Here is a 144,179-nt window from a genome sequence, read left to right on the forward strand (position 1 = left end):
CTCATATTTCTGAATTTTTTCCTGCCCTCTAGATCCTGTCCCTCACCATATCCTTAGGTGGAAATAGTTGTGGATGATATTGAAGACTGGTTTATTTACATATATAGCATAGATAAGGAACAATAAGCACCGTATATTCACAACTTGACAGCTGTGGATGCAGCATGGTGAGATTTTTTTTTCCATTCTTGCTGTATGTAGACTATTTTATTTCAACATTGAAGGACATGGACTGGTCAGTAATACAGTATATAGCCTTCATTAACCCCTCCATTTCTAGGGTACACTACTAAGCTGGAAAAATTTTAATCTGGTAGTAGCAAGAATAAATATAAATACGTTACCAGACTGAAGAGGTTAATAAATGAACCTGACTCTTTACTGCGTTGTTTTTCATTGCTGAAATTTACCCAGAGTGATTGGTTGGATGAGTATGGTGATAGTGATGATGATGATGATGGTGATGTATTTTCCCACAGGTAACTTGTTAGCTGGATGGGTGTGGTGTTAGCAAGTGCATCTTATTGGTGAGGGTACAGCAGCAGAATAATGATTGCTGTGATTGTTTGAGGCCAAGTTGACAGACTCAACCTTGACAACAACTTTATGGGTTAGTGTCCATATCATTGCTGAATAATTTTAGTTTATATTTGTGTGAAGTAAGAGGAAAGTTGCCAGAAAGTTTGGTAGGAAAGTGAATGAGTATAGTTAATGAAAGTAAGAAAGTTACTCATGACAGTCAATGAAGCTGCATGGAGAATTGTCCGGATTGATTTGGATGAAGCATAGGTCATCATAAGAGGGTTTGGCAGCCATTCTTAAACTTAATAGTTAATTAAAACTATCTGGTAGGTATTGTGAAGTGCGTCTATAAAGGAAAATTACCTCCCAGACAATATATGCGTATGATCAGGCCTGTGAAGTCAAGTCAGGATTCTGGAGGCTTGAGTGGTGAGTGATTGAGTGGTCCATTTCACTAGGCATGTCATTGATTTGTTGACTCTCTGTTGTGTATTCCCTGCTTTTTGGACCCCATCTCACCCCATTCTTTAATGGGAGAGAGATGGTAACAATTTATTGTTATTATTGCTACTACTGTATGAATTGAGTGCAGGCTTAGGTTCATGCCTCTATATGTTCCAGACAGTGGTAGCCTGGTTCTTCCACCACAAAGGGGTTAATGTGGGATTGACCTTACATTATATATATATATATATATATATATATATATATATATGTGTGTGTGTGTGTGTATATGTATATATATATATATATATATATATATATATATATATATATATATATATATATATATATATATATATGTGTGTGTGTGTGTGTATATATATATATATATATATATATATATATATATATATATGTGTGTGTGTGTGTGTGTGTGTGTATATATATATATATATATATATATATATATATGTATACATATATATAGATAGATAGATAGATATAGTAATCATAGGGGCATTTTTCTTCTTAGTATAATAGGAAAAGTGTATGGTAGGATACTTATTGACAAAGTTAGAGAAATAACAGAGGAATTAGTTGGAGAAGAACAGGGAGGCTATAGTAAGGGAAGAGGTTGTGTAGATCAGATATTCATTCTTATATCTTTAGTGGAAAAGTTTTTAGAGAAGGGAAAGAAGCTGTATGCGGTTTTCATGGATTTGGAGACAGCATATGACAGGGTGGGTAGACAAGGATTGTGGAAAGTATTAAGAATATATGGAGTAGATGGGAAGTTGTTGAATGCTGTGAAGAGTATGTATGATGGTGCTAAAGCTGGTGTGTGTGTGAATTGTAAACTGAGTGAATTTTTCTCTTTGATATTTTGATAATAAATTATATTAGAGGAATATTATTACGCTTAATGTTGTTATTAGTAAGTGTAAAGAATCACTTGTTAACGTCCGTCTCGTGTACTCGCATAGCGGCGCTCATTTGTTTTTATCCAGCTGGAAGACATGAGCCGAACCACACGTGTGACCTTGACGGCAGATTTTCCTTTTTCGGGCAAATTAATAACCAAAATGTTTCTTGAAATGAATCCTCGTGTGACCCAGGCCATAATGTATAAGATTTGTCAGTGTCAGATAAAAGACTGGATGAATATCGGAGGTAGTACGTCGTCTGCTCTTGTTTATGTCTGGCTAATCTCAGCCAACATGGGTAACACTTTTAAAGAGACACAAACAGCGCTCAAACATTAGTATAGCGTTGTAAACTGCATCAATACAATTATACAGTAGCTTCCGTCAACATTTTAAATATATATAAAACACTGGACCACAACAGAAAGCACAAAATTTATGAAGGAAATTTTGAAGAGACGGGTCAAGGAATTCCTTCAAGTTCCAATAATTTCTGCTGTCCAGAGGAAAAATCTTTCACTTCGCGCGGCTCAGGAAGGGAAGTATTTTTTTTTTTATGAATACCAATTCAGCCAAAGATTTCCTTCCCATGCCTCTACAAGGGAAGGAAATGTTTAAGAATACGGCCGTAAATGTTTTGGTGGTGGTTGAGTGGCTTTTGAGGTGCCAGTGGTGGTGGTGGGCTAGACTTCGCCAGGAATGAGTGATGGGAGTACAATACTGCTTCCTTGTATCCTACATATTATTACAGTATCTTTTATCCGAAAAAAATCGATTAAACGAAACTTTGAAAGACCCATGATTTTCGGATAAAAGAGACTCCAATATATATATATATATATATATATATATATATATATATATATATATATATGTGTGTGTGTGTGTGTGTGTGTGTGTTATGCTGAGTGTTTTTAGGTCGACTTCTCGTCCTAAGAACACCAGCGACTGAGCCGGGTCCTCTTTCCGGACCGGAAGTAAAGCACCCACAAAGGAACAGGACATAAAAACCAGGCAGTATACCTTAACACATCTATTGCCTTAATTTCTACACCGTTACAATATAACACAGAGTGATATTTGATATACAGGAGACAGGGACACAAGAGTTAGCCTTTGACACCACGATGCACAGTTACACTTAACACACAGTATAATACATGTACACTTATGTTATTAGTTATATGTAGCGATACCTGTGTTTCATCTTTAGGCAGAATATATATTTAATTGGATGCAATGGGAATGAACAAGATTAAGAGTCCGTGGGGTGAATACTACTATAATTAGACAGGGTGCGGATCGCGACACTTGATGTAGTCACCAAGTCGCGGCAGCACTTACACACAGACTCTTGGTTCGCCTGCGCACCCTAGTCTCCGTTCACCGTTACTGAAAGTTCTCTTATTTAGGACCCATACAGTCATTATAAGTTCACTTATTTAGGATTCAAGCTATTTTCTGTCCTGCTGGGTATCGGGTTCTTATAGACTAATGGTAACTGTCACTGGCTTTACACAGGACTTCACTTGGTCACTGTTCACTGTTATTTACCCCTGGGTTGTCCTCGGTACAAGGGGCGTCACTATTTACCCGTATATCCTGGGTAGAGATCACTCTGGAGTACGGGCGTGAGGGGAAGGCCCTAGGGGGAGCCTTCCTGCAAGGGGCAATACACTGCCCGGGTCCTGGTCGTCGGTGAGGTGCAGGGAGGCCCTCATGCCTGGGGGCCTCGACCTGAGAGGAGGCCCTCGTACTGGAGCCTTGTTGGTGGGGTGCAGGGAGGCCCTCTGGTCTGGGGGCCTTGACCTGAGAGGTGGCCCTCGGGACTGGGGCCAAACAGCTGGAGGAGGCGGGCCTGTCGCCTCTGGCTCCGTGGGGTGAGTGAGCCTGGGTTGCCTCTGTCTGGAGGCTGCTGGTTGGGCCTGGGAGTCCTAGGACTGCGGTCACCTGTAGGGAAAGGCGCCGACAGGGGTGGGTTGCGGCACCGTCTCCGTCGGGTGTCCAACAGGAACAGAGATCTTCCAGGGGTAGGAGGTAGGGCCGGTATCGGACCTTGCCACCACTCTGGCAACACCTCCGGGGCAACACTCCCGGATGGTGACAAAGGGCGTCCCACGCAGCCGAGAGGAAAGGGGTTGGCCACGCAAGGGACTTCCTGCATCGGGAGTGCTTTCAGAGCCATGAAAGAAGGGCGTACAGTGGCCGCTCCTTCCCCGTCACGCACAATGGCCGTGAACGCGGTTCCGTGACTCGTAGGGTACACAGCTGAAGGGCGTACAGTGGTCGCTTCTTCCTCCGCATGTACAGAGGCCGTGCTGGCGGTGCTGCTCCCACAGGAGGAAAAGGCAGGAGAAAGGTACACGGAGTCCGTGTCCTCTCTGGAACGTGCTGAAGCCGTAGCCTTGGGTCTCCTTACCCTGGTATGTACTGCGGTCGTAGCCATAAGCCTACCCGTCTTACGAGGAGCAACTGAAGGGCGTACAGTGGCTGCTCCTTCCCCGTCACGTACAGTGGCCGTCGACGCGTTGTTGCTCCTGTTGTAGGGAAAAGCAGGAGAGGGGTGCACAGAGGCCGCGCCCTCTCCGGTACATACTGAGGCCGTAGCCAAGGGCCTGTCTACCCTGGTACGTACTTTGGCCGTAGCCGGTAGATTATCTTCCCTTAGAGAAGCAATTGAAGGACGTACAGTGGCCACTCCTTCCCCGTCACGTATGGTGGCCGTCGACGCAGTGTTGCTCACGTAGGAGAGAAAAGCAGGAGAGGGGTGCACAGAGGCCACGCCCTCTCTGGTACACACTAAGGCCGTAGGCGAGGGTCCCCTTACCCTGGTGTGTATTTCGGCTGTTGCTGTAAGCCTGCCTGCCCTTTGGAAAGCAACTGAAGGGCGTACAGTGGCCGCTCCTTCCCCTTCACGTACAGTGGCCGTCGACGCAGTGTTGCTCCCGTAGGAGAGAACAGCAGGAGAGGGGTGCACAGAGGCAGCGCCCTCCCCGGTGCACACTAAGGCCATAGCCGAGGGTCCCCTTACCCTGGTGTGCACTTCTGGCCGTAGCCTTGGGCCTCCTGCCCTTGGGGTGGTAACTGAAGGGCAGACAGTGGCCGCTCCTTCCCCGTCACATACAGTGGCCGTCGACGCTTTGTTACCTAGGACTGAATCCTGTTCAGTCCCACCCCAATTCTGGTGACGGCTGTCCCGCCCGCAAGGTTGTTGCCTTTTTCCGCTCACCTGGTGTTGGGGTAGTTGCGGGGAAAAAGGACTCGGGACAGTAGTGTCCTGGTGACCCTCTTGACCTGGGTCACTAGCCCCACCGTTGTGTCCTCCTGGGGTGGTGGTTTGGTAGCGACTCGGTGGCAAGGTGGGAGGCGGCGGGGTGGGGGGTCCAGTGGTGGGTATTTTAATATATATATATATATATATATTGTATATATATATATATATATACAGTATGTATGTTCAGAAATATATGTACAGTATATACATACATACACAAATATAATCAATACAGAACACAGTGCTGATTACCTCTTTTGAAGATTTCACCACTGATTATCTACAGAATGCAGAGCACCTCTTATGAAGACTTACTGTTTATGCTTTCCGCAGTTTTTCCTAGTTTTTCTTCTCCCAATTTATTGCCACAAAACTCCACTGCCTTCTACTGATATTCATAATGCTGTTGCCTGGATGCTGTTTTTGCACATAGAGAAACACCTTATCACACTTTTCCAGTAATCTCTCTGTATCATTATGGTAAATTAAGAATATAAGCCTGTAAGAATGACAAATTCATTATGCTCATGATTTTAAGATGCAGTTTTGAAGGAGAGACTGATAAAGAAAGAAAGAAGCCAATCCCGTGTTATCCTGTTTGGGGTTTAGGAACGCAGGAGTGGAGTGCCAGTGTATTGATAGGTTGCAGTGATTATTCTGTTGTTTTGCAGTAGCTGTGGAGGATGTACTCTATGATAGGAATTTGTTGTATCAGTTGTCATTATGTCCCCTCCTGGGAAGCCTCAAGTGAGATGGCTGGGACAGAATATCTGATGGGCTGCCTTGTAAAGCTTAATGTGTTGAGGGTATTATTATTATTATTATTATTATTATTAATTATTATCATTATTAATTATTATCACTTCTTATTGCTTTTCTTTCCATTACAAGTGGCTTTACATTGAGTGACAAGCCAAATGGTTTCCTGTAAGCCAAGAAACCATTTACAATGCTGGGTGGTAACCATATAACCAAACCATACGTGCTCCCTACGTGTCAACAAGTGGGTTGGTGGAGGGTTAGTGCCCCTCCCTGTAAAACAAATAACTCTGAGTCAAATGGCCACCCCTTACGGGATTATGGCATCTGACAATAGATATTGTTATTATTATTATTAATTAATATATTATTATTAATATATTTGTCTTCTTAGTATAATAGGAAAAGTGTATGGTAGGATACTTATAGACAGAGTTAGAGAAAGAACAGAGAAATTAGTTGGAGAAGAACAGGGAGGCTTTAGGAAGGGAAGAGGTTGTGTAGATCAGATATTCATTCTTAGATCTTTAGTGGAAAAGTTTCTAGAGAAGGGAAAGAAGTTGTATGCGGCTTTCATGGATTTGGAGAAAGCATATGACAGGGTGGATAGACAAGGACTGTGGAAAGTGTTAAGAATATATGGAGTAGATGGGAAGTTGTTGAATGCTGTGAAGAGTATGTACGATGGTGCGAAGGCTGCAGTGCGTGTGGATGGTGAACTAAGTGAATTTTTCTCTTTGAAAGTTGGTTTGAAACAGGGATGTGTCATGTCTCCATGGTTGTTCAATCTGTACATGGATGGGGTAATAAAAGAGGTACAAGGTAGGGTAGTGGATGTTGGAGTGGCCCTGGTGAGAGAGGATAGTGTTTGGAAACTCCCTGTACTGTTGTTTGCAGATGATACTGTGTTGTTGAGTGAAGACGAAGGGGAGCTGCAAGGCTTGGTGGATGAGTTTGAGAGAGTGTGTAAGAAACGGAACCTAAAGGTGAATGTAGGGAAGAGTAAAGTGATGGTCTTTGAAAGAGGTGAAGTTAGTGAATGTACAGCGAGTTTAGATGGTGAGGAATTGGAAAATGTGAGTACGTTTAAGTATTTGGGTAGTGTGATGAGTAAGGATGGAGGTTTGGAGGGTGAAGTGCTTGAAAGGGTACAGCAGGGAAGAAAGGTTGCTGGTTCCTTGAAAGCAGTGATAAGAAACAGGGAAGTGAGCATGGAAGTGAAAAAGTTACTGCATGACAGTATTGTGATACCAACTCTAACGTACGGAAGTGAAGCTTGGACATTGTTGGAAGGACACAAGTCAAGAGTGAGAGCAGTGGAAATGAGTTATTTAAGAGGAGCCTGTGGAGTCACGTGGAGAGACAGGCTGACGAATGAGGATATAAAGGAGCGTTGTGGTGTGGATGTGGATGTGATAGGAAGCGTTATGAGGAACACACTGAGGTGGTTTGGCCATGTGGAGAGGATGGAGGGTGAAAGACTGACGAAGAGAGTGTATGTGAGTGAGGTGGAGGGGGAAAGAGGGAGGGGGAGGCCGAGGATGAGATGGAGGGATGGGGTGGAGAGGTATATGAGAGAGGGGGGTGTGAGTTGGGAGCAGGGCAGTGAAATGGCGGGGGACAGGGCGACTTGGAGGCGATTTGTTTGTGGCCACCCCAAACGGGATTGAGGCGTCTGGCAATAGATAGATAGATAGAATATATTTTTGATAGCTGCAGTCTTTACAGTGTACTACAATATCAGATATGCATGTAGTTCATTGAGAGTGTGTACAATACTGTACATGGAGATAGTTTACTGCTCATTGTGATTTAATGGGAGAGTGTGTAAGAAACAGAATCTAAAGGTGAATATAGGGAGGAGTAAAGTTATGGTCTTCGAGAGAAGTCAAGTCAGTGAATGTACAGTGAGGTTGGATGAGGAGGAAATGGAAAGTGTGATTGCATTTAAGTACTTGGGTAGTGTGATGAGTAAGGATGGAAGTTTGGAGGGTGAAGTGCTTGAAAGGGTACAACAAGGAAGAAAGGTTGCTGGTTCCTTGAAAGCAGTGATAAGAAACAGTAAGTGAGCATGGAAGTGAAAAAGTTACTATATGACAGTATTGTGATACCAACTCTGACGTATGGAAGTGAAGCTTGGACCTTGTTGGAGGGACAGAAGTCAAGAGTGAGAGCAGTGGAAATGAGTTATTTGAGAGGAGCCTGTGGAGTCACATGGAGAGACAGACTGACAAATGAGGAAGTGAAGGAGTGTTGTGGTGTGGATGTGGATGTAATAGGAAGCATTAGGAGAAACACATTGAAGTTATTTGGCCATGTGGAGAGGATGGAAAGTGAGAGACTGATGAGGAGAGTGTATGTGAGTGAGGTGGAGGGGGAGAGGGCAAGGGGGAGGCCAAGGATGAGATGGAGGGATGGAGTGGAGAGGTATATGAGAGAGGGGGGTGTGAGCTGGGAGCTGTGCAGTGAAATGGCGGGGGACAGGGTGACATGGAGGCAATTTTTAGGTAGCAACCCCTTGCGGGATTAAGGTGTGTGGCAATAGATAGATAGACATTAGCCTAAGCTGCCATTCTAACAGTACTGGTACTCATATTTGTTCAAGTCAGTTCTCACAGCAACGTTGCTTTCAGAGTGGTGGATGTTTAGGCAGTGGAAATGCTGGAAGTGCATGGAGATAAGAAGTCTTGTGGAGCCCTGGAATGTGGAGGTGGAAGATTGATGACAAGACAGGGAACCAAGTATGGGCAGTGGATTGGTGGCAGATTGCAGAGATAGATGAGAATGTTTAAAGGTTGAGGGGGATGCCTTACTAAAACAGAGTTCAACTCAAACAGCAACACAAGATAAAATGTCTTCCTACATATATCATCATCAACAATACGCTATGGGTGAGAACTTCGCTTCTTCACTACAGATTTTTAACACTTGCTGCCTATTGTGAGATGGGGAAAACAGGTCAGGGTGATTGATTTTACTCATTAATGTTTTGTGACAAGGGTATGTCACCCAGCACTTTATTCCAAACAGCTTCATATCTTCAAAGGCACAGGCGGGGAAGTGAATGTAGGCTACCTTGGACTTCCTTTCTCCAGTGATTCATGTCCCTACAGATCCAAGAGCCTTGTCAAAGAGATTCCCCTGCCCCATGTGAATATGGGAGGTTAACTTAGGATGATGTTAGCTTGAGACTTACATGAAGTTTGTTTCCAAAGGCTTAGTAGTATAGTTACTTCATACTTCACCAGTCACTATTAATCAACAGTATATTGTGGTTTTGCCAGTAGGAATATAGCCTATTCTACTATTGTATGATGTTAGCAGATTGATATGGTGCATTACAGCATTGTGGTATTTCACTAAACCTCTTGGAGGTGTGATCCTTTTTGTTTTTTCTTTGATGTGATTCTGCTTAAAGTAAACTTTTCAGACTGGAGTTGTTGTTGTGCGTAGTCTTTGATCAAGCAGACCTGTCAACCACAGGGAAGTAACTGCTCTTGCAGGACCATCCCATGTAGTGAACTGATTTTCCCTTGTGGCTGAAAGTGCCTCACAGCAGTGAGGCGTAGGGATTAGTGTGGATGGTTGTTTCATGAGTAGATGCTGCATTTGCATCTCCACTCAGTGAACAGGGCAACCATAGCAGGCTCCACATCATCCCGTTATTTGGCTGTGGTTGTAAGCCAGGTGTTGTAACGATTTTCCCAGGTTACAAGAAACCATTAGGTTTGTCACTCAGTGTAGAGCCACCTCAGTTGGAAAGAAGAGTAATAAATAGTGACAGAAAGATGGTAGAAATGGGGAGAGAGGACGACAAACACAAAAAAAGAATGATATAGATGAAGTGAGTTGATGGGCACCCTTACCTATCACCATCAGATTGGAGTGGTTAGATATAGCTGTAACAATCCTCATAGTACAGATTACAGACTTTATATTGGAGTGGTTAGATTTAACTTTAATAATCCTTGTGAAGAAGGGTGTCCTCTTCCCTCAGTGCCAGCCTCACCCTCATCTACTGCCAGTATCATCCTCCTTTTCCTCGCTCATTGCCAATCTGTCCTGAGCTCTTAGACACTCCTTTCTTCCTCGGTCGAGACTTTCTCCTCCACTCTTAATGCCAGCTGTCTCCTCCTCCTCCTCCTCCTCCTCCCATCCAGTGCCAATTTCCACATTATGTCCACAGACTTCCCATTAACTCAATGTACCGGTTTATAATGTCATGCCATAACTATTAGTTTATTGATTACAGTACTTTCTCTTTCAGGTTATTCAATCGGGTAGCTTATAGACAAAGTATTATAGAATGTAACTTTTCCTTTTCAGTATTTCCTATGAAATTTCCATGTCAGTTTTTCCATGCTGCATGGTGGTTTTTCTCACATTTTCCTCGAGGGTTTGGTGGTGGGGGGAGCCTTCTTGCTTTACTATCCTTATCCTTCAGTATGTAGAGTTAGATCTTGTAGTCATAGTTTTCTTTGTAAGAAGCAGCCTCGAAAGGACCATAAGGCCTGTTACTGTTTGCTTTCCAATGTAATCCTATGCCTATGTAATCCTCCTCCTCCTCCTCCTCCTCCCATCCAGTGCCAGTCTCCTCTTCCCCCTCCCCCCATCCAGTACCAGCCTCCTCTTCCATCCATCCAACGCTAGCCTCCTCCCCCACCCCCATCCAGTGCCAGCCTCCTCCTCCCCAACTTCTCTTCCCCCTCCTCTCATCCAGTGCCAGCCTCTTCCCCCTCCCCCCATCCATTGCCAGCCTCCTCCACCTCCTCCTCCTCCCCCCCCCTCTCCTTATCCAGTTCCAGCCTCCTCCCTCTCCCCCATCAAATGCCAGCCTCCACCCCCTCCCCCCATCCAGTACCAGCCTCTTCCTCCTCCTCATCTGTCCATCCAATGCTAACCTCCTCCCCCACCCCCATCCAGTGCCAGCCTCCTCCACCTCCCCTGATCAGTGCTAGTCTCTTTCCCCTCCCCTCATCCAGTGCCAGCCTCCTCTTCCTCCTCCTCCTCCTTCTCCTCCTTCTCCTCCTCCTACTCCTCCTCCTCCTCCTCCTCCTCCTCCTCCTCCTCCTCCTCCTCCTCCTCCTCCTCCTCCTCCTCCTTGATTCCATGCTCTTCCTCTTTCTCATCCCAGTTTCTGCCTTTTCCTCTTCCTTCAGTGCCAGCTTCTTCCTCCACCTCCTCCTCCTCCCCTTTCAATTCAGTGCCAGCTTTCTATGGGATGACCTTGCAAGGGCAGTTGCTTGCATGTGGTTGATGGGTCTTGTCTGCCAAACAGACTGGTTTGATCAGCAACAACTTTTTAACCCCGCATGGTTGGGCAAAAGGCATGGTGTGATGGTTTTTATTATTATTATTATTAGAATGGATGTAAAGAGAAGGCTATATGAGGGTGTTGTGGTACCGACTGCGTTATATGGGGCTGAAACGTGGAATATGGGTGCAGCAGAGAGGAAAAGTTTGAATGTAGTGATGAGGTGTCGGAGGAGTATGTGTGGAGTGACGCGTATGGATCGAGTGAGAAATGATGAAGTGCGAAGGAGAACTGGAGTTGTTCAGGAGATGGCCGGTAGAGTTGAACAGAGGGTGTTGCGATGGTTTGGGCATATGGAGAGAATGGATAATGAGCGATTGGTGAAAAAGATGACTTGATCTGATGTGAGAGGTGTAAGGCTTAGAGGGAGACCACGAATAGGATGGATGGACAGTGTGAAGAGAGTGCTGGATGTGAGAGGGATGTCTGTTGAGCAAGGAAGAATGGCTGTGCGTGACAGAAATAAATGGAGAGAAATTGTGAATGAATAAATGATGACGCAGCCCTGAGGGAATATTCTTCCGCATTTGGTCTGATCAGCTAGTCAGGTCAGGTGTGGGTAAGGGGATGGGTCTATTATGATGTGGCAGGGGTAAACCAGCTCTGCTGTCGGGCCCTGCTGCGGATGTCACTGATTGCACTGCGCAGTTGACCCTTGTGCGGTGTGGTGTGGTGAGGATCTGTCCTTTCTCCCCTTTGGGGCTAAGATGCAAATGAATGTGTTTGAATGGATGAGTAAATGGGGAGTGTGTCGTCCTGTCTCGGCTACCTCCCTTTCCTTGGGGGAAGTAGCCTAGGTATATAGATAGATATAGATTATTATTATTATTAACTCTTATCTTGAATGTCAGGACCAACTTGCCTATCCCCGGGCTCCTATGCTCCTCATGGGGCAACGTAAGATTGGATGATGGATGGATGGATTATTATTATTATTATTATTATTATTATTATTATTATTATTATTACCGGTATTATTATTTAGTATTGTTATTATAATGGTACGTGGGGGCTCTCACCATCCAGTCACTCGATGTACTGTAGTGCTGCTTTGGGTGTCTGCTCTTTCCTCTCTCTTTCCTTCCTCTTCTGTCTTTCTTTCCTTCATTCATTCCTCTTTCTGCCTACAGGTGACTTTGTACTCCCTCTTGTGTCCTTCGTTCCTTCTTTCTTTGCTCATCCTTCTGCCTGTGGGTGACTCTGCACTGAGTGACAGGCCAACTGGTTTCCTGTAGGCCACACCAGGAAACCATTCACTAAACTGGGTGGTAACCATATCACCAAATTACAGCACCTGGTGGTTTAGTGGGTAATTAAGGTGCTCCAGTCGGATTGAGCCTGTGTAGGTGTATCTCCAAGGTGTGGTTGGGGTTTATTGCTCATGTAATGCCACTCAGGGATGAATGAGGCTGGTTACTCTCATCGTGTCAGAACCAACTTGCCTAGTCCCTGGGCTCCTACACTTCTCATGGGGTGACATAGGATTGGATGATGGATGGATGGATTATTATTATTATTATTATTTATCATCATTATCGTCATCTGTATACAGTGTGTTAGGTAGTCTGACAGATGTTTATTAAGGTTCATTTTCTCCCTTTGGAGGGTGTTTTCTGCTTTTCTCCAAGCTGTCGTGATAGTTGTATGGCCAGGCTCATCTGAAATGGGAATTTGGTGGACTGCTGGCATGGAGTTGCCCATCTGCAGTGGTCTACCATCTTCATTTCTGAAAAGAAGGAAGTACTTGAGGGATGTTTGTCCAAGTATAACCAAGAAAATTGAGCCAGACAAATAACATAAAATGGATCATTCATCTTAGTCCTGTACCGGTAATAGTTGCAACCAAAGACTCATCAGGACATGAACCTAGTCGACTGCAGACCAAAGCTTCTGTAGTATGTACACCATTCTTCTGTTGGGGGATAGGGATGGGATAAAGGAATGTTTATATAATCAGGCCACTTCTCTGTGTGGTTGTATCAGTGCCACCACTAGAAGACGTCCCTCACCAGCACCAGTACTACAGGGGTTAATTAAGGTCTGTATTGAACTTCTTCACACACAAAGGATTAGTTTATCAGTAGACCTTAAGAATATCTCCTAAAAACTTGTCATTTTTCAGGGGCCATCTTTACTACTGGTGCTGCTGCTACTGCTACTTGTGGGGTTGGTGCTGTTGCTGCTGCTGCTTCTGGGGTTCCTGCTGCTGTCTGTTTCTTCTTGGTATGGCCAGGGAGGCACTGGCCACTTTAATCTCTGGTGGAATACCCTCTGACTGACCTTCACTGAACCGCTTCATAACCCCAGTCTTCAGTTTCTAGCTATGCCCATACAGCAACAAGTACAGCTGCTCTTACTTCCGCCGCTACTGATGCTACCACCCTTCCTAGATATGTGACTTGTCTGAATTTTTGTACTTTGGCAGCTTAATGCCCATAGCTCAGTTGCACAAAAAGATGGTGATAACACTACTGTGACTCTTTATCCATTCCATATGGTATCACTTTTGAGACAAATTGATGTGGACAGAGTATGTTAACAGTTGCTTCCCTAGTTAGGAAATTTTTATTGAGAATTCTTCCCCCATCCTTGGGTGGGAAAAGGAGGTTGGACTGATGATGACAGTACAGTAGATGATGTTGATGGATAATGGTGATGTTCATTGTTGTGATCTGCTCTTTAACTTAGGCCATTGACCATGTGGCAGATTATTCCACCACTATTGTATACAAGATCACTTATTTCAATGAGGTGCTCATTTTACATGCTAATCAATGACAGACAATGATGATAATGTAGTACCAGGAATTAGTCCCTGACACTATCAGGCTGGCAGCATCTTAGCAATACAAGCAACGAGACCTAATAAAATTTCAAGTCATTAAGCCTTCAGTAATAAAATGTTTTTAAGTGGGAGAGCAACTGTCTTTGTTTCATCTAATACTAAATGGTTTTATTCAGCTGAGAGTGATTCTTGGGGGTCTGAGGATAATAGTGAACTTTATTTTTAACTTGTTTATTTAGTATATGCTCAATTGTCATAGTCCTTTCTCCTTAATGGTCCAGGTTTTTGTCCATTTACCAGCTGTTTTGATGTAGCTCAATGGTAGAACGTCACAATACTCCATATCTACATCCTATCCATTGCAGTGCTTCATGACTAGCTTTATTTTATTTTGCTAAACTATTGTTGTGATGGTAATTGTAGGCTAAAGTAACAAGAGCATAATAAGCAAATTCCCCAAATATCAGTGGCAGATAAAGTTCTGTTACCTTTCCGTTGCCGATCGTGCTTAGCATCAGTCTACTTGCTAACATATTGCAACAGCTCAGCATACAAGTAGGTACACTTATATAGGTAAACACATTACATATGGTAGACACACATAGATATACAGTATTGCAAGATAAATGGTTGGTAGATGCATTGCTAGATTTTTTGTAAAAGTTTAGAATCATTATATAAACAGGAATGTTCCCCAGTTTATTGATGCCTTTGACTGTTAATACAGTATTTCTCTCAATTGACGAAAGTTTGGTGTTAGGACAATGAGAGTGACTTGTCTTCATTGTGGCTGTGGTGATTTCCAAACATTATTTCTTAGCAAGCCTCAAGAAAAAGAATTGTTTAGAAGATTTTAATATGCAGCGGGTCTGTTGTGGAATTGTCCTTCTCAGTCTCTGCTGTATTTCCCTCTGCCCATGACCTCCAGTCTTTTGAATTCAGTTGTGCAGGAATCTCAAAATGAATGGATCTTGAATTTGGCTCCCATTTGTTTATTTTATTTTTGGAATGTACAAAATTGCAGTCTTCCAGCCATTGGGTCCTTCTTCTTTGCTTTAGAAAAAAAATACTGTCCTGAATAGCACTTAGAAATGTAATAATAACAAGCATTTGTTTTGTATATGTCGGTGATCAGTAAGAATCTTGATTTTTTTATTTTTTTATTCTCTAGCATCCTGAGTTGTCTCCCTTCACTTATGGCAGAGATAGATGCGTCCTTCACTCATGTCAGAGATAGACGAGCATCTTAAGTTGTTTCCCTTCATTTATGGAAAGGTTAATGAGCATCCTGAACTGTTTCCCTGCATTTATTGAAATCTTTGTTGTTAATGTGGCTTACGTTTTCTTTTTTCTTTTTTTTTTTTTCCCGTGCCCAACTGAACGCTTTCTTATGTAGCAATGTGGGTAGTTTTATTTGTGCATTTTTTTTTTTCTGTTCACAGAAACTACCAGTCAAGTTAGTTTTTCACCTGGTGATCATGAGCTTGGTTGATGGGCAAGTGCTGTCATATTGGAGAGTTAATTTGACTAGTAGCCAAGAAAGCTTATTCTTCCATCACCATAAGGCTTACTGAATTTTATGCACCCTTTTTATTAATGTTATAAAATTTGCCTGGTTCTGTCAGATGAAAACAATCTGATGAGTTATATATGTTTTTACATTTTAATTTTTGACATTACATGGTATACTGTAAGATTTTTTACTTCTGTAAACTCCCATGATCCGATACCACATTAACTGACAAACGTCATTAATTGAGAAGGGAAAATCTAGCTGAATTAAAGCTTTATCCATTTTTTCGAATCAGCCGACATTGTCACTAATCACAGGAAAATTCAACAAAATCTTTTACTGTACTACAGTATGGTGAGTACAGTATACAGTAACTGTCTATTTTACTGTGAAGCACTGTACTCTCTATCAGGAGTATTCTGTTCGGGGTTGTTGTTTCTCTCTCTTTCTCTCTCTCTCTAATGAAGAGGTTATGCCACCTGTAGAGGGGCTGGGGGGTAGTACTGCATTAACTGAAAAAGTACATCATCCAACATGGCTTTGACAGTATTGTGACATAATCCGGGGATTACTACATTCCTATTGAATTATAATACTTTTTTTTTTCTGATAGTGGGGAAAAATGTGTCTGTAGCTTACCATCTCCGGCCGTTTAATAGCTATATGGAAATATCGTGAGGTGTCCCATTGGATTGAAATATTTTTTCAGTGTTTCAAATCACCTAAATGTAGTAGGTAGAAACTGACTTTTGAAGGTGAAAATTTGCATCTTTTTGTATAGTTTGGTAAAAGAACTAATTTGCCTATCAAGTCGTTTTCTTATGTCTGTTGACTCAAAACAGCTCAGTAACTTACACTTAAATATCAAGCAGATAATTTTGTGTAGTATGCAATATTATGATTACTATATTTCCAGTCATACAATGCGCACCGGTGTATAATGCTCACCCATGATTTGACAAGGGGTATTTAGAGGGGAAAAAAAAATTAAGTTTACTGTTATCGATATTCAGTATCCACCAGTTAGTTGTGAAGGGAAATAATATTAACTTTCATCGTTGCCTTACATCAGCCAACAGGTGATCAGATGTCTTTTGCATACAATCTACCGATGTGTTTCGTTTGGTGCAGTTGCTCCAAAGCGTGCATATCTGACCCACTGAATGGTTAGTTTACCGTTTATTTATGATGTCTTAATGCGTATTCATCTAATGTCTTAATGCATATTCATCAAAGTCTGAATTATTGAAATCTCAATAATTAGTAGGGCTATTGAGTGATTTGCTTCTGACTGGTGAATAAAGTTTGTGGGTGGCAGTCACCTCAACCCGTAGGCCTATTCCAAATAATGACCTTTACAGAATATTATGCAAGGTGATTTTCAAGCAAAATTTTGTTGGGGAAAGTGCGCGTTACTGGCGGGAAGTACAATACGTCAAGCAAAACATTTGTATAAATTTAAGTCCTCTATTGTCATGGCTAGTGGTTTGTGTGGTTTATAAATTTTAAAGAGTTGTCAACTTTTTTGTGAGGTTTAGTCAGGATTCAGAAGGCTGTGCATATGAAGTTTATATTTCTGACACATTGATGCTGCCTCCTTGTTTATAGACCTTTTTAGTTGATGATGTTGGAGATTATTGTACTTGTAAGGTGGAGTTATTCCCTTGGCTATTCATAGGGTATGCTGTTGATAGTCCTCCCTCTTTGATGCTCTCTTTATGGATCTTGTTTTGGTGATGGTGATTATTATGGTAGTGAGGTGGAGTTAGGATTTCGGGGGTATTCATTATGTATGCTGTTGATAATTCTCATTTTGATGCTTGTCTTTGTTTATGGATCTTAATGGTAGGTGATGGTGGTGGTGTAGGTGATTGTTTGAAAGTCAGGATTCCAAAAGCTGTTCACTGTGTATGCTGTATCATATTTCTCCTCACATTTTATGCCTTGTCTGTTTATGGATCATTTTATCCGTTTTTGATGATTTTGGTGTCTCAGTTTAGATTCTGCTTATGATTTTATGTGATGATTTTTAAGCATAAGTGTGGAGTGCTTAGAGTGGATAGGATAGCATTTTGATCTGTTGAAGGTTTGGAAATCTATTTACCTTAGAGATGAGGTTTGTGCATAGGTGGTATGGTCATTTGGAGAGAGTGGATGTTAAATAGGAGGTGAAAAGGGTATGAGTGGTATGGTAGGCCAAGAAAAAAGTGGATGGATATGCTAAATGTGAGTGTGAGAGTGAGAAAATTGACAAGGCTAGGAATCTTACTGGGGAACAAGATGGTTGCATGAATTATGAATGGAGGAGCACACAAGATTTTGGCAACCCCTCCCCCCCCCCCATTTCTTTATCTTTAACCTTGCGGTGAATTAACTCGGTCTGAGGATCTGGGGCCTGAATTATGAGTGAATTAGTGTCTGGCCAGTTCCATAGAACTTGCAGTTTATTAACTTCTTCCTCTGTTGTGATTTTTCTCTTATTTTGGTTTCCTACTTTATTTCATCTTTAGATGGAAAAAATGACTGGGAAGATGACAGTGATGATGATGATGATTGCTTGGTCCCCTTCATTGGGCATAATGTTTATACCCATATTTGTCCTTTTTCATTCTTAGTTTTTGGATCGTACCTCACATCTTTCTCAGTTGAAGTAGGAGTACTGGTATGGACGCATGAAAATAATGGATGAAAATTGAGAGGTGTTGGTTGCAACCCCAGGCACATCTGTACCTGAACCCACTGGACTGCAGGAGTCCCCAGGGGGGCGGGGGGGACCATAAATGCCCCCACCTTCTGCCCCTCTCCCGGTGACGACTCAGATGCCTGGAACCACTGTCTGACTCTCTTCTTCATTTCTGCAACATTCATGGCCTTTCCTCTAACTTTCGCTCTGTTGAGCACCACCTCTCCTTCTCTAAACCACACCTTCTTTTCCTAACTGAGACTCAGCTGTCTGAGGCAACTGACAGCAGACCCTTTTCTGTATCCTCCTACTTTCTCTATACTCATTTCAAAGCCAAAGGTGGCTGTTGTGTATATATACGCAACAACTTATCTTGCTCTCGTGTTCCTGAATTTGACTCTTCCGAATTCTCTACACTCTGGCTTCGGCTTTCCTGTCATTCTCTGATTAAATATATCTGTGCTGTTTACTTATCTCCTAATTCTACTGACTATCAAAAATTCTTTGACTATCTTACTTCTACGATGGAACACATTCTGTCCATTTCTCCTTTCTCTGAAATCTCCATTCTAGGAGATTTCAATGTTCACCACCACCTCTGGCTCTCCTCCCCTTTCACTGATCCAGCTGGTGAACAAGCCTACACCTTTTCTATCCTTAATGACCTAGAGCAGCTTGTACAGCACCCTACCCGTATCCCTGATCGCCTTGGAGAGAGTTCCAACATACTTGACCTCTTCCTTACAACTACTCCTTCTGCATACACTGTTAATCTTTTCTCTCCATTGGGCTCCTCCGATCACAACCTTATCACCTTAACCTGTTCTATCGCTCCAGTACAGCCTGCGGACCCTCCAAAGAAACGTCGTCTGTGGCACTTTGGAGCTGCGGACTGGGAGGTCCTCAGGCAGTACTTCTTTGATTTTCCCTGGAATGATTATTGCTTCCATGGCCAGGAGCCATCTGGGTGTGCCTTGTGCATTACAGAGGTTATTCTTTCGGGCATGGAAGCATACATTCCTTTCTCATATCCTTTGACTAATGCATGAAAGCCTTGGTTTAATCACGCTTGTTCTAATGCTGTCTGCAACAAGGAGAGGGCCTATAAAAAGTACCGGAGCCAACCCACCCCTGAATCACATCTTTTATACGTTTCTGCCCGGAATTGTGCTAAGTCTGTTCTTCGCTCTGCTAAAAATAATTTCATCCGTACTAAGTGCTCTTAACTCTCTAACTCAAATTCTTCCCGCTCCTCCTGGCACCTTGCCAAAAACCTTTCTAACAACTTTACCTCATCATCCTTCCCTCCTCTTTTCTACTCTGATGGTTCTGTAGCTATTTCTTCTGATAAAGCAGATCTCTTCGCTCAGACTTTTTCCTCCAATTCCACCTTAGACGATTCCGGTGCTGTTCCTCCATCACTTCCCCCCTCTGACTTCTTCATGGCTGACATTAAAATTTTTTCAGCTGATGTATTTTCTGCCATTGTTGGCCTCAATACTAATAAGGCATATGGGCCTGATGGAGTCCCTCCTGTTGTTCTCAAGAACTGTGCTTCTGTGCTTACACCCTGCCTAGGCAAACTCTTTCGCCTTTGTCTGTCAACTTGTACCTTTCCTTCTTGCTTGAAGTTTGCTCTCATTCAGCCAGTCCCAAAGAAGGGTGACCATTCCCAACCCTCTAACTTTCGTCCAATTGCTTTAACATCCTGTATCTCAAAAGTTTTCAAGTCTGTTCTTAATAGAAAAATTTTAAGGCATCTTTCCTATCACAACCTTTTTTCTTATCGTCAGTATGGGTTCCGTCAGGGATGCTCCACCGGCGATCTTCTCACCTACCTTTCAGACTCCTGGTCATCCTTCTTTCGGGTCTTTGGCGAATGCTTTGCCATTGCACTTGACATCTATAAGGCTTTCAATCGAGTTTGGCATAATTTCCAAACTGCCCTCTTATGGTTTCTATCCTTCTATCTGTGCCTTCATCTCTAGCTTCCTTTCTGGTCGTTCTGTAGCCGCTGTTGTAGACGGCCATCGTTCTTCTCCTAGATCTATTAACAGTGGTGTTCCTCAGGGCTCTGTCCTATCACCAACTCTCTTCCTTTTATTCATCAGTGACCTTCTAAGCTGTGCATCTAACCCTATCCACTCATACACTGATGACTCCACCCTTCACCTTTCCATTCGATTCCCGCAACGTCCATGTCAGCAGTTACTTCAGCAAACAAGGGATGAGGCTATGGGACACCTAATGTCTGACTTGGCTCATATCTCTAATTGGGGTAAAAATAATCTTGTTGTTTTTAATGCATCAAAGACTCAGTTTTTGCACCTATCAACCCGACAAAATCTTCCACAGGTATACCCACTAATGTTTGATAATCTTCAGCTTAATCCTGCATCATCCTTGAACATGCTTGGGGTTTCATTTACTCGGGACTTGTCTTGGAAAGATCATATTACATCTCTTGTAAAATCTGCTTCCAAGAGATTGGGTGTGCTAAGCCGACTCCGTTCCTTCTTTACCCCTGCACAATTGTTGACTCTATACAGGGGTTTTATCCGCCCCTGTGTAGAGTACAACTCTCATGTGTGGGGAGGGGGGCGCGGTAGCACAGTGGTAGCGCACTGGACTTGTGATCGGGGGATTGCAAGTTCAAGCCTCGCCCGGGCTGCCGCGCCGGGAGGGGTAGCTCCCTCCTGTAACCCTAGGGGGGCTATATAGTCCAATACAGGGCTTAGCTCGGGGGAACTCCATTTTTTTTTTTCATGTGTGAGGAGGCTTCCCACATACAGCTCTTCTCAATAGGGTGGAGTCAAAGGCTTTTCACCTTATTAACTCTCTTCCTCTTACTGACTCCCTTCAACTTTTGTCTCTTCGCCGCACTGTTGCATCTTTATCTCTTTTCTATCGCTACTTTAATGGTTACTGCTCCTCTGAACTGTCTGCATGCATTCCTCCACCCCTACAACGGGCGCGTAGCACCCGTCTAGCAGCAAACTCTCATCCCTTTTCTGTCCAACTCTCTAATGCAAGAGTTAACCGTTACTCCCAGTCCTTCATTTATGCAACAGGTCAACTCTGGAACTGTCTCTCTCTGTCTGTATTTCCTACTTCCTATGATCTCCAGTTTTTCAAACGCAGTGTGTCCAGGCATCTGGAAATGATCGGATCTTGAATTTGGCTCTCTCTTATATTTTTTTTTCTCTTGGAAGGAATAGTTTTGCAGGCTCGTTGCCTTTGGTTCCTTCTTCCTCAAAAAAAAAAAAAAAAAAAAAAAAGAGGAAACCAGTGCCCAGAGATCCTTTGTTGAAGTTATGTTGAAGGATTTTCTGTGTTGTAATAGTGTGGTGCATGAGGTGAGAAAGTGTGTTGTGGTGTGGGGGGATGCATTGCAGTGTGGGCATTGTGGATTGTTTGTCGATTGTACTTTGTGTTGGTACTGAAGCAGGGAAGGGTGATGACTATACTGTAGTCCGACTATACTCTTTTTCACTCAAGCATGGCCTAGATTTTTCCCCTTTAGCAGCTGTTTTGCCTCAGTGACATAAAAAGATAATAATATTGCTCTACTTCCTTCCGGTAGCGGTAGCAATTTGTTCGTAACACGCATCATATACTAGTGCTATATTCTAGTTTTAATGCCTGGTTTCAGTTCGATATTCAAGATGGAGAGACAATATTTTCACATTAATTAAAGTGAATAGAGTGTAGGTGGTCTGAATGGCTAGTGAAGAGGTACATATTGAAGTGTAGTGATTTAGGACGTTTACATATTCAGGGGGTGCTGTAGAGGAACCCAGTTTGGCTCTGCATAAATCATTGTCATTTAATTAAACTTGTTTCAGATATATATGCCCTCTGCTGTCCATAAGTACATTCTTCATTTCAACTTGGCCCAGTTTTTTGTCCTTTCATAGCTTGTTCCATGTGGTTCAGTGTCAGATGAAGGTAATGCTACAGCTCTACATCCTTTCCCTAGCACTTCTTTCAGACTGGCACCAGATTCTACCGTTATTTGCTGTTGCAACTCAGTGTTCACGCTGGAGAGATGATGATACTGTATTAAGCCAAGCTAGGGTAAAAGAGTGTCGGGACTGATGCGTATTTTCTCTGTCACCCCAAAATTTGTGGTACCTGGCCCTTGCTTCAAAAGCATCAAGTTTATGAGATGTCTTTGGACTGATGTGGTGTGTGGGTTGAGAAAAAGTTGTGTATGAGTCCAAAGTTAATTCAAGGATATTGGGTGTCTCTGTTGGTAGTGACTAATGAAAAAGGGAGACAAGGGTGTGTTTGAGATTTGTGTCTGGCGCGAAAAGAGTGATGGTTGATTTACGGGATAAGGCTGTTGTTTTGCTTTGAGCAGTCTTCTAGCGTTGGTGAGTACTGTTGGAGGTTGACTGCTGATTGTTGAGTTTTTGTGTTGTGAATCCATTGTTAGGTCATTGACATAGGAGAGTACTGTTATTAAAAAAAGGGGGAGCAGGTAGCTTATGGAGGAAAAGGTTTAGAAGTGAAAGTGAGAGGACTGCAGCAACCGAGGGGACAGGGTGGCTCAGTGGTAGAGCATCAAACTCTGGACCCGGGGGGTTGTGAGTTCGAGCCACACCCTGTAGCTGCTCGGCCCTCCTGTCACCTAGCAGGGCTATATAATCTAATAGGTCTAGTTCGAAGGAACATTTTTTTTCTGCAGCAGCTGAGCTTCATGACTCACTTGATTAACACTGGTGTGGAAGACTTCCACTCTCATTCATCATTCATTCTGACTTTCAAGTTACTGGGGCACATCATTGTACCGTATATGCATAAGATGAGAATATTTTTAACAGATTTGTTTGAGACCTAAAGGGACCTTTTGTATACTATTACAAATTTCTTACTCCAGTGTATAATGCCACCAAAAAGCATATTTATTCATACAGTAAATCGTCAGTTAACACTAGATGTGTTCCTGGAAAGTACATGTAGGTTAACATTGCTTTGAGGGTTGAGTTCCAGCATGAAAGATTTTCTCCTTGGTTATTTTAATTTTAATTAGGACTACAAATAATTGTCAGAATGTAAATTACATAAACTTTAAAAAATATATAAACTTTTTACAGTCATTGTACATAAAAGAATGTTGCATGTCATGTAGTTACTTGTAGTTCTGTGTATATTGCGATGTTATGTATAGTGTTAGGTTTCTTTGTAATGCCTTCTTCTTCCTCTCCTCCTACCCTATCGTACCCTGTTACACTATGCCTTGCCTTACCATGTCATACCCTGCCCTGCTGTCATCTGCCCTATCCTTCATACCATCCCCAATCCTGCCCTGTCATCCCTCACCCTACCCACATCTAATGTCCCTTATCCTCCCCTTCCCTTCCATCCTCTATCCTACTCAACCATGTCCTCCCCTCTCTTATCCTACCATGACCTGCCATCCCCCACGTTATTCTGTCCCTTATACTGTACTACCTTGACCTGTTATCCTCTGCCCAATCCAGCCATATCCTCCCTTAACCTGCATGCCATGCCTTTGCGAACCATATCCCACCCTATCCAGCTTCCCTTTAATGTATTCTGCCATCCCATACCCTACCCAGTCCAGCCATTCATTACCTTGCCTTCGTCCAGTTCTACCCTGCTATCTACCTTGCCATGCCTTTTCCTACCCACCTTCCCTTCCCTGTCCTACCCCTTCTTATGCTAACACTTTACCCTGCACTCACCCCTCTCTACACTACTTTGCACTTTCTTTTCCTACACACTATCCTGCCTCTTCCTACCCTACCCTGTCTTTCCAGCCCTCCACTCTTGACCTTGCCTCTTCCAACTTTACCCTGCTGAGCCTACCCTTTTCTGGCTATCCCTGTCTTGACCTTCGTCTCACTACCCTGCCCTCTCTTTACCTCCTTTACCCTGCTGCTCTCTATACTGCCTCTTATTTCACTCCCTTGCATCTTGGTGCATTGCTTCTTGTCACCTTGCACTACCTTGTCTCACTACCCAACCCTTCCCTGCCTCTCCCTACAGTGCTTTGCCACTATTTACCCTTCTTCTTACCCGACCCTGTCTTTGCCTATTATAACCTGCCGTACCACTCAGTTCACCATCTTGGTCTGTGATTAGCTCTTTGTGCCCTTAAATCATCTGTTGAAAGCTTCTGTACTGAGTCAGGTCTATCCTCTCTTTTCTGCTGTTGTGTTCTTTCTCTCTCTTCAATACTCAACCTAACTCCATCAGTCCCTTTCCCAGAGGCTTACTATTCCTTCACCCACACTAGCAGAGTTTATTTCCTGTCCCCGCTTACTCCTCCTTTTCCTGTTTGTTATACAACCTTCCTCTAAGTTCTTATAACTCCCCCCGCCTCCTGCAACTTACCTCCCACTACAGTTTGCGCCTTTGTTATTCCTTACTCCAAATTCTCTACCTCTTCCATTGCCCTTTACTCTTATTTTCTCAAACATCTATCTTCCCATTTTTCTGCTGCGCATATTTACACTGATGGGTATAAAACATCAAATGGCACGTGAGTTGCAGTACTTTTTCCCTTTTGATTCTATCAGTTTACCTTGCCATCTGTTGCTAGCATACTCACAACAGAACTCTAAGCAATATGTTTTGCTCTACGATGTATGCATTACTATTCCTCATGATCTTTTCTTTTCACGGACTTCCTTAGTGCACTTTCCCTTTTGTCATCTTTCACCTCTTTACACCCCATTGTTTGTGAGATTTAAGAATGGCTATTTTGTGTGACTGTTAGAAAGGCTATTTTGTGTGACTGTTAGAAAGAAAAACATACATTTCTGCTGGGTCCCTAATCATGTAAAAATCAGGTTGATTCTTTAGCTCGCTCGTTTTGCAAAATCCTTGGGGAATTCTCACTTTCGTGTCATTCCTGCCTCTGATTATCTTCCTGTTATAACTTCTAACTTCAAGATGGCAGTCCTTCTGGTCTGATATTTCAGTTAATAAACTCCCATAGTAAAACAGTCCGTTTCCATATGGCATAATCCATATCATAGACTAAGGGGATGGAAAACTGCAACTAGCCCATCTACGTATTGGTCATACCCAGTTCACTCATTTAATGTCCATAGGACCTCCCCCTCCTTGCTCTACCTGTGGTGTTCCCCTTTCTGATTCACTTATAGCCTGTCCAAATTATGCTACTGCTTGTGCCACTGCTTTTCCTTTTCTAGCACAACTTTGTCCTTGTCCTTGCCATACAGATATTCTTGGGGAGTCCCAGTCCTTTTCTCTAGATCATATTGTGTTGTTTCTAAAATCAATCCCTATCCTCCACCTAATCTAAAATCCCCCCCTGTAGTTTCTGATCATCCTCTGCCGTGTCCTCTGATTATAGCTTCAAATCATAACATAGTGCCATATGATCTTTGCTATCTGGCAATTGGATTTCATTCATTCACTCTCTTTACTATAACCTGCTTTAGCTCACCTTACCCTGTCTTTGCATATCTTATCCTACCTTGCCTGTCTGTACCCCTCCCAGCCTATCCCTCATGCCCTGCCGTTCCCTAACCTACCTTCCCGCTCCTTACTATGCCCAGCATCTTCCTACCCTACCCAGCCTTTCCTACCCTACCCTATCCTGTCTCACATCCTAACATTACCCTGCTTCTTAAGCTATCCTATCACATCCTGCACTGCCTTGCCTAATACACCTTGCTGCTCACTACCCTGCATTACCTGCCCTTACCTTACCTTACCCTTCCTCTCTCTACCCTTTCTTGCCACTCCCTACCCTATTTTGTCTCTAATTACCCAACCCTGCCTTTCGGTACCTTACCGTGCCTCTCCCTGCTATACTGTCTTCCTCCCCTGCCACTCTGTATTCTATCCTGCCACTCCCTACCTTTACTTGCCTATCCTTATCCTACTCCATCCCCTAAACTAGCCTGCCTCGTATCTCTTTGCATACTCTGCCCTGCCATCCCCTACCCTACCTAGCATCTCCTTATTTTCCTGCCATTCCCAACCTTACCTTGCCTCTTGATACTTCCCAGCCTACATAATTCTTTCTTGTCCTCCTCTACCTTGCTAAGCCTGTCCCTACATTGCCATGGCCTGCAGTTCCATGCATCTGCCTACTGTACTCATTCCTTCCTCTCTCTCTTTGCTCTGTCCAGCCATTCCCCTCCATTCCCTTCATCTGTGTGTCTTCCCTTGCACCTTCCTGCCCTTCCCTGCCTCTCCCCTCAGTTCTCTGCCTTTCCCTACTCTTTTCATTTTCCTGCCCATTCATTGTATTATCTATCTTTTCTGTCCCTCTCTGCATCTCCATGTGCTTCCCTTAATCTCTAATCCCTTTGCCTCCTTCTTTACGATACCTATCCCTCACTCTCTGTCTCACCCCCTTACCCTTTTCCTCCTTCCCTTACCTTCCTCACTTATCTTTCTCCTCCCCCTCCCCTAGCCATCTCTTCTCAGTCGTTCTCCTTCCCTACCTTCCTATCTCCTTTACCAGCCTCTCCTCCTTAATCCTCTTTCCCTCCCCCTCACCTCACCTGCCATTCTCCTTTCCCCCTCCCCCTCCCCTACCTTGCCTATTCTCCCCACCTCCTCATTCTCCTCTTCCATTCCCATCCTCCTCCAGATGCATCCCTGTTATATACCTCTCTCCATATCCCTACTTTGCATTTCTCTTTTACTTCCCTGATTGTTGTTCACCCTGTTCTCCCTCTCCTCCGCCATTACCTACCAACCTCCACCTTCACCATCACCACCGTACCTGCCCTACCCCTCCACTACCTCTACCCTACCTGCCTTCCCTTCCTCTACCACCACCCTACTTGCCTTACCCTTTCTTCACCACCACCCTACCTGCCTTACCCCTCCTCTAACATACACTACCGGCCTAACCCCTCCTCTACCACCACACTACCGTCCTAACCCCTCCTCTACCACCACCCTACCGGCCTAACCCCTCCTCTACCACCACCCTAACCCCTCCTCTACCACCACCCTAACCCTTCCTCTACCACCACCCTAACCCCTCCTCTACCACCACCCTAACCCTTCCTCTACCACCACCCTAACCCCTCCTCTACCGCCACCCTAACCCCTCCTCTACCGCCACCCTAACCCCTCCTCTACCGCCACCCTAACCCCTCCTCTACCGCCACCCTAACCCCTCCTCTACCGCCACCCTAACCCCTCCTCTACCGCCACCCTAACCCCTCCTCTACCGCCACCCTAACCCCTCCTCTACCGCCACCCTAACCCCTCCTCTACCGCCACCCTAACCCCTCCTCTACCGCCACCCTAACCCCTCCTCTACCGCCACCCTAACCCCTCCTCTACCGCCACCCTAACCCCTCCTCTACCGCCACCCTAACCCCTCCTCTACCGCCACCCTAACCCCTCCTCTACCGCCACCCTAACCCCTCCTCTACCGCCACCCTAACCCCTCCTCTACCGCCACCCTAACCCCTCCTCTACCGCCACCCTAACCCCTCCTCTACCGCCACCCTAACCCCTCCTCTACCGCCACCCTAACCCCTCCTCTACCGCCACCCTAACCCCTCCTCTACCGCCACCCTAACCCCTCCTCTACCGCCACCCTAACCCCTCCTCTACCACCACCCTACCTGCCTAACCCCTCCTCTACCACCACCCTACCTGCCTAACCCCTCCTCTACCACCACCCTACCTGCCTAACCCCTCCACTGCCACCACCCTACCTGCCTAACCCCTCCACTGCCACCACCCTACCTGCCTAACCCCTCCACTGCCACCACCCTACCTGCCTAACCCCTCCACTGCCACCACACTACCCAACCTGCCTCCCCCCTCCCCAACAATCACACCTCCCTGCCTCTACCCTTCTATGATCACCTTAACCTGCCCCCTTCTACATCACCGATCCGTACCAGCAAGCTACGTGCCTTAACCATTCCCTCCCGATCTGCTAGTGTTCGTCCTCCATACACTCCATGAAACTTTGTAAGTTTGTTAATAAAGTAATTTATGATAAGGTTGTATTTATGAGCCTTATGTAGGACACTCCTGGTAGAATGCATCGGGTTGGGTAATTTTAAGCAGCCAAAAAATCCATATTTATAAAGATTTTTAAGCCCATATTTATAAAGATTCTTAAGGAAAATTTGAGAATCTTCATAAATATTACTTAAAATTTTATAAAGATTCAAGGAAAATTTGAGAATCTTCATAAATATTACTTAAGAAAATTTTATAAAGATTCTTAAGCAAGCCATATTTATAAATATCCTTAAACTAATAATATTTGTAAATATGCCTCATTGCATTCATATTCTTAAGAATATTTATAAATATGGGCTTAAAAATCTTTATAAATATGAATTTTTTGCCAGATTGAAATGACCCAACTGGGTGCAGTCCACCCTGCAAATCTGAACTAAATATACCAGGGGTGTCTTACACAAGGCTCATAAATACAACCGTATCATAAAATGCTTATATTAACATTTATATACAATTAGTCATTCATAAACATACTTGGGTTGAAAAATATGAATACACAAAGTCTGTGAAACTTCTAAATAAGTTTGTTAAAAGGTATTTTATGATATGGCTGTTTTAGTTTCACAGATTTTGTGTATTCGCATTTTTCAACTTGGGCATCTTTATGACTTACATTTATACATTCTTCTCAATCTATTGAAGCAACTTAAGTCATACATGTTATTGCATTCACAGATAATTTATATAAATAGGTCACAAGTGTAAGAAAATTGATTATTATTATTTGGGACACTTAATAATTCCCCGATTTTATTGTTAAGACACCTTGATAACTTTTATAGGGTGAAGGAGGCTTGATAGCTTTTATAGGGTGGAGGAGGTGAACAGGTAGGGGAAAGGGGCTTATAGGTGAGGGGAGAAGGCATATAAGTGGATGGAAGGGGGTGTATAACTTAGGGAAGAGGGTTTATAGCATGCAGGAATGGGTGTAAAACATGGGGGAGGAGGTGTATAGCATGGGAAAGGGGGTGTATAGCATGGGGGAGGGGGAGGTGTACAGGAGGAGGAGGGAGAGGAAGAGCAGGGAAGAGGAAGAGCAGGAAGAAGGAGAAGAGGAAGAGCAGGGACGAGAAGAGGAAATGCAGGGAGGAGGAAAGAAGAGCAAGGAGGAGGAGAAGAGAAGAGCAGGGAGAAGGATATGAAAAGAGCAGGAAGGAGGAGAACGAAGGGCAATGAAGTTCGACAAAGGACAGAGATACAGATGATAAAGTCAAAGGAGGATGTAGAGGGAGGGAGGCAGGAATGAGGGAGAGAGAGGGAGGTAGGAATGAGAAAGGGGGAGGGAGGTAGGAATGAGGAAGGGAGGAATGAGGAAGGGGGAGGGAGGCAGGAATGAGAAAGGGGGAGGGAGACAGGAATGAGGGAGAGAGAGGGAGGTAGGAATGAGGAAGGGGGAGGGAGGCAGGAATGAGGAAGGGGGAGGGAGGCAGGAATGAGGGAGAGAGGGGAAGTATGAATGAGGAAGGGGGAGGGAGGCAGGAATGAGGAAGGGGGAGGGAGGTAGGAATGAGGATGGGGGAGGGAGGTGGGAATAAGGAAGGAGGAGAGAGGGTTAAGGAAGGGAGGAGGAGGAAAGATAAATTAGGAGGAAAGCAACAGGAATGGAGAGTGAGTATGGAGGAAGGAGGAGGGAGGCAGATAGAGGGAAGAGGAAAATGGAAGAAGGATGGAGAAAAGAGGGCAAGAGGGAGGGTGGGTGGAGAAAGAAGGAAGGGGAGAGGGAGGGGGGAAGGAGGAGAAACAACGAGGGAGGACGAGGAAAGAGCAGGAAGGATGTAGGACAGAGGGAGGGGAGAGGAAGAATGAGGGAGGATGTAGGAAAGAACTGGAGTTGGAATGCTGAGGAGATAGTAAGGCGGAAGGATGAGGTAGGGCAAGGAAATAAAGGTGGTGGGATGCAGGTTAAGTGGAGGTAAGGATTGGTGGGGGAGGAGGGTACATAAGTAACTAATAATACAAAGTAGTAATTCAGATACAAGAACAACTCTGCGTACTGTTTGTCCAAAAAGTATCTCAAATATTTCCGTTGTTATATTTGGGCTGGGGTTGGGGGGGGAAATCCTGTAACTTCACATGATTGATTAGGGCTGCTTTTTTGGTGCATCATAAACAGTTAATTTTATATAACATACAAATCTATTTTTTATATAACATACAAATCTATTCAGAAACATTGCCTTGGGGTGGGGGGGGAAGTGCACTGCAACCGTTTGTAAACCATCAAATCACCTGGCTGGCAAAACTTTTTGGAAAGAATGTACAATAATGCAATAAGTCAGGTGTATTCCTCCACACCTATAATTCAGAAACTAATACCTATGTTCTGAGGGTTTTGTTTGCCTGTAAAAATTGCAATACCAGGGCATGAAATACACTGCTTACTGTGGCACTGTTATCATAATGATGTGCACTGATGCAAGTGTATATTAAAAAGCTGATATTTTTAACAAACCTTATTAATACGAAGCATCTTAAATGTCAGGACCAACCTGCCTAGCCCTGGGTTCCTACCCTCCTCATGGGGCACCATAGGATTAGATGATGGATGGATGGATGGATTAATATGAAGCACCTGGATAAATTGAGTAAAAATGTTTGCTATCATGGAAGGCGTGAACCATGAGTTGATTTAGACCAGTGTGGTACCCATACCCTCTCCCACCTACAAACTCAATTATATCCTCTCCACCACCCTGTTTCCATCCATTCTCTCCATATGACCTCACCATCTAGCAAACTCTCTTCAACCATATTAACACACTTCCTTACTGCACTTCTTTAACGAATCACAATATTTCCCATCCTAGGCATTTACTGCACTCAGCACCCGTTCCTCTAACAGGTAAGGAAAATAAACAGGGTGGGGGTGAGGCAAGAAAGCACAGGAGGTGTGAGTCAGGAAGGTATGAAAGGATAAGAGAAGTAGTAGGGAGGAGGTGAGGGAGGGAATAGGTGATGCATGTAGGTACCGTAGTTTGGCTAAGAAATACCCTGTAATGTGATTTGTGAAAGGTATGAAGGAAGTAAGTCTCTAGACAGTAAGACTTCAGGGTGTGTGTTTGGGTGGTATAGTTATGTGGAGAGAATGTGTAAAAATAGGGTATTTGTGACTGATGCCACATTTTGTACTGCCATATCATGGTCATACAAAATCATAGCTTCAAACGATTTCATACAACATCCGCAGTCAAACACTCCTCAAGGGTGGTTTGAAAGCTGCTGCCAGAGTCATTAAATTTTCATACATAACTCAGACTTCTCAATTACTCTCCTTAAATTGCACACTGAGAGAATGATTAGTCAACTGGAGATAATGTCCACATTTTTACCTTTAAATAGAAATTTTAAAAGTAATGCAAATAATGCTCAAAATACAGACCCTCAATTTCACATACCTCATTAAACCAGATATCAGATTTAATGGTCACCATGAAACCACTGAACTTCTGTCGGTTATTATAAAGAATGTCCATTAAATGGGGTGCAATGGGTCACAATACTGTACATGTTTGCTACCCTTTTTACTTCAAGAATATGATATAAACTGTAACAGGGCAAAATTATGGGCCAAGTTAATGTGACATGGGTATAGTTATTATTTTTAGTACTAGAATATGCTATTGTATTCATATATTTTGAAACATTTGCTTGAAACCCCACTTGGGGAGGGGACCATTGGATATAACGGAATTTCAGCAATATCGAATCAGGCTTCCTCCCAATTAGCCTAGGGAGAGTCAACGTTTACAAGCAAGTGAAATAGGTAATTTCTTCATAAAATTTCCCTTCTGGCGCTGAACTGGAAATAATGCCACAGGTTTACAGGTATCAACATTTTTACATCACAGACTGAACTGATTTATAAAGATTCCAAGGTCGCTTTCAATGTAGTAATATCAATACTGTACATCACTTCAGCTGAGGTACAACATCATACAGTTCCTATTTAACAAATATTAAATATGTCCATGGTGGCAGCACCCAGACTTATGGTAGGATCATAACGAGATGGATGTTTGGCAGCAACATGGCATCACTCCCGTTTTGTTTGAAATTGTATGAAAATTGAATGACACTGTAAGCATATTTCAAACCAGCTTCAAAGAGTGCTTGACTATGGAAGGTATTGTATGACACTGTTTGAAACTATATAATTTTGTATGAAATTGCATGACTATGATAAGAGCACACAAAATGTGGCATCAGTCATAAATATCCTTTCACATTCTCTCCACATCACCATACCATCCAAGCACACACACCCCTCATTCTTACTATCTACAGACTTCCTTTCTTCATACCTTTCACAAATCACATTATTTCTTATCCATTTACAAACTCCACACACACACATTCCTCTCTCACCTCATTTGCACATCTCTAACTTCCAACGTTTTGTTCTCATGCCAAACCATACATTAATAATAATAATAATAATACCTGTAATAATAATATTTACAATAATAATGAGGGGAGGAGGCAGGTGACGAAATGGTGGCCAGAGGACATTTATAAAAGGGGTAATTAAACCTCAGAACACTAAGTAAAGTAGTTTACAAATTTCCCTTATTTTTTCACTGCTTTACAGCCAACTATAAAAGTATCACCCAGCTGGGGATCGATGGTCGCGAAAATGAATGAGTTGCACTGATGCATATGAATCAATTAACACTGCTTTAAAATATAAACCACCCAATATGTGACGATTTATGTCATTTTCTGTCATAATAATAACCAAGAGTGATAGGTGGGGGTGCCCATCATCCACTCACTCATGTACTGCTGTCTTATGGTCTCTACACTGAGTGACAAGCCAAATGGTTTCCTGTAACCCAGGAAATCATTTATGCTGGGTGGTAACCATATAACCAAATTATGGCAACTGATGGTCTAGTGGGTAATTAAGGTGCTCAAATCAGGTTGACCCTGTGCAGGTTTATATCCAAGGGCTGGTTGGGGTTTATTGCTCATGTAATGGCACTCAGGGATGAATGAGGCTGGTCACTCTCATCTTGATTGTCAGGACCAGTGGAGGCACAATTGAAGCAAGTTCGTCAGAGCACTTAGGGTAAAAATACTGGTAAAATAATGCTAAAGATGCAACATCTCTATGTCCTGATAATACATACTGTGGTATCTGTGTCATGACAAAACAACTTGTACACATTTCACATTTTCTCCCTCATGTAACGAATGCCAGGACTGTAGAGCAACCTTCTCTGGCATAAATGATCCAGGATTATGACACTCTTGCTTCACCTCAGGTCCTCCTGTATCCAGAAGAGGTAATGTTGAGCCTGGCTGTTACTGTTCTGTCATTTACATTCCTGGTCTTGACAGTGTAAACTGTGGTATCTGTGCCATGGGCTGTGTGGTGGTGCTACTGCCTGGAGGTGGTGGCAGTACACTGACTCCTGGGGGTGGGCCTGGTGGTGCACCCTGGGAACCCGATGGGCCATACTGTGTTGGGGGTGCCTGTCTGGGAGCCTGACTCACACTGGCTTTGCTGGCAGGGTCCTCTTGAGACTTCACAGTCAGGGTGTGTCGAGGGCCAGTCTGCCACGCGTCATCTGAGCTGTCTGTTACTGAGGTATCCACACTTACCTATGATTAAAAGAAGTTATAATTACAGTATCATTTTAATGACGAAAATGCCAAATTCAAAACCATTCATTTTTAGATGCCTGGACACATTACAACAATGGAAGTCATAGGCAATGGAAAAGACAGAATAATGAAAGCTGTTCCAGAGGTGACCAGTTGCATTACTGAAAGACTATGAGTATCGGCTAACTTTTGCAGTAGAGAGTTGGACAGAAAAAGTGTGCAGAGAGATAGGTGCTCTGTGCCTACAGCTTTGGATGAGAAATAAGAATACAATCAGAGTTTATATGTGGCCAGATTGTACCTGTGTGTGTATGGGGGGGGGGGTTGCGTGCGTGCGTGTTAAACATCTATAGCAGAGCTGGTCATACAAGCAAGGTATGCAGATGAAAGCTGCATGCATTGGCCAAGATAAACCAGACCACATGATATACCTTTGCACAGTAATACAGCACATGCATGTGGATAAAAACTGTCATACTTCTGTGCTGTCATGCCTACATAATGGACTTCATTACGTATAAATACATATAGTACTCTCTCAATTATCTGTCATTGCAATATCTAGCACTGCTGGTTCGGCTCTGTTATGGCAATATCTGGTGAAATTATGCAATACCCGGAGCCAAAATGGGAAGTAACTGGTGGTTCTATGGAATATCCAGTGTTGAGGTGTATCAAGTGGTTTGTAAACAGTAGCCAACCAGCACTATTACTGTACTGTATCATTAATTTACTGTATTTTATGCTTAATTTTCATCTCTTGCCCATGGGAAAGTTTTTAGAATAGAGATTTGAGTCGGATTGTAATACAATACCCGGCTCGATGCCAAATACTGAGCTGATGGGGGGTATTACGCAATATCCGCCATTTTACTTTAACTAGCGAAGGGCTTGGATGAATTACGCTGGATAATAGAGTTTACTGTAAATACACACAAAAAAAAATCTTACTGCAGCATTAATGTCTTTATGTGGTCTGGTTATGTAACATTATAATGTGAAGCTATCACTGTTGCTTAACCAATGTCTGTTTGGCCAATCAGACCCATCGACCAGAGGTAAGCAATTGCTTCGCAGAGCCATTTCACAGGTTTCGTTTCTTTTCATTTTTGGAGGCTCCAACATGCTTGCATGCATTGGCCTTGGTCACCTAATGGCTACTCTCCATGCTTCTCAATCTCTGGCAGTTTCCCTATTTAGTTCCTCCCGAGTTCACACTCGATGATCTCGTCCCAGGTCTTTTTCGGTCTGACTCTTCCTGCTCTACCCCTAACATTAACACTTATCACTTTCTGCACCCAATTATTATCCTCCATCCTCTTCACATGCCCAAACCATCTCAATCTACCCCTCTTCATCGCAACACCAATAGACTCCAGTCCCATCCTACCTCTCAACTCTTCCCTCAAAACCCTAGCCCCCTCAGGCCTTGCACTCTGGGACGCACTGCACATCCACCTAATCATTGCTATTTCTATTTGTGTGAACCTGTGAATATCCTCTTCCTTTACTGCCCAGGTCTCATTACTATACAGCATTATCCTCCTAACACATGCCACATACAATGATCCCTTAGCACAGAGGGAGAGCCTTCTCGACACCAGGAGTTCAGCTTCCAGAACTTCTTCCAACCACTCCTCACTCTAGCCAGAGCTAGCTCCAGCCACATAAAGTTGTTGGAAATGTTTTTGACAAGGTGCCAGAAGGAGTGGGAAGAATTCGAGCTGGGGAGTTCAGAGCATTTAGTATGGATGAAATTATTTTTAGCAGAGCGAAGAACAGACTTAGCATGATTCGGAGCAGGAAAAAAAAAAAAAAAGAGAGAGAGAGATTCAGGGGTAGCCTGGCCCCGGTACCTTTAGCAGGCCTTCTCCTTGTTATGGACAGCACTAGAACAAGTGTGATTAAACCATGGCATTTTTGCATTAGTCAAAGGGTATGAGAAAGGAATGTATGCTTCCATGCCCAAGAGAATAACCTCTGTCATGGGCATGGCACACTCAGATGGCTCCCGGTCATGGAAACAATACTCATTCCTGGGAAAATCACAGAAGTACTGCCTAAAGACAAACAATTATATGCTCAAGACTGGCCCCTGATGCACACTAACTTTAATGAAAAACTCATCCCTCAAACCTCTATTCACTCTCACCTAGGTGCAAGCACCCACATACATAGCCATAACAACTCTACCTAGTCACTCCTCAATCCCAAGTTTTCTCATCATCCATTTCGCACCTTCCTAGGGACTCTGCCAAAGGCCTTCTCCAAATCAATAAAAACAAAGTACAGCTCCTTTTTCTCTCCTACTTATTTTCCTGATGCTGTTGGAAATATTGGCATCAGTGGTCACTTTGCCTTGCATAAACCCAAACTGCATCTCACCAACATTCTCTCTTTCTCTTATCATATTATTCTAGGATTCTCTTCATTACCTCCATTATCTAGTCCAAAAGTTTAATGCCCTTATAATTTCCTCTTTCCATGGTATCACCCTTCCCCTTATACTAATTTGCAATCACACTCTTCAGCTAGTTATCCATGACAACACACTCACATATAATCAAGTTTATCACAGTACCTAAACCTACTCTTATTACTCCCTTCAGCAGTCAATTCAAACACACCTGCCACCTTCCCCAGCTACATCCTGCCTACTGCCCAGCTCACAGCTGCAGTATCAATCAAAGGCCAAGGGTCAAATAGTGGATCTACTGACTCAAAACCTTCCCTTTTCCAGTTAAACTACTCATTTAGCAACTGGTTATAATGTTCTTTCTGGGCATCTGTAATATCTTCACTACCTTTCCTTCATAATTCTTTACACACTGCTCACCTATGATATCCCTGTTTTCTGTCTTCATCTGATTTGCCACCTTAAATACCATATTCTTCCTTTATGTACTATTTAGGTTATTCAGTAAATGTCTCCGAGACAGATTTTGCCCTGTATACCTCCTTTCTAGTCCTATGCTTGGCAGCCTCTCTGTAATCACCCCTTTTCCAGTTCCAGAAGTCTTTTCTCCTTAACTGCGGCTTCTACACCTATACGTACCTGATATACTCCAGGAATCGGGAAGCCAAGAAGAAATTGTGCAGCAAAGAAGTCATTATGTGGTTCCACAGTTTGTGTTAGCATCTCATTGGGTTCAATCTAGAAAAAAAAAAATATTATATCAACAATGTCTCCTATCACTTCTGAATACTTTCCTCTGTATGGGACAGTTTTCTAAAATATGCAGGGAGATCTAAGGTGGGCCATAATGCTGTACACTTATGTAGTGTATGAGTCCCATTGCCCTTATAACATTTGTTGTTGCTATGTAACCCCAGTCTGTTTGGCTGAACAGATTCATCAACGAAAGGCAAACAATCGTTTTCGCAGGACAATCCTGTGCAGTGAATTGACATTTCCTTCCAGTAGACAGTGCCTTGCACCAGTGTAGAGTATGGATGAGTGAGAAGGTTTGGTTCCTGGATGGATGCAACATCTGCATCTCTCACCTCGGTTACAGAGGGACCATGGTAGGCTCCACATCTCCTTGTTATCAGATTATATGGTTACCACTCAGGTGTCCTAGGTTACAGGATATCATTGAGCTTGTCACTCAGTGCAGAGCCACCTGAAGTGGGTAGGGGGGTAATTAAAAAGACATGATGGAGGGAAGAAAGAGCAAGAGAGAGCAGACACAGAAAATTAATGATACTGATGTTGGAAGAAGTAGGCAACACTACAAGTGAGTGGATGATGGTCGCCACTAGTAACAACCTAAGGTCCCTATACTTCTTAATTATCTCCTTTGACTTGCCCGAAGCTAATTACTGGTTCCTACCACAGTAACAAAAACTGAATCCTCTGAAGTGGTGTTGACTATGTCATGATAAAGAAACTAATGAAGTTGTTGGTGATGTTAAGGGTAATGTAATGATAAAAATGATGGTACTGTAAATATATGTGTAGTACTAATGATGGTTTGGCCACGTAGAGAGGATGGGGAGCGAGAGACTAACAAGGAGTGTGTATGCGAGTGAGGTGGAGGGGGGGGGAGAGGGAGGAGGAGGCCGAGGATGAGATGGAGAGGTATATGAAAGAAGGGTATGTGAGCTAGGAACGAAGCAGTAAAAGTGGCATTGGACAGGGTGACAAGGAGACGATTTGTTTGTGGCCATCCCTTGGACTGAGGAATCTGGCAACAGACAGATAGACAGACAGACTAATGATGAAGATTGATTACAAAAATGGTGATGCTAATGATGATAATGACAGTGATGCTGATGGAGATGATGCATGTGGTAATGATAGTGATGATGATGAGCATAATAATAATAATAATAATAATAATAATAATAATAATAACAACAACAACAGTGATGACACTAATGATAACAGATGATGACGATGATACAAACATACATACAGCTTACCTTCATATCAAGTGTATGTTGTGGTCTATTCTGTATGACCGAATTGACAGTAAGTGTGACTGAACGCACTGATCGGAACAATCCTGGTCTCTTACCATGACCAATCACACCCTCGACTTTCACAGCCAACTGGGATGATGTCTGAAAAGCAATTCATAGGATAATGTATTCCAGCCATAACCATTCACTCCAGTGATGTATTTTTCTCTCTATTCTTGCATTTTTCAGGCTATTATGCTCAGCTCAAGAGACTTTTACACTCGAGGAGTTGAATATAGTCTTTACTAACCTGTTCCATATGAGAGATCTTTCCAAAGCTAAGTACAACATCATACAGAGACCTGAGATAGGTTTGAGGTATGGGGTTCTGAGGCTAAGGGGTGGAGAGTTAGTGGTCTTCACCACCTGGGATTAACTCCTTGAGTAGGGCCTCATCTTTGAATCCCTCAAAGCAATCAGAAACAACAGATTTTGCACCATAATTGTTAGCAGAAACCAGCTCAGGTGCACAATAATGAAATTTTTTTGCCCAAAAATGTGTGATAATGACAGAAGTGCAAATACAGTAGATATCTAGCAGTGATAACGAAAACTGCAATAACCAAGAGATCACCGTACAATAACTTATTGATATCATCTAGTCCTATACAGTGAGTCCTTGGTTACTGCACATAACTAGTACTGTGCCTAGTCCGTGATAATGAAAATGTGTGATAACAAAAGCACAAAGCCCAGGGGATGTACCTTAATTGGTACTGTTCACCCCACTTGTAAACCCAAATTTTTCCATTTACAACAATTTAGGCCCACTAAATACTGTACATACATACTGTTATGATAAGTATCAGGAACACACACTGGCACGGTAAGGTTAACAGAAAATGATGAAATGAGTACAATGAGGAAGAAACATGTACCATATTGAGACTTGAGATGAGTTTAAGGTACGGGGTTCCGAGGCTAGGGGGTGGACAGATAGTGGTATCCACCACCTGGGATTAACTACTCATGTAGGGCCACATCTTTGAATCCCTCAATGGCATCAGAAACCACAGATTTGGCACCATCATTGTCGACAGAAACCAGCTCAAGTGCAAGATAACATTTCAACCCCCCCCCCCCCCCCCCCCAAAAAAAAAAAATACACGATAACGCAGGGAAGGCATGTTTTCATCAAGCTGTGATAATGAAAACTGCTATAACCATATGTGTGATAACCAAAGGATCACTATTAAAACTTATGACAATACCAAAAATATATGTCACAATATACAAAGGATTACCCCCCCCCCCCCCCGCCACCGCCAAAAAAGGAAGAAAACAGCGACAGTTAATCCCTGATGACTCAATCTGAAGCATCCGGGTATGAGACTAAGTTACTGTTGTCCAAAATATTTAAAGGTAGGAAAACAACTTCTGCCCCTGTCAGCAGTATGCATGAAGGAAAAAGGGTTTGTCCCCTCAGAAGGATAGTCACTACAGTATTACATAAAAAGAAGCCTCTGGTTAGATTACATTACAAAGGAAAGAAAAAAATGTTAAATCTTTGTACGCAGATTACAATTTAGGTCTAGACAGACTGGCTTAGGTCACCTGGCTACTACAAGTTAATTAAACAGGGCTAGATTACTAAGGAGTATATGGTTAGACTAGGCCATATTGGGTTGGGTTTGGGCAGGATAGTCTTGAACCGGTCAGGTTAGGTTATGCAGGAAAAGGGTCAGGTTAGGTGGGGTTTATGGGAAGGGAGGAGCTCGGTTAGATTAGGATAGCGTTTTGTTTGGTTAGAACAAGTCAGACTGGGTTAATATAGATTTGCTTCAGTCTGATTAGATTGAGAAGGAGAGAGTCTATAAACAATATGCCAATGACGTCACCAAACAACAACACCGGGCAAGATGTGGCTGCTACAATTAAGAACAATGAGGATGAAGTATTGGGTGCCTAAAAGAAGTCAAGGTAATGTTTTAGTTCACTGACTTTCATCTGAAAACAAGACAAGACATATCGGAGAAGTTTACCTATCTATCTATGGCCAGACACCATAATCTCGTAAGGGGTGGCCGATTTACAGGGAGGGGCACTAACCCTCCGCCCACCCACTTGTTGACACGTAGGGAACACATGTGAGTTATATGGTTGCCACCCATTGTTATAAATGATTTCCTGGCTTACAAGAAACCATTAGGCCTGTCACTCAGTCTAAAGACACTTACAAAGGAAATTAGAGTAATAAAAAGTGATAGGAATGATGAGAGAAATAGGAGGAGAGGAGGGCAGACTCAGAAAAACAATGATAAAGGTGAAGGAAGAAGTAGGCAACACTACATCAAGTGAGTGGATGATGGTCACCATCACCTACCACAATGCAGTTCATGAAAAAAGAAAAGGAATGGATAGATATAAGAAAGTTAGAACAACAGTAGATCCTTATATTTACATGGGCTTAATTTACACTAAACATGTTTTGTGCAGAAAGATAAACCCTGACCCTGCCCAGTAAATGTAGGGGGGAGAAAAAAAATAGTTTGCACAGAAAAATCCCAGGTGTCAGCCCCATCTGCTGCCATCCTCCTAAAGTTCCACTGTCCATTAGTCAGACGCATGCTTATCTGACCATGAAAAAATATTGTCTTTTGCAATATTTTCTAAAAGAAACAGTCATAATTCTACAAGGAAAAAATTATGGAGTATGCAATAGTCTGTTCACATTCAATCAGTTGGCCATGTACAAACACATGTACACAAGCACAGACTGCACACTGCCATGACTATGTACTTTTTCTTCTTTAAACTAAGTTTTTTGTTAAAACAAATGGTCTTAACACAGCTAAAATTATGGGACATGAAATGGTCTGTTTAAATTCATGAATCACTGGCCACACACACACACACACATTTATCCCTCATTGCCTGCCTCTTATCTCTCACCTCATTGCCATCACTCTAAACATACTTTTTCTTCTTTCAACTAAGTTTTTCATTACAGTACTTTATGCTATCAAAATAGATTTTCACATGCCCTTCAGCAGATCTGTTGCCACTTAAATACATCCCTTTCCCTGGCACCCAAACATCACTCCATCCCCTGTCATGGTTTGTGATCACCACTTACTTACCACTTTGTACACTCTAATTATTATTTTTTTTAATGCCCAGTGATGTTCCTAGAGGTTGTATGTGTACTACAATGAATGTTAGGTATGATAAGATGGGGGTAAAAATTTTTCAAGAGGGCCATAGGCAGGAGACTTTGGGGAACATCTGGGATTTCACCACATCATTTAGCCATATAACATGGGTTTCAGTGGTGTGACTTACAAGTTTCAGTATGCACGGTATTATTCTCACGTACACCAGCTGTGGAAATTAAGGGTCTACTGGACTGGTAGCACAATACAGCAATTTAAGCTCACCAAATGGGCAACCTATAGTGGATGACTTGTCTTTGGAATGTATATTCATGCAAACTACCAAAGACAGTGATTTTTAGAAATAATCTATCAAGGTTTCCTCAGTTAATTAAAATACAGCCCCAAGAAGACAAGCACTGTAAATCTTTTAGCACCTGTACCTACCATTTATTGTAGAATAAATACTGCACACAGTACTGTATAAAGCAGCATCATTTGCTAAACGACCCTACTGGATGACTAGTAAAACTAATTATTTTGTGGCAATTACCTTTAGCATGAAGCTGTCTTTAGATGGTAGGTGGAGGCAACCATCATCCACTCCCCTGATGTAGCACTGCTTTCTTCTTCCTTCACCTTTATCATTCTTTATCTGTATCTGCCCTCCTCTCTTCCAATTTCTCCTATCTTTCCTGTCGCTTTTTTTGTTAACTCTTTTTTTTTTTCCTTTTCAGGTGGCTTTACATTGAGTGACAAGCCTAACTGTTTCCTGTAAACCTGGATACCATTTACAATGCTGGATAGTAACCATATAGCCAACCCATACGTGTTTCCTACGTGTCAACAAGTGGGTTTGCAGAGGGGTAGTGCCCCTCCCTGTAAAACAACTACTGTAACTCAAAGACAAACAGCTACCCCTTACGGGATTGTGGCATCTGGCTATAGATAGGTAGACAGATGCTGTATTTCAGGTTGTCTTAAAACTGACTCATCCATTATGAATACAGTAACAGTGTGTAGCTAGTTAGGAAATTCTCAGCAACAGTGTGATTTTACCATATGTTTTTCTTTTTTTCAAGACCTCAATTGCATGACACAGCTGACATCTTTGTTCTTATATTAATCCACATTTTCTGCTGGCAAGGCACTGCTAATATACTTCAATATTTTGTGCTATCAGCAATGCCAACATCCAAATAATAACTCCAAAAACTATGTGTTACCTGTACTATAATTTGTGCTTTGCTGTACTCCTCTTACATGTGAGTTGAGTGAGCATATGTCCAGTAAAAGATTGGACTTGCTGGAGGGGGGGTTTAGTGATGTCAGTGCATACTAACTATACTATACCTTTTCAGAGACAGGCTTACCAAGTGTGCAATGCTGAAGCAGGAAAAAATGTGAGGGTTATGACTGTCTTCTGTAGTCTGAATGGGTTGGGTTGGGTTGGGTTGGGTTGATTAGTTAGGCTGGGTTTGATCAGGTTAGTTTGAGTTAGGTTGAATTTGGGTTACAAATGAAAAAGCACTGACTAGGTTAAGTTGGTTTACAGTGGGTTGGGAAGTCATATTGGGTTAGACTGATTACAAAGGAGACAAAGTCTGCTTTTCCTACCTGTACAGAGATAGGGTCACCAGGCGTGCGAGGCTGAGGGAGAAGTGCCAGGGTAATGGTAGTCTTTTGTAGCGTCTGGAAGAAGAAGCGAGGGTAGGGCAGGGGTACACTTGTGATTACTTGTGAGATGCCTTGTAGAAGTTGCAGATGTTGCTCTCTCACAGGCTTTACCTCAATTGATACCTGGGAGACAAATGGAATAAAAAAAAGTAAAAGTTAGCATTAACCTTACAAAGCACATAAAAAGGGTGAGTTAAGAAATAAAGATTAAAAAATAACCATTCACCTCACAAGACACAATAAAAATTGTTTGGAATGGAACAGCAATAATAAAAACATTCACCATGAAAGCTACATTTAAAGAAAGAAAAAAAAAGTATTTACTATACTATCTATCCATCTATCTAGTGCCAGATGCCTTAATCCTCTAAGGGATGGCCACAAACAAATTGCTTCCATGTCGTCTTGTCCCTCGTCATTTTGCTGCTCTCCCCCCAGCTCACACACCTCTCTCTCATATATCTCTCCACTTAATCCCTCCATCTAATACTCGACCTCCTTCTCCCTCTCCCCCCCTTCCACCTCACTCACATACACTCTCCTCATTAGTTTCTCAATCTTCATCCTCTCCATATGGCCAAACCACCTCAGTGTATTTCTCAAAACGCTTTCTATCACATCCACATCCACAACACGATGTCTTTCACTTCCTCACTTGTCAGTCTGTCTCTCCATATACCTCCACATTCCCTCTCAAATAACTCATTTCCACTGCTCTCATTCATGACTTGTGTCCTTCCAACACCAAACTTTGCTTCCATACATTAGAGCTGGTACCACAATACTATCATACAGAGACTACTTCCATACTCACTTCCCAATTTCTTATCACAGCTTTCAAAGAACAGCATCCTCACTTCCCTGCTGTACCCTTTCAAGCACTTCATCCTCCAAACTTCCATCCTTACTCATCACCCTACCCAAGTTCTTAAATGCACCCACACTTTCCATTTCCTCCTCATCAAACCTCACTGTGCATTCAGTGACTCCATTTCTCTCGATGACCATAACTTTACTCATCCCTACATTCTCCTTTAGATTCCATTTCTTACACACTCCCTCAAACTCATTCACCAAGCCTTGCAGTTCCTCTTCATCTTCACTAAACAATAGTGTATCACCTGCAAACATGAGAACAGGAAGTTCGCAAATAATTCCCACTCTCATTAGGGCCGCTCCAACATCAACTGCTCTACCTTTTATCTCTTTCATAACCCCATCCATATACAGACTGAATAACGATGGAGACATGACACATCCCTGATTCAATCCAACATTCAGACTGTAAAATTCTCACAGTTCACCATCCACATACACTACAGCCTTAGCATGCCCAAAGATACTCTTCATGGCAGTCAACAGCTTCCCATTCATGCTATGTAATCTTCATATTTTCCACATTCCTTGTCTCTCCACTGTCATATGCTTTCTCCAAATCCATGATGGTTGCATCCAACTTCTTTCCCTTCTCTAGAAACTTTCCACTAAAGACATAAGGATGAATATCTGATCTACACAATCTGTTCCGTTCCTTAAACCTCCCTGTCCTTCTCCAGGTAATTCCACTGTTATTTCCCTAACTCTGTCAATAAGCATCATACCGGATACTTTTCTTATTAAACGCCCCTATGATTACCACACACTTCTTTTTCACCTTTCCTTTGTACAGGGAAATAATTATACCTGACTTCCAATCTTCCTGGAGTCTACCTTCCTCCCAGGCCAATCTACACATCTTCTATATCCATTCTACTACTATCTCTCCCCCATGTTTCAGCATTTCATCACACACTCCATGAATTCCTGGGGCTCTCCCTATTTGACTTTCTTCACTGCTTCCACTACTTTCATCCTACTGACCTATTCCTCCCTTCTCAGTTTCCTCCTTTTCCTAGCCATTCCCCAACCACTTACATTCACATTACTTTCATTTTCTGTTTCACAATTCCTTAAAATGTTTTCTCCATCAGTTAAATTTTTCTTCATTCTCCCTGCGTGTGTCCGTGTCATGATGAACTATTGATTTATATTCAAGATTCATTTTTTATCTGTTTCAGCCTTCAAAGCAAATTTTTCTTTGTAGCTGGTTTCTTTCCTTCATGTATGCCACCTGGCTGCTTTCTTGCTTTTTTCTCTAATCTGGTCATTTCAAGATACCAATAAATCTTACATTGCAAGACAGACCAAACCCCAGCTGAAATATACATGTCTCTCAACTTCCTCCCTATCCCTCACAAAGGGGATTAGTGAATTGTAGAAGGGCTAATGCAGCCTGTATGCAACTGGTTAACATCCACTTAAACCTGTGGCAAAAATATAATCATTCTGTAATAAGTTTTCAGAGTCAGATAATGGCAGGAGATGGGGGGGAGGAAGCCAGATATGTTGGCCATGACTATGGGGGAACATGAATATGTGAACCAAGGCTAAGGGTGGCATGACCCAAAAAAGGTTGAGAACTGCTGGCTTTACTGGCCACTAGGAATCAAAGCATTAAGAGAGATACTGAGGGGATTAATGAAGGGTAAATCCTAACTTTTGAGCCTGAAAAATCTCTGCTAAGCTGATTTCAATTAGGAGAATGCAAATCATACTGAAGAAGTTAAGCTTCCAGTCCACGGAAACCATCAGCTGTATCATCAATAACCCTACCACAGGGGCTTCTTAAAAAGAAGCATGGTATCATATGATCTGACCAGAAAATACCTGAGAGCTTTAAGTTGATGTGGCCAGACTTCTACAGTCCATCTGCCTTACCCCCACCACAGTTAACAGCCACAAAAACATATACAACATGCAGAAATCTAGCCACCTGAGCCAGCCTCCTAACAAGTGCAGTTGCCTCCTCTAATGTTGTTATCAATGACTGGCTCTCCACAGTATCCCCACCACCCAGCTTCCCTGTAATGGTGGTTAGGTCCGGTCCGGAGAAGTCCTCGGTTATTTGGCCAGCAGAAGGTCGAGTGATGATTTCTATTGCCTGTGCAACTAGAAGTGAACCCTGCTGCAGAAGTGCTAAGTTGCACAGTGTTTGAGGATCTGCATCAAATACAGACTGAAAAAAAAAAAAAATTACAGTATTAGTCCATCCATCCATCATCCAATCCTACGTTGCCCCATGAGGAGTGTAGGAGCCCTGGGCTGTGCAAGTTGGTCCTGAGATTTAAGATGAGAGTGACCAGCCTCACTCATCCCTGAGTGGCATTAAGTGAGCAAGAAACCCCAACCAACCCTTGGATATAAACCTACACAGGCTCAATCTGACTGGAGTGCAATGATTTCCCACTAAACCACCAGGTGCCAAGGTTTGGTCTATGAAATATAACTTCAAATACAAAAAAAACTCACTATAACAGATTAAATGAGGACTAAGCCATTGTGAAAAAAGCAAAATTCTGAAAAAAGCGATATATGGACTTCCCCCATCATCTAATCCTATGTTACTTCGTGAGCAGTGTACAAGCCCTGGGCTAGGCAGGATGGTCTTGACATGTAAGATGAAAGTGACCAGCTTTGCTCATCCCTGAGAGGCATTACATGAGCAATAAGCCCCAACCATCCTCCGGATATAAACCTGCAATGGCTAAATCCGACTGGAGCACCTTAATTACTCACTAAACCACCAGGTGCCCTAATTTGGTTATATGGTTACCACCCAGCATTGTAAATGGTTTCCTGGTGTACAGGAAACCATTTGGCTTGTCATTCAGTGTAGAGTCACCCATAGGCAGAAGGAAATGGAAAGAATGAAGGAAAGAAAGAAAGAAGAGGGAGTGTAAAATCACCCGTAGGCAAAAGGAAGAGGAAAGAATGAAGGAAAGGAAGACAGAAGAGGAAGGAAAGAAGAGAGGAAAGGGCAGACACCCAAAGCAGCACTACATCGAGTGAGTGGATGGTGAGCACTCTCACCTACCAGGATAAAATACTAATAATAAAATAATTATTCATCACCATCATCATCCGGACCTCCTTTCCCACCCAAGGGTAGGGTGAGGAGTAGCAACATCCAGACAGCCCAAGTTTGCCCAATCCAATGGGCCACGCTTCTGCTCACTCACCATTCAAGCCCCAGGAATCCTGGCTTTGTCTGATATGCCAGAAACATTCACCACGTTCTGTAGCTTCACATAAACATATCCAACAGGGTCAATCCAGACGATGTCACGTTTAAAGAGGGAGCCAAATCCCTGATCATGCGCTTCTCCTCACTATATTTCATCTAGCCAGCTCGATCCACTGTCAGTCCCCTAGCCCCACCAACTTCCAAACCTCTCTTCCTCACACACTCATCCACCATATCCCTCCACCTTCTCCTTGGCCTACCTCACCACCTCCCTCTCTCAAATTCACTCAAATATACCTTTTTTACCACTCTCTTGTCATCCATTCTCTCCACATGACCATACCATCTCAGTACACTCTCTTAGATTCTGGTGTCCACAGACTTCCTCACTCCACATCCTTCACAAATCACATTATTTCATATCCTATCCACTCTCTGAACTCCACATACATACCTCAGCAGTCCCATTTCCACTGCTCTCACTCTTGACTTTTCATATTCATGCCACACCATAGTCTCATCCATGATGTTAAAGTTGGCACTAACACTCCTTCGTGTAAGCATCATGCAGCTGCAACACTCAAGCCTCAGTTCCTTATAAAGGCTTTCATTGCACCAGCTACTTTCCTTCCTTGTGTCACTCTACTTTCCAATTCTCTTGAACTTTTTCCTCTCTTTTCTATCATTGTACCCCAGTATTTGAACTCTCTCACCAATTCTGGTCTCTCTCCATTCACTGTAACATCACACTGGGAGTCACTTTCTCTCTCAATAACTACCACTTTATTCTTTTCTACATTTACTCTCAAGGCATGATGCTCATAAACATCAGCAAAACTCTGTACTATTCTTCCAAGTTCTTGTCCAGTATTTGCAAGTAGTACTGCATCATCAGCATACAACAAATTTAGGTTATCTCACCCATCACCAATCATTGCCAATGCCATCCCCCCTCTCCATTACTTGTGTTTTTACTTATCTCATCACCCATCCATATATATTGAACAACGAGGGGGACATCACACAACCTTGCTGCACGCCCACATCGATCGTGACCCATTCACTTAGATGCCCATTTATCCTTACACATGCTTCACTACCACCATAAAAACTCTTGAAGGCATCTAGCAGCTTACCATCTATATCATACATGCACAAAACCTTCCACAATCCTTCTCTCTCTACTTTGCCGTATGCTTTTTCCAGATCCATGAATGCCATACACACCTTATTGTCCTTCTCACAAGCCTTCTCCACTATCTTTCTTACTGCAAATATTTGATCCATACATCCTCTGCCACTCTTAGAGCCACCTTGTTCTTCATTCACTCGGACTTCTGACATCTCTCTTACTTTCTCTATAATAATTCTTCCATAAACCTTCCCTACCACACTCAATAACTTATGCCACGATAATTCTTGCACTCACGCTGCTCACCCTTATTTTTGTACAGGGGTACAGTCTCAGCTTTTTTCCACTCAGCTGACACAGTTTCACTCGTCCATGCCTTCTTACATATCTCCAACATGCACTTCATTCCGCTCTCCCCACTACACTTAATCATCTCTGCATACACCTCATCAGCCCAGGCTACCTCCCCATTTTTCAGCCGCTTCACAGCGCTCTTCACCTGTGTGACTGTCACGTTTCCTGATACTGCATTCCTTCTCTGCACACCCCAAAACCAATCATGTTTACAGTGGCTCTGCTCGCTCTATTCCCATTCATCAGGCTTTCAAAATATTCTTTCCATCTGGTCGTTACTTCATCCCCATGGGTTAATAATCTACCACCTACATCCTTCACGCCTTCACATTTCTTTCTGCTGTTACTTCTACATTACTGCATCTCTTTCCAGAATAACTTTCTATTTTCAGAGTACAGTAGTAATAAAATACTACTAACAATAACAACAGTAATAAAAAACACAATGACTGTTTAGTGGGTAAGTAAGGCACTCCAATCAGGCTGAGCCTGTGTAGGTTTATATCCAAGGGGTGGTCGGGGTTTATTGCATGCCACTCAGGGATGAGTGAGACTGGTCACTCTCACCTTGAATGTCTGGGCTAACTTGCCTAGTCTCGGGCTCCTTTGCTCCTCATGGGGCAACACAGGATTAGATGATGATTATGATGCAGTAAAAATAATAATAATAATAATAATCTATCTATCTATCTACCTATTGACAGACGCCTCAATCCCGTTTGGGGTGGCCACAAACAAATCGCCTACACATCGCCCTGTCCCCCACCATTTCACTGCCCCGCTCCCAACCCACACCCCCCTCTCTCATATACCTCTCCACCCCATCCCTCCATCTCATCCTCGGCCTCCCCCTCCCTCTTCCCCCCTCCACTCCACTCACATACACTCTCTTCATCAGTCTCTCACCCTCCATCCTCTCCACATGGCCAAACCACCTCAGTGTGTTCCTCATAACGCTTCCTGTCACATCCACATCCACACCACAACGCTCCCCCACATCCCCATTCATCAGCCCGTCTCTCCATGTGACTCCACAGGCTCCCCTCAAATAACTCACCCCCACTGCTCTCACTCTTGACTTGTGTCCCTCCAACAACGTCTACACTTCACTTCCATACGTTAGAGTTGGTATCACAACACTGCCATGCAGCAACTTTTTCACTTCCATGCCCACTTCCCTGCTTCTTATCACTGCTTTCAAAGAACCAGCAACCTCTCTTCCCTGCTGCACCCTTTCAAGCACTTCACCCTCCAAACCTCCATCCTCATTCATCACACCACCCAAGTACTTAAATGCACTCACATTTTCCAACTCCCCACCATCCAACCTCGCTGCACATTCACTGACTTCACCTCTCTCAAAGACCATCACTTTACTCTTCCCCACATTCACCCCCAGATTCCGCTTCTTACACACTCTCCCAAACTCATCTACCAAGCCCCGCAGCTCCCCCTCGTCTTCACTCAACGACCCAGTATCATCTGCAAACAACAGCACAGGGAGGCTCCAAACACTACCCTCTCTCACCAGGGCCACTCCAACATCCACCACCCCACCCTGCACCTCTCCTATTACTCCATCCATGTACAGATTGAACAACCATGGAGACATGACACATCCCTGTTCCAACCCAATCTCCAAAGAGAAAAATTCACTCAGTTCACCATCCAAATGCACTGCAGCCCCAGCACCATCATACACACCCTTCACAGCATTCAACAACTTCCCATCTACTCCATATATTCTTAATACTTTCCACAATCCTTGTCTATCCACCCTGTCATATGCTTTCTCCAAATCCATGAAAGCCGCATACAACTTCTTTCCCTTCTCTAGAAACTTTTCCACTAAAGATCTAATAATAATAATAATAATAATAATAATAATAATAATAATAATAATAATAACAACAACAACAAAACAACAAAAACATTAATGATTACCTGGTAAAGCGTGCCATACTGAGAGGCCAGGTTATTGAAGTCCCGTGCACTCTTAGCCAGCTGCTGTGAGACTCTGCCACACCTGAGAAGGTCGTCCCGGGCTGAGGTGGCCAGGGAGGCTGCGATGGCGGGGGGTGGGGCTGTGCGTAGGGACAGGCACGCATGCAGAAGCTGAGCGTGACACATGAATGTTTCTGCTCGCAGACGAACGTACTCTTGGCAGAACGTCATTGGTTGACTTGCAGTGCTGGCTGCCTGTAAATATGTGAAGTGTCAATATGGAGTGAAGGGTGGAAGGAAAGGAGAAAGGAATGAAGGAGAGAGGAAATGGAGGACTGGAAAGGCATGGAGGAACTAAGTGTGATAAACAAATGTTTCTGCTTGAAGACAAATGTATTCCTGGCAATACAGGTATACCCCGGTTTAATGATGCAATTGGTTACGTAAAAACCCATTGTTAGGCAGGGTATCGTATATCGACAAAGATATAGCATGTAAAGTAATGATAAGCATTTTTCAGGCTTGGGTTTCCCCCCCCAATCAAGTCCAAAACCCACCCAAATAAGTCCCAAAACAAATTTAAAGCCAATCTAAATGGCCTAACAGCTGTAAAAGAAACTAACCTAAGCCTAGCACCTGTAAATAACTAACTAAAACCAACAAATAAAATCTGAAAATCATCAAATATAAGTCTGGAAAAGATCATCTTAGTAAACTGTACCCCAAAATGACAATGTTCACCCCACCTATGGCTAACACACATTAATCTAAGTCTAAAAACAGTTTATAATTCACCTTAAACAAAATTTTAGTCTAAAATGTCATCAAAATAATTAAAAAAAACTAAAAACCCATCGTTAAACCGGGGTTTGGCCATCGTTAGGCGGAGTATGGTGGTATTTCTACACCCCTTGTTAAGCCAAAGTATCGCATCTAGGGGTATCGTATATTGAAGTATACCTGTATGTCATAGGTTAATTGTCTGTACTGTCAGCCTATACACATATGAGGTCTGTTCAAAGAGGAACCAAACTTTTTAAATAGTGACACTAACTAGCCGGTGTAGCAAGATCATGATGAGAGCGCTGTGTAGCAGTGACCTTGAGCTCTTGCCTAAGACTAGCTGCATCACACCACGTCACTTAGTCACTGCGGTACATGCACTTGAGTGAGTGAGTGTTTAGTGCACTTGGCAATTTGTTGCAAGGCAAACAATGAAAGATCTCGAAGAGCGATGTGGTTGCGTAAAATTCTGTTTCAAATTGGGAAAACACTTACGAACACTTTTCAGATGTTGCAACAGGCATTTGGGGAGAATTTTTTGCACTATACAAGAGGATGAGAAAAAGGCAGAATATAAGAGAGAAGTAGCGGAACGACTGGGTAAATATTAATTGGAGCAGATGGGGCATTATAACCGGTTGTTCAATGAGGAGACTGACTGGGACAGGGAAGGTTTGGAGCCAGCAGATCCAGTGTCTGGCCCTTGGCCTTTGATTGATACTGCTACTGTGAGTGAGGCAATAGGAAGGATGAGGGTGGGGAAGGCAGCAGGTGTGTCTGGGTTGACTGCCGAAATGTTGAAGGCCTCAGGCGATATAGGGGTGAGTTTAGTCACTGACCTGATAAATAGGATTATTTATGAGTGTGTTGTCCCAGATGATTGGCTGAAGAGTGTAACTGTAAATGTGTATAATGAGAAGGGTGATGCCCTGGAAAGAGGAAATTATAGAGGTATAAAGCTTTTAGATCAGATAATGCAGGTAATGGAGAGAGTTTTAGAAGGTATGATTAGAGAAAGAGTGAATATTGATGAGATGCAGTTTGGGTTTATGCCAGGTAGGGGGACCACTGATGCCATATTCATTGTTCGACAGCTTCGGGAAAAATATATTGGTAGGAGAAGGGATCTTTATTTTGTTTTTGTTGATTTGGAAAAGGCCTTTGACAAAGTCCCTAGAGAGGTGGTGAAGTGGGCAATGAGAAAGCTTGGCTTGGAGGAGTGGCTGGTTAGGGTGGTTATGGCCATGTATGTGGGTGCTCACACCCAGGTGAGAGTGAATGGAGATTTGAGTGATGAGTTTTCCGTGAATGTTGGTGTGCATCAGGGGTCAGTCTTGAGTCCCATGTTGTTTATCATGGTACTTGAAGCCCTTTCACGTGACTTTAGAAATGGACTCCCGTGGGAGTTGTTGTATGCTGATGATTTGGTGTTGATTGCAGAGTATGAAAGGGAGGCGGAGGAAAGGTTTAGGAAGTGGAGAGATGGTATGGGGCAAAAGGGTTTAAGGGTAAATGCAGATAAAACAAAAGTGATGATATCTAGGGTTGGTGGTGGTACTGTCAAAGACGAGGGAGAGTGGCCATGTGCAGTTTGCCACAAGTGCGTGGGAAGTAATTCCATCTTGTGCGGTGTGGGTGATAAATGGGTGCATAAGAGATGCAGTGGTATCAGAGGTAGACTGCGAGATAATGCTGATTTTATGTGTATGGCGTGCCGGGGTGAGCAGGTGGAGATTGTCAGACGTGAAAGGATTGAACTTGCTGGTGAATCTCTTGAGTATGTGGAAGAGTTTTGTTATTTGGGAGACATGTTGTGTGCTGGAGGTGGGGCTGGAGCTAGCTCTGTGGCTAGGGTGAGAAGTGGTTGGAAGAAGTTCAGGGAGCTCTTGCCTCTCCTGACAATGGGAGGGCTCTCCCTACGTGCTAAGGGGTCTTTGTATGCAGCATGTGTTAGGAGTGTAATGCTGTATGGCAGTGAGACCTGGGCAGTGAAGGAGGAAGACATTCGCCAGCTCAGACGTACAGAAATAACAATGATTAGGTGGATGTACAGTGCGTCCCTGCATCCAAGGCCTGGAGGGGCTGGGTTTACAATGGAAGAGTTGAGAGGTAGGATGGGACTGGAGTGTATTGGTGTTGTGATGAGGAGAGGTAGATTGAGGTGGTTTGGACATGTGGAGAGGATGGGGGATGATAATTGGGTGAGGAAGGTGAAAAGTGTTAATATTGGGGGTGGGGTTATGAAGGGTAGACCAAGAAAGACATGGGACGAGGTCATTAAGTGTGACCTTAGGGTTAAGGGACTGAACAGGGAGGCTGCAATGGATCGTGCAGCGTGGAGAGCCGCCATTAGGTGACCAAGGCCGACACATGCAAGCATGTTGGAGCCTTTAAAAAACAAAACGAAAACGAAACGATGGGGAAAGTGGAAGGTGTGTGCAGGGTATTCACAGAAAAAATATGTGCAGCATGTGATGTGATGTGTGGGGTGAAGAGAAGACGAAGGGGGGGTGCAAGGAACAGCATGGTGGAATGAAGAGGTGAGACAGGCTGTGGCACAAAAGAAGGAAGCATACAATGAATGGATGAGAAATAGGGGCTTGGAAGAAGTTGAGAGGCGGAAGACAGAGTTATATGTAGAAAGGAAGAGAGAAATGAAAAGATTAGTAAGAGAGAGTAAGAAGAGAGTGGATGAGGAATTTGGAAGGAATTTGAGTGTAAAGTGGAGGGACTGTAAGAAAATGTTCTGGAAAGAGGTGAAGAAAGTAAGACAGGGTGGCAGTGAAGTTAGCAGGGAAGTGAATGATAAAAATGGTAGATTACTAGTGGAGAAGGGAGAAAAAGTGAGCAGATGGAGAGAACACTTAACCCCTACACCGCGGGCTTGTTTACCAATGACTTGCGTCTGCCGCGGGGTTATTTGGGCTCCGACAGACTCTCAAAAAATATTTGCCAAAAATCAGTTATTAGTTCTAGAATAATAAAATTATATATGCTTATGGCACATACCTTCAGCTTTCTCCTGGAATGATTGTTGAGCCTTCGTCAGTTACCGTAGGACTTGTGGAGACCTCTGAAGTAGGGTAACGAAGTCTCCACTTTACACTTCCCGACAACCCGTAATATGATTACCACAGCCAGATACAAACACTATAAACACTATTCTACAATTTTCAAGTAGTTTGGGATCCATACTAAAAAAAAAAAAACTGTGAAAGCAATGGAAATTACGAGCGCGTCTGATCGTCGCACTGGCACTAGTTCGCTCTTGGTAGTCTGTCATTTATTATTCATAAAACCCCTCACACTTTATATTTCTATTACTATATAACACTTATATATATCTATAGTCTTTATCCATAAGTTTCCTTCAGTAGTATTAGTTTATTGTCACTGTAGGGATTCAATTTCTTTCAGTAAAATACGTAGCATTCACTTTCTCGTCCTGTATACTGACATTGAGAGTGAATGTCACTTTCATCTTCACTCTCATAACTCATAGCATTCAGACATGCTAGAGTGAAACTTTCACTTTCATTACTCCTAGGGTATATACTCGTATTCTTATAATACTACTCATTTACATTTCTATTTACGTTCTCTATTTTATTTACGTTATTTACATTTCTATTTTATTTACACTGTGTTGTGCACTGTCACTTGAAATAACTTATAAAACTATTTTCCATTGTTCACGTATATTTACATTCATTACTTTCACTTGCTGTTTACACATTATTTACACATTATTTACAGTTCCACTTGCACTGTTTTACTCAATAGAAAGATCGTAGTCACTCTTTTATCAATTGTCAGCCCTTTACCTCTTTCCACACGAGGTTTAGTAGGGGGTAAAGGTCACAGGGCCATTTGCATGGGGGTGAAAAAAGGCCTTGAAGTCAGCAAGAAGAAACATACGTACTCTCGCTCGGAAGTTGAGAGAGAACTGAGTGATAACGGAGGACCACCAGCGTAGAGGCCTGCTAGGGGTTATTCAGAGTTACCAATATTACTTCTTGAAACAGCTAAGTCTAGCACTGATATGATTGGCAGGAAATCTAGACAATACATTATAAATCTGGTAGTTCCAGGTGAATGTAAATATCACTTAGGTTGCTCCCTTCCCTCCTTACATGTATATTTATTACGAAAATAGATTAGAGGCCTACTTAGGAGATATATATATTCAGAGCTACCAATGTTATATCTTGAAACAGCTTTGTCTAGCACTGATATGATTGGCAGGAAATCTAGACAATACATTATAAATTAGGTAGTTCCAGGTGAATGTAAATATCACTTAGGGTTCTCCCTTCCCTCCTTACATGTATATTTATTACGAAAATAGATTATAGGGCATATTTCAAGGGGAAAAAAACAGCGAAAATTAGCGAACGAGTCACGTGAGGTGTTGTCAGGTGATAATTAGCCAATTCCAGGTGTATGGCACTCTCACTTACCTTATTTCTTTCTTGTATATATTATTTGGTATAAGAATAGGACATAGGGCTTATTTCAATGGATGAAATCAGTGAAAAATTCCAGGGAAGATTTACTTAGCGTAGCACGGCCGGGCAGGCGAGAGGACAGGGTAATGGAGGGGGGGTAGGGAGGGGAGTCAAGAACGGGGAGAAATGGCTAAATTGTCAACAATGGATGGGAGTACAGATGAGATTAGGAGTGCTGACTAGTGTTGGACATTGGCAGTACCGATAGATGATACAAGCCCCCACTTGGAAGCCCGGGTGAATTCAAAATAACACAGAATCACAAAAGCGACGCCCCGCGGTATGATCCCTTGCTCCCAAGCGTCACGAAAGTGACGCCCCGCGGTTAAGGGGTTAAAGGAATTACTGAATACAGAGGATGGAAGTAATGCGAGTATAAGTGGTTGGGGAATGGCTGGGAGAAGGAGGGGGGTGAGAAAACAGGAAGAAGTCAGTAGGATAGAAGTTGTGGAAGCAATGAAGAAAGTCAAATTGGGGAATGCCCCAGGAATTGACGGAGTGTGTGGTGAAATGCTGAAGCATGGAGGAGAGATAGTGGTAGAATGGATGTGGAAGATGTGCAGATTGGCCTGGGAGGAAGGTAGAGTCCCGGAGGATTGGAAGTTAGGTATAATTATTCCCTTGTACAAAGGATAAGGGGAAAAAAAAGTGTGTGGTAATCATAGGGGCATTTGTCTTCTTAGTGCAATAGGAAAAGTGTATGGTAGGATACTTATTGACAGAGTTAAGGAAAAAACAGAGGAATTAGTTGGAGAAGAACAGGGAGGCTTTAGGAAGGGGAGAGGTTGTGTAGATCAAATATTCATTCTTTGATCTTTAGTGGAAAAGTTTCTAGAGAAGGGAAAGAAGTTGTGGGCGGCCTTCTTGGATTTGGAGAAAGCATATGACAGGGAGGATAGTCAAGGATTGTGGAAAGTATTAAGAATATATGCAGTAGATGGGAAATTGCTGAATGCTGTGAAGCATATGTATGATGGTGCTAAGGCTGCAGTGCGTGTGGATGGTGAACTGAGTGAATTTTTCTCTTTGAAGGTTGGGTTGAAACAGGGATATGTCATGTCTCCATGGTTGTTCAATCTGTACATGGATGGGGTAATAAAAGAGGTACAAGGTAAGGCAGTGGATGTTGGGGTGGCCCTGGTGAGAGAGGGTAATGTTTGGAAACTCCCTGTACTGTTGTTTGCAGATGATACTGTATTGTTGAGTGAAGACGAAGGGGAGCTGCAAGGCTTGGTGGATGAGTTTGGGAGTGTGTGTAAGAAACGGAATCTAAAGGTGAATGTAGGGAAGAGTAAAGTGATGGTCTTTGAGAGAGGTGAAGTCAGTGAATATACAGTGAGGTTGGATGTGAGGAAATGGAAAAAGTGAGTATGTTTAAGTACTTGGGTAGTGTGATGAGTAAGGATGGAAGTTTGGAGGGTGAAGTGCTTGAAAGGGTACAACAAGGAAGAAAGGTTGCTGGTTCTTTGAAAGCAGTGATAAGAAACAGGAAAGCGAGCATGGAAGTGAAAAAGCTACTACATGACAGTATTGTGATACCAACTCTAACATATGGAAGTGAAGCTTGGACCTTGTTGGAGGGACGGAAGTCAAGAGTGAGAGCAGTGGAAATGAGTTATTTAAGAGGAGCCTGTGGAGTCACATGGAGAGACAGGCTGACAAATGAGGATATAAAGGAGGATTGTGGTGTGGATGTGGATGTGATAGGAAGCATTAGGAGGAACACACTGAGGTAGTTTGGCCATGTGGAGAGGATGGAGGGTGAGAGACTGATGAGGAGAGTGTATGTGAGTGAGGTGGAGGGGGGGAGAGAGAGGCCAAGGATAAGATGGCGGGATGGAGTGGAGAGGTATATGAGAGAAGGGGGTGTAAGTTGGGAGTGGGAAGTGAAATGGCGAGGGACAGGGTGACGTGGAGGCAATTTGTTTGTGGCCACCCCGTACGGGATTAAGGCTTATGGTTCTGTTTCTTTGTGGGCAGACCTTGTACCAGAACATCTTTTTAAGTAAGTGGTTATACAGTATTAGCTCCAAGGATATACTGGAAAGCCCTCGTTTTATGACAAGAATGTGTTTGAAAGAAAATCCATCATATAAAGATTCACTGCACGGTAAATTCTCTTGCAACCAGCATGAAGGTGCCAAGGACATGCCATTAGTTGATGTACTGAGGGATAGTGATGTAATGCCCTTCCCAAGTCCCAACCTCCCCCCACAAGGGGGGGGTCTAATCCCATATAAAACCCTATAACTGTACTGTACAACTGTTCAGACAAAGAAAAACAGCCTTGAATACTGTAATAACCATAATAAAATGTCACTGTAGTGATGAAAGAGTCTCAGCCAATCAGTTTAGCACTGTAGTTCCAACAAAAATGTACATGAAACATACACAAACCTTACATTAACATATTTCACTTGTCTTGACATAAGAGATGATGTTACACTTATGTTTAGCAGTCAGTGGCTGTGTGCATGTTAGGATACAAGAAGTGCCAGTCTGACGGTGCTTGTTTACAGCCATAAGTAGAAGTTAACAGACTATTTTCTTCCAGCAGTGAATATTTCATGTTCCTCCTTAAACAACAGAATATTCTTCATTTTTACACTAATCTTGTGTAATTTATACTGCTATGACAACAACAATTTAGGTAACCCCAACAACAGACCAAGCTAGTCATGAAATACACATTTTGCTCATGGCTGTATGGTACATAAGCATTAAGCCTGGTGGAACTCGTGAGTAAATGTTATCATGTGTTGACATTTTTCCCAGTAACTTAACTTTTATGCTAGTGTCACAATCATGTACACACTTCATCACTACTGTGATGATGGTACAGCAGAATAAATGCAAATTCACTTGTTCAGTACATTAAAGAATAAATATTAAATACAGTATGTACGTTTATGAACCTGTTGGTTCTGCTGCAATAGTAAACTTTGTTATGAAGAGGACATTAACAGATATACGGCACACTGTTTGGTTGACTGTTCAAACTGGAGGGTTAAATATTTCCTACTTTTTCCCATGTACAGTCAGGTCCTTTCAGATGTGAAGTGTATTGAACATTTTTCTTTCAGCTGGCATTATGAACATTTCACATGCCTTTAGTTTTTTTTTTTTTTTTTTTTTTTTTTTTAAATTAGATCAATATCACAGATTTTAAACCAGTGATTAATAATACTTAATACTGTACTAACACTGTAAAGTACACCTGACACCAGGAGGCAAGTTAGACAGAGTGAGGCAGGCTAGCAGGGCAGACAGAAAGAAAACAGCAGACCTAACCAAGCATGAGACGTTTGAGGCATTCACGACAGAAATAATGCAGAGGTCATTAGGGGGAATAAACTCACCACAGAGTAGAAGGGGAGTTTCTTGACAGAGTATATTCTGTGTGGTTAGTGGCATAAATCCCATGTGGTCTAGTGGCACAGGAGGCAATACTGCACTAATTTACACCTTTGCCTCTGCCTGACTCACACTCCATTTCTCATCTGGCTTTCCACTTATCTCCCGTTTCTTTTCCAGGGATAGGAGCTTCCTGGTGCTTGGCAGGTGGAGTTGTCACTGAGACACATGCCAACACAAGGCAGGAGGCCAGCTTGACAAAAAGGATGGGGATGACAGAACACACATAAGGAGAAAATTTATAAAAGACATCACCCTGACCCAAGTGGTTATCAAAACCCATCCACAGTGATGAAATGATGTTGGCTGCACAGTACAGTAGTTTGGCTAGGTGTATTCATGTCTCTCTGGGTAGAGTGGTTTCTGAGGAATGAATGTCTGGTGATGGTTCAAGAATGATACTGTTTGAAGAATGATACTGTTTGGCCATAGGATTTGGATGGCTGTGATGGCTATATGTTTAAATGTGTGTGTTTGTGAAATACAGGGTTGAGTGAAGAAGGAAGAATGCTGTTGAGGTATTGTAGATGTTATTGTTAAGTAACAACAGTCTGTCTGGCTCAACAGACTCAACAACTGCAGGCCAGCAATCATCCCTGCATAGCCATCCTATGCAAATAGCCAATGTTCCTTTGTAGTAGATAATACCCTGCCTCAGTCAGGTACTGAGAAGAGTGTGGTGGTTTGGTTCAAAGATGGACGCTGCATCAGCGTGTCTCTACTCAGTTAACATGGGCACCATGGTGGGCTCTACATCATCCCATTACTGTATTTGTTACCACCCAGCACCATGCATGGTTTCCTGGGTCACAGAAAATAGTTGGGGCAAAGATAAGGAACAGACTCCCACCTTTCATGGGTTACAGAAAATATCTAGGGCAAAGACAATGCAAAGACTCCCACCTTAAGTGATGAAAGGGCACGATGTAGATGAGTGTTGGCCTGAGTAAGGAGATGTGCACGGTCATCACTGGCCCCCTGATTCTGGCTAGTGGGGCTGGCTTCACCAGCACTCAATTCTGCCAGTGCACTAACCCAGAAATGTTGCTGATCTGAACACACACGCCAGCTCAGTACATTGTACATGCCACATGCCAGGCTGTGGTGACCATATCTGGAGGGATAGAGTAGGTAAATAAACAAGTCCATCTATCCATCCATCATCCAATCCCATGTTGCACAGAAGCCTGGGGCTGGGCAAGTTGGTCCTGACATTTAAGATGAGAGTGACCAGCCTCACTCATCCCTGAGTGGCACTGCATGAGCAATACACCCCAACCACCCCTTGGATATAAACCTGTACTGGCTCGATCCGAATGGAGTGCCTTAAATACCCACTTAACCACCTGGTGCCAAAATTTGGTTATATGGTTACCACTCAGTGTAGTAAATGGTTTCCTGGAGTACAGGAGGCCACATAGCTTGTCACTCAATGTAGAGTCACCCACAGGCAGAAGGAAGAGGAACGAATGAAAGCAAGAAAGACAGAAGAGCGAAGGTAAAGTCACCACTAGGCAGAAGGACGAGGAAGGAATGAAGGAAAGAAAGAAGAGGAAGGAAGGAAGAGAGGAAAGGGCAGACACCCAAAGCAGCACTACATCAAGTGAGTGGATGGTAAGCACCCCCACTTACCACATAAACAAGTACAGTAAGTAAACTAGAAAGCACTCGGACAGTGCATACTTCTGCCAATCCCACTGCCATTAAGCAGGATCTGGATCCAGATCCATGGAGATACTGTGTGGAATACATAAGATCTGAATCTGCCCCCAAATTTAATTAATTCCTTGACCCATGGCCCACTCTGCCACAAAATTTTATTGAAATTCATTGACAACTTTTGGACATACTGTGAGGGATACATAGGATCTGGATCTGCCACAAAATTTAATAAATTCTTTCTTGGCCCATGGCCCACCCTTCCACCAAATTTCATCGAAATTCAATGGAAACTTCAGAGATATTGTGCGGGATACTCTGGATCAGGATCTGCCCCCGAGCTTAACCAATTCTTTCTTGGCCCATGACCCACCCTTCCACAACTTTGCTGGCAGAGGTATAAGCAAATACAATAGGGTACAATGGAGTAATTTCACTGTGAATGGTGTTTTTTGCTAAATACAAACTGCCATATATGGTATATTGACATTTTCACTGCTTTAGCTATACATTTAACCCATCTGCTAAAGATACCTATAATCATTTTAGCCAAAAATAAATTTTGCCCCATGCCACAGATTTTGAAAACATATACAGTATATATACTGTATATATATATATATATATATATATATATATATATATATATATCATCATCATCATCATCATGGGCAGCCTGAGTTAGTCCACTGCAGGACAAAGGCCTCTCCCAAATGCTTCCATTCTGCCCGGTCAGACATTAGCCTGTTCCAACCCAGACCAGCAAACTTTCAGATTTCGTCTCTTCATCTGGTTATCGGTCTACCCCTTCCTCTAGCTCCATCTCTTGGTTCCCATTCTGTTGCTGCCTTTGTTCATCCATTGTCATTTCTTCTGTATATATGACCTGCCCAGGCCCATTTCTTCTCATTTCCTCTTTTTTAGTGCTGAGAATATTTTCTACATTTGTTTGTTCTCTTATCCAAGATGCTCTTTTCTAGTCTATCCAGGTTATGCCCAACATTATCGTCTCCATTCCTCCTTGTGCACTTCTTAATTTTCTTTCCAGACATTTCGTTATACTCCAAGTTTCTGAACCATAAGTCACTACAGGAACGACACACTGGTTGTATACTTTCCCTTTTAGTAAGAGGGGCATCTTGCTTTTCATAACAGAGTTTTGTTTTCTGAACATGCCCCACCCCATACCAATTCTTCATTTAATTTCTCTCTCTATCTCTGCTCTGCCCTAGGGTCCTCATGCTGCCCTACGGTGGGAAAGGAGGTCCAGATGATGATCACACAAAAGTGTCTCATGGTGAAATTACCTCGCCTGACGGGGTAATTTTGCTGGGATCTCGTTTCATTTTGTTTCGCTTTTAAAGGCTTTAACATGCTTGCATGCGTTGGCCTTGGTCACTTACTGGAGGCTCTCCATGCTGCTTGATCTCTGGCAGCCTCCCTATTCAATCCCTCAGCCTTGATTGAGGTCACACTCAATGACTTTATCCCAGGTCTTTTTCAGCCTACCTCTTGCAGCCCTCCAACACTTCTAATTTTCTGCACCCAATCATCATACCCCATCCTCTCAACGTGCCCAAACCATCTCAATCTATCTCTCCTCATCACAACACCAATTCACTTCAGTCCCATCCTACCTCTCAACTCTTCCACCATTAACCTAGCCCCTCAGGCCTTGCACTCAGGGACGCACTGCACGTCCACCTGAACCATCGTCATTTCTGTATGTTTGAGCCTGTGAATATCATCTTCCTTTGCTGCCCAGGTCTCACTACCATACAGCATTACACTCCTAACAAAAGCTGCATACAAAGATTCCTTGCCATAGAGGGAGAGCCCTCTCAATATCAGGAGAGGCAACAGCTCCCTGAACTTTTTCACTCTAGCCACAGAGCTAGCTCCAGCCCCACCTCCAGCACATAACATGTCTCTCAAGAATCAAAACTCTTCCACACATTCAAGAGACTAACCAGCAAAATCAATCTGTTCAAGCCTGACAATCTCTGCATGCTCTCCCAGACACACCCTACACACGAAATCAGCATTATCTCGCATTCTACCTCTAATACCACTACATCTCTTATGAACCCACTTATCACAAACACTGCACAAGATGGAATTACTTCCATGCCCTTGTGGCAAATCGCACATGGCCAATCTCTCTCTTCTTTTACAATACTGCCATCAGACCTCTCATGCTATCACCTTTGTTTTATATGCATTTACTCTCAAGCCCTTGTGTCCCATACCATCTCTCCATTTCCTAAATCTTTCCTCCACCTCCCTTTTATTCTCTGCAATCAACACCAAATCATCAGCATACAACATCTCCCACAGGAGTCCATTTCTGAAGCCACGTGAAAGGGCTTCAAGTACCATGATAAACAATAAGGGGCTCAAGACTGACCTCTGATGCATACCAACATTCATGGAAAACTCATCACTCAAATCTCCATTCACCCTTACCTGCATGCGAGCACTCACATACATAGCCATAACCACCCTAACCAGCTACTCCTCAATCCCAAGCTTTCTAATTCCCCACTTCACCACCTCTCTAGGGACTCTGTCAAAGGCCATCTCCAAATCAACAAAAACAAAGTACGGATCCCTTTTCTTTCCTATATGTTTTTCCTGACGCTGCTGAACAATGAATATAACATCAATGGTCCCTTTGCCTGGCATCAACAGAAACTGCTTCTCATCAATATTCATTCTTTCTCTAATCATACCTTCTAAAACTCTCTCTCTCCATTACCTTCAATATCTGGTCCAAAAGCTTTATGCCTCTATAATTTCCTCTTTCCAGGGCACTGCCTTTCCCCTTGTGCACATTTACAATTACACTCTTCAACCAATCATCTGGGACAACACGCTCATAGATATACATTCATCAAGTCAGTGACTAACTCCACTCCTGAATCTCCTGAGGCTGTCAACATTTCAGCAGTCAACCCAAACATACCTACTGCCTTCCCCACCTGCATCCTGCCTACTGCCCAGCTCACAGTAGCTGCATCAATCAAAGGCCATGACTCTCTAGGCATCTTTACTATCCCCCACTGTTCACCACTTCCTTTACCAATCATCTGGGACAACACATATTTAATTAAATTTATCAAGTCAGTGACTAACCCCACCCCTTTATCTCCTGAATCTTTCAACATTTCAGCAGTCAACCCAGACACACCTGCTGCCTTCCCCAACTGCATCCTGCCTATTGCCCAACTCAAAATAGCTACATCAATCAAAAGCCAAGGGCCAAACACTGAATCTGCTGGCTCCAATCCTTCCCTGTCCCAAACTCTTCATTCAACAACCTGGTATGATGCTCTCTCCAGGCATCTTTAATATCCCCACTGTTCACCACTACCTTTCCTTCATCATTCTTCACACACTGTTCACCTATGATATCTCTGTTTTCCCTCTTCATCTGATCTGCCACCTTAAGTATCATATTCTTCCCTTCCACACTACTTAGGTTATAAATAAAGGTCTCTGAGACTCAAACTTTGCCCTGTAAACCTCTTATCTAGCCCTATGCTTGGCAGCCAAGTATTCCTCTTTGTTACCACCCTTTTTCCATTCCTGGAAAAGCCTTTTTTTCTCCTTAACTGCAGTTTCTACACACTCATTCCACCACTAATTTACTTATGTCTTGGTGGGCCCCTTGTCCTCCCCCACACTGCATCAGTAACTCTCTAACTCTAAAGACCTCTGTACTGTTCATTAACACTTCTGTCAATGGCTCCCTGTTCAACCAGCACACCACTCATCCTGCTACAGAAGGCATCCCTTAATGCTAGTTTTTTAAACTTCCATACTTTCCTCATAGGTGCATTGGTCCTCTTTTTCATCACCATGACACATATCAGTAACTGCACTCACTCCTCACCCTTTGTAACTTTAATATCTCTCACACTCCCTAAAACTTTAACATCTCTCACTAGCCACCTATTGGCCTTCTTGACCAGGAAATAGTCTATCTGTCTGCTATTTACCCCAGACTCATATGTAATCAACCTACTCTCTTTTCCTAAAGTGTGTGTTGCACACATGGTGCCATAGGATGCCTTGTAGGATGTCTTCGTCGGAGTCTTTGTCGCTAGATGTTGGTCTGTGGTGAAAGCAGGCTGTCTGTCTGTTCTTCGCCATCGTTGTCAAAGGTCAGCTGTCTAGATGCAGTTTAGGCTTGTTCGTCACCTGTACTCCAACTGAAGTCTTCACTCTGATACCCAGTGTAGCCTGGGTTAATTACTAACCAAGGCTCCTTACATAGGTTAGGCTAGGCCTACCAGAAACATTAGGCTACCCTACAGAAGTCTGCCATCTAAATTACTGGACAGTCTGCAACACCTTGGCCTATAGCCTAGCAGGAGGAGAGACATACACAGCAATATAGGCCTACATACAGAAAATTTTTGAGAAACTTGTAGCCTACCCAACCCAACAAACCAAGAAATACTCCCCTACACAATTCACTCAACATGTGAATGAATAAAAGCACTCAAACACAAGTAGCTAAAATAATTAAGCTAGCTCAGTGTCAGCAGCAAAGTTGTCCTTGGTGTAGGACTTCACTTTCTTGCAAACCTATTTATGCAGCATTTTCTTCTGCCTGCAGCGTGACTCATAGGGTAGGCTACCATTCAAATTCACCACACATTCCCAAAATATAAAATTATTTTTTAATTATCTGAAACAGAGAGGTGAATGCTAATATGGCCTGAAACATGTAAATAATGGGTAATTAGAATGCCCCCCCCCCCTTTTTATTGATGCAATAAATGCTGAAAATTTTTAGTAAACAATATAATTCCTCAAATGCCATTTTTTTGCACAAAGGATCAAAACGTCACATGACCTTATTAGGTCGGCATTCCTCTAAAACCTAAGCCCAAAAGAAGCCGAATCCACGCAATAGTTTCAGAGCTATGAGCCTTTGAATCAGAATTATTGGCATCGCAGTGAAACTATCCCATGCTGAAATTACCTTATTTTACCCTAAATAAATTAATCAAATAAACCATTATCATCATTATTAACTTTATAACAAATAGGTACACAGGAGGTACAGTAAAATCTGAGGTAGGCTGCAGCTTGCAGTAGGCTTCAACAGCACTGTGTGTAGGAGTGAGCAAGCAGAGAGGGTTGGATGTATGGTATAATGATAGATTTGACAGTTGCATCTTTGGAGTGTGTACAACTATTTTCTCTGGCTCCTTGTCTGCAGCATGTATTTGGAGTGTAATGCTGTGTGGTAATGAGACCTGGGCAGTAAAAGCAGAGGATATCTGCAGGCTCAAACCATACAGAGATGATCATGATTAAATGAATATGTAGTGTGTCCTTGCATGACAGGCTTGGGGTGGCGGAGTTAGGACTGCAATGACAAGTTGAAAGAAAAGTTGAGACCTGAATATGTAAGTGTTGTAATGAGAAGTAGACTGAGACAGTTTGGGTATGTGAAGAGGAAGGAGGATGGAAACAGGATGCTGAGGCTAAGAAGTGTGAACAGTGAGAGTGGAGTTGTGAAAGGCATACCAAAAAACACCTGGGACGGGGTCACAGAGTGTGACCTCAACGATAGGGTAATAGGGGATTGAACAGAGAGGCTACTAGGAATCATGCAGCATGGAGAGCCAGCACTAGGCGACAAGGGCCGATACATGCAAGAACTGTGCTTCTGTGCCTACACCCTGCCTAGGTAAACTCTTTCATCTTTGTCTATCAACTTGCACCTTTCTTTCTTGCTGGAAGTTTGCTCTTATTCAGCCTGTCCCAAAGATGGGTGACCATTCCCATCCCTCCAACTATCACCCAATTGTATTAACATCCTGTGTTTCAAAAGTTTTTTAATCTATTTTTGATAAAAAAATTTTTAAAGAATCTTTCCTACCACAACCTTCTTTCTGACCATCAGCATGGGTTCCGTCATGTACGCTCCACTGGCGATCTTCTCACCTTCCTTTCAGACTCCTGGTCATCCTCCTTTCGAAACTTTGGGCAAAAGCTTTGCCACTGCACTTGACATCTCAAAGGCTTTCGATCAAGTCTGGCATAAATCTTTAATTTCCAAACTGTCCTCTTACGGTTTCTATCTTGTCATCGGCTTCCTTTCTGGTCATTCTATAGCAGCTGTTGTAGATGGCCAACATTCTTCTCCTAGAGCTATCAATAGCAGTGTTCTTCAGGGCTCTGTCCTATCAACAACTCTCTTCCTTATATTCATTAATGACCTTCTAAGCTGTAAATCTAATGCTGTTCACTCATATGCTGATGACTCCACCCTTCACCTTTCCATTGCTTACCACAAAACAACAAAAACAACGTTACAGCTCCCTTTTCTCTCCTATATATTTTTCATGAAGCTGTTGGACAATAAATATGGTATCAGTGGTTCCTTTGTCTGCCATAAACCATAACTGCACTTTATCAATATTCACTCTCTCCCTTATCATACTTTCTATGACTCTCTCCATTACCTTCATTATCTGGTCCAAAAGTTTTATGCCTCTATAATTTCCTCTTTCCAGGGTAACACCACCCCCCTTATACACATTTACAATCATGGTTTTCAGCCAGTCAGCTGGGATAACACAAATTTATCAAATCAGTAACCAAACCCATTCCTATATCTCCCAGGCCTTCAGCAGTCAACTCAAACACTCCCACTGCCTTCTCCAATTGCAGACTCCCTATTGCCCTGCTGATAGTAGCAGCATCAATCAAAAGGCAAAGGGCCAAACACTGGATCTGCTGACTTTTCCTTTCCCATCCCAATCAAACCTCTCATTCAGCAGGCGATTATAATGCTCTCTCCAGGTGTCTTTAATATCCTCACTGTCCACCACAACCTTTCCTTTTATCTTTCCTCACACAGTGCCCCCATATGATATCTATGTTTTTTCCCTGTTCATTTGATTTGCCACCTTAAATACAGTATTCTTCTTTTCAGCACTATTTACGTTATCCAGTAAAAGTCTCTGAGCCTCATATTTTGTCCTGTATACCTCTTTTCTAGCCCTGTGCTTGGCAGCTAAGTATTCCCCATTGTTAACACCCTTTTTCCATTACTAGTAAAGTCTTCTTTTCTCCATAACTGCAACTTCTACACCTTCATTCTACCACCATGTTGCCTTATGTCTTGGAGGGCTCCTTGTCCATCCACACAATTAATCAGTAACTCTCAAGAGACTCATCTTGAGAGCTCTGTACTGTTCATTAATACTTCTGTCAACAGTTCCTTGTTCAACCATCACAGCCAGCATAAGAAACTTCCAAGCAGAAGGGGTAAATGTTGGAGTGGAAAAACATTCCAAACCTTTGTCAGCCTAGGAAAATTTATCTCCAAAGGCAAGTGAAAAAAGTACAAGAGATGAAATATTAGTAGTACATGAACTTTCATCCAAAACTGTACCTTGAAGCCTGTCTAGCAATGCAGAATGCAGCCCACTGGTTAACACACTTACTGGCGGCTACAACAACTGCTTCAGCTGGCCCTGACCATACGTGACTATGGTACACCTGCAGCACTAGTGTGGCCAGTGTTACCTGTAGCGCAATGGAATATTAGCGCCAAAGTCTTAACATATGACAACTTGTGTGGCACGCAAAAGGACTGCAATGCCAAAGGGAACTGACTGTTCATTCTATGCACAGAGTCAAAAACAATATAAAAACACACATATACCATTAATTTCATTAGTCACAATTTTTTCCCCATCCAAAATATGGATGAAGCATGATCAAGAAAATAACAAAAAAGTAAATAAGTATGGTACAAAACTGGGAGAAATGCAAAAAGCATGCCCAATGCCCTCTGAAATGGTCAACAAAATCATACTGCCATTCTCAACCCCCCCCCACACATCATCATCAAATACAAATGCACAAATAAAAAGCAAAGCTAACCACTGGTTTGTACTGAGGGCATTAAGAGGATCTTCATGAGAGAGAGAGAGAGAGAGAGAGAGAGAGACAGAGACAGAGAGAGAGAGACTAACCATGAGCTTTGTCTTATGAGCATTAAGAGGGGCTTCATGGGTAAGCTTCTGCATGAGCTTGAGTATGGGAGGAAGGTGTGGGGTAAGCACATCCTTGCGACTTCCACCAAGTGATGCCAAAGCCTCACATACCAGCTGACAACCACACACTGTAAACAAAAACATCATCATTATCATCATCCTGAATCTGTTTTCATAATTACTGTCATCATCATCACCATCATCATCATCACCATTATTATTCTAAGTCCCTAACATCATCCAGTGCTAATGAGGAGACCACACATGGTGTTACTGTGTACTTTTTGGGCAGAACAGCTGCAGTGTCCATGTAGGAGCCAAACCTCCTCATATTTCCCTGCACCTTGCCATGAAAAGGACCCTAATCTGACCTTAGTGAAATGCTGTCTACCACATGGGGGTGTTGGATCCCTAACGGTCAATATACTGTGATGTACTTAAAGAACAGCCTCACAAGAGTCATTGACTACCTCTGGTTGAAAGGTCTGTTTTGCCAGTCAGATGGGGTCAAACAACAACAGCTTCTATGATCAAACATATGAGGACTAAGAGCTGGCTTTTATGATGACCACAGTAAACATGTCAGCTTTGTGGAATCAAATGACCAACTTCATTCTTATAATCTATACAGTTCAAAAAATAATTAATACACAGGAGGGCACTTCTGTTTATGCATCAAAAATATATCTTTTCTGGCACTGTTTTTTAACTGGACCACCTGTGGTGAATTTTCCTTCACAAGAAGCCTTGAAAACTCTAGCTGTTCTTGCTCAACTCTGGTTAATCTGAATGAGCAGACTCAGACTGCAGGTAAGCAATCACCCATATGAAGTTGTCTGACAGGTTCCCTACACAGCTGATGCTGTGTCTCCATCTTAGAGCCATTTTATAAAACTTATGAGTTCAGGGGAGTGAATGGTGAAGACATTCCTGAGCATCAATCATTCTCACTATAAAAAAATCTGGACTGACAACATTGGCAAAGCCCAGTTCAGGCATTTCCATGCCAGGACAGTTGTTACACTGAGTGAGAATGTGCTACATAAGCACTAACAGCATGCAAATTTTGAACGTTTCTTCTGTTTAATAAACCAGACATACTGTATGCTGTTATTATTAAAGAGGAAATATGTATATATGCACTAGAATTGGTGAAAACTGATGCACAGAGGATGCATTGATGAGCAAGATACAGTATACTGTATAAGCTAAACATGAATAATGATTTAGCTCCCTTATGCCATTATTTGGACAAAATAATTGTTGAAGATATCTAGATCTGAATTTATATGAGCAAAGTGAATGTGTTATCGCATACTTCACAGATTTCCATGGTATGTTTCCTGCAAACCCACCAAACAAGAACTATACATCAATATATCCTGATTATGTGCACTTCTACTCATGCAGCTGTACATCACATGTTCCTATATTTATACTGCAAGATGAAAAAACACAGTTATTACAGAATTACTTTTAGCATGAAGAATGCTTTTACTTCTTTATAAGGCTGGTGGAATGGAAACATCCATTGCAGCACCAACATATGAGGGAAGCAGTAACACTCCTCCAATTTATCAGTAATTTCTTTCCACACCTACAAGCCAGCTATGAGCAGCAGATCATGCTGGAAAATAAAGGTTACCAGATGTGTGCACTGTCACAGCTGTTCATTCAGTTTCCATTTATCTGATCAATTTCATCTGTTCTGGCAGAAAGACACTCACTGTACCCTCCTACAGGTGTGATATGCAATAAGACTGGTTATTCATCAGGTTACACAACAGCGTACAAGTATGGTGGCTTCACTGTTTATGTGGTTAATTTGGGGGTTGACAAGCCATGTACTGTACATAAAGAAGAACACGTAAACAGTACCATACGACCCATTATAATACGGCTAATGGGGAGAGGAAGATCTTGAAAAATTTTTAAATATGTAGTCCCTATCATGGCCCTATTGAAAGCTGTACCACTAATATATACACTCACTGACCACTGCTGGGCATATTAAATACTGACTGTACAAGAATAAAGGTAATAACAGGGGAGATTTAAACTCACCTTGAAACTAGCAGAGATGACTAGGTTGTATTGAGATGGAGGGGGGAGGGTGATCCATAGCTGAGGGGCTTGAGGTGGGGGTGCCTCCACCCTTCGAAGGCTGAGGCTAGACCTCAAAACCCTCAAAATCACATAAACCACAAAAATCCCACATAAACACTGAGCAAGCAGCACTTGGGGTTACCATAATGGTGAAAAATGCAAACAAGGAACATGTAAATGGCAAGTCCACTGTAACTAACATTAGTGTGCGCGAGCTTGTGCGCACACACACACACACACACACACACACACACACACACACACACACACACAGGAAGAAAGAAAACTTCGAAAAAGGTATAGTTGACAAAATGTAAGGAAGAACTTAAACTGTTTTACAGGTATGTTAATGGCAAACTGAAACAAAAGGAAGGAATCAATAAGCCGTAAGTAGAAGGATATGTCTATAAAAGTGCAGTTATGCAAGCTGAAATAATGAACAAATGCTTCCAATCTGTCCTCACTAGAGTATTCTGCAGAGGAGGAGGGAGTGACTAGAAATGTAGTGTTAAAGGATGTAAAGGTTGAAGTGCAGGAAGTATACAAATTATATGCTGGAAACTCAAGATGCGAGGAAGACCCCAGGCCAGATGAGATCTCTGATTGGATACTAAAGGAATGCAGAGAACAAATGGGAGATAAGAATCATAGCTTAACTGTGTGTTCTCTGGAAGAAGGGAAAGTGCCTCAGGAATGGAAGAGGGCCAATGTGGTAACAATTTATAAAGGGGGGAACAAGGAAGTACCCCTGAATTACAGGTGTCCCTGACGAGCATTGTAGCAAAACTGTGTGAAAGAATCATAAAATACAGATGGATAAAATACCTGGAGGAGATGGATATTTTGGCAGAAAGTCAGCTTGGATTCAGATGTGGAGGGTCGTGTGTTTCCAACTTGTTGAGCTTCTACTCAAAGGCGATAGATGAGCTAAGGAAAAGAGATAGTTGGGTGGACTGTGTGTATTTAGATATGGAGAAAGCCTTTGACAAGGTACCCCACATGCGACTAATGTGGAAATTGGAATACTGTACTGTACTTAGGAGGACTCAAGGGGAACCTCTTAGAGTGGATGAAAGACTTCTTGAGAGACAGACAAATGGGAACAGTAATAAAAGACAAGATGTCTGGATGGAAGGAAGTAACAAGTGGAGTCCCACAGAGGTCAGTGTTAGCGCCCGTAATGTTCCTGATTTACGTAAATGATATGGTAGATGGAATGAACATTTATGCAGGTCTGTTCGCTGATGATGCGAAGATCACAAGAGTAGAAATTGAAGAAGACCAAAATGTTGCTGGAGGACCTGGATAGGATTCATGACTAGAGCTGAATGTGGGAAATGAAACTCAGTGGGAAAAAAAAAAAAAAATATTGGAAATGGATAAAGTGTGGTTGGTGGGGGTGTTCACCATCCATTCATAGTGCTGCTCTCAGGAGGCTGCCAGTTTCTCTCTTCCTTCCTTCTTTCCATCCTTCCTCTTCTGTCTTTCTTTCTTTCTTTCATTCTTTCCTCTTCCTTCTGTCTGCGGGTGATTCTACACTAAGTGACAAGTCAAATGGTTTCCTGTATACCAGGAAACCATTTACTATGCTGACTGGCAACCATATAACCAAATTATGGCACCTGGTGGTTTAGTGGGTAATTTAGGCACTCCAATTGGAATGAGCAAGTGCAGGCTTATATCCAAGAAGTGGTTGGGGTTTATTGCTCACGAAATGCCACTCAGGGATGAGTGAGGGTGGTCACTCTCGTCTTAAATGTCAAGACCAACTTGCACAGCCCAGGGCTCCTACTCTCCTCATGGGGCATCACAAGATTTGATGATGATGATGACGGAAATGGGTAAAAGTACCAAGAGACCATCACTGAGTTTTGATGGGTAATGAACCAATCACAAATGCGAGAGAAGAGAGGGACTTGAGAGTGCTGGTCCAGGATAACTTGTCACTTGAAAAACACATTAACAAGATAGTTGGAGAGACGAATAATCTCTTGACTAACATAAGAGTAGCAATTCATTGCATGGATGTGGAGATGACAAAAAAATTGAGAATGGCCATGATCCGCTCCAGGTTACACTATGCACCAGCAGTGTGGTCCCCACATAAAAAGAAACATATAAACAAGATCGTGAAAATACAAAGAAGAACAAACAAGTTGGTCCCTAGCCTGGCAGATCTGCCATACAGGGAAAGACTGGAAAAACTAGTTCTGTCTTCCTTAGAAGAAAGGAGAGAGAGGGGTGACATGACTGCAGTGTTCAGGGCCAAGATGGGAGTAGAAAAAATTGACAGAGATCTGATTGTATGGGATGAGAGAGTAACATGAGAACACAGAATGAAACTAAAAAAGCCAAGTTGCCTGAAGGAAGAAAAATATTTTCCATATAGACGCACAGACCTGTGGAAGAGCCTGGAGAATGAGATCGTCCAGTCCAAAAAATGAGTTCAAAGCAAAATTTGACAAATTGAGATACAGAGACAGGACCCCAGAAGCGTAGCTCATTTCTTGTATATCAGAACTTGGAAATACAACCAGGTAAACACACACACACACACACACACACAAACACACACACACACACACACACACACACACACAGGTTGCTGTTAAAAATAATGAAAACCCTTAAAAACAAATACATATACAGTACTTTCATTCTTTTTTCATATCTGATCTACCAATTCAAAAAGCAAACACCAAATTTTGTTTGATATCAGCAAAAATGCCAAAACCTCTGATACACTGCATTTGTTCAGTGAATTGGTTCAGGTAAATATTATCCCATGAGGTTGAAAGCACCAACTTCCGACAAGGGAAGATAAATACACAGATGACATGAAACAGGTTACAACTTACCAGAAAGTAGGTTGTCAGATAAAGTGTCAGTGAGGGTAACAGCCAAATCATTCATGATGCTGGGCTTTGTACGAGCGAGCAAAACTGCACACACCTGCAAAGATAAGATCATCAGCAGCAGCAGCAATAGGGCCACCACTGCCATCGCCGCTGCCGCCACCACCACCACCACCAACAACAATATTATCAATACCATCACCAGCATAATCATCATCAGCATCAACACTAATAGCACTATCATAATCATCATCACTATCACCTGTAGGCACAAACACTGGTTCATAATGTAGTGGGAAAGAGTAACTTGCCATTGCCTTCAGGTGACTACACTAGGTGACAAGGTAAATTGTATCCTATGTGCCATGAAACCGTTTACTACTTTCATGATGAAATGGCTGGTCTAAATTATATATCTGGGACACTAGTTAAGGGTGTAATCATACCAGACACGTGCGTAGACCCATAGGTACAGCAGTTTCGTCCAATGCTGCATCACCCTGCTGTGTGGAGCCGAAGACAGTCTGTAGAAGGCTCAGTGCCGCACAGTGTGCCTCCTCACATAACTCACTGTTCTTCTGTTCCTCATGACTGTAAATATAAAATACAAAAATACTGTTGTTCTTTCACCTTAATCTGGCCCAGATTTTCATAATTTTGTGTAGTCCAGTAGACCTTTGCTTTAACAAATCTGGACATCAGTTTTAACGTACACTATGAAGGCCATTGAACTTCCATCGGCTATGATAAACGACATCCGTTAAATGGGGTGCAATGGGGCAAAATACATGTTTCCTACCCATTTTACTCCAACCTGGCTTGAAAGTTCCCTTGCCCCATTGTGATTCCTAAGTCATAATAACAGACCACTGTATAGAAATACTGTGCTAGTCATGAAGAAATGCTATGACAAGGATGTGAAATAAGTTGCAAAATGGAAAATTATGGGCCACGTTAGTGCAAAATGAGCATAGTTTTCATTTTTAGTACTAGAATATGTTATGGTACTCATTTTTTTTCAATTAAGTGCTTGAAATCTCAATGGGGGGGGCACCACTGGATATAAAAGACTATCAACTTTATTGGATCAGGCTTCCCCTCAATTACTCCGTTATAGCATGGGTCTACTGTAATTTCCCACTGCTCTGTATAATAATAAGACGATGCTATGGCTCCGCATCCTTTCCACAACACTCTGAGACTAGGGAGTAGACTGTAGCACCAGTACTCCCAAGGTGGATGGAAGGCTGATGACAGGGAAAGCTGGAGTTCCTGATCATCAACCCTCAGGACTAACTTCTGACCAACCCCCGTTGCCGAATTCTTTCGGTGTTTCAGTAACAGTAAGCCAGCATGCTCTGTAATACAAGCTACTCTGACTGTCTGCACCAAACTATAAGCACATTACACACTTCTTATTTGAAATTTTGTTAAAAATGGTATCTCTACATCAAGCCTCGAACTCCTTTGGCAGCTGGGCATAGAAGCCCGTACAATTTGCCCCTCTCACAGTGATGACCAAGTGAGATACAGTAATCTCTCAATTATTCGTTGTCACAGGTGTTCCTTACGTGTCATCAAGTGGGTTGGCGGAGGGTTAGTGCCCCTCCCAGGAAAATAAATAACTAAAAATACAAACAAGAAGCCTCATATCAGGGCAGACCAACAGCTGAAAATCAAGGACCAGACAAAGGACATGGTATCAACTGCAACATGGAATGTAAGGGGTGCAAATGATGAAATGAATGAAAGAGAGATTGTCCAGGTGCTTGAAGGTGCAAAAGTGGACATACATGGATTAACCGAGACTATATGGAATGGTTAGCATGTAAAAGAAAGGCAGTATGGATGAGATATGTGCACATCCCTCAGAATACTGCATAAGTGTCTGGGTGACAAGCATCATAAGAGGAGCTATGAATAGAGAATTTATTGAGAAAAAGAGCAATTTAGACCTAGAAGTACATCACTGTATATGAATGTACTGTATGGCTCAACGGCACTCTGTGTTTAACAATTTTTGTTCAGCAAAAGCCATGACACCTGGGAAATTACCGAACAACACAGTGTTCAGCTTCAATGAATTATTGGCTTTAATGACGGGAGTCTGGGACCAATTAGTTCATTATATTGAGGGTGTACTGTATAGGGTGCAGAGAGTGTGCGCAGCAACACAAGTTACTGATAAAAGACTTGGTGCTTAAGGAGCAGGTGATGACGAGGGAAACCTATGCATCTACAGTAGGAGGAAAATATGGAAGTTGGAAAACCAAGCAGTGAGAGAGGCCTTCTACAGCGAGACATTTTGAGCTGTGTCTGAACAGGAAGCTGCTGATAGAAATGTAAATGAACAGTACCAAGCTCTCAAAAACAATCTCCAACAGTCAGTGATTCAGTATGTGGATGGGCAAGGGGCTATCCAAGACCTAAGGTAACATGGTGGCAGGATGTGTGTGCAGAGGCCACAGTTAAGGAGAAAGGAAGACTTTTCCGGGAACGAAAAAGGGGTGGTAACTGACAGACACTTGGCTGCCAAGCATAGGGATCGAACGGAGGTATACAGGGAAAAATCTGAGCCTGAGTCTTTTACTCGATAACTTAAATAGCGATGAAATGAATAATATGATATTTAACCCCTAGGATATGCAATTCAATCAACTGTACTGGTGTGAAAATCTGTATATGGAGCCGATTTCTCAACTCTTTCCAGAAGTAAAAGGTGTTATGCCCAAGGTTTAGAGCTTGAATTTACACACCTTATGCTGCAAACCAGAGCATTTTAGACAGACTGGTTCATGTGCTACAGACCGTCAAAGATTTTAAAAGTTACCCTTCCAGATGGTGCGACTCCTGTTTTCTATGTGCTCCCACCCCATTCCTCCCCTCCCTCCTTCCCGCCTATTCAGCGCTTAGTTCTGATTGATTGGAAGGGATATAGGTCGCAATCGGGGCAGAGCATGTTTTTTTCCAAGTTTTCCCTAAGCCCCTCAATTGATCACATGCAGTATCTTGCATAATCTTGAAAAAGGATAAATTGATCCTGTTAGCACTTTAGGGATTCAGAGGGTAAATCAGATGAAGAGGGAAAATAAGGATATTGCAGGTGAGCAGTGTTTGAAGAATGATGATGGAAAGGTGGTGGTGGACAGCGAGTATATTAAAGATGCCTCCAGACAGCAATATGAAAACTCGACCCTTGATTCGGCGGACCCCTATATCCCAGATTTCGGATTTCCCAGACACGGGCAGAGGCTGGACAATATTATCAAATGCCGGAAAATTGCCCGTACAAGTTCGGGATCCTCACAAAAGTCCAGCCATTATTCTCCCATATACAGTAAAAGCTCGATTAACCGGAATGCATGGGGATTCTTCCATTCCGGATATGGAAATTTCTGGATAATTGAATGTTACTCTTAGAAATTTTCTGCGAGTCAAACAAATGAAACAGTACCAAACTTGGGACTTTATTTCATACAGTACATTATTCAGTATTAGATACAGTACAGGTAAGATACAGTAGAGGTACACTCATACTCACTAATATCTACCCAGGGGTGCCCCCTTCCTACCTCAGAATACCCAGGGAAGAGGGGAGGGGAGGATAAAACGAGCTCCACCCGCCACTATCCTGACTCCTGACCATTTCCCATATCCCTACCCAATCCCCCACCCCACCCATTATTCCTAACTAGCAGTTACATCACAAGCTGATTTCATGCTTAACACTCCTGGTCCCACTGCTAATACAAATAAAGACTACTAAGATATGTTAAAAAAATATAACTATCAACATGTTGCAGCAAGAAATTACTGTAATGCATTATGACATTGATTGTAAAACAAAAACATTAACAACGGCCACCTCAGGCCTCCTGTGTTGGGTGCACTGCTTTGCAAATACACACACACACACTCACACACACACACACACACACACACACACACACACACACACACACACACACACACACACACACACGCACACTGAAAAACAAAGACATAAACACATCCAAACACGCAGGCACAGACACAGACGCATGCAAGCACCCAACGCATGAGGCCTGGGATGGCCGTTGTTAATGTTTTTGTTTTATTGTCAACATTATAATGCAGTAATTTCTTGATGCAGCATGTTCACAGTCATATTACAGTATATACTTTTTACATATCCTAGTGTTTTATATTTGTGTATTAGTAATGTGACTATGAGTGTAAAGTACAGTATGAGGTTAGCTTGAGATGTAACTGCCAGTTAAGAATGACGAGTGGGGGGCTGGGAGGGGTAGGGGTATGGGGGAGGGTTGGGAGCTGGGGTAGAGGCTAGGGGTATGGGGGAGGGTTGGGAGCTGGGGTAGAGGAAGGTGGAGCTGGTTTCGTCCCCCCCCCCTCCCATCTTCCCTGGGTATATGGGGGTATGAAGGGGGCACCCCTGAGCAGAAATTAGTGATCGTGAATGTACACTACAATACACACAAAAAGACAGCAAGAGAAATTGTACAGGGCTGAACACTAACCAGCAAACATTACCAAAAATAATTTTAAGAAAAATTTAGCATAAGTTACAGGCTAAAATAATTTGAAAACTTAGCTGCGTACACTACTTTATCCCGTACTGTACAGAACTAATCAAGAATTATGAGGGGATGACCGATATCTGGAATATTTTCGACCCCATGCCGGATCAAATTTGAGTTCCGGTTATACGGATGTGCCAATGCATCGGATGCCAGTTAATCGAGCTTTTACTGTAAAACTATAAGCAATCTGCTGCACAACACGGTATAATTTTAGCAAGGTTTTGACTTGATAAAGGCCATCTGTAGCGCACACAAGAAGATATTTTCATACATGAAACGTATCTTGGCCACCAACCCGCTTCATGCCACCAGTTCCTAGCTCGTGGCAATATCCCATTTGCCTCTTACCTTTCTCTAATGCCACTATAAATAGTTTATTGCATAACAGTCAAATTTAAGGAAGGTTTGGACACAATAAAATTCATAATAAAAATTATTTTCTTACAGACAAAGTCACCGGGATCCATTCCTGCTCACTTGGTTCACCTGACTCAGTGCGATTAAATACCGAATTGGCACTTTTCACTGGAAAATATATATATTTTTTTTCGCTACAGTGCCTCATACGCACCTAATTATCTGAAATTCGCTAAAAAAATTGTACTTATAATTTAATTTAAAAATTAGGTTTCAGAGTTAAAATGCACCAATGTTAGCAGATATTTCACCTTCAGATCATCAGCACACCTTGACAGACTTCTATTTTGCATAAATATTTATTCCGAGTACAAAAAATGTATCTGCATTGTAAATTGATATTTATACAAAACAAAAGTCCGTCAAGGCGAGTTATTAGGATAGAGACAAAACACTTCTGCTAACTAAGAAATTTTTGCTCTGAATCCTGATTTTCTATTAAAAATTAAATTAAGCAAAAAATTTTGGCTGAATTTCAAATAATTAGGGGTGCAAACCTATATGGTGATAAAGATTAAGAGATTTTCCAATTACAACTGCTGATTCGGTCAAAGATTGAGATCACATTCGATGACTGTGTGTTTGTATCTCTGTCAGCTGATTAGTGGTTGGCTCACCTTGTGGTGTTCCATTCCTTGTTCATTTTCCTCTTTTTTCCTCAGCTTTCTGATCTTTTTCTATCATACCCTTCACATTCTCATCAACAACTGTCTAAATAACCATTCTTAGGGTTGCAGCTAGCAAAATACCGCTATTGTGTCAGTTATTATTATTACTGTTATTGTCAGTGTCATTATTTTATGTACTGTGTATGTTAGTTATGTTGAGATAGGTAGCCTACATTCCAGAATGCTCTAGAATATCGGGATAATTGCTGGACAATACTGGAGAATTCGGACAAAGTACTGTACGGTAATAGTCCAGGGAATGGTATGTGGGGTGGGACTTTTGTTATTCCCAGTCTTCTGGGGTTCCCGGACTGGTCTCCCCCCGTTTTAGTCCGGGAAATCGAGGGTCGAGTGTGGTTGCTGAGTGATGAGTTTGACTGGAACATGGCAGGTTTGTCAGCAGATCCAGTGTTTAGTCCTAAGTAAAGTACCCTCACATCCAGTACGCGTTTGTCCAGTACTAGTCTCGTCCAGTACGGTCGAAAAAAAAATTAAATACAGTAATTTATTTCTGCAGTACAGATTTGTTGGGCTAGAATGGATCGGCCATGCAAAGTGGGCCAAATCTGAGGAGTTCTTCTCTAGTACTGACAAGCTGTGTCCAGTGTTACTACCAGTGCATGAACGGGAAGATGGCCAACACTGAGGAATATTTCCCTAGTACTGTACTGCTGCACCAGTCCAGTACACCTTCATCCTGACTCATGACATGTGCCAGACAAATTGCAGTACTGCAATTCCCCCTCATGACGAAGATGATGATGTGTCAATGTGTGACTATGAGGGATTTATGAGGGAGGTTGAGGCAAAGAAGCCTCCTCAGGATCCTGAAGGCCCTCCTCTGTGGGGTCAGCAAGTTGCGTGACATGCTGCATGAGGGGCTGTCGTTTGCAGCTGTGGGGCAGTACTTTTGAGTAAATGAGAGCTCAGTGCTTCTCCAGTGCTCAACTTCAGCTCATCCTGCCTTGCAGTACAGAACATTCATCATTCATTGTCCATTATGTAGCTACTGCAAAGCAAACTCTCATCATCACCATGGGTGAGTACCCTGTACAATACAGTAGAATATACTGTATTGTACCAAGAATTATTCATGTATAGTCATGTAATGTCTTTTTAGGATGTATCAAAATGCCATAAAATGCACTTACAGGTGTTATAGTGATTTGTGGGTAATAGGAATAGCTAAAACTTTAAAATCAGTGACTTCTGCAATAGCTTTAGGATATTTGCATAATTCAATATTACAGGGTTTTCTAATATACAACTCCCGTGAATATTGGGATCTGACTGTAACAACAAATAACAATATTCCTGCATGACTTCAGGCAGGGGTAACAGCAAGACTATCTATCTATCTGTCTATAGCCAGATGCCATAATCCAATAAGGGGTGGCAGTTTGTATTTGAGTTATTAGTTTTAAGGGAAGGGGCACCAACCCACTTTTTCACAAGAAGGGAACACTTATGGGTTGGTTATATGGTTACCATCCAGCATTGCAAATGGTTTCCTGGCTTACAGGAAACCATTAGGCTTGTCAATCAATGTAAAGCCACCTGAAAAGGCAAGAAGAGAAATAAAAAGTGACACCTGAAAAGGGAAAGAGTAATAAAAAGTGACAGGAAAGATGGGAGAAATAGAGAGAAAGGAGGGCTGATAAAGAACAAGAATGATAAGGATGAAGGAAGAAGTAGGCAGCACTACATCAAGTGAGCGGATGATGGTCACCACCACCTACCATCAAACAGCATGACAATGGGAACTACCCTAAACAAAAGTTCACTTATGCTACTCAAATTAACTTCACTAACATTTAACAGTGACCCCATATACTATGTGGTGTTCAAATGTTTGAAGCTTTTTATGCATTAAATAATTCAATCATGAACCTGAAGTATGTCTCACATTTAATAGCATAATGCCTGCTCACATCACAGACATTTCGTGACAAATGACTTTACCTTATAATATAGAACAATCAAGTCAAATGTGGACTTACACATAGATGGCAATATTTGTGAAGACCTGGAGAGCTCGACAGGCAACCCTAATGTTGCCATCAAATACTGCCTCACGACACAAACCAACCAACGCACAGTCTGAGGTGGAGAGGGTATCACCATCATTACTATCAATATTATGCAGAGATACCACGTTGAGTACACCGCTTCCCGTCCGATCAGCGAAGTTAAGCAACGTTGGGTCTGGTTAGTACTTGGATGGGTGACCGCCTGGGAACACCAGATGCTGTTGGCATCCCTACGTGTCAAGTGGGGTTGGTGGAGGATTAGTGCCCCTCCCTGTAAAACAATTAACTTCAAGTCCTTGGCCACCCCGTTTGGGATACATGGCGTCTGGCAATGAATGAATGCTTAAGTGTAGTGGAAAGAGTGGAATGAAGTGCTTGTTGGAGATATGTAAGAATGCATGGATGAGTGAAACTGTGCCTGCAGAGTGGAAAAAGGCTGTGATTATACCCCTGTACAAAAATATAGGTGAGCAAAGTGGGTGGAAGAATTATCGTGGCATAAGTTTACTGAGTGTGGTAGGGAAGGTATATGGAAGAATTATTATAAAGCATAAAGTGAAGCTTGGACGTTGTTGGAAGGACACAAGTCAAGAGTGAGAGCAGTGGAAATGAGTTATTTAAGAGGAGCCTGTGGAGTCACATGGAGAGACAGGCTGACGAATGAGGATATAAAGGAGCGTTGTGGTGTGGATGTGGATGTGATAGGAAGCGATATGAGGAACACACTGAGGTGGTTTGGCCATGTGGAGAGGATGGAGGGTGAAAGACTGACGAAGAGAGTGTATGTGAGTGAGGTGGAGGGGGGAAGAGGGAGGGGGAGGCCAAGGATGAGATGGAGGAATGGGGTGGAGAGGTATATGAGAGAGGGGGGTGTGAGTTGGGAGCAGGGCAGTGAGATGGAGGGGGACAGGGCGGCTTGGAGGCAATTTGTTTGTGGCCACCCCAAACGGGATTGAGGTGTCTGGCAATAGATATAGATAGACAGATTATAAAGTAAGACAGATATTAGAAGTCCTAGTGAGTGATGAACAGGGTGGTTTTAGGAGTGGCAGAGGATGTGTGGATCAAATATTTGCAGTGAGACAGATACCAGAGAAGGCTCGTGAGAAGGACCATAAGGTGTTTATGGCATTCATGGAACTGGAAAAAGCATAAAACAAAGTAGACAGAGAGGGATTGTGGAAAGTTTTGCGCATGTACTGTATGGTGTAAATGGTAAGCTGCCAGGTGCTGTCAAGAGTTTTTATGATGGTAGCGAAGCATGTGTAAGGGTTAATGGGCATCTAAGTGAATAATCAGTGTGGGCGTGCAACAAGGTTGTGTGATGTCCCCATGATTGTTCAATATATATATGGATGGAGTGCTGAGAGAAGTGAAAACACGAGTAATGGAGAGAGGGATGGCGTTGCTAATAAATGGTGATGGGTGGAATATCTCAAATTTGTTGTATGCTGATGATGCAGTACTGCTTGCAAGTACCGGACAGGAACTTGGTAGGCTAGTGCAGAGTTTTGTTGATGTCTGTGAGAGTCGTGCCTTGAGAGTAAATGTAGAGAAGAGTAAAGTGATGGTTACTGAGAGAGAAGGTGACTCCCAGTGTGATGTCACAGTGAATGGGGAGAGACTGGAATTGGTGAGAGAGTTCAAATACTTGGGTACAATGGTAGAAAAAGAGAGGAAAATGTGCAAAAGAAGCTGAAAGCAGAGTGACACAAGGAAGAAAAGTAGCTGGCACAATGAAGGCCTTGATAAAAAACAGAGGCTTGAGTGTTGCAGCTGCAGGAGGAATACATGAGGGAGTGTTCGTGCCAACTCTAACTTACAGTTCTGAGACTATGGTGTGGCATGAAAATGAAAAGTCATGAGTAAGAGTAGTGGAGATGGGACTGTTGAGGAATGTATGTGGAGTACAGAGGGTGGATAGGATACGAAATCGTGTGATTTGTAAAAGGTGTGGAGTGAGGAAGTCGGTGGACACCAGAATCGAAGAGAGTGTCCTGAGATGGTATGGTCATGTGGAAAGAATGGATAACAACAGAGCGGTGAAAAAGGTTTACCTTAGCAAATTTGAAGGGGAAGGAGACGAGGTAGGCCAAGGAGAAGGTGGAGAGATATGGTGGATGAGTGTTTGAGGAAGAGAGGTTTGGAAGTCGGTGAGGCTAGGGAACTGACATGAGATCGAGCTGGCTGGATGAATGTTGTGAGGAGAAATGCATGATCAGGGATTTTGGCACCCCTTGTGAGCATGGCAGCATCCGGACTGACTCAACTGGATACATTTGTGTGACGCTGCAGAATGTGGTGAATGTTTTTTGGCATATCCGGTACAGCCAGGATTCCGGGGGCTTGAATGATGAGTGAATGGAAGTGTGGCCTCTTTGGATTGGGCAAGTTTGTGCTGTCTGGACACTGGTACTCCTCACCCTGCCCTTGGGTGGGAAAGGAGGTCCGGATGATGATGATGATGATTATCATTATTATTATTATAGCACCAACATTATTGGGAATGACTGAGAGAGAGAGAGAGAGAGAGAGAGAGAGTAGAAAGTGTGTGTGTGTGTGTGTCTGTGTGTGTGTGTGTGTGTGTGAGAGAGGGAGAGAGAGAGAGAGAGAGAAATGTGTGTGTGTGTGTTTTGTCATCACTTTTGTTTATACAAACCTGATGACAATGGAACTCGAGGAAGGGAAGGAGCTGCAGTCAACGTTGCAAGGACAGTGAGGGCGGTAGTGGCTGCACTGGCATGGTGTGGGTTTGGAGTGCAGCAGGAGGCAGTGAATCGCACCAGAGTGTCAACATTCTGCCCAGACCAGGCATGTGGCGCTGCACTGGCAAGGTACCCCAGTTCACCTAGCACTGCCTCACGCACACCCACGCGCGTCTCACTATCAAGGTACCCAATTAGTAACTCCACCTGAAAAGCAAATAGATATACTGTATAAAAGGTGAGTGGTATCAGAAGTTGAGGATGAAGTGGAGGAATCGGTGGTGAGGAATATGAATGACTGAACATACAGGCCTATGTAAGTGAGTTGGAGGGAAAGACTGAGGATGAAGTGGTAAGATGTATAAATAAGGATGGCATGAGCTGCAGGGGAAGAGGGGGAGGGGAGACAGAAGGATGTGGTGAAATTGAGAGGTATATGAATGAGGTTGGTAGTTGGAGGAAGGGTAGCTTGGTGGCATAGAGATTTGTTTGTGGCCACCCCTCCAGGATTAAGTGCACACTTGTCATTATCCATCCATCATCTAATCCCACGTTGCCCCATAAGGAGCGTAGGCACCCAGGGCTAGGCAAGTTCGTCCTGACATTCAAGATGAGAGTGACCTGCCTCACTCATCCCTGAGTGGCATTACGTTAGCAATAAACTCCAACCACCCCTTGGATATACACCTACAGTACACCAGCTCAATCCAACTGGAGCACCTTAATTACCCACAATACCACCAGGCACCAATTTGGTTATATGGTTACCATCCAGCAGAGTAAATGGTATCCTGGTGTAAAGGAAACCATTTGGCTTGTCACTCAGTGTAGAGGCACCCATACGCAGAAGGAAGAAGAAAGAATGAAGGAAAAATGACAGAAGAGGGAGTGTAAAGTCACTCATAGGCATAAGGAAGAGGAAAGAATGAAGGAAAGAAAGACAGAAGAGAAAGGATGGAGTGGAAAGGGAAGACACCCAAAGCAGCACTACACCGAGTGAGTGGATTGTGAGCACACCCACCTTGCCATTATCATCATCATTATAATTGTCATTTTCAACATATTTGTATCAGTTTTTATCATCATCTGTTATCAATGTTTTCATTATCATCACCATCAACTTTATCTATCATCATCATCATCACTGTCTATATCTATTATCATCATCATGTTCATTAACATCATCTAATCATCATACAATACAGAAGTTATTAGTAAAAAAAAAAAAAAAAAAAAAAACACTTAGATCTATAAGGGCCATATCCAGCTGATCACTCAACAGATCACCAGATGTCTGTTAAATGGTTACCAACCAATGCAATCAGTGGTTTCCAATTCCAAGGCTACATGAAAGCATCTGGCTTGTCACTCAGTGCAGAGTTACCTAAAAGTGGGCTGACACGTGAGTGGATGGTGAGCTCTCCTACCTACCTTTTATGCTTTCTATATGATTATGGATCCTACCTCACCCCATTTCTTAAACTGGTATGATGATGATGATGATGATGATGACGAAGGGGAATCATGGATGGGAGGTTAACAATGATGTAGAAGTAGCAAACCCAGGCTCATAAGGACATAAACCCTGTGGACTGTGGGATGATGTTGCCATTTCCCTGCAGTCCATCATCTTCCTTCTAGAGGAGAGGTAGGGAGGTGAGGGGCATCTGTATGACCGATTCCACTGCTCGAGTATGTTGGTGCTACCATGCGGAGACATTTCTTTCTAGCTCCATGATGATGATGAGGGAATCATGGATATGATGATCATGAACAGTGTCATCATGGGTAATATAGGATTCAGATGATGATGGTGATGATGATGATGGTAATGAGTAAATATGGTAGGATTCATATGATCATGATCATGATGAAGGGTAAATAAGGTTGGAATGATAATGATGATGATGATGATCATGATTGTGACAATTACCTGCTGTGGTATGTCAACCAAGATATGTGCGGCCAGTTGTGTCAGGGTGTGGAGGGTTGTGATCACTACACGCTGAGTTGGGTATTCCTTAAGCAGCTCCAGGCACAAACTACGCACCTATAGCAAAAGACACTAGGATTATTATTTATTTATATTTAGTATTCAGCAATTTCATTTTTTTATGATATTACATACAGTAACTACGGTTCCTTCATATGAGACTGGCCCTGATTTCTGGCCTTCTTGCAGCTTATTTTACAGAACCCAGCATATTTGACTCCATATCCACACAGATGACCAACCTTAACTTCACCCTTACTACTGAAATTGCTGTGCAGGGTGAATTTAACATCTGTAATTAGATTAGGAGAATGGTGATGGGAATGTCAGGTCGTTCCGCTAGCGGAGAGGGCTACATGAGTGAGAAGACCCTGATTAGTGGATGTTAACCTATGACCACAAGTTTCTTAGTGATAAGTATATGGAAATGGAAAGTCTGAAGTTAAATAGTGCTGACTCATAGTACAGTGTGTGCCCAAACTATGGAAAGTGAGATACTTATGTACGGTAACTAATTTACCTGTAGTGTGGTATGTGATTTAATCCTGAAACAGATAATGTTTTATTTAGTTTTTGTTTCCTCCCATTCTGCTTTTGTGCATAACCTGATACAGTAACTGAAACAAAGTAAGGTATGGTTGTCACTCGAGGATGTAAAGCCTTTTTAAACTCAAGTAACAACTGAAAAGGAACAATATTCAGTAACTTAATTTTTACTGCAATTCAGAATTAGCCTAACATTTCACCTATTCTAGTGGTGACTTTCCTCTGATGGCTAAAAGCTGCCTGTCCAGCATTCTTAAGCTGAGAAAGACTTGGAATGTTCCTCTACCCTTATATTTCACCTCCTGTACTTGTCACTTTCCTCTGCTGGCTAATACTCATAAGCTGTGAGAGACTTGGTTTACTTCTTTGTTTTAATAGGAGCTTTTCACTTCTTTCACTTGTCTTTGTTCTGCTGGGTAATATTTGTAGTTGTGAGAGACTTGGTATATTTCTCTCCCCTAAAACAGTACTTTACCTCTTGTACAGGTACGCATCACTTTCCTTTGCTGGCTAACCTTCCTAAGCTGTCAAAGGCTTGGTACAGTATGCATTTCAGGTAAATACTTCACCTCTTTTACATTTCTCTCTCATATGTTGCTACACATTCCGAAGCTGGGAGGCTTGGTATATTTCTCTGTCCTAATAATCTGCCACTTCTACTTGTCCACTCTCCTCTGTTGGCTAATACTGATATGCTGAGAGAGGCTTTGTATGTTTCTGTTTACATATGATTTTCTTTGATATAATGGATCAGAGAAGAAAATGAAAGACATACCCAAAGTGCAGAGTAAATGCAATGAAAAAATAAGTCCACATAGGTTCTCAAGTGCAGTCTATAAACTGTAGCAGTAAATTTGATATACATGTTCTCTCATTATTAGTGAAACTACTAATTTATTTCAACAAGTGCCAGATTATTTTAATTGGAGGAGAGTGAGTTATAACAGCTTGAAAGTGTTACTGTACAATAGTAAGTTTGTTTCCACTCTCCTCTGTTGGCTAATTCTGCTATGCTGAGAGAGACTTTGTATGTTTCTGTCTACATATGTTTTTCTTTGATATAATGCATCAGAGAAGAAAATGACAGACATGCCCAAAGTGCAAAGTAAATGCAATGAAAAAGTAGGCCTACATATGTTCCCAAGTGCAATTTATAAATTGTAGCAGTAAATTTGATATACATGTTAATTCTCTCATGATTAGTGAAACTACTATTTTATTTCAACAAGTGCCAAATTATTTTTATTGGCTGATAGTGAGTTATAAGAGCTTGGGAGTGTTATTGTACAATACAGTAGTAGGTTTATTTCAACTGATGGGACTGGGTTACTTCCACAACTTGAACACTAAGTCAGGATTGCATGAAACTGATGAGTCTGAGTTCTGAGGTAAGAATGAGTTTCTTTGGTTACTTGTCAAATCAACTCTTTATCTGACTGCACCTAACCACCAGCTTGGGTGAAAGATGCTGAGGATCTCTGGCAGGTTAAAACAAATCATCATCATCGTATTGGCCTCTTCCTCCCACCTATGGATGAGGAAAGGAAACAAAGAAAACACAAACCAGAGGGATAACTGCTTGAAGTCAACAGCATGCCCAATGAAATGGGTCAGACACTCACCATTCAAATCTACAGAATCCTGACTCCACCTCAGAGGCATAACATTGCATACATATGCATTTCATATTACTTATCAGATAGAATAAAAAAAGAGTATGATAAACCAACTCACAGTGGCAGCAGTCTCAGCATCATGATGCATGTGTTGGAACACTTCAATCAGCTGTAGCTTCACATCAACAGGAGTGGCAAGTCCTCCTATCATGTGGATCAAACGCTCACACATGTTCATTGCAAATGTCCTGAAACACACAGATTGATGTCTTACACTCATTATCATCAACATCAGCATCTATCTATTTATTTATCAACAGGTAGACACCTTAGCTAACCTTTGAGGGGTGGCCATGAACAAACTGCCTTCATTTCACATTTCTACTCTCCATCCTGCACCACTCTCCTTCATATACCTCTTCATGCCATCATCATCATCATCATCATCTATCATGGTCATCATCAGCACCATTGGGATCTATCAAAATCATCATCGTCAACCAAAGTCATCACCACCTATCATAATTATCTATCAAAATCATTATCATCTCCCATCATCAACATCCTCACCAACATCATCATCATTTATTCATTCATTCATCATCCAATCCTACGTTGCCCCATTAGGAGCCTAGGAGCCCGGGGCTAGGCAAGTTGGTCCTGACATTTAAGATGAGAGTGACCAGCCTCACTCATCCGTGAGTGGCATTACATGAGCAATCAACCCCAACCACCCCTTGGATATAAACCTTCATCGGCTCAATCCACTAAACCACCAGGCACCAAAATTTGGTTATATGGTTACCACCCAGCACAGTAAATGGTTTCCTGGTGTACAGGAAACCATTTGGCTTGTCATTCAGTGTAGAGTCACCCACAGGCAGAAGGAAGAGGAAAGAATGAAGAAAAGAAAGAAAGAAAGAAGGGGGAGTGTAAGTCACCTGTAGGCAGAAAGATGAGGAAAGAATGAAGGAAAGAAAGACAGAAGAGGATGGAAGGAATGAAGGATAAAGGAGAGGAAAGGGCAGACACCCGAGGGCAGCATTACATCGAGTGAGTGGATGGTGAGCGCCCCCACCTACCACAATCATCACCATTATTTTAATCTTACTCCTAACTAAAGGTGGGATCAGACAGAATCCAGAGACAAAGAACGTGGGAGATCTACCGCTTCATTGCTTCGCTTCCTTTATAAAAACTCTAACATGCTTCCACGTGTCAGCCTTGGTTACCAGAAGGCTGCTCTCCTGCTGATCATTCGCTACAAGCCTCTTTATTCTGTCCCTTATCTCTGAGGTCACACTATATGACGTGATCCTAAGTCTCTTTCTGTTTGACTTGCAACTCTATCCTCAACATTCACACCTCTCACCCTCCACACCCAGTTTTCATCCTCCATCCTCTCCACATGCCCAAACCATCTCAGTCTACCTCTTCTCATCACAACACCAATATATTCATCATTAGTATAATGATCAACTCTGCCTACCTTAAGATGTACAGCAGGATTCTGAAACAAGCAATACAAATGAACAAATGCAGATGAACTATCATCATCATCATCCTGACAGACCTGTAAGTTCCTGCGAGAAAAATTTTCCCTTTCAGTTCAAAACAACTTTGTACTGAATCATTAGAATTTTATGTGAAAAACGAATTTATTTATTATCAACTTCTTGATGAAAGAACTTAAATGGGGAATACTTGTAAGCAGGCTGATAAACTGAGAGAGAGAAAAAGATAAGCCTCGAGTTTTTTTAATGCAGCGTGTCCAGGCATGTTAAAACAAACAGATGATTTTGGCTTTCTTATTTTTGTCTGTCCATCACCTAATCCAGCACTGTCCCATCAGGAGCATAAGGAGCTGGGGCCAAGTGACTTAGTCCAGAAATTTAGGGTGGGAATGACCTGTTGCTCATCCTTTACAAGGTGCTATCCAAAATTTTCTGGACTAATGCTATATAAAACTGAAAACTCACCACAGATCCTATTGGCAGCCATCACCCTCAAAGTAGTTCCCTTGTGCACTGACACACCGGTCCCAGTGTTTCCTCCATAGATGGAATGCTTCGTGGAAGTCTTTTTCGAAGAGTGTCGAGCAACACCGGCAATTCCTTTTAGATGTCCTCAAAGGTATCAAAACGGCTTCCTTTCAGCTTGATCTTCATTTTTGGGAACAGAAAGAAGTCACAGCGGGCCAAATCTGGCAAGTAGGGAGAGCAGGGGACGATAGCCATGTTATTCTTGACCAAACACTGCTGGGTGTTGAGTGCACTGTGAGCCGGGGCGTTGTCATGGTGATGCTGCCAGTTGTTGTCTCATCAAAAGTCGGGGCATCGTCTTCTCACAATTCACACAGTCGTTGCCAACCATCACAGTAGAAGTTGGAATTGACAGTTTGGCCAGCTGGGATGAATTCTTTGTGCACAACCCCTTGATGCCAAAGAAAACTATCAGTATGCTCCTGACACTGCTTTTCAACTGTCTGGCCTTTTAGGGTTGGTGAGGTTGTCCGACCAAGTGATTGCTCACCAAACACTTATTGAATCATTGCCAGGGTCTCTGTTGCATTTTTCCTGAGATTTGCACAAAATCTGATGCAAATTCACTGTACCCTTTTTATATCCATCTTGACATCACCAGACAACTCATGCATGACAGCAAACAAACGAATGTCAGTAATTTCCACATCTGGCTAGCTCTGCGTCATGTGGCACACTGACTCTCTATGCAAGTTAGTACTACCACCTAGAGGCGCATTGCATTATACAACTAATTTTGGAGTTGCGATCCCAGTCCGAAAAATTTTGGATAGCACGTCCCAGAAGTCTTATTTGAGTAATAAACCTCAACTTCCCCTTGGAATTAGACCTGTACAGGCTACATCAGGCTTGAATAACTAAATTCACTGGACCACCAGGTGTAAAAAAAAAAAAATTGTACAAAAGAAACAGAATTAAAGTACTAGTTACATCAGCACACAGCACAAAGACCCATCCCTGATCCCTCTGCATGTACCAGAGAGCTGTCCCATAAAGAAGAAATACAGATAAACCAATAATCACCCACTTTGACTTAGCAGCATATTTCTCTGCTGCCATGATTGCTGCTTGTAATTCAACCGATTCCTTGGCATCCAAAGCCTCTCGAATAAGGTGCTGGACCCTACGATTTTCACCCACAACACCCGACATCCAGCCCAGGGTGCGGAGAGTCAGGGCACGCGCTAACTGATGGCAAAAAGAAGGTAGAGGCATAAATGTGAGAATGGAAGACTTTTTAATTACACTGTACCAATAACTGTTACTTTAACTGTAACTTTTACGTTAACTGAGTGCTAGGCAGAATTAACATTTCCCTATGTTCATCCAGTATACAGTACTCCCTCAACATTTGCAGCTTCAGGATTTTCAGCTCCAATTATTTGAGCCCTAAAATACTCTCAAAATACACTTATTCAAGGTATATTGGCAATAGCCTAACAATAGGTTTTACTAAATCATCTCAAAGCTTACTTAAAATAAGTAGATTCTAAAGTTTAATGACATTCTGCAGTACACAAGGAAAACCCAGGGGTCATTTTGGGAAGCAAAAATTATTTGTTGATTTCGTTATTCAAAGGGATCTGTTATACATCTCCAGTGAATACTGAAGGACCACAGTACATAGGGAAGGAATGTCTGTCGTAGAATGTCTGTAGTCAGTGTAATACAGGTGAATTTCTGAGATCCAGTTTCTAAGTGGCACTGCAAGCTTGTGGCTTCCTTGCACCTTACCAGTATTTTGTACCTTACACCTTAACATTTTCTTGTATGCTAATTTTTATATCAATATAGTTGAATCAATGACATTCAAGACAATTTAATGTGAAATGTGTGGAATACATCACTAAAGAAGAGGCCTTACAAAATCTCCAAATCCATTTAGAGTATGACAGTATTCTAAAGGCAGTGTTTATATACAGGTGACGACCAGGGACTAAACAAGGGACATGGTACGGATTAGAACATGGAATGTATGGGATGCAAATGATTAGGTGAAAGAGAGAGAGAGAGACTGTCCAGATGTTTGAGGGTGCAAAAGAGGAAATATGTGGATTAACTGAGACTAAATGGTGAAGTGAGAGTGTGAGAGTGGGCATATGGATGGTATTTATGCATGGGAGTAGGTGAGAATGAGAGAGCAAAAGAGGGAGTATGTATTGTTGTGTGCAAGAGATGGAAGAAGAATATATGAGTGTATAGATCAATTGGTTCAAGGATTTTACGGGTAAAATTGAAAGTATGATTACAAATGTGGGTGACTGTGTGTGTGTATACACCAATGCAAGATGGTGCAAGCTGAGTAAAAGAAGAGTTCTGGGCAAATGTGGAAGTGCGCATGGAAAAGTATGAAAAGAATGAGAGAGTGTATTGGATGGGAAAGAAGGTAATGTGAAGGTATATGGTGTAGTTGGTGAGTGTGGTGTGCCTGCAGAAGTGGATGAGAATGGCAGTACTCTAGTGGACATTTGTATGGGGAGGAGGTTGGTGACAGCCAATACTGTCTTTAGGCACAAAATGATCCACAGATATACGTGGCAAGCGATGAGTAGGGTGGATGGTGAACTGAATGAACGTTAGGCAATGACTGATTATGTGTGTGGATGGGAGAATGAGTAGGTATGTAACGGATGCAAAAGCATACAGAGGTTGGGGGAGTGGACTTTCTGACCACCACTTTGTGGTGGTGAAAGCCAAGGTTCAAGTGTAATGGGGGACTAGGAGGAGAGAAGGACTGGAAGATGCAGTCTATATAAGGATGATGGAAATGTTACAAAAGGATGGAAAAAAGGCAGAATATAAGAGAGAAGTGGAGGAGCAACTGGGCAAATATGATGTGGAGGAAATGGGGGAAGTGGAAGATGTGTGCAAGATATTCACAGAAGAAATCTGTGCAGCACGTGAGGTGGTGTGTGGGATGAAGAGAATACAAACGGGGGTGAAAGGAAGAGCATGGTGCAATGATGAAGTGAGACAAGCTGTGACACAAAAGAAGAAAACATATAGTCAGTGGATGGGAAGCAGAAGCATGGAGGAAGTTGAGAAACAGAAGAGAGAGTTTTATGTAAAGAGGATGAGAGAGGTGAAAAGATTAGTATGAGAGTATGAAGAAAGCGGATGAGAAATTTAGAAGGAATTAGAGTGTAAAGTGGAGGGAATGTATGAAAATGTTCTGGAAGAGGTAAAGAATGTAGTTGGGGAGTGAAAGATAAAAATGGTATACTGCTAGTGCAGAAGGGAGAAAGCACTTTAAGGAACTGTTGAACATAGAAAATTAAAGTAATGCAGGTAAAAGTGGCTGGGAATGACTGAGAGTAGGAGGGATGTGGGAAGTGAGGAAGGAATCACTAGAATGGAAGTAGTGGATGCAATGAAGAAAGTCAAAATGGGGAAAGCTCCAGGAATTGATGGAGTGTGTGATGAACTGCTGAAGCACAGGGTAGGGATGGCAGTAGAATGGATATGGAAGATGTGCAGATTGATCAGGAAGGAAGGTATAGTCCCAGAGGACTGGAAGTCAGGTATAATTATTCCCCTGTACAAAAAGAAAAGGGGAAAAAGAAGTGTGTGGTAATCATAGGGGCATTTGTCTTCTCAGTGCACTAAGAAAAGTATATGGTAGGATACTTACTGACTGAGTTAGGGAAATAACAAAGGAATTAGTTGGAGAAGAACTGGGAGGTTTTGGGAAGGGAAGAGGTTGAGTAGATCAGATATTCATTCTTAGGTCCTTAGTGGAAAAGTTTCTAGAGAAGGGAAAGAAGTTGTATGCGGCCTTCATGGATTTGGAAAAAGCACATGACAGGGTGGATAGACAAGGAATGTGGAAAGCAATAACAATATATGGAGTAAATGGGAAGTTGTTGAATGCCATGAACAGTATGTATGAGGGTGTTAAGGCTGCAGTGCATGTGGACAGTGAACTGGGTTTTTCTATCTGAATGTCGGATTGAGACAGAGATGTGTCATGTTCCCGTGGTTTTCCAGTCTGTACAGTAAAAGCTCTCTCATTCAGCATCTGGTCTTACAGTCTTTCAGCAGTTTTCATAATTAATCCCCTTACGAAAGTTCTCTGATCTTCCAGCACATATGCTGACCCAATCAGCACATGCGATGGGGTCACTAGCTCGCCGCTGATACCCGTGCTCCCACAGTTCCCAATTTGGCATTGCTGGCATTAGATTTAGTGCTTTTCATAACAATTCAGCGCCAATAAACATTAGATTTTTCTCTATATCTTGCGAGTTTTGTAATACAATTTAGCACAAAAATTTCTTGGCACTTTTGATGATTTCTGTTTGCCAACACTGCATGCACAGTTGACCATCATGACTTATGGAGTGTCTGGCTTTGTGAGCAACTGTACTCATTTATTTTCAAATATGAGCTTGAAATCAAACCTCAGGCAGGGGGGTGGGGGAGGACTTTGGATATAACAAACTATTGGCTTTAATGAGCCTGACTTTCCCCCAATCAGTCCATTAGATTGAGGGTCTACTGCATCAAGGTGTTTAGTTTCAAAGTGTAAGTGAGCCATGGGAGTGGTTTTGGTGCAGCCTGTGATGATGTGTAGGGCACTGTTCTGTATGGTCTGCATGGTGTTCTTGTGTTCTAATGGGGAGGCATAGGACATCACTAATCTATTATACTGCATGCAGAGTAGGGAGTGTTTTATTTTTTTATTTTATTTTTTTATTTTTTTATTTTTTAATTTTTTTTGCCCAGGTCTGTCCCTGTAAGTGTCCTGAGTCTAAGGGTACCCCCCCCCCACCTTTATTTTTATGTGTCTGAAATTTTACGTCCTGTTGGCGGGTCTTCTGGTAGATCAGTAAAGTCTGATATCACGAAATTCAAATCCTTAAACTGTTCCCTGCCCCAGCAGGGTTTTGAAACTGGGTCTGGTAGGACTGCAGGCCACCTCTCTACCAACTGAGCCATCGCCTCCCCCGACTATTAATGTCTTGTGTGTCATCCTTGAAGGCGAGTCCAGAGTCATATATCACGTCAAGATCTTAGCAGACACAGTGTGGCACAAGTACAATGTTAAGTATGATATCAAGTAAGCACCTGTGCTTGTGCTTGCTGCTGGTGATGAGTATAGTGGAAAATTTGGCTAAGGCAATCACCAGCCTCTTGTCCTCGACACATTCCTGATGTAGTCTTGCTGCAGTGTTAGGCTGCGACTGTGATATGGTAATATCATATTCATATGAGGAAAAATTTGAGGCAGCTGGGGAATGGGAATGTCATGCACATATAGGTTGAATAGCATCAGTGATATCTCCCATCTTTCCTGTCACTTCTTATTGCTCTTCTTTCCTTTACAGGTGGCTTTACATTGAGTGACAAGCCAAATGGTTTCCTGTAAGCCAAGAAACTATTTACAATGCTGGGTGGTAACCATATAACCAACTCATACATGCTCCCTATGTGTCAACAAGTGGGTTGGTGGAGGGTTAGTGCCCCTCCCCGTAAAACCAATAACTCTAAGTCAAATGGCCACCCCTTATGGGATTATGGCATCTGACAATAGATAGATAGATACATTAGATAGAAATAATGAGTCCTTCAGAATTCTGTAATGAAAGTGTCATGGCTGTAATGATGATATTGTATACAGGTATAAATTTGTGAGTTAAAACTGATTATGTCCTGTTATGTGAATTTTATGTGTTGTTGTTTTGGCCTTGGTCTTTCTAGATGTGAACTGCAGGGAAATTGCTACATCAACTGCACATTCATGGTGATCTTTTGCTGTGGTCATGCTGAAAGATTTTCTGTATTGTGGTGTGGTTGCTGGTGGTGGTGGGGACTGTACAGAATTTTGTGCTGGTACAAGTACAGTACTGAAGCAAGGAAGGTTAATGGCCACATCATAGTCTGGTAATGAAGGAGAGCTGAGTGATGTCCTGATCTAAGCCTAGGCAGGTGAACCTGATCAATTCTATTTATGGATATCTTTGATAAGTGAATGTTGGGATTAGGGCTTGTAATATGGTGTTCTGAGTGAGGTGTTGTATTAACCTGCACGTGGAATGAATACATACGTGTTTCTTCACTGCTACTGTATTTATGAAAAGGACAATTTCTGCGGAATAAATATATAGTGGCAATTCACCTAAGATCATGTGTGGCTGAAGGTTTTGGATGGCTGTGATACTGGTAGCTATGTGTCTGTATACAGTATGTTCGTAAAGTGTAGTGTTGCATGGAGGAAAGGGGATGTTGAGGCATTCTATATTATGTTAGGAAGCCGTTTGTTGTTGTTGTAGTCCCACGCTCATCTAAAAGCGAGTTAGATGACTGCAGGCTGAGCTTGCCCTTCTCCTGCAGTCTACATCATCCTTTCATGGGACAGGCAGGAAGCCGAGTGATAATGGTGTTTTATTCTTTGCCGTGGGTGGTAACTTATAACAATAACTTGAGTTAAACCAAAATCCTTGGTGTAACATACAATACATCAATGTCATTTAAACAACACATCACAAACATTAAAAATAAAATAACACCAAGATTCAATCCCTTGAGGTCACTTGCCCATACAACATTCGGACACAACAAAGAAATCACCACCACAGTATACAAACTATACATACGTTCAGTGATGAATTATGCAAGCCTTGCATGGGCTCCTAACCTCACCAAAACACACTACAACACTCTACAGACCATACAGAACAAGGCCCTAAAAATAATCACAGGCTGCACAGCTACTACACCCACAGACCACCTACATCAAGAAACCATAGTCCTCAAAGTCAAGGATCACCTAGATATGAGAGGCACCCAGTTTCTTGCTGCAGCCTCCACAAACCAACAACATCCACTATATTACATGCAGCACATCCACCCACACCAAGGAACATCAAAACAACACCCAGCACTTGATACCATACACAAATACTGTCATCTCTCCCCCCTCGCCCACCTCAGACCAGCTTCCAGAAGCATATCTACACTCAGATCACTCGCCGCTCCATTCAGTCACTTAAAAACAACACACAGCTGCGTGCACGGCCTCCTGACATCCACCCTTCTGAATCCTATCTCCCTCATGAGGACAGGGTTCACCTAGCCAGGCTGAGATGTGGGCACCATCCAGCCCTCTTAAGCTACCAGAAGAGGCTGGATGACTCCGTCGCTGATGCCTGTCCAGGATGCAACACAGCACCCCATACTATTAAGCACAATATGGAAGACTGCATTACACACAATCACCTATGTCAACAATACAACATACATTCTTTGAGAGCTCTGTGGGAAAGCCCGGTCTCAGCCATGGCCTTCCTAAGGGACTCGGGGCTGTTCGGCCAGACTGCCTATGGAACAACTACTACTACTACTACTTGAGTTAAATAATATAAAACCTATTTCTACTGCAACAGTGAACAGATAAGTACTGTACATTACAACAGCGTACCGGGTCATTGGAATGCATAACAGTGGTAATTCGCCGGAGAAACTCATCCACATTTATGAGTTTGTCCAAGTGTCTGCCACATGACTCGACCACCTCCACAACACAAACACGCACAAAGTTGCTCCTTCAAACGAAAAATAAATTAATTAATAATAATGAAAATAATAATGAAAATGATAACAATTACATTATCAATACTACTACTACTACTATTATTACTACTACTACTACTACTACATTAAAACAATAATTATAACAACAACAATAATAATAAAATAATTCATCATCATCATCATCATCATCATCCAATCCTATGCTGCCCCATGAGGAGCGTAGAAGCCCGGGGCTAGGGAAGTTGGTCCTAACATTTAAGATGAGAGTGACCAGCCTCACTCATCCCTGAGTGGCATTACAGTACATGAGCAATAAACCCCAACCACCCCTTGGATATAAACCTTCACCGGCTCAATCCGATTGGAGCACTGTAATTACCCACTAAACCACCAGGCACCAAAATCTGGTTATACGGTTACCACTCAGCATAGTAAATGCTTTCCTGGTGTACAGGAAACCATTTGGCTTGTCACTCAGTGTAGAGTCACCCACAGGCAGAAAGAAGAGGAAAGGATGAAGGAAAGAAACACAAAAAGAGGAATGTTAAGTCACCCGTAGGCAGAAGGATGAGGAAAGAATGAAGGAAAGGACAGAAGAGGATGGAAGGAAAGAAGGAAGGAGGATAGTAAAGGGAAGACATCCGACAGCAGCACAACAATGAGTGCGTGGATCGTGAGCATCCCAATAAAAATAAAAATAATTATAATAATTATAAAAATATAACAATATCAATCATTATCAACAATATCAATCCTTATCACACACTTGCAGTACTGTAAGTCCTCACTATATGTCAATGATAGATTCAACAATACAGTTCCATTTTTTTTTTTTTTTTTTTTTTTTCATATAACCAGTACTGTAGGTTGGAAGATGCTTGCATGTAAGCCTTGCAGATAGCTATGGAACTTTAACAGGCAACCCTTCTATAATTTACTGTGTATCTGACAGGGGAAAAAAAAAACGAGGAATTATGGCAGCACAAAAGGTAGCTAATATTTGTCATTATTAGCAGCACCTTGTATTAAAATATTTGCTAATAACAGTTGCAGGTAGCTGTTGTAGGTGAGGTGGAGGGAGGGAGAGGGAGGGGTAGACCGAGGATGAGGTGGAGGGATGGAGTTGAGAGGTATATGAGGGAGGGGGGGGTGAGTTGGGGGGAGGGGAGTCAAATGGTGGGTGACAGAGTGACTTGGAGGCGTTTTGTCTGCGGCCACCCTTTGCGGGATTAGGGCGTCGGGCTATAGATAGATAGCTAACAGAAATTAGTTCAGATTAAAGACAGTTTGATAGCAGGCCAAAATAACATCACTCTTTGACACATGCCATTCAGTCACAATTAGCTAACTACAGGTACTCAGTGATCCTTCTCCTGAGTGACTCTACAGAGAGGCAAAGCCCAAGCTGAGACTCTCACGCCACTGCAAATTTTATTATACATCTCACATTCACCCAACAGCTACCTGCAACTGTTATAAAGTAATTAGATGGTTTTTGGCACTTGGTTTGGCATCCAGTCTATAGAAAACAGGTGTACCATGGCCAACCCCAATACGGTGATTCCTCAAGAGGGAAAAAGGCGTCATTTTTAGATTAGCGTAGAAGAAATTAATGCTCAAGGTAACTTCTGATATTCAGTTCTTGGGCTGATCATAATACCCATGAACAAAATTTTCTTTGCCCCACTCTGTTCATCCTTAGAACTGAAAAACAGACATGAATTGCACAGATGAGTACATTTTACAGTCTGAGGAAATGTCTGAGTCCTTATTATTCCTATGAATCACCTGTGGTTATCTTCACCTTAATCTGCTCACTGAAACAGGGACCTGGCCTGTAAATTGACAGCTGTATGTCAGACTGTGGGAATGTATGGGTGCTATCCATGTCAACTCATGCAAGTCATTGTGTCTGAATTTTTTTTTATTTTGATATATTCACACCTAGAGCTGAAGAAGGGACCTGAATTTAAAACTGATGGTTGCATGTGGTTATATGGAATAATATAAAAGGTGCTTTCCTTGTCATTCACATGAGTCAACTTACCCAGGTGTTTCCTGGCGGAATACCTCTGCCAGTTTGAGAAGGGCAGAGTTGATGAGGATGGGGAATGGATATTTTTCAAACAGTGCTGGGAACTTGGATATTGCTTCACACTGTTCTCCTGTCCTTGATGATTTCAAACCTGTGAAACAAAATAACTTGGGACCATACTCTAGATTTAGGCCACAGGAGTTTTCAAAGTACCTCTTCCTTATGATTCATTTTGCAATGAAGTTAGTAGGGGAGTGAATGATAAAAATGGTAGATTACTAGTTGAGAAGCGAGAAAAAGTGAGCAGATGGAGAGAACACTTTAATGAATTGTTCAACATAAAGAATGAAAGTAATGCGAGTATAAGTGGCTGGGGAACGGCTGGGGGAAGGAGGTAGGTGAGAAGACAGGAAGAAATCAGTAGGATGGAAGTTGTTGAAGCAATGAAGAAAGTTAAATCGGGGAGAGCCCCAGGAATTGATGGAGTGTGTGGTGAAATGCTGAAGCATTGGGGAGAGATAGTAGTAAAATGGATGTGGAAGATGTGCAGATTGGCCTGGGAGGAAGGTAGAGTCCCAGAGGATTGGACGTCAGGTATAATTATTCCCTGTACAAAGGGAATGGGGAAAAAGAAGTGTGTGGTAATCACAGGGGCATTTGTCTTATTAGTGTAATAAGTATACAGTAGGATACTTATTGACAGAGTTGGGGAAATAACAGAGGAATTAGTTGGAGAAGAACAGGAAGGCTTTAGGAAGGGAAGAGGTTGTGTAGATCAGATATTCATTCTTAGATCTTTAGTCGAAAAGTTTCTACAGAAGGGAAAGAAGTTGTGTGAGGCCTTCACGGAATTGGAGAAAGCATATAACAGGATGGATAGACAAGGATTTTGGAAACTATTAAGAATATATGGAGTAGATGGGAAGTTGCTGAATGCTGTGAAGAGTATGTATGAGGATGCTAAGGCTGCAGTGCATGTGGATAGTGAAATGAGTGAGTTTTTCTATTTGAAGGTTGGGTTGAAACAGGGATGTGTCATGTCTCCATGGTTGTTCAATCTGTACATGGATGGGGTTATAAAAGAGATACAAGGTAGGGTAGTGGATGTTGGAGTGGCCCTGATGAGAGAGGGTAGTGTTTGGAAACTCCCTGTACTGTTGTTTGCAGATGATACAGTGTTGTTGAGTGAAGACAAAGGAGGGCTGCAAGGCTTGGTGGATGAGTTTGAGAGAGTGTGTAAGAAACGGAATCTAAAAGTGAATGAAGGGAAGAGTAAAGTGATGGTCTTTGAGAGAGGTGAAGTCAGTGAATGTACAGCGAGGTTGGATGGTGAGGAATTGGAAAATGTGAGTACGTTTAAGTACTTGGGTAGTGTGATGAGTAAGGATGGAGGTTTGGAAGGTAAAGTGTTTGAAAGAGTGCAGCAGGGAAGCAAGGTTGCTGGTTCCTTGAAAGCAGTGATAAGAAGTAGGGAAGTGAGCATGGAAGTGAAAAAGTTATTACATGACAGTGTTGTGATACCAACTCTAACATATGGAAGTGAAGCTTGGACGTTGCTGGAAGGACACAAGTCAAGAGTGAGAGCAGTGGAAATGAGTTACTTAAGAGGAGCCTGTGGAGTCACATGGAGAGACAGGCTGACAAATGAGGATATAAAGGTGTGTTGTGGTGTGGATGTGGATGTGATAGGAAGTGTTAGGAGGAATACACTGAGGTGGTTTGGCCATGTGGAGAGGATGGAGGGTGAAAGACTGACGAAGAGAGTGTATGTGAGTGAGGTGGAGGGGGGAAGAGGGAGGGGGAGGCCGAGGATGAGATGGAGGGATGGGGTGGAGAGGTAGATGAGAGAGGGGGGTGTGAGTTGGGAGCGGGACAGTGAAATGGCTGGGGACAGGACGACGTGGAGGCGATTTGTTTGTGGCCACCCCGAATGGGATTGAGGCGTCTGGCAATAGATAGACAGATAGCTCCTTGATTCTGATAAATGCAAATTCTGGCCTAATGAAGTCCGTTATATCAAGGTTTTACTGTACTGTACTAATCATGAAGAAATGCTATGACATGGATGTGAAATAAGTTGCAAAGGGACAAAAGTATTGGCCAAGTTGGTGTAAAATGGGTATAGTTTTCATTTTTTGTAGTAGAATATGCTATTGTATTAATTTCTTTTCTAACATATGCTTGAAATCCCACCTCAGGGGGACCATTGGATATAACAAATTATCGGCTTTATCAGATCAGGCTTCCCCCAATTAGTCCGTATAGTGGGGGTCTATCGTAGCCTATATCTAACCTCCACTGTGGTTCAAAAATGATCTGAGGTGAATAGAATTGTCTGGAAATGTCAAGAATAAAATAAAAATTATGCCATCAGATTGACAAGAGTATGTTTCAATCCCTTTCACTGCAAGAGGTTTCCCATCCATCCACCCACTCATCATCCAATCCTTTATTCTTTCATGGGGAATACAGGGGCCTGCAGCTAAGATACTAAGTGCATACATTTAAGGTAGGACTGACCAGATGCTCTCCCTAAGTAGCTTTGGGCATGTACTAAACCCCAGCAACCACCTCGGATGATTTTTTTTTTTTTTTATCTCCATTTTATTTAACTCAGCATATGAGAGATTTTCAAGAGGGAGGAGTTAGATATAGCCTTCTTAACTCCTTCAACAGTAATGAGCACTTTTCTTTTCAAGTACAGTACAGTAACTAAATCACCTGGTAATAGTAAATAAATAATAGTAAATAAATAGTACATAAATAATAAAGACACCATCAGCCTGGAATGAAAAAATATAAGCATTCAGCATTTCAGACCAAATTATGTGTAATTACAGTAGATGTTACTCTTTGCCACCTCACCTCTATCCAGTTCCAGTAACGCTGTGTTACCGTCTTGGTCCTGGTCACTGAACCCCATATCAGGGAATGTTATTGGTCTGGCTAGTGCTGTCGCCATCACTAACTCCTCTTCTTAAATCCTGAGGAAATGATAATGATGGATCGTTTTATCACAAAGAGGAATGCTGCCTAAGTCAGGCCATTAGGTTAGGCTAGGTTTGGTTAGGTTAGGTAGAATTAACATTAAATATTCCTAGGAAAGAGTCAGACACTGTTGTATTCTAAAGAAGAACAGCCTTAGGTATAAAAGTGACAAAACAAACTGAATAATGATAGCTGATTTTGTTGCTTAAGCCTGGTCTCTCTGGTCCAGAAGACTCATCAACCCCAAGGAAGCAACTGCTGCTATGGGGCCATCCTGCAGGTACAGTACATTACATATACCATATATACAATACTGTGTAGGTTTCCGGTGGCCCCTTGTGGTAGACAGCACCTCACAAGAGTAGAACCATGGTCCTTCGTATGGCAATATGCAGGGAAATTTGGTGAGGTTTGGCTCCCAGGTGGACACCACAGCTGATCTGCCAGGTGTGGTATCACCAAGCACAGGCTCCCCTTCAGTGCCATACCATTACAAAAAAGAGACTGCACCAGAGAGAATTGAGAAACAAAATACATACAGTGTTAATCCATGTCAACCATATACCACCTGCAACACCTGCGAGTTGTAACAGAATGAAGATAGAAAGTGTAAGGGAAAAATGTGACCCTACTAGGCAGCTACACTACATACAATGAAAGTAATATATAATATAATGAAGATGATATTAATAAGTTATACAAAATGAAAACTAGAGCATGTAGGAAGATTCTCCGACAACTAATATTAGCTATACCTTACTCAAAGGTGTCCACTTAGTGCAAATATTAGTACAGTACTCAACATAACATATGGTACAGTACATGAAATATTCAAAGTAAAGTCTCTTTTAAATTTACATTAGTTATTGACAATAATAAGCTAGTGAAACCTATACTTTATAGCAATATCAATGTCATATCACAAGTTGGGAAAAATTAACACAGTAGGCTAAAATGCTATCATCTATATGATAATCTATGTAAATTTGGAAGGATTAAAAAAAAAAAATTTAGGGAAATAACCGAGGAAATAGTTGGAGAAGAACAGGGAAGTTTTAGGGAGGGAAGAGGTTGTACAGATCAGATAGGCTATTCATCCTTAAGTATTAAGTGGAAAATTTTCTAGAGAAAGATAAGAAGTTGTATGTGATCATGGATTTAGAAAAAGCATATGACAGAGAGGATAGACAAGGCATGTGGAAATATTAAATATATATGCAGTACAGTCAATAGGAAGCTGTTGAATGCATTACTGAAGAATCTTACTCAAACATACTCAAAGGTGGTTTTTGTTTCCCATATTCCAACAGGAAGTAGTGCAATGAAATACCGAACTGGTGGTCATTTACTGATTCAGCAAAGAACTGGCACTTTTAATTAGAAAATATTATAATTTTTATTACCACATATATACTGTAGGTTCATACACACCTAAATAGCTAACTGAAATCCTGTCCAAAAATTGTGCTTAATGCAGTATAAACTGTTAATAAAAAATCGGTTTCAGAGCTACAACATGCTAATGTTAGTGGATATTTCCCCTCCAGATTGCCAGCATGCCTTGTCAGATCTGTACTTTGCATAAATATTGATTTTCAAGTACAAATAAATGTACAGCAAAACCTTGATATAATGGATTTCAACAGACCGGAATTCGCTTTTACTGGAATCGGGGAGCTACCAGACTTTAAAATCTTAGAATATCGGAAAAAGTCAGATAAAGCTAGAAGCAGTCTGGACTGCCTGACCACTTCAGCTACATTCATTACAAAAAGATAAATAAAAGACATGTTTATCAGTGTACAGTACAGCATATATTATTTTATATCAGTAGCTATGGTATATCATACCATTTGATTATTGTGGTGAATGTACCATATTATACAGTACAGCAATGGTAAGGAAAACAGTTTAAAAACCATTGGTGCGATCCAGACTAATGTCTGATATACTGGACAAAGTCCAGGTTAGCAAGGGGAAGTCCATGTGTTGCTTTTAACGGAATTTCGCATTTTTCGCATTGGCTTGGGCCTCAATTTGTCCGTCATAGTGAGGTTTTTTACTGTATCTGCATTGTAAATCAATATTTATACAAAACACAAGTCTGTCAAAGTGTGCTGTTAAGCTAGAGGTGACACATTTCTGCTTTGCAAAATTTTTGCTCTGAATCCTGATTTTTTACTAACAGTTAAACTCGAATTTTTTACTATTTCAGCTAATTAGGTGTGCATGAATCTTTATGGTGATAAGAATTATAAAATTTTCCAAATAAAGGTTCCAGTTCGGTAAATGATTGCTAATTCGGTATTTTGGCACACCCCAACAGTAGGTGTGCTTAGGTTGGGTTGGGTTGGTTTAGGTTATGATAAATTATTAAGTACAGTATCAGGAAGAAAAGTAAATGATTTGGTAAGATGCTTCTACTACTTAAAGTAAAGCATATGTTTACCTTAACTTGCATTTGACAGAAAACTTACCATACAGTTACTGGTAGACGTCATCAATATTTATGCAGTCTATATCCTCATTTACAGCTTTCAGAGTAAGATTATATAAATGCCCAGTAGCAATGGTAATCCATAAGTAACCTGTGAAAGACTCATTTCAACAGAAACTACTGAAAGGCCATTCTCATTTGGTAAAGAATGAATATGAGAACAGGAAGACACTATATGATTTATGGAAATGAAAAAAATATAAGGATCGGGCACAGGATTTTAAAAAATATAGCCTATACATAAATAAAATGCCTAATACAGTATACGCCCCACACACTATAGTCGCAGTGGACAACTCTGAGGTTGCCATTATCATACCCTGGCAACCTACCATTCAAAAGTGCATCCGATTTCGTATCATACAGGTATTATACACGAATCATATTATGAACGAATATATTATATACAAATATTATTATACACGAACATTTTAAACATGAATCACATGCGTCTCATACACGAAATCAGACACACTTCTAAATCGTAGGTTGCCAGGGCACCATAATAAAAACCTCAGAGTTGAGCACCGCGACAACAGTATTGGTCAATTTTCGGTAATTCACATCACTCGATTTTGAAACCAAATATATATTTTCTGGTTGATTTTAGTGTGATTTGAATGAATTTGTGCTTCATTTTTGTTGGAAATCTCTCGGTTTGGAGATTAGGTCAATCCAGGGCAAAACATACCTATTTTTGGGTGGTTGAGGAAATAGCCAGGTTGCCCATGACAATGTTTGTCGACAATCTCACCGACCGGCCATGTTGTTTACTAACCATTGCTCCAACTGGAGGCGTCAGTATATCCCGTGTCAAAACAATGGGAAACTTAACAATTTAACCAAACCTAACCTAACTTCAACTGCAATTGACAGCCAGCTTTCAAATGTAAAGAATGCATGTTCAGAACTTTAAATATGGCCAGCTACTGGCACATGTCGGCAGAGATGCAAGGTAATTAAATATAGGATTTTTCTGTTGAATATACATTTCCAAAAACACATTTACAGTGGAACAGATTGAAAATAACATGGTCTACAACGTGGTTGTGTCGGATATCCTGGATCAAGTGATGTGAATTACCGAAAACTGACCCATGTACAGTATCAGAAAATTACGCTATGGTACTACTAGTTTATCAGGCTACTATTGCACTTCTATTCGGAATATTATTGTCGTAATTATGTGCTAGCCAATCAGACGAAGTTAACCTGGTGAGCAAAATGGATCTATACTTGCCACAAGACCAAAAGGGACAAGATGACTGGGTTCCTTCTTCACAAAAGCCGGTAAACGCTTGGAACAGGTAAGGAGTTTTCCTCAGTTTTTGACAATTTTAACTGCTAAAACTGAAAGTCATTACGTTCCTCGTGTTGACCATTTTGGTAAAAATGCCGCTACAGAGTAAGAAAATATGAATTACATAGACAACCAAACGAAACGCCAAGCGTAGGGTCATACTAATTACAGCCCGGCCCTGGACCAGGGTTGCCAAGTCGTACCCTGCTCTGCCCGCGGAAACCCAACTGAAAACCAGCCCAAAAGTAGCCCAACACCAATAATTATTTTAAAAATCCTCTATTTATGCGAAATTAGTGTTTTATATTAATAATTCATATATAGGTCCCTATTAATGCCTGAAATGATCACTTGATTCACTTAAACTTTCCCTATTTCCCATAAAAACACTATTGCCCATAAAACAACAATGATTCTGTTGAAATATACTTATCATTACACTAGGTAATACAACATGCAAGTGAAGGTATTTTCTCTCCCTCTGAGTCAACTTTCCATCACACTTATATTATTCAAAAATCTATATGATCATCATCACTGTGTTTCGTTGCTGTGTACGTCATATGTGAAATTTGCTAACATAATTTTGTTTGTGAAATCATTACAACAGATTACACCGCTTCCCGTTCGATCAGCGAAGTTAAGCAACGTTGGGTCTGGTTAGTACTTGGATGGGTGACCGCCTGGGAACACCAGATGCTGTTGGCATCCCTACGTCAAGTGGGGTTGGTGGAGGATTAGTGCCCCTCCCTGTAAAACAATTAACTCTAAGCCCTTGGCCACCCTGTCTGGGATACATGGCGTCTGGCAATGGATGATGAATGAATGAATATTGCTCTAACATGAAGAGTGTTTTCAACTGTTTCATGTTGCTGTCTGTTTCTTCATTTACTTTTCACTAAATTATACTGAGAGAAAATCCTCTCTACTGCAGAAGTGCTTGCTGGCAACGATAATTGGGATAAAACAAAACTCTCTCCGGAGTCTCCGCACTGGCTGCATCCACTGGTCCCTGTGGGAGTATTAGGGGGTCTCTCTCCTCCATATGTTTAAACTCTCTCTCTCTCTCTCTCTCTCTCAGTATATTGTCGTGATGTGGTTTAACTCCATACTAGCCCAAACAACCGCGACAGTTTTCAAACCAGCCCAAAAAACCGCAACCCGCGACCGGTAAAATCTGCCCGCGGAAGAGCTTCAAAACGAGCCCAATTTGGCGGGAAAACCGCGACCTTGGCAACCCTGCCCTGGACGTGGAGTCTGGAGATCATTCAGCCATTATTATTATTTTTTTTAATGTTGCCATGGCTAGATATAATGCATCCGCAAAATCACTAGAAAAAATAATATTGTCAAAGTTTTAAATAAATATATGGATTTCTGAAATATCCATAACTTCGAAGCAGGGCCGAAACTGCCACGCGCCTACTCTGCGGTGCTGCTGGAAACTACTGTCACCCCCATACCCTTCAACTCCAGGAAGGCATAGTATGAGGGGACCCCAAGTTCAAGGAATCCCGAAACAAGGGACCTCGTCCAAAGATCTATTATTAAGCTAAATTAAATAAGCATGTTTTGTCCCTATGCCTACGAATGGCAAAACAGAAAAGGGTTCATTTCTCTAACTCATTTCTCCAAAAACGTTAATGAAGATAAATGTACCACCATTTTTTTCTCGGTACGATTCAGTCAAGAAACCATGGTGTAGGCCCGTCCCATGGGCTCTGCAGCTTTGATGACTATCCCTTCTTTCGCTGATAATTGTATAACCAAACTTGGTCACCATCCTTGAAGCTCACCTCACTAGCCTTGGCATCATACTTCCCGCACCTGATGATGTGCCTCAGCTAGCCTTTCCTGAAGATGCTTCGCATAGTTGGAGGTGTCTGTAGGCAGCTCTTCACCAGGAGGTCTTCCAACAAGTCAACTGGTAAGCGCTTCACCGGGTGGTCTTCCAACTAACAAGTCAACTGGTGAGCATAACTCATGACCCAACATCGGTTCTGCAGGTGTGTAGCCGGTAGACTCATGGGAATGGGATGCAGACCGATATGCCATCAGCAATGCATGTAATTTCTGGTCCCATTTCGTTTGTCCCTCTACGCAGTACTTGGCCAGTTCTTATCCTAGGGTCCAATTGAATTTCTCCACCATCTCATCAGACTGCGGCCTTAGTGGGATCGTCGTGGTCTTCTTGATCCCCAGTAACTTGCTGCATTCACGGAACGCAGCAGACTCGAAGTTTCTACCCTGGTCTGAATGTAGCTTTTGTGGTTTCCCAAAACAACAAAAGAACTGGGCAACCAACAACTGAGCATCTGTCACAGCCTCTTGATCGGGGATGGCATAGGTCTCTGGCCACTTTGTGAAGTTGTTCACGGCAACACATATATATACCGGTTTCCTCTTTCAGCGAGTAGCGGAGGTCCAGCAATGTCCACTGCGACTCTTTCCATCGGTGTACCCACTTGGTACAACTGAAGAGGGCCGCAACCGCGTTTCATGGGTTCCTTCTTGGCACAGCATTTACTCACTCTTATCGTAAATGTCAGGACCAACTTGCCTAGCCCCGGTCTCCTACGCTTCTCATAGGGCAACGCAGGATTTAATGATGGATGGATGGACAATCCTTCCGGTGATGGAGCGGGATGCCTTCATATGATGGCATCGATATAACCATGCGGCTGACATCCCTCACCTCTTCCCTGTCCCCCGAAATGATGATAATGAACTGCAGGAAGAGGACAACTTCAGCCTGTAGTCTACTGGTTGACAGTCTGCAAACATGGGGCTAAAACAACAGCAACAACAAATATTATTACTGCTGCAACAACAAATTAACTAAAAACGTTAGGAGGTGGTGGTGGTAGTAATAGTTGTAGTAGTAGCAGTAGTAGTAGTAGTAGTAATAGTAGAGCAACCCTAGTCTGTCTGGCCAAGCAAATCCATTAATAGCAAACAAGCAATCGCCCATGCAAAGTCGTCCCATGCAGAAAACCAATGTTCCCTTGCGGCAGACACCGCCTTGCCACGGCGCGGCGAGGAGGCGAAGGGGAGGTTGAAGGGGGTTTGGTTCCTGGATGGACGTTGCATAGACCTATTACCCTCAAAGAGTTAATGAAGGCATTACTCACCTCCTACCTTTACAAACACCTCTTCAGAAATATACCTCTTCATTCCCATGACACATTTTTTTTTTACTGCAAGCGACTACCACCACACAATTGCATTTACCTCCGGAAATAATTGTATTGTAGGCTTTAATGATGACTTACTTAACCATTCCAGTTCAAAAGGTCGTGCCTAAGCCTAACAAAATTGTTTCCGAAGGGCAAAAAAACATAAAATTCTTCATCGTAGTGAAGGGATTAATATAACGAAAACTGCGTCATCGAATCGCAGGAGCTATAACAATGACGTAGGCCATTGTAGTGTAGTGCCTGAGGCTGTTTTATGACCAAAGGCAAGCGAGACAGCAGTAGAGGAGCCGCATCTATAAACGCCTAACCTCAGATTGTGCATAAAATGGCTGTAGTATAAGCATGTCTTCACTCATACACCCACTAATCGCATCCCAATCAAATCAGAGTACATATCTAAAATGGAGTACATATCTAAAATGGCAAATTTCGAGATACGAAACTACCCGTAATAATAGGTATGTGATTCGTCGACTTGCTAATTGTAGAAATTGGTTAGGATCCTTTATAAATGCGGTCCGTGGTAGTGGTGGTGGTGGTGGAGTGTGGCGGTGGAGTGTGACGGTGGATTTGGTGGTGGTAGAGTGTGGTGGTGGAGTGTGGCGGTGGAGTGTGGTGGTGATGGAATGAGTGGTGATGGTGGTGTTGGCACTGAGGGTCGTACTATATTTAAGTGGTTTTGGAGACTTCGTGGCATATCTGCGTTAACGATTTCTTCTGCACAGAGAACATCAATAGACTCTTGTACGTCACTGATGCAAACTATATCGGTATTGAAACTATACAAGTACCATATAAGAGAACGTTAATGTGCGATTTACAAACTGAATCGCAAAGGAAGAAGTGCTACGAAGTCTCCTTGGTTTCCTCCCGCCTCTACCAACTTGAATTATTTGTTCTTTTAGTATCAAAGTTATACTTTTTATCAGTACAGAAAGGAAATAAAAGAAGGAAAAGCGAGATGACAAGTGAGGTTGGTGGCTTGAATTATCATTTGTGTTTAGGATTATTGTCATGTTGTCTTCTATGGCATTCCCCTCCCCTTTCCTCCCATGCTTAAGTCATATGGAGGCAGCAAGAATAAGATTAATAATGACCGTCATCCGAGAGAGAGAGAGAGAGAGAGAGAGAGAGAGAGAGAGAGAGAGAGAGATGGTTGTTATGTAGCTTATAGACTGTGGTTACTTGGTACCCTGGTTGGAGAGGAAGAAGACTGTGAGGCAGGTTTGGTGTTTGAAATGTTATGAAAAGAATAAAGGAAGTATGGTAGGAAAAGGGGGAAAATAGGAATGAAATGCTTGAGAAGGGGGGGGGGAAAAAGGTATGGTATAAAAAAGGGGAGAAAGTGGGACTGTAAATGCTAGAGAGAACAACAAGGGTATGACAGGAATGGGAGGAAAATAGGATTGACATGATAAAGAAAGACAAGGACATTATATGAAGAGAGGGAGTACCGGGACTGAAATATTAGGAACAGAAATTGCGAGTAAGGTAGCAAAAGGGGGAAGATGGAAGTGACGCGTCGGGAAAAGAATAAGCAGAGTAAATTTTAAAAAGATGGGATATGAGAAGAAAATTTTAAAGAAAAATATGGTAGAAAAGGAGAAATAATGGAGTTAATGACGATAGATGAGGTGAGGATAAAACATGGGACAGAGAAGCTGGGGGTAGAGGGAAGGGGAGGCAGGGAGGAAAGGGGAAGGATGGAACCGCAAACAGGGAGGGCTGGAGGAGACAGGAAGGATGCAAGAGGATGGAGGGAGGAGGAAAGGGATGGATAGAGAGGAATGGAAGAGGATGAAGGGAGAAGAGACGAATGGGTTGGAAAGCGAAAGGAGGAAGGGAGATAGGGAAAATTTACTTTAATATTAGCGTAGTAGAACTACAGAATAAGTTACCGGCATCAGAAGTTACTGCAAAACTAAAGATACCTTTAAAATTTGACTAGACATATATTTCGAGACTACTGGCGGGTACTAAATGAATGTTATTTCCAGGCTGAAGTGTATGCTGACGACAGTGAGACGTTTGCTTATTTGTGAAAAAGAAAAAAAAAAAAAAATCGGCCACTGAGTACAGGCCTGTTTTGGCGGGGTAAAATGGGATCGGATTAGGATATAGGCGGATTACTGATCCAAAAAGGTCACACCAAAAGAGTCCAGCAGTTTCGGATCGGCTTGTCCTGTTGCCTTGGCGACACCCCAGTGCCCTACCTGACTGTAAACAAGACTATGGCTGCTGAAAGTTCACATTGGGAAGATTTGGTCAACAGTAATTCTGCTCTCATTTTCAGCAATACGGTCCCATTGTTGATGAAACCAGACACAGCTGAGCCCCTCATACCCACCTTAGTAACAGGCAGTAACATTTTGTCAGCATATTATTAAAAAATAAAAAAGTAAATACGGAACTTGCAATGTAGGAGCTGACGCCATATTTGTTTTGGTGTGATGGCACCTCCACACGCACACCAAAAAGCCAGCCAGGAGAAAGGGAGTGTATGCTGGGCAATCCCCAGGCCCTGTCTCCCCCCTTACTATTTTTTAATCAGCCCATACCCCACTGACCGGGCTAATGTATGGCCCGGCCTGCACTATAGGTGCAGGAAATCTGTAAACAACAACAACATCAGTCCACCTCGGGGAGGTGGACTGACTCAGATCGATCCGGGATCATCTTTCACTCCAATCCAGGATCAGGACTGTGCCTTGCCAAAACAAGATCAGCTGTCGGGATCGACTTTTTCTCGATCCGGGATCGATCCAGGATATATCTTTCTCTATGCTCTTTCTTTTACAGAATTGTCGATTAGAGAGTACATAGTGCATTGTAGTTACTCTTCTGTCTTTCATCAAGTTTTTCATGCACGTTCCTGCTAACAAGCATGGTGCTTTTTTCTATCCTTTTCCTGTCGGTTTTACCGGATGGTGTGGTGGGTGGGAGAGAGCCTTCCTCTTTCCTATCCTTTTCTATTACTCGTTGGTAAAGTTTCTGTAGAATTACCTTTTTCTATATATATACCACAAAATCTCGTCATGGGCCAATAGACCTCTTATCTGTACTTTCTGCGTACTCCAATATGGTTACTATCCAGCGAAGTAAATGTCTTCTATCTGGTTTGTAACTCGTGTACAGTTGCCTGAAGGGTGCACTACATCGAGTGAGTGGGTGGTTGGCGTAGGCAACTATCACACCACAAAGTATATATACAATAGGGTAGTGTAATATGCAATACAGAACGCTGCCAGAGATGCTCGAAAGCCAATTATGCCAGCTAAGTTTGGGTGGCTCTCTAGTGTTTCTTTATTACCAGTGATTTCTGCACAAGGAAGGTTAATATTCTCGTTTATTGTACTCCATGACGATAAGTAAATTATATAAATAACAAACAAGACTGGAAGGCTACATGCAAAATAAATCGCAAACGAAAAGGGCGAGAAAGCCTGCCAAGCTGAAAGTGACGCGTGTAAGTTTGGTCTGGTAGAAACAACACTGCGGCAAAGAATTTAATTTCAGTGTCTAGCAGGTATCATGTGGCTGTACTTAACGTTGAAAAAATCTCAATATTCTATCTTTTATTTTCTTCATAAAATATATAATACAGTGAGCGAGATATAACCCCTCCCCTCCTCGCTCTGTGTGTGTGTGTGTGTGTGTGTGTGTGTGTGTGTGTGTGTGTGTGTGTGTGTGTGTGTGTGTGTGTGTGTGTGTGTGTGTGTGTGTGTGTGTGTGTGTGTGTGTGTGTGTGTGTGTGTGTGTGTGTGTGTGTGTGTGTGTGTGTGTGTGTAGTATACAGGCGTGCTTAACAATAATGCCAACACATATGGGTTGTGGTGGGACTCGGGGTAAGATATGGTCGCTTGCAGACACGCGCACCTATCCGTGGCCAGCAAGGGACTACTGAATTATGAAAAACGAGTCTGTATCACGAATAAAGCATATATATAAACTAAAGTACAAAACAATGCACATATAGCGGTAATATTAAAGCATCACACGTTGCAGACATACTGTACATCTCATTGAATTATTCACACACATAACACACGAGCATTATAGCGATAACTTGCTTGATCCCTTTGGAAGTTCGTAACACCTATTTATCTCCGATTAATTTTGCCCACTCTGTTTACCCACCATCCAAAAGTCCACTGCCCTGCCATTAGCTCAGGGGCCCGGAGTTAGGCATATATGGCGATGGTGACTAGTCGGAACACCTGAGTAGCACTGCGTGAGCAGCTGAACCCAAAACCAGTTACAAACAGTTGTAACGATATACCTTCTTAACTCACTAGGCTACCAGGCTTGGGTGTTGGTCATATGGTTTCGAAACAGTGTAATTATATGATTTTCTAGTTTACGGGAAACCAATTGGCTTGTTAGTGTAGAATCACTCCCAATGTAACTCAGCTTTAGGACACTACAATTGAATGGCCAGGCAAATGATTTCCTGTATTCCACCAGACCATTTACTGATTTGAGTGTTAACCATATAACCAACAGATGGACGCTCGGTGGTGCAGTGGGTAAAGAAGCTGTTACAGGATGCAGCCTTTATACTATAAGTCAGGGGTTTGGTTACTAACAACTGTACAGTAGTAAGGCAAATACTGTCTGTATTAAGAGGATACAGATAACACACGGGATTATTCATAGTGTAAAACACAAAATAAATTACTGAGTAATAAGTGCTAAGATGTTTACTAAGCCAACGTAAGATACAACTCTAGGTGAATTTTTGGAAACCAAGTAACAAACAACCGCGAAGAGAACGTTTTCAAACGATTCAGTAGGTGGGAGAACGGAGGAGGGAATAGGACTAGAGAAGGGAATGGGGGGAAATGGGGAGGAGGGAAGGGGAAGGTAGGGGAGGATAGGGAAGAGGAAGGTAGGGGAGGTTAGGGATGAGGAAGATAGGGGAGGATAGGGAAGAGGAACGTAGGGGAGGATAGAGAAGAGGAAGGTATGGGAAGATGGGGGAGGGGAGGGGAGAGGAGGAGAGGAAATGGTAAGGAAGGGGAAGACAGGGAGGGGGCAATGAGAGGAGACGTAGGGAAGATATAGGGAAAGAAGAAGGGAAATGAAAGCACGGAGGGAAGGAGGTAAAAGAAGAGGAGAGGGAGGGAGAGGGAGAGGATGGAAAAGGTAACAACAATGGAAAGGGAGAGGATGGGGAGGGGGGAGAGGGAAGGAAAGAAGGGAACAACAGAAAGGAGAGAGGCGGGGAGGGAGGAGAGTGGATGAGGCGGGTGGTGTGAGAGATACCGTAGTTAGGCAAAGTAATTCAGGCTCACAAATTCCACGGCATTATGTAGATGTCGGCAAAATAGTCTATTACGCCAGCTTGGTGCGGGGGATAACGTTGCATGTGTGGCTCTATTGCACTGTGGCCTGAGCGAGGGGAGGCAGGGAGACGGGAGGAAGGATGGACGGAGGGGAGACGAAGGGCTTTATGGGGAGACGGTAGAGATGAGTATAAATGTGTGTGTGTGTGTGTGTGTGTGTGTGTGTGTGTGTGTGTGTGTGTGTGTGTGTGTGTGTGTGTGTGTGTGTGTGTGTGTGTGTGTGTGTGTGTGTGTGAGAGAGAGAGAGAGAGAGAGAGAGAGAGGGGGGGGGGTACGTATTACTAATGAAAAGAAGGCTAGAACAGTTGGATACAGCAAATCCTTACCCCATGCTCCATCCCTTCCCAACTTTCGCTAAGGTTAATATAATGCTTTGGCGACAGGAAGAATAAATCAACAAAATCTTCCCTGTACTCAAGGTGCAAACGGAGATAGGCTACAAATCGTTCGTTAAAAGGTTTACGAAGTGCCAGTGTTGTGACGCAACACTATTTACGAAGTGATAGTCAGGTTGTTGGTTACAGGTTTTGATGCTTTTGAAAAACACAGCACCGATCATCATTGTTGCTGTTATTATTATTATTATTATTATTATTATTATTACTATGCCTAACGGGTATTGTATAACAGCATCGCCAGTGGTAGTGAGATTAGAATAAGGTCAAAGGCTCTCGGTGCGGAAACTTCAGGGCCCTTCAGTTAATGTCCTAGGTGTGGTGTGATGTGGTGTTGTGTGGAGTGGTGTGGGAAGGTGATTTGTGTGGTGTGGTGTGGGAGGGTGATTTGTGTGGTGTGGTGTGGAGTGGCGTGGGAAGGTGATCTGTGTGGAGTGGTGTGGTGGATGTGATTTGTGTGGTGTGTGGTGTGGTGTGGTGTGGTGTGGTGTGGAAGGTTGATTTGTACGGTGTGGGAGGGTGATTGGTGTGGTGTGGTATGGTGCGTGGTGTGATGTAGTGAGGCATTACTAAAGTCACTAAAGTCTACGGGAGTGAAGCATTTCGCGTCCGAACATCGATAGAAAGGGATAGAACAGAGTCGCTCATAAACATGATTCAGAAAAAAAAAAATAATAATAATAATAAAACATAAAACAAGATTGCTCGTCATTTGTGAGCCACGTAGACTGTAACAATACTGTTAGATGAAAACTTGAGTATTATGTATCCATCCTGGGTGACTCCCAGTGCTGGTTGAGTGACATGTGAACTCAAGTTGTGACTCTAAACAACTTTTATTAATAAATTGTCCTTCTACAATACTTTCTGAGATTTGAGTTTTCGACACAGACAGACAGACACAGATACATTACGTACAAAAATAATGACCATCGACTTCATCTACCTGGCTCAAGAATGGGGTCATCCTTGTGAAGCGGTCAGGCGATTCTCTCGGATACATTCCTATTTTCTGTTATGTAAACCCGCACAAAATTTATTCGGCACTCTTACAGCACGTATCATTCTGAAGCACAGATGAAGCATTGTGCTATAAGGGGCATCCTGTGAGTATAAAAGCAAATATTATCTTTGGTAATTATTAAAACTCAAAATTGCCAAAAAAAAAAAACTTACTGGGTGGTATATATATATATATATATATATATATATATATATATATATATATATATATATATATATATATATTATATACTTTAAGGCGCCACATTTATAGACTCATGTGTGTCTGCGGTAGTTGCTCATTTTAACAACCATCGTACCCAAAGGTGCCAATACTTTTTTGGGAGGGTGTACGCTTCCGTGCTCATATCTATCAATCTATCTACAAATGATCTTTATGTACGCTTTAATAAATTTATAAACCCACTTCTATAATCAACTTATATGTTATCTTTCTGTGATCTCTCGTTTATGTTTTGTGATCTCATTTGTTGTGCTTGTATGTATATATATATATATATATATAAGACTGATTCAGATCAGGAAAGCGTCCTCGGGGCGAAGGTAATAATACTGGCTACATCTAACACCTCCAATTTGATGTCTTCTGGACTGAATAAAATAGTCTGAAGGTAACAAGATTAAAGTTAAACATACTCCACCGGACCGAAAAGATTCAACGACACATGAACAAAAAAGTCTGACCTCTCTACCTCGTTCCTGCCTGTCTTTTGTCAACCCCACAATCATCTGAAACGTGAACCTGGTGGACTGCAGGCTTAAATTGCCCTTCAACTGCAGTTAACCATCCTCATTTCAGGGACAGATTAGTAGATGAGGGACATTTTTTGAACCAGTCATTTGAGCCTCCCGGTCATATTAGTGCTGCCACATGAAGGCGTCCCTCTCCAGTAACATCTACAGTATCAAACAATCTAAACTTTCCATTTTCCTCTCCTGGTTTGCTCTCTGCTTAATCCCTTCCCTATGGCGACTTCCTGATGCTATAATCTTTATCTCTGTAGGCGACTTTATTCAGTTTATATTTACAACTGCATATCTACATCTCTCTCTCTCTCTCTCTCTCTCTCTCTCTCTCTCTCTCGCTCTCTCTCTCTCTCTCTCTCTCTCTCTCCACTGAGGAGGTATATACTCCGTTCATTAATCCCTACACTATTAGGTAGCTCTCGTAAGTGTGTAAGCTTTTACAGGCAGCAAAAATATGGTATAAAAAAGACATCACTGAATTGAGAGATTGCGCCATTTTTTCCCTTGCCTTTTCTTTTCTTGTTTATTTTTTTGCTCCTGTGTCATGCTGTTTAATAAATCTCTCAAATCCAATGACGATATTTTAGCTTTATTCTTGCCATTTCCAGACCATTTTATTCACCTGGGGGTAGACTTTTCGAACTGGAGGGCTTGTATGTGACGTCCATTAACTCTTTCTCGCTTAGGATGCTCTCATAAGCTGAGTAAAATCGTCTGGCAGTAGGAAGAATATACCAATTATTGACGTAGAGGGGAAAATGGGTCAACTCATTTCTCATGCTTTAATCTCTCTCTCTCTCTCTCTCTCTCTCTCTCTCTCTCTCTCTCAAACACACACACACCAGCAACCTCGTGCTCGCTTCCTTCTCTTTACCGCCTTCTGTAAGTCCTGTTAACTTTCCAGTTGGCTCTTTATCCCTGCTCTTTACTCCCTCTCTTTCTCAGGCAGGCTCTTCCCCTTGCACTCCTCTGCCCCGCCCCCCTCTTTCACAAAGTAGCCACCTCCGTCCAATACCTTACAACAACCACGTACACTCCATGCTTTTACTCTAATTACAATTTTCTTCTCTCTCTCTCTCTCTCTCTCTCTCTCTCTCTTATGACCCCTTTATAACTGAAGGGGTTAGAGATTACGCTACCTTCTTTACTTAACTAAGCTAATGATACTAATACTAATACTAAATCATCTTAAGGTAAAAATTATAAAATAAAATGGCATACTTTGGCTGGTTGCCTCAAACCTAGCTAATGACAAACATTCCATGGGTGTATTACTGCATTTTTTTTTTTTTCTGACGGGTGAATGCCGTATGCACCTGATGATATTTTAAGATATAAAATGAAACTATAAGAACACACACACACACACACACACACACACACACACACACACACACACACAAAAGGCAAAGAAAGGGAGCACACCGAAAATAATTCCTTCGGGCCGAGGATGTTATCAATTCACTCGCATCTGTATGTCTGTCGTGTACAGGATATTTCAAAGTTTTATCGGCTTTCAATCAAATCTGGTGGATAGGTGGGCAGCAGGTGAAGGAAGAGTTGATTAAATTTTGAGGTGGACCCCGATCCGGATGCAGGAATAAATAATAAATTTTATTGGTGTTCGTGTAGGTATGCGCTGTCCTAGACTGAGTAACAGGGCAGACCAAGACAGTAGAAATAAATAACTACTCTATATGAGACCGTAAAAGTATTGGTCTGGTAGAAAAAAAAAATTAAAGCAGTACATAACTTACAAATTTTATTGGCGTTAGCGGGGATATGCGCTCTCTGAGCGCGTTCTAGTCTATTTATACTAACACCCAGCGATTTTACTCAGATAAGGTCTGTATTACTGAAAGAAATAACCATTTCACTTAGATGACTTTAGACATAATATTCTTGCTTGTGTATGATAATTCTGATTAAACGTATTAAAAACTTTTTGAACTGGAGTTAACGCTGATTACTTCCTTCACTGCTAGAGGTTCACCCTAAGTTTAACAAATTCGTTTACTGGCAGCAAGAATGAAACAGAAAATTACGTCATCCGACTGATAGGGTTAATGGAGATTATATAATTATGATCAGTTGGACATGACTTTCCTTAGCCAAATAAATCGTGTGAAGGTGGAATAGATAGTTAAAATTACTATATATCCTCTGGCTGTAGTTCAAAACTAAAAATCCCAACCATATTGGGCCCGTATTCCCGTTAGCATAGGAGGTTCAATAGCAATTTTTCTTATCAGTTTGGTGCTGGAGTGGAATGACCCCACTTGGTATCACTATAACCAAGCAGTGAAGCTGCTTGGTTATACAAACGTACCTCATTTCTCTCCCTATCCCCCGAATGGAGGTAGGTGGACTAAGGAAGAATGGAAATTTCTGTTTAAGGTCCACGGAGTTCACGTTCAGATGAGGCTAGGATTGTAACAGCTACTGCTGCTACTACTACTACAACTACTACTACTACTACCACCACCACCACCACCACCACCACCACCAACACCACTACTACTACAACTACCACTACTACTACTGCTACTGCTGCTGCTGCTGCTGTTGTTGCTGCAGCTGCTGCTGCTGCTACTAATCCTGTTGCTGTTGCTATTACCCATTAGTTTCTTTCTTCAACTGGCAGGATAATATTCACATGTATCAAATATAATCAATCCATATGAAAAGACATAAATAACATCAAAGAGAACGTTAATGTGAAATGGGCATAATAAATCTCCAGTGAAGAAGAATTATGAAGCCTGTTAAGCTCTCCGGCACATGTTCCCTACACTCGCAACAAGCAAAGAGTAAGGTGAAAGACATCAAGACCTTTATAGAAAGTGACTATGTTTATAGCTAGTTATCTCCGCTACCGACAGTTGGAGGAGGCTATATTCACCCTAGTTTGTCTGTCTTTTAGTCCACAATATACCTAAGAAAAAGTTATTGATGGATTTCAATGAAATTTTTTGGATATGTTGGTCATGGGACAAGGAAGAGTTGAATGCATTTGGTGGTGATCTGAAATGTCTGGTATAGGCGTTGGCGAAGGTATGCGCTCTCCAAGTGCTCTCTATCTTGTTTTATATTGTTAGGGTCAGTTACAGACTACATAGATCATACTGAAACATAAAGCAGAAGAATGGACCATGAATGGGTATACACCTAAATATTATTATTATTATTATTATTATTATTATTACTTATTTCAAAATAACGATATTTCAATGGCTATTTGGCCCAGAGATTCCACACTTGATCAGCTTAGTCGGACAGCTGTCTGCTACTTCGGGCCAAATATGGTGGCTGTCAGTCAACCGGATCTCCGAATATTATTCAGAACACAGAATAGTGAATCAGCCATGCTATCTCAAGAATCATTTAGGCTAAGAGCTGAAATTTTACTACAAAATGGCTTTAAGGCGGACGCAGTGCAGAATGGAGTATGGCTCCAATCTGTTGATTATTTTCTGAGATCGCTTGAGGTAAAAAATTTGAACTTTTTCTGATATTCCGTATGTCACCTCATTTTCAATGAAGGATTACAACTAGAGCCACCAAACTTGGTGGACTTACAGACTGTGACGATCTAAGGTGACATACACAAGATTAGCGACCTTGAACACAAGGTCCCTTTACAGCTCGGCTTCCAGTGGACAATGGCTGTGGGAAGTCTTTCTTCATCATAATTGTCCTTGGACAGTTGTTCTAGTTATTTATTATTATTATTATTATTATTATTATTATTATTATTATTGCTACCTCAAACGATTTTGTTTAACTTTGGAGAAACGTCTCTTGGTGATGATGGATACAAATCTCAACAAGGCATATCTTCACGAGAGATCTCTACTAAACGGAACTATACCATCTGGCAGTAGCAAACAAAAAGTCACTGAGAGGATTAACGTGGGATTACAGCAATTTAACCCCTTTACCATGATGATATATTTGCAGAATCTTCTAGTTACCAGACGATTTTATTAATCTTGGAAGAATTCCCTCTCCCTGTTAGAGACGGGGTTGATTAAAAGCTTCATTCCACTCCAGCTCGAAAAACGTATCCCAAATAATATATAAAGCACAAGTAAAGGGTAAGAATAAAATAAATGTGACGTCCCGGGCCTGAGGGAGATAAAATTACCCGAAGACAAACAAACGAGTCAAAGCGCAATGACCAAGAAACAAGGGAGACGACAAAAAAAAAGGTAAAACGTTCATTGAAGAAATCTAGAGCTAAAGGAGTTACAGAAACGGACCAGAAGCAATAAGAAAGACGACGAGTGTAAAGGGAGTCTGGACACAAAGAAGATGATACAGCAAAGGTACAAAGTGAAAGGAGAAAGAATCAGGGGAGGCGATACAACGTGGCTACAAAGGGTAAAGAGAAACGAATGGGTCTAAAGGGATTTATCACTACAAAGAAGGGCAAAGGCAATATGAAATCAATTAGTGCAAAGAGGCTGGCCACAGGGAAGACGATACACAACTGATACACAATGAAAAAGGAAATAAACAAGTATGACGAAAAAATGGAATACACGAACCGTAAGAAGGGATGAGCAAGTCTATAGGGGCAGACTGCAAAACGTCGATTAAAATATAAATAAATAAATAAATATATAAATAAAAGGTACAAAGTGCTACGAGAAAGAAACTTGGAAGACTACGAAAAATAGGCACGATGGATAAAGAGAAACTAATGAAGAAACCAATACAAAAAAGTGCATGGTGCAAGGAGATAGGGACGATGGCAACAATTAAAAAACAGCAGTAGGCGAAATAAGAAAGGAACGAGGAAGGTGATACAATATATACAGGGTGCGGCGACAAATGGGACGACAAAAAGTAGTCAAAGTACAGGAAGAACGAAAGGTGTCAAAAGGAACGGGCCGAAAGGAAAAGAAAACAAATTAAAATAAATAAATAAATAAATAAAGTAAATAGTATAGTAAGAAAGAAGGAAAATGGCAAAAGCAAGGCACATAAAAAAGCACAATGAGAAAAAAGGCAATGAGAGTGAAGAGACTGCCCACAAGGAAAACTATACCATTTAGGTAAAAGAGACAAGCACTAAGGAATGACGAAGACGATACAAAAAAAGGGCGAAAAAAAAAAAAACAGTGAGATAAGAACGAGAAAAATTGTACATAGAGAGCAAAATGCAATGGTAAAAGGAGTGTAAACGAATGTCGACATGAGAGCGCAATGAGAGAGGGAGGAGGAGCGAAGGGGAAGAGTCCGTGTTAGTCAGTGGGAGTGGGCAGAAGTGAGGAGAGGCTGAGGCAGTTTTATGGAACAGTAACTGGGGATGCCCTCGTGAACCTCTCTTAATGCCGACCTTCATTGTTGACTCCTGTGGGTAGGAGAGAGTCAAACGGGGAAGGGAAGGGAGAGAGTAAGAGTGAGATGGAAAATGAAAGTAATACTGGCAACGACTGCATATAATATATATATATATATGACTATACAAGCCTTCCTAGGATAATCAGTATGAGTCACTGTTTGGAAAGCATCAGGGAGTTGTATAGAAATGTCTGTGTTTATGAAACCTTGCAGTATGACTCTCTCTCTCTCTCTCTCTCTCTCTCTCTCTCTCTCTCTCTCTCTCCAGACGATTTCACTAAGCTCAGGAGAGACTTAGGACTGAACTGGCTGAGATACACCCTTCATTAACTCCTTCACTTACAGGGTGCTCTGTTAAGCTAAAATAAAGTCGTTTATTAGTAGCAAGTATTTAAAAAAAAAAACAAGATGGCGTCCTCGGGATAAAAGGGTTAAAGTGAATATAGCAAAATGAATGGATTGCAACGAGTGAGTGGGATGAGTAATGTGTGAGAATGAATGTGAATGCGAGTGTAAGTAAACTGAACATACTGTACGTATATTAAGGAAACGTGAAAGAAAGCCTGGTGTGTATGTGTGTGTGTGTGTGTGTGTGTGTGTGTGTGTGTGTGTGTGTGTGTGTGTGTGTGTGTGTGTGTGTGTGTGTGTGTGTGTTAACTAGAGTATAAAAATTGATTGCAGCCAGAACAATGGGAGAACACAAAGCTATGCGTGTGAATAAGAAACGGTACACGAATCAGCGTTAGAGAAAGTGTATACAGAAAGTGGAAGAGTTCAATACGTGGGAAAATTTTGGTACTGAGTATGCAATAAAATAAAATCGAACGGACAGTGTACCGTTGTGAGTATTAGCGTGTGCGGGTGAGCAGAGGTAGAAAAAAGGGGGTATGTAAAAAAAATATTAACATCTAATGGACGATGTGACGAGAGTATATAAGTGTATTTGGATGAGTATGACAGGATATATAAGGAACTAGAAGGTCACTCAATGGAGCGCATCACTCCGACAAAGGCAACGTAATTACCAAACCACTCTTCATAATGGGTTAGGTTTTGTCACCACTGATTAGTGTTTCGCCAAAAAAAAAAAAAAAAAAAAAAACCGGATCCAGAATCTGTAATACGATCCGGATTGGTCCCAAAAGTTAATCGATTGTCCCCTAGGACACGGGCTATCTACCCACCAAATCTGATCGAAGCTCTCTTTTAGTTTTTGGGTAATCCTGCAAACAAACATACAAACAAACAAACAAACGGGGATGAAAACATCCTCCCTTTGTCGGAGCGAACAATGTTAATCCCTTCACTGCGATGACGTATTTCTTTATTCCTGATATTGCTATATGATTTTTATCGACCCTGACCTCCTTAAATCGGATGAATGTTTCCAGATGACTTCGTTCAGCTTTGGGACGGTTAGATATATCCTTATTTAACCCCTTCACCAGTACATATCCTGCATTACTTTAATCAAATCGTGGCACATGCAAAAAAAAAAAAAAAAAAAAAAAAAAACTCGGACTGAAGGGGTTGAGAGTCTCCTGGAAGTGAAGGAATTGATGAAGGCTTTATCTAATTGCTCCAAGTCGCAAAGTCCTTCATAAACTAAATATAGTAGTATAGGGGAGCACGAATATAATACACAAGACGCCATTGTACCGAAGGGATTATTCAGAAAGAGAATATGATCATGATTAATTTCTTCTGTCCGGTGACCACAGTTCTGGTTTATTGCTGTTATCGTCAAACTAATTTACTGAGTTTTACGGTGACATCTGGAAGCGATGAAGTTACTGAAGATTATCAGATGTGGACGCAGCACTAAGAGTGGCCCTGTTCGCCTGTCACTCCCCAAGGCTCGTCGGACAAGAGGTGCATTACCCCCGTAGATTTTAGCGACGTCCTTTATTAAATCCCCCCCTACCTATTACTGTATACCTGTACTTGTCACTAATTCCTTCACTCCTAGATATCTCTTACAGTGTGGTCTGTGTATAAAGCTCCATTTTCATTCCACTGGACGACTTCTTGTGTGCTGTGAAGACGGCTCCGTCAGTGTCATCAGTGTCTATCCTGCATCTTTCTGCGCCAACTGCCACACCCATGCCCACACCAGCAGACGGAGCCGTCCTCGCAACACAGAAGACACCGCCATGTGAGTTTCTAGTGAAGCACTGTTTGTGGGCTAGGCTACCCTTTATATTAATGCTGTAATGATACTGAAGCATCTAATATTAAATGAGATACTGGGTTGTTTACTTATACACAGCTTCACTTTTACTCAGTTCATCCTGCCAGCAACATGTGTGTATGTGGAGAGTGGAAAATTATACTTAATCGAGAACACTGAAACTGTACGAGATTTATGAGAGTTATTTCGGGAGGCTGCTGGTGTGGAGAGTTGAGCAAATGAGATGGTGGGCGAAGGAAAGGTGGAGAGTGCATGAAATTATGAGAAGCAACTGAGGCTTCACGTCAGGGTAGCACTGGCTATAATCTATCCACTTTAACTTGGTCTAAAATTACCATCCCTCCATCTTGAATGCTGAGCTCGTAAATAATTACGAGTATTTACACTAGAATATGACAGTCACGAAGAATTATGAAATACTGTAGAACCGTAGTATTGTTTTATGCCACTGAGCTAGGGAAGATACGCTGCACAGGGACGAAAACCTCGGCCATGTTCAGGTGAATGTAATGTGTTGAATAACAGACAGAGATATAGGAACACTCGACGGAAAATACCTGAATATTTTTTATCAGAACAGAATATGTGATGAAGTAACTGATGACAAATAATGAAAATGAAAAATGGAATAACTATGCCCTTTTCACTCTAACCTGGCCTGAAACTGCATCTCTCCATCGTGAATGCCGAGTTTTAACAACAGATAAGCACTAGAATACGATGCCAGTCATGAAGAAGCGCTATGGAATGGATGTAGGGCCGTAGCACTGTCTTTTTCTTCCACTGAACTACGTAAAATAAGCTGAAAGGGACGAAAATATAGGTCAGGTAAAGGTGAAAGAACTTTAATTACGGATGCATCACTAAGATCAACACTCACTAAATCTGTGCATGATTCAGTCTTTTTTTAGAACAGATGCAAGACAAAAATCGGCTCCAAAATTAAAAGAGAAATCTGGCAGGCCCGCTTTCACTCCAGCAATAGGCTTAAGTGATCAGCCCCTCAATTTGCAGGAGCAATCATTCTCTTGGTAAACACTTTCTCCGCTCCGGCCCGCTTGTCAGGGAAAGATTAGGCTAAAGTTAAGTGGGCTATTGAGTTGTTAACGACTTCACTCTCATTCTTACTCTTATCCTTATTATTATCATAATTATTATTACGTCATTTAAATGGCGGAACGTCTCCAGGATCTGTCCTGTCCTTCTCTCTCTCTCTCTCTCTCTCTCTCTCTCTCTCTCTCACACACACACACACACACACACACACACACACACACACACACACACGAGAGTTTCGGAAACGAGGTGCTTCAATCCCGCAGACTTTTGCAGCTTTAGTGAAGCCACTCCTCACAACACCACACCACACAGCACACCATTCCACCCTGTCACACCATACCACACAAAATAATTCTCTCACACCACACCACATCATGCAAAATTATCCTCCTGCACCACACCACACCACGCCACACCACACCACACTAAATCATCCTCCCACACACAAATGGCATTAAATGAAATGCCTTGAGCCATCCCACTTTTTTTTTTTTTTTTTTTGATCGGAAAACCCACAGGCACTTTATTACTAAACGATTTTTCTTTATCTTTATTAGCAAAGATAATTTAAGATAAACCTAACCCCTCCAGTTTAAATAATCTGTCGTAAACTTTATAAAAGCATCTTAAAAACATGATAAAATATAATAAGAGTTAAATACCCGTAAGTCACCTTGAAGGAGTTGATGTGTTAGTCTGCGTGGTGGCTGTTGCTCTGATGTATGTCACTGGATATGTGTTGTTTGTTAACAATATTATTTGCTTAATTTTGTCGTACTGCTTCTGAACGGCTGACTGATTATGAGTAGACTTTAATTGAATTTGGTATTATCTACTTATTATTATTTTCATTATTTCCAAACTCCCAATAGGTTGTAAAAAGATTTTTAATTTATCTTAACTCACTTGGGCCCAAAATCCTGCAGGACAGAACTAGACATTTTCAAAAGTTAATAATAGAGGGGGAAGGACTCCGGGGTACGGACCTATGACCTTTGCGACGATAAGTCGATAGCCAGAAGGCGGTACGCTTAATATACATCCAACAACATCCCTCACACAGGACCCTGACAACTAATGTTTTAAACACGGTAGATCTATCAGTTTCTTTGAACAGATTTGCGCCCAGTGTCCTGAATATAGGATGGGTTTAGATTTAAAAAAATAATAATGGGAGAACCTCAGGATAAGAGCCTATGACCTTCGCGATTAGGAACCAACAGGCGGAGGACGGTGCGTTTAGTATCCTTCGATCAAAATCTCATACACAGGAACCCTGGGCACTAATAAGCTAACGTTATTTTGTTAATTTTATTCTTGTTTTCCAAACGCCTAATTGGTTATAAGCAGCCAATTAAACTGAATTTAAATTTAATTTAATGGTACTTAATTTTATTCCTTCTATTTCGAAACGCCTTTATTCACCTTGAGAGGGAGTCTGAACGTGATGAGTTAGATGCAGCCTTAATCAGTTTCTCCTGTACTAGAGTATTCTAACAAAGTTTAATGTCTGACAGTAGCTAGAACAGACTATAAGGACGTCATCCTGCAGAAAGGGTTTATTGGTTTTACTGTAAGTTGGTTGAATATGTACTGAGTTCTAAGATGGATACTTTTGCACAAAGTTAACTGGTTGTGAGTAGGCTGTTTATGTACATTTAACTGGCTGTGAGTAAGTTGGTGATGCATTAGGTGTGTGGTGGTGACTGTAAGTTGTTTTGGTGTGGGTTGTGGAATTTGTCGTATAGGGTTTAACTGGTTGTAAGATAATACTGCATTTTGTTGGAGACTTTATGGAGGACATTTGAGCAAGGACGCCTCCCTTCGTCACGCATCCCTCCACTCCATGTTTCCACAGAGTTCTCGGTCTCTTCCACTTTGCACTCCCATCGTTTCAGTACACCCTATTTTGTCAGTTCTTTTTCTTTCATTGCTATTCATACGTCCCCATTGCCTTCCACATTCAAGGACTCCATTTCACAGTTGTAATGCAGACCAGAGTAGGTCTGAGTTATTTTCAGTGAGCTCTCTTTCATGCTTGATGCCAGACCCTGCGAAAGGTGGTCTTGACAAAAGGACTTTCAAGCATTTCTGTCCCTAATGAGTAACGACCTCTCTTCCCACAACACAAAACTCTTCCTTACATACTTTCACAACTTCTCTATTTACTTAAAGTTCGGTCATCCACTCCTCCTCAGTATCATATTACAATGGTTAATCGTATCGGATATCAAGTTGTGAATATGAAACTGCTTTGCTTAATCTACTTTTATAATGCATCTGTAAACAAAAAGCTTTCCCTTTCAGAGGAAGTGAAAAAAAATAAATAAAAATGAAGATCCGCTCATCTGCATATGCATGGGCATACAACGCTTAAGACTGAAGACAAACCCAGATATGATGGCCAAATACAGTACGAGAAGGACTGATAATAACTACTGACTCCTGCATTAGAGAAATGGATAGAAAAGGGTGGAATGCAGTACACACACACACACACACACACACACACACACACACACACACACACACACACACACACACACACACACACACACTAGGCGGTAAATTTTGCTTATTGCACCATGCGATATTAGAAAGGTATAAACAGTACACAAGAGGGCATTAATGTAAAATCAACCGTTTAGGAAGAAATGTTAGGAAGTCTGCTGTGCCATAAGGTCATACTGTAAGTGGCATAGGAGACTTTGTAATACTTCTCTTTCGGTGATTAATTCTGCACAGTACACCTCATTATCCGCTTGTACGTTTTTGGTGCAAACAGTGTCTACATTATGCGACACAAGTAACATACAAGAGAATGTTATAATGCGTACAATGCAAAAACAAACCGCTATGGAAGAAGTACTACGAAGCCTCCCATGCAATCCAGACTACTGTGCTGGCCATAGGAGTGACCCCTCCCAGTGTGATAGCCACGCTAATCGCTTTTACTACGAGCTCCCTTCCTTTTAACTTTTCTTTTGTAGCCTTCCCCACTCGCTTCCCTAGGTTTTCACGTTATCCTCGCTGTTCATGGTGGTTTTATTTGAATTCGGTATTGTCCGCCGCTCCTCCTCCACTTTATCCCGTCGGAAGTCATCCTACTTTCAAGTGTCGATAAAAGGATACTCAGTTTCTCTATTTTTAAAGGGTTTTTATGCGTGGTGAATATACAAAATTCACTCTTTCGATAACAATTTAGTTATAATATCATGTGAATGTTCATTATCATATACTAATCGAAAATTACCCCAAATATAGGACAATAACAAACTTTCATGGAATGGAATTATGTTAATAGGGTTACTTTTCAATTGATTATTTCTATCTAAACTGTCAAAGTTACGTAAATCAAAAGTTTTTCTGAGGACAGCCACGTGAAGCGGTGGGAGAGAAAAAAGGGAAAGAGAAGGCAATACAAGTTTTAACTCTGTTCATGTGTCTTCGGCTACAGAATCACCACGCAAGCCAGTTTTGTTGCGGTTCCAGAGAACATCAGGAGGAGCTAGACAACTAACACTGTGAACGATGATATACATCACATTAGACCAACAGCTGCAACTGGAACTGTGTGATTATAGTGTATATTATGTTCCTGACTAGATCCCCAACTCCTTTTAGCTCAGCTGATTGTCATGTTTAGTCATACTGGAACGTTGATGCTGCTTTTACTCTAACTTTGCTACATTTTTCATTTCTCCATCTTGAATGCTGAGTTATGATATACTGTATGTACAATAAAATCCTGTGCTGGTCATAGTATATATCTCTTTCTGCCACCGAGCTAAATGAAATAAGCCGCAAAGGGCAAAAATCTTGATCAAGTTAGTGCAAACAGGGCATAATTACTCGGGAGATTCACTCCCACTTCATAGAGGAGGAGGAGGTGGAGAGGTGGGGGTAGACGCCATGAGGCGTTTAGTCGCGATGCTTATCTCCGTAACTTAGGCCTTTGAGCCTGTGGTTGGTTTTTCATCGAATATCCTGGGATACAAGGTCAAAGCGATATCCAGGTTACCACAGTTACCTCCCCTAGATGGTACCCTAGGTACTCATTTTACCTAGCAAAGAAAAAGGGGTGGATGAACACCTGAGTCGAGCGGCGCTGCTACTTCACTATCATTCCTCAGGTACTCCATCACCATCACAAGCACTCACTGAATCACTCACTTACTTCACCTAGTAGGCATTACCAAATTCTATACCTCTGCCACACTAAGCGAGTAAATTTTTTTTCTCTCTCTCTCACTCCACCTCCATCCTAGTAGCTATCCTTGATTTTATAACCTTGCAGCAGTAAGCAAGTACCTTTTCTAAGCTAACGTTTCTCAGTTACAAATTTGTGTCGCATTTTCGTGATCCCTTTGCCTTGCATAAACCCAAACTGCATCTCATCAACATTCACTCTTTCTCTAATCATACCTTCTCGAACTCCTTCCATTACCTTCATTCTCTGGTCCAAAAGGTTTATGCCTCTATGATTTCCTCTGTTCAGGGAGTCACCCCTCTCCTTGTACACATTTACAATTACACTTTTCAGCCAGTCATCTGGGACAACACACTCATATATAATCGTATTTACCAAATCAGTGACTAACCTCACTCCTATTTCCTGAAGCTTTTAATATTTCCGCAGTCAACCCAGACACACCTGCTGCCTTCCCCACCTGCATCCTATGTCCTGCTCACCGTAGCTGCGTCGATCAAAGGCCAAGGGCCAAACACTGGATCTGCTGGCTCCGAACATTCCCTGTCTCAGACAAACTCCTCATTCAATAACTGGTTGTAGTGCTCTCTCCAGGCATCTTTAGTATCTCCACTGTTCACCACTGGCCTTCCTTCATCACTCTTCACACACTGCTCACCTATGATATCCCAGTTCTCCCTCTTCACCTGCTTTGCCACCTTAAATATCACAGTCTTCTTTTCCTCACCATTTAACTTATCAAGTAAAAGTCTCTGAGATGCACTTTTTGCCTTGTAAACCTCTCTTCTAGCTCTACGCTTGGCAGCCAAGTAATCCTCTCTGCTACCACCCTTTCTCCACTCCAGGAAAAGCCTTCTTTTCTCCTTAACTGCTGCTTCTACATCCTCATCTTACCACCAAGCTACTGTATGTCTTGGGGGGGACCCCTTGTCCATCCACACACTGATATCAGTAACTTTCAAGAGGTTATTCTTGAGGGCTCTGTAATGTTCATTAACACTTCTGTCAACGTCTCCCTGTTCAGCTATCACTCTATTCATCTCACTATAGAAGGCATCGCTTACTGCCTATTTTTTCAACTTCCATATTTTCCTCCTAGGTGCATAGTTCCTCTTTTTCATCACCCGCTCTTTAACCACCATGTCACAGATCAATAATCTGTGTTGCTGCACACACTCCTCGCTCGCTATAAGTTTAACATCCCTCACTAACCTCCTATCAGCCCTCCTGACCCTGAAGTAGTTATTCTGGCTACTATTTCCTTCAGCCTCGGATTAATCAACCTACTCTCTCTTCTCCTAAAATGTGTGTTGCACACAGTCGTGTTCATTGCCTTCCCAAACTCAAGTATCCTCCCTTCTTCTTCATTTTTTGTACCATATGCACATTTCCCATGCGCTCCATCATTTCCTTGAGCTGCTTCACCTACATGACCATTTAAGTCCCCTCCTAAAACTACAATCTCATCATCCCCCATACAACTTACTACACGTATTAGGTCATCCCAGAATCTATCCTTCTCTACCTCATCCAAGCCTGCCTATGGAGCATACGCCGATATAAATGCAAACATAATCCGACCCAACCAAATTTTCACTAGTATTATCCCATCACTGACTCTCACCACATTCATGACATATTCCACTCATTTCTCCCCAACAACACACCCACACCACCGCATCCATAGCAAGAATAAAACAATAGAAGTCGTCACCGAACTGCAGGGGCTAAACGAGGACTGACCATCGCCCTCAGTTCCGGGGGCGTCTAAAATAAAATCGTTTGGCAGTAACAAGCGCAAACTATGATAACGCATCGTTGTAGTGATGGAGCTACTACTGTCAGCTTGTTCTCCCCTGATAAAGATCCGCAATCCCCTTTCAGCTCAGTAGATGGCCTAGTGCAGTCAGACTGATAGTTTCATTTGACTAGTTATCAAGGAGACAAATTCCTACCTTATAACTAAATCCTGTCATATATTATGCAACAACGATTTGGTTACTATTTTCGTTGTGAGGGTGGCCCAGTTCCCTTATATGAGAACAAACTGACCGTATCATTTTCCCCCTTTCAAATTCCCCGGGCGACCAACACTTCCCGTATTTCATCACAGAGTGTAAACGATGCACTCTGGCAGATGGTAATTGCGTCAACCACACAACGGGGACTAAATTAAATGATAAAATCTCCGGAATATATATCATAAACGATTGTCAATTTTATCGGTCGCCCGCCAAAAATACGCGTCGTTCTTCCCTGCATTTTCTATTAGGGTTCGACGTATGCAAATTTACAGATAAGGATTGGAGCATGAAATTTATGTGTTCTGTTTTTTCCCCCGATAAGAGGTGTGTTGGTAATGGCGTCTGTGTACTTGTTTTGCGATGGTGTAATGTAGTGTACTGGTGAGTGTAAGTAATGTAATGGTGTGTAGTGTAGCAGAGTGTATTGGTGGGTGTGTAATTCACCGGGTCGGTCAGGATCACTTGATGGTCGTGATCGTCAGCTTTTAACCTCCCGGAAGAGAGCTGAGAGCTCATATAGTCCGATCTAAGGGCAAGGCTGTGACCTTCACACACGCACACACCCATCCCCTTGCTCAAGGGGGACAGTAACCACCCACTTCGTCAGTGAAACTTTACGCAACCTGAGCAAGGCGCAAACTGCCGTCTACCAGATTGCAAGTGAGAACGCTACCACTGTATCAGCGAGCGGTGTGTGTGTGTGTGTGTGTGTGTGTGTGTGTGTGTGTGTGTGTGTGTGTGTGTGTGTGTGTGTGTGTGTAATAAGGGAATAAATGTTTATATTAGTAGTCATCAAATACAAGCCCTAGGAGGGTTTACAGGTCTCAGATAACTAACAGCTTAGTCTATGCTCCGAGTTATATACACATACACACACACACACACACACACACACACACAGTAAATCAATAATAAAAAATCTCATCACAACTACTAGCACTGTAACCATCACTGTAAGGTAACAAAAGAAATATAATAACAGAAAATAAAAAAATAAGAGAAAAAGATAAAAAAAAGTTCCCCTGTCCCTCCACCATCACTCATTTCCACCTCTGTTCAGTAGTCCAGGTCATTTCCTCTCATGAACAGTCGGTAGCAAAAGTCCTATCGCTTCTCCAGTCTTTCTCTCTCTCCGTAAATAAAAAGAAAGGAAAAAAAATCTTCCCCATCTATCCATCACCACTCATCTCTTTCCAGCAGTCCAAGTCATTTCCTCCCATACACAGTCGGCAACAAAAGTACTGTCGCCTCTCCAGCTTCTCTTCCAAGGACTTTTGACAATCAGTCTCATGCCTCTGCAGCAACAACTTATGCTTTTATTCATCCATAGATCATTGTTACCAGCGCTGTTTGCTATGGATTCACCAGACAGAGTCTGTATTATACTTGTAAGATTTCGAAACATCTCTTCTGTAGCGATTCTGTCGGTAAATTATACCTCAGTATCCTCTTGAATGTTGCTGAGGTAAGCTATGCCGATATTAAAACGATTTAATTAATTTGCGAGAGTTTAGGTATAATATGAGAAATAAATGCTTAGGAAAGGGTGTTGCGAAGTTCCCGATGCCACTTGCAATATGGACCTAAATTTACAAAGTCCATGGAGGGATCAGTAGGAGAGGATAGTCCAGTGAGGGACTTAATTACCAGTGCTTTCCTTGTTTGCATTCATTGTTATTTTCACTCCTTCATTTCACCACGTAACACAGGTACCTCAAACTCTCCCTCATCAATATAATATAAACCATAAGCTTTTCTTGAAAGCATGTGAAGTTGCAAACATGTTTCTCGGCCTCGATGCACTTGTTTTTCTCCAAAACTACAATGCATTTGGCATTGAAGAATTCACAGAATTATGACAACTTACTTAAGCTAAAAGTAATCGGATGAACTTTAAATGTAATAATATGCGATGCTACTGACTGTAAGGAAAAAATAACATGAAATTTTTGCAGTGGAACGATGGAATAAATTACCGGAAACTGTAGTTAGTGCATGAATTATGAATATTTTTAAAATTCGATTACATAAATAATTCGAGACTAGATTTATAAAAAAAAAATCTAATGTTTTGTTTTCAGACTGGCATTTACGCAAGCACTTGAGAATTAATGGTTCAATTACGACAGCTCTCTCTCTCTCTCTCTGTTTTGGACTGTATCAGAACACATCAGTTTTTAATACTGTGTCTTTCCATTAAAAATTTCCATATTCTTTTCCATTAATTACATATTCTCTGCCGGGTATATACCGGAAGGAATAGTGGGCGGGGGTAATTTTTCCTCATTTCTGTTACTTTTTCCAAACTCTACTGGAACCTTTAGCGTAATTAATTTTAGCACTGTATATCCTCGTGTTAAGCCTTCCGTATTATGTATTTCCTATAAGCACTGGTATTGAACATCGCTGTTACAATCACCACTACAAGCACCACCACCACCATCACCACTACCACCACTGTCAGCATCAACACTAGCACCATCAATCAGCATCGCCTCAATCAACACACCTTTAATACCACTGCTAGCATTACCACAAATAAAGCCACTACCACCATTTCTAACCTTACTATGCCCTTTTTATTCTAAGTTGGCTTATAATTCCCATCTCTTTATCTTGACTGCTAAGCTGTAACAAAATCAACATTAGAATATGATGCAAGCCACGAAGAAGTGCTATGGACAATATGTAGTGACGTAGCATTGTCTTTTTCTAGCACTGATGGACTGGAAAACACGAAAATCTAATACAAGTTAGGGCAAAAAAATATACCAGTCACCGCAACTACCATTGCCACAACCACCACCATAATTAGTACTACAACCATCACCACCACCACAACCACCACCACCATAGCCAGTACTACAGCCATATCCACCACCACCACAGCCATATCCACTACCACCATGGCCACCACCACGGCCAGTACTACAACCATATCCACCACCATCACAGCCATCACCACAACCAGTACCACAACCATCACCATCACCACCACAACCACACCATCGCCGTGCCAGTCTCAGCACACAGTAAGCGTCACATTTGCGTGGGCAGCGAGGGTAGCCAGAAGCAGTTATGCAGTGTGAAATTATTCCTATCCTAAGTTTGCGAAATTGCCTCGCTTGGCAAACCACAGAATTAGGTTCAAAGAATTCGGGAGAAAAAAAAAAAAAAGGAAAGATAAGCATAACAGTATAAAGAAAAAAATGTTTTATTGCTAGACGATAAATTTATTCTTAAGGTAAAGGGAAACGAAAGTTAGTTACGTTCGAGAATTTTGGTGTAGTTAGGTTCTTCAGGTCAAAGATGTCTTTTATTATATTGTACTCCTCGTAATGTTGATTTATTTTCAGTTTGGGAAAGGCGTTTGGTCATGAAAGGGTAAATAATAATTATATATATTTTTCTACAGTTAATATAATTCAAGCTGAATGAAATCGTCCAGTTGTAGTACGAATAAAGTAACAGACATCATCGCTGGGAGGGGATCAAACCCTTATTAAGGTATCATGTTGTCTTGCATATTTCAAATTTGGTAAAGCAGTAAAAGTTTTTTCCCTTTTTTCTTTCTCTTTTCATATTCTTTTCGTTTCTTTTTTTTATTCTTTCCCTTCCCCCGCTCTTTTCACCGTCGACGTGGCGCACATCCAGCTGAAAGCGTGAACACTTGAGAAGAAATATGTTTCTGAGAAGGGAGAGAATTCGTGCATGAACATTCTCGGCTTCTCTGAATTCTTCTGGTTATGAATACACTCTGTTGTACATATAAATTTGCAAGCTTGTGTGCTTTTCACTTTATTTATGATGCATCATCCCTTGGAACGTTGACTCAATGTACAGTACATAATTCTGTATAAAAATTCTGCAGTTTATATTATTTACTGTACAACGAACAGAGCTGAGCATTCCCACAACTCGTGGTAGTCGGAGCAGAGAGGAGATCAATGCAACGAGGTAGGAAAATCCGACAGCCGTGAGCACCAGAGAAATGTTGGGAAGAATATTTGTGCCTGAGTGGGTGCCGACCATCAACCTCACCAACTTTGGCGGCAGAATTAGCCTCGGCCTGATGAAAGTTTGGCGGGGTTTCTGAGTGCAGGGGAAAGGAAACATCTAGCTTGGAATGATCAGTAGAGAAGACCCACGGTCATATTACTAAAACTGAGTAAGCGAAGTTGAAGGCAATGGGATTTTGAGTGGAGAGGAGAGGAAACATTCAGCATAGATTACAGTTATCAGTAGAGAAGACACATCTTACGCAGAGTACAAGATAAATGTACGGGTATATGTTCAATCTGCCCAAGCACGTATTAAAATGTTTTTCAGTGTAATATTCTTTGTACGCACCGAACTCCACCAGTTATCATTGTTAGAAAGAACTTCACATCCTGTGGAGTTCTTCACGATACTGTAGATATTATTTCTTATTTATTTATTCTTTTTTTTTTGGGGGGGGAGGGGGGGAAGATCTAGAAGGCTGGCATTTCAAGCCCGTTAGAGAGACTTGTAATTTTTCAGAAATGATGTATCTTAGTTGCAGGCATCTTTTGGCACAATTTTTTTCCCCTAGCACAAGCGCCGCACAAACGTCCTCTGTCATTTTTTTTTTTCAAGTTTTGCTCTCCTGTGCAGCAAAACCCACCGAATCAATTGATTTGCAGATACTCCAGTATGTAGACAACATATATTAATGCACCTGGGTACTGATATGGAGATCCAGCTAATACTTTCTGAGGTACTGAGGAAAATTATTGAATGGCCGCCTCATGCCTGAAGGTGCTGAATCGGAAAATATTTAGCCAGTTTTGACCAAACTAGGTGGAAAGTTAGTGGGTTATGAGTGAACATGATTTGCACAGTATAAATGACCTTGGACATGATCTCAAAGTCACAGGTCGCAATCCGTAAAAAATTTTGAGTCATACCAAAAGTCCCTCAATGTTAGGTCTACAATGATAATAAAAGTATTTTCACGTGGAATGTGGAGTTCTTTGAATATTGCTTTAGTAATCTGAGAACTGTAGTGTTATTATTGTTACCATCATCATCATCATTACTATTATTATTATTATTATTATTGTTGTTGTTGTTGTTAGTAGTAATAGTAGTAGTAGTAGTAGTAGTCCCCACCTATTACACAGATGGAGACTTCAGTTTTTGGTGGTATTATTATTATTCCGGCCTCTGAGTCTCACGACGATTCCAGGAGAAATGGAGGCTGCAGACAGAATCTGAAGGGGCCAGGTTATGTGTCTTGGCATGGGCCATTGTTGATAGAAAAAAAAATTCAAATCCTTTAAGTGCAGTGGCCGAAAGAGTCATATCAATATTATGAGTGAAAGAGATGAGGTGGTCATGTCTACTGGAGATTTCAACGGGACCTGAGCAAGTAATCTGAAAATGAAACTTGGCGGACAGATTCCTAAGAGTTTTTTTTTCGTTTTGTTATAAAAATTCCAAATCTCCCCAATGGGGTCAAGGTCATTGTAAGAAACAGTAGGAGGGAACTAGTGACTGTCCACAGGACAGTTCAGTTACAGAGTTCTATTTATTATCTTTATTCCGGCCTCAGAGTCTCTCAGTGATTCCAGGAGAACCGGAGATTGCACAAGGAATCTGAAGGGTTCGGGTTATGTGTCCTGCCATGGGCCATTGCTGATAGAAAACAATTCCAAATCTCCCCAATGGAGTCACTGTAAGAAATAGTAGATGGAGACTAGTGACTGTCTGTAGGACAGTTACTGAGTTCTAGTTATTATATTATTATTACTATTATTATTATTATTATTATTATTATTATTATCATTACTTGAGCCCTCCCATGGTTGGGACAAATCTTCTACTCTGCTGCAGCTAACGACAAACGATCTTATTCAACTGGGAGTGAGCTGTTAGTGTCTGAGAGCAAAGACTGTCACTGTAAATGCACTCACGGTCGGTACTGTTATTACGAACAAGCAAGTGCAGCGAGTGAAGCGAGCAAACGTAGCGAAGCGATGTTTACTCTACGTTCAGCTGAGAAATGAGCGGCCCGACAGGGCCCGGCCTGGCCCGACACGACGCGGCCTGACTGCACTGGTTTTCATAGGCTAATAACTCTTCTACTATGTGAGATAGATAAGAAATTCTTTCAGCAGGTAGTAGATACATTCAATAAATTTTATTTTTTGCTATATATTTGCTCATGAGACCAAAGAAACCCCTTGGAATCCCAGCTTTCCAAGGGAATGTACAGAGGGCTTCAACTGACATGCTCCATTATGAAATCAAATTAAAAAATATTTCCTGTTGTAACACTATGTTTTCATGCATAAACTGAATTATAATAATTAAATATCGGATATTGCACTCATAATTTACATGAACGTTTTTTCTATGTTTAGGGGACGAAATCAACAAGGATAATTGCACCATTTCTGTAGTTTACTGACGCAGTTCGTTGACACGGCAAGTCGGGAGCAGAGAACTGAGCATTGCGCGTGTGATAAGTACTACGGCGTCTCGCTATAATGACATCCAGAGAGAAGACGTGAGAGAAAGAGAAAACGCGAGAAAGTAAATATTTTAGCTCAATTATTCTTCTCTTATTGTTCAACTACCTCACCAGAAATGCTGAAAGCTTAAACCAAGATGAAATTATGATGATAGGCGTATGTACAAACGCTCGCTCGCTCGACACGTCCTCACAAAATGCACTTTGGTAGTCTTAATTCCTCTCATGTTCGGAACAGTCATCATAAATCCTCTCATGGTTGGTATAATCATCATAAATCCTCTCATGGTCGGTTCAGTCCTCATATATCCTGTCATTGTCGGCACGGTCATTATAAATCCTCTCATGGTCGGTACAATCATCTTAAATCCTCTCATGGTCGGTACAGTCATCATAAATCCTCTCATGGTCGGTGCAGTCATCATAAATCCTCTCATGGTTGGTTGAGTCATCAAAAATCCTCTCAGTGTCGGCAGTAATCATAAATCCTCTCATGGTTGGTTGAGTCATCAAAAATCCTCTCAGTGTCGGCAGTCATCATAAATCCTCTCACGGTTGGTATAGTCATTATAAATCCTCTCATGGTCGGTTCAGTCATCATAAATCCTCTCATGGTTGGGGCAACTCTATCATTCTTCTCATGCTACCCCCAAATAATTTCTTACAGCGGAGAATGAGTGACTGAGGTGTGTATTAATTCGTTCTCTTTAGGTAAAATAGTTCATGCTCCAAAATTCTTCCGTTTTCTAAGATGATTCCTTCTTTCCATGTTACCGTCTCTTTGTTCTGGTTTGTGATGGGGAGGGTGTGTAGTGGTGAGGGTGTGATGTGATAAGGCTGTGTGGTGGTGTGTAGTGGTGAAGGTGTGTAGCTGTGTTTAATAGTGACGGTGTGTGGATGTGTGTAGCGATGAGTTGTGTTGTGGCGTGAAATGGTTCGGATGCTTAGTGGTGTGTAGTTATCAGGATATATAACTAAGTATTGGTGAAGAGTGTATTGGTGAGGGTGTGTAGTGGTGAGGGTGTGTAGTGGTGAGGGTGTGTAGTGATGCGGGTGTGTAGTGGTGAGGGTGTGTAGTGATGCGGGTGTGTAGTGGTGAGGAGTGTAGTGGTAAGGGGTTTATTGGTGAGGGTGTGTAGTGGTGAGGGTGTAGTGATGAGGGTGTGTAGTGGAGAGGGTGTGTAATGGTGAGACGTGTAGTGGTGAAGTGTGTGAGACTCAACAACAGTCCACTGGGTCCTCACTGTATTGTCGTCACTCACACCAGTTTCTGGAATGCAGCTTTCATGCGTGTGGCATCACGAGTCGTTAAATCTTATTTTTTATTTGTGGTACTCTTTTCCTGGCATTCGGGTCCAAGCGACAGTAAGAGAGAGGATGCTGTTTAAGAGACTGACTAAGCCAGTAACACAAAAGGATGTGATGAAACACAGAACGGATTACGAGTACAACTTTTCCTGTACACATGCACAATGCACAAAGCTTTAAAAAAATATGTCCCCAAAGCAGAAGAGCGGTGCTGCAGAGTATCATACTTGAGGAAGACATGCTTTGAAATAACACGTTACTTTATAATGTTCTCTAATGGGGCCAAAACTGAAAAAAAAATTTTTGCTTATGCAAGGTTTCGGTAAAAGCAGTCGTCAGGACTCAAAGTTTTCTCACATATATCCATGAATATTTACATACACTTATATATGCATAAACACATACGGGCACGTACAAACTCATTATCCAAACAGTGCAGTTGATGTAATTCAGATATATTACGAAAATGAAAACTTATGGCTTTTTTTTTTTATTGGCTATAAAATGCCACCTTTCCATCTTGAATGCTGAACTGTGGCAATAGAATAACAATAGAGTTCGATGCAAATCACGAAGATGTCCCATGGAAAGGAAGAAGAACAGAAGCATTGTCTTTTTCTGCCACAGTCTTGATACTGTCAGGTTTTACTCAGCATAGGGAAAACTTCTTAACCAAGGCCATAGCAGCAATATCTTTTACCTCCTTCATGTGGAGAGGATGGAAAGTGATAGACTGACGAGGAGAGTGTATGTGAGTGAGGTGGAGGGGGAGAGAGGGAGGGGAAGGCCAAGGATGAGATGAAGGGATGGAGTGGAGAGGTATATGTGGGAGGGGTGTGTGAAATGGGAGCAGGGCAGTGAAATGGAGGGGGACAGGGTGACATGGAGGCGATTTGTTTGTGGCCACCCCGTATAAGAGATTAAGGCGTATGGCGATAGATAGATAGGAAATTATACTACTACTACTACTACTACCAGTCTACTACTACTACTACTATAAATACTACTACTTCTGCTACTACTAATATTATTATTAAGAACCACACATTCTGTGGTGTTTATATAAATATATATATATATATATATATATATATATATATATATATATATATATATATATAAATATGTACGGTATATATGTGTGTGTGTGTGTGTGTGTGTGTGTGTGTGTGTGTGTGTGTGTGTGTGTGTGTGTGTGTGTGTGTGTGTGTGTACAGTTATGTGATAATACAGTATAAAGAACACATCTTAACAGAATGAGAATGAAGCGCTGTATATGTTGCCTGCAGTGGAATGAAGCATATAGAGGGGAAAACCCAATGGTAATAAAGGGTTGTCGTCGAAATTTTGCTTGTAGCTGTACTGTACATACATAACTAGGTGATTTTATTCAGCTCATCACCTCCCCTCCACCTCCTTCAGCCTCCTCTCCGTTGCAGTGTTACATCACAATCAATACATTATCCTAAGCAAGAAGTCATCTGAATGAAAGTGACAAGGAAAAACACGTGAACAAACAGCAAAGAAAGAGGTGTTTGTAAGCCGCCTTAGCTCAACAGAATACGTTCTTTGTTTAGGTGTTTCTGTGTAGGCGCTTTATGTTATATAGATTACTGAGGGTCGTGTTCAAGAGGAAGACTGGAAAATAATGCAAATACTGATAGTTTGCCGTAATGACTCCCGTGCTATTGATGGCTATTGGTCTAGGCCTTCGTCTATACCTCACCACATCCACTAGTTGGAAAACAGGACTGGATGATGATGATGATGATGATGATGATGGAAATAATCTATTGTCAGACGCTATAATCCCGTAAGGAGTGGCCATTTGACTATGAGTTATTTGTTTTACGGGGAGGGGCACTAACCCTCCACCAACCCACTTGTTGACACGTAGGAAGCACGTATGGTTTGGTTATATGGTAACCACCCAGCGTTGTAAATGGTTTCTTGGCTTACAAGAAACCATTTGGTTTGTCACTCAATGTAAAGCCACCTGTAAAGGAAAGAAAAGCAATAAGAAATGACAGGAAAGAAGGGAGAAATAGGAAAAGAGGAAGGCAGGGACAGAAAAAGAATGATAAAGGCTAAGGAAGAAGTAGGCAGCACTACACTGAGTGGATGATGGTCGCCACCACCTACCACTAGATGGAAATAATAATAATGATAATGATGATAATGACGACGAAAATAATAACGATGATGTTGATTTAAGTTACCGCAAATGAGAGGCAATTATTCCACCTCATTAGAGTGCAGAGCTTTCCGATAATCTATTGCTATTACTGGCGACATCTGACTGATTTATTAATAATTATACTGTTGTGGCCCCGAGGACATTTTACTCTTAATTATATGTGTTGCATTTTCCGCGGCTTAATTGTCTGATTGGGAATTATAACCTCTTCACTACGCTAATATTTTCTTTCTTTCATCCTCTTCTTCCTCTTCCTCCTCCTCTCTCTCTCTCCCTCTTCCCCTTCCCCTTCCCCTTCCTCTTCCTCTTCTTCTTCCTCTCCCTCCTCCTCCTCTTTCTCTTTTCTTTTCCTGTTTCTTCATCTTGCTTCGGCTACACGATTTGATTTAGCATGTGGGACGGGTACTTTTCGGGAGGGAATATGTAAAAAATAATAATAATAATAATTACCTATTTTATTACGATGAGAATAAATAAACATATTCTTTCAACATTATTAACGACTTAAATCCAAATTAGGGCTGAAGAGCTGATGTCAAATTTATTCCTTTCACCCCGATGACGTCTTTTGCTATTTTAGGTCGCTTCCCTACGAAATTCTTGCTGGCGCGGGTAGTTACGAGCGGGAACTCTACGTCACTGTATTTCGTGGAGGTTGTTGCCTTCGTCCAGTGGGGTAACTTGCATGGGATAAGGAGATGCAGGACTCTCGCCTGCACCTGCCCGCGCCAGTAAACAATTGGTGTGGAGGCGCCCTTAGTCATGTAGCTCCAAACGATTTTAGTCACCTCAGGGAGAACCTCTGGTGGTGATGGGGTTAGTGGAGGCTGTTATCACCTTTCCAATTCAGAAAGTCGCCTAACATAAGAAACTGTCTAGTAGCGGCAAGGAAAACAAAATACGTCATTGCACTGAGTGACTACAAACAAAATCACACATGAAAGCTCATGACAACCACTCCAGTCCCAGAGATCCTTGGTAACGCATTATCCCAAGAGATTTATTTTGCACACACCGCAGTGTCCTCTTGTGTGTTACTGATGCAGTCCTGTGAGTTACTGATGCAGTCTTTACAAACGTGGGATAGAAACGTAACCTCCACTAACCCTTTCACTACAAGATGTCTCCCGCAACTTTAATAGAATAATTCGGTAGTATCAAGATTAGAAAATACATCGAAAGAGTGCAGGACTTAATGTATTACAAGTTTTAAGTACAGTGAGGCGTCCACCACCACTACCATCACCGATCTACCTGCATCTGGCCTGGCTGTGTGGGTCATCAGCTTCAAGTGATGGCCTCACTATAAAATAAAACAGATTGTCCGTCCGCGTGATATAGGGAAGGATCACATCTAGCCTACATGCTCACTCCCGCCAACCTTGCCCACTTCCAATCCATATCATCAGCTAATGCAGGTTAACTATATCAAGTCCGTAGATATGTGAAGACTCAGTACTATCCACGTATTTCCTGTGTGCCATGAATTCCCTAATCCATCACATACCGAAATTACTGATATGGCCGGAGATATCAAGGTCGCAGGTCGAGGTGAATCTATCCCAAATTTTGACTGGAATTTGAATATTTCTGGTGGTTGAAATTTTAATCAGTAGTCAGAGGACGTATTCTGCATTTTATTCTTGCTGCCACCAGACCATTTCATGCATCGATTTCCGTCAATTCTTAGTACCGGAGTTAGTCAAGGCCTTATCTACTGCAATCTCTCTAAAAAATAACGATGATTGTAATAATAATAATAATAATCATCATCA

General features: G+C 42.1%; 1 protein-coding gene and 1 pseudogene across 1 annotated transcript; one reads left to right on the forward strand and one right to left on the reverse strand.

The window, feature by feature from the left end:
• Positions 1 to 33,547: 33,547 nt before the first annotated feature.
• Positions 33,548 to 103,063, reverse strand: defl (Integrator complex subunit 7). Its single transcript, XM_080266773.1, has 19 exons — positions 102,944 to 103,063; positions 100,091 to 100,229; positions 97,931 to 98,054; positions 91,538 to 91,698; positions 88,587 to 88,716; positions 86,247 to 86,363; positions 84,268 to 84,520; positions 81,579 to 81,678; positions 74,360 to 74,504; positions 73,917 to 74,010; positions 68,932 to 69,080; positions 68,346 to 68,479; positions 60,170 to 60,380; positions 50,562 to 50,816; positions 45,881 to 46,123; positions 43,009 to 43,191; positions 38,261 to 38,401; positions 36,891 to 36,989; positions 33,548 to 33,832 (listed from the first exon to the last, which is right to left on the reverse strand). The coding sequence occupies exons 1-19, from the start codon at positions 103,038 to 103,040 to the stop codon at positions 33,548 to 33,550; spliced, it is 3,060 nt and encodes a 1,019-aa protein (XP_080122899.1). The 5' UTR covers positions 103,041 to 103,063.
• On the forward strand, positions 81,717 to 81,835 carry LOC145392621 (5S ribosomal RNA; annotated as a pseudogene).
• Positions 103,064 to 144,179: the final 41,116 nt, after the last annotated feature.

Source organism: Coenobita brevimanus, chromosome 22 (genome assembly GCF_032717465.1).
Source record: "Coenobita brevimanus isolate Jiangsu-jjx chromosome 22, ASM3271746v2, whole genome shotgun sequence".
Classification (NCBI taxonomy): domain Eukaryota; kingdom Metazoa; phylum Arthropoda; class Malacostraca; order Decapoda; family Coenobitidae; genus Coenobita; species Coenobita brevimanus.

Bases quoted from the DNA above. Each gene is read 5' to 3' on its own strand.
- defl (XM_080266773.1), bottom strand. From the start codon at position 103,040: ATGGCGACAGCACTAGCCAGACCAATAACATTCCCTGATATGGGGTTC. The intron at 86,364-88,586 runs GTGAGTTGGTTT...CTTTTGCTATAG, and splicing joins ATGCTGAGACTGCTGCCACT to GTGCGTAGTTTGTGCCTGGA. The intron at 46,124-50,561 runs GTAATCATTAAT...TTTTTTTTTCAG, and splicing joins AGTATGGCACGCTTTACCAG to TCTGTATTTGATGCAGATCC.